This window comes from Astatotilapia calliptera, chromosome 18, assembly GCF_900246225.1.
Source record: "Astatotilapia calliptera chromosome 18, fAstCal1.2, whole genome shotgun sequence".
Classification (NCBI taxonomy): Eukaryota; Metazoa; Chordata; class Actinopteri; order Cichliformes; family Cichlidae; genus Astatotilapia; species Astatotilapia calliptera.
In genome coordinates this window covers 25414747-25549735 of record NC_039319.1, presented here as the reverse complement: position 1 = coordinate 25549735, position 134989 = coordinate 25414747, and the positions used below count along the sequence as shown (strand labels likewise).

Genomic DNA, 134989 nt, shown 5'->3' with positions numbered 1-134989 from the left:
AAAGTTGAATGAAATGACTGCCTTTATTCATCAGCACAGTCTGAAATCCCCAAACAATTCTTTAAGTAGTCTTCAGCAATAGTTCTCCCAGCTTCTTGAAGAACATTCAAAGATCTTTGGATTTATTTGGTTCTTAGTCACCAATCCTCGACTGATACCTTTCTATTATGTGTTTTTCTATCCAGGTATGTTTTTAAGCTTCTTCACAGACACCCTTTCACTGAGACCATTTCTGAGGCTTCAGTGAACAGTAAATAGATCATCTGAAAGTCCAGATCCATCTGTCAGATGCTGTGTCAGGTCTTTGATGGATTTTTTCCTATTTCTTAAGGGCATTAATCTGTTGTAGATAGTTTGTTAGGCCTGTCACTTCTTCTTTTGTCTTCCACTTGTCCAGTTTAAAATTTTAAAGGACAGCCTGCACACCATGCTGAGATCTGCTAAGCTTTCAGCTAATAGCTCTTTGAAAATCACCTTGCTGGTACATAAAACACCATTATATGCCTCTCAAATTTTAGAAAACTAAAGAAATGTAAATAAATGTCTTTTCACTGGAAACTATTAGCAAAGTGCCTAAAGATATAATTTGGTGTATTTTTTGTCTGTGCTTGAAAGATTTATAAGTCAGTGTTAAGTGACTTAAACAAACAAACAAACAAACAGACACAAAGAAAAACTTTGAAAGACTTTCAGAAAACGTGAACTGTTGCTCAAGACCAGCATAGGAAATGGCAAGAAAGTCGGGCTCCTTGGAAACAAAGTATAAAAAAATCGTTTGAACAGAAATCCAGAAATGTTACAGAAATGTTAATGCCTCTTAAAAGTCGTTATTTCATTTAATCTTTCTAAAGATGTTTTCCTCTGAGCCAGGACAGTGTGAGAATGCCTTGAACTAACCTTTAAATAAGGTCGTGGCTGGTCCCCTCTTGTTGTTGCAGTAGTATGGTGGGTCTATTTGTAATTTGTTTTTTAAAAGATGACCCAAATTACACAGGATCAATTAATAACAACTCTGTGGTTTTGAAAGGCCGTATAGATGTGTAACATCACCGAAGATCAAACACCTGTTCCACCAATTCTTTACTCTACACGTCCCCCCAAAAGAAGAAATGTCCCCGTAAGAGATTTAGGTCCCCGACATCAATAATACATGAAACACACACACACACACACACACACACACACACACACACACAAGAACGTACGAAAATAACACTCTCAATTGTGGTGGTGCCTGTCAGTTAAATGTTAACTATGACGGTTGTATGGGGGCCACAGTGTGTACACAATAAACTTAGTCCTCAGCCCAGACTTCCACCAAAGGCTCTGCTGTCTGAAAGGTCGATTGTATGTGGGTGTCTGAAACAAAAAAAGAAACTAAACCACTCACAGCCTTTTACATTATGTGTGTATTTGTTTTTTTTGGCTGCCTGTAGCCGAGAAAAAAATGCTATGAAATGTGCCAAACTGAAAGAAACTATATAACATCATATCAGAGGGACTTTACCTAAAAGTATAAAGCATCATGCTAGCACCATGCTAGTTCACAACAACAGCTGTTTGTGTTTAAAGGTTCAAATAACACAGTGTATTTTAAAATTGAACATGTTACACATTAAGTGTTTTTCTTCTTTCACCCCAAATAGAGAATAGAGTTTAGCTATTATAGTAACTGTTACTGCTGCCTGTGTTTTGCCTCTGAAAACAAGATAAAGTGCAAACTAATGCTTGTTGTCTAATGCTCATCCACACTATTTATTTATTTCTACTGCTTAAAAATACCAAGGCCAGCTATCAAATAGATGTAAACTGATTCTATTAGACTAATCTGCTATTGTATTACTGAATAACTTAGGTTATCAAGAGCCTGTGGGCATCTGGATTGACTGGTCTCAATTCATACGCTCATAGGTTACTGTTTCATGACTATACTGTTTTAATTGGCCAGTGCAGCCTCAGCTTACCTTGCAGCTCCCCTCACCACAAACCGCAGTTACATAATGGATATAATTTGGGGAAGGATGCCAGCTGTATGAGACCTTTAGGTCAACTAACCCACTTTAAACACTTCCATCTGCTTTGTGTTGTTTCAGTTGTTCTTTAACTGACAAAGTCCACATTGTAAAATCTATGTGTTTGAAGTGTAAAAAGCCAAAGGATAATGATTTTGGCTGGTTAAGATTGCGGACCAGACTGGGAAAATACAGATTATTTCATCAGAATGAAACTTCAGAGAACACGTTACACTTTTTCTTTAGCACGATTCTTGCTTGAAGGAGAACCTGCCTCTCGGCAAAAAACCTCAAGCTGTACTTTCCAGCAGAAAGCAGCTTCATCTAAATGGGAGGAAAATTAATACCCTGCGGCAGGCAAGCCCGAATGGTCTATTTGTGTGAGCTAATGATTAACTACTCATTTTCTTTTTAACAAAATATTTGAAGTAAATTACAAACTTATTTTACAAGCCATATTTCTCTTTATATATGATGCAACAGTAAATCTTTCTCTGAAACTGCCTTTGAGGACATTTGGCCAAGTTCTCTGCAGTATGTGGTCTGTCCGTCAGCAGTCATTTGCTCCAATAAAGACTTGTTTTTTTTCCCTCTTTTCCCTCAGTTCAAACCACAATCCCTCTCGGAGTCAGTTGTCTGCTTGGGTAATGGAAAGGGGAGTATATCTTGCTAATTCTCGCTAATTCATTTTCCATCCATGGCAGAGCTAACCCTGCAGGGCACAAGGCAGTGGTTACAGCTTGTTGAGCAGCATCGTGTCATAGACTTACACACATACTGTGAACTGTGTGATTGTAGTTTTTCATTCTGAAATGTAGTTCTTGTGGCCTGAGGACACAGATTTACTTTACTTTGCTCTTCCTTTGCCTATAGGCTCCTTCTTTGCAACAAATTTAACAAATTTTGCTCAGGACTAATAATCTCAGCATAATCTCACTGACTGACAGACAAAGAGCCAACTCTTAAAGCTTATAACTTCATAACGGAATAAACTGAATGAGAGGCAAAGAAAGAAGACCAGTCTACATCAATGCTAGCAGCACTGTTAGGCTTTATTTCAACACGTTCTCACTCCCTAAGCATAATATTTTACGCTAGGTGACAAATCGTCAACATTTTATGTCTGTGAAGGTTCTCAGTCATCCAGGTCATCGTAGTCAAAGGAGCTTGCAAAGAAAAGCGTCTGGACTTCTTTAACGTCTTCAAGCAACTTAAAGAAGTCCAGACGCTTTTCTTTGCAAGCTCCTTTGACGTCAACATTTTACGCTTTCGGGTACCCAACACGTTCCTAAATGACGAGATCGGAAAAATGACAAAACATGAGAACCCTTTCGACTCAATCTACACATTTTCGTTCATTTTCTTAAAATCGCTTTGGAAAACACTATTTTACGAAAAAAATAAGCAAATCATTATTTTTAGATTAGATTAAATTACAAATACAAATTGCAGTTGTTTCCTTTCTATAACAGAAAAATTAGTTTTAGTGGTTGAATGTTATGGGTGATTCATTTCACTTTTCAGTAGCCTGGCTCAAATTTGGATTTCAAAATGGGAATTCGTTTTTTTATTTGCCTAATGAATAACAACATAATTTTTTAGTTTTAAATAAGTTTATTTTTTTAAAGATTTTCAAAAATATTTGTGTTTTGACAGTTTCTAGTGTATTTCCTGGGTTTACCATCAGTATATTAGCCGAAATTTGTATTAACACCAATCAGAGAAATCACTGTTTCAATTTGGGATTGTGGGTCAAGGATCCTTTTCTGCAACATTGTGAACAAAACACATTTTTGTTTAATCAAGGTTGATATCATACAGGCAGGTGCAAATACTATCTCAGTGTTGTAGCTCCAAGTAAGTCTGCTTTGGATGGTTACAGCTTTCTAGCTCATAATAAAAATACCTATGGCGAATATGAATGCATTGTAACTAGAGATGGACCGATCCGATATTACCTATCGGTATCGGTCGGATACTGACGTAAATTACTGGATCGGATATCAGAGAAAAATAAAAAAAAAATCTGATCCATTAAATATCAAAAAAGCACCTCACAAAACTTGCAACACGGAGTAACTCTCAACTCGGCTCATAACCGTAGCACGTGGGAGCAGTAGGCATCATGTGATAGAGCGGCTGTGTGTATTTGTAGCCTCGCTAGAAAATTAAAGCAAGTGTATAAGTTCATCTCTGGATGTTTATAAAGCATTCCCGCGTTAAGCTTGACAACCGATATATTGAGCGACTGCCTCTTCTCTCTCCCTCTTTCTCCTGTTGCTACTTCAATCATGAAACTCATCAATGATCAGCTGATCGGCTTTTCTGTCACGAGTCCGTCTCTCTTGTTTGTTTATTGCTCACTTCGCGCCAGAAAGAGGAAACCAGCGGCTGAACAACAGCAGCACGTTTAAGCTTGATAAGCTGTTGTTAGAATTTATTTACTTTCTACACCAGGATCCTTTTCTAAGTAGCTGACGGCTGGTAACTGTGCAGGGGTTGATCTAGCAAAGTTTAGCCAGGGGGTCCGATAGGGCATTAACAGGGAAAAGGGGGCACAGAGACATACTTTTCTTTCTTATTCTCATTTAAAATGTCTAGCTTTTAATAAATAATTATCCAAATCTTACACCCAAGTTTTAATCTGATGTAAAATGTATAGAAGTCCATTACTGTATATAGTAACTATTAAGTCTAATATACCCTAGTAAGCTATAGTACTTTTTCCTTTGGGAAGGTACAATCTGTGCAGTCTGCAATTTTGTTGAAGAAAGATGTTGAATCTATTTAATTATTCTTGGAAAATGATTTCTGTGCATTTTTTTTACACTGCATCAAATTAAAGTTAATTACGTCAATTAAGCATCATGAGGTGGAGGGTGCGTGGTTCCCTTTTTTTTTTTTTATTAGATTGATCAGTATTGCTGAACTATGAAATATTTTGGGTGCAGTGTATTTTTTTTACATACAGGTAAAACAGAATAGCTTTAGTGGTGTTGGGTTTTTTTTAACTTGAGTATGAACTTATACAAAAAGCAGCAAGATATTAAAAAACTGTTTTTTTGATTAAAACACACACTATATCGGATTCATATCGATGTCGGCAGATATCCAATTTTATGATATCGGACATAAAGAAGTGGTATTGTGCCATCTCTAATTATAACCCTGTTAACACTTTAGAATGCATCTTCTCAGAACTACAAGTGGATACCTATAAAATAGTTATAGAGGTCATGGATACCATATGAATTTAGAAAATGTTGTGATATTTCTCAGAAAGAATTCATTCTTGGAGCATCTGTGGTCCTAGTTTTTATTCTCTGATGAAAGTTAAGCAGTCACTGAGATGTTGGTATTTCTCTCTTAACTAAAATAAAGGGATGAAAAAGGGCTCTGCTGGGCCACTCTGTGTAGAAAGTGTTGTACAGATACCTGCCTGTTTACCATTTTCGCAATGTGATGGTGATTCTCAGAGGAAGATGCTAGTAACAGGCTGAAAGAGGATCCCTACAGAACGAGAGGTATGCGCTGAGAGACTTAACCCCGGTGAATGCCACCAAGCCCTGTGCTTCGCCCAGTGTTTACCAGATTATAGAGGCCACAGATCACATAAAACTGGGTAGAATTTCACATTCTCAAAGAGGGAGGTCTATGAGACTCTACATGGTGACACAGTAAGGTGACTAGTACTTTCTCTCATTTCTTACCAGAAGCTCCATACTTTGACGTGTTGTCACCGGGGTTCCAAAGGAGCAGCTGTCTTTCCCAGTCGGCTGCACCTCTGAACTTCTATTGGCTGCTGTCTGGAGGAGTGGGTGTGATCGTCTATGTCTAGCCTCCCACTTGTCAGTCTAGTTGGACAGGAGGCATGTTCACAAGCTCCTCCTTGCTCATTGCTCCCTTTTACACACAAGTAAACCCAGCTTCTGTTATGGCAAGGGCTGCACGTTGGCATTTACCAAATAGCCGCGGCATGCCACTCTCCCTGACAGCACCTCCCTGCCTTCTCAGGAGACAGACAGGCTGAACTAGCTGAGAGCAGACGGTAGTGGACTATCTGGCAATCACTCCCACAGTTCAGCGGTACAGAGTGGGGGAAACTGCTCAACATGCCACAAGGTAAGCTCAGATATAATATTCATCCCATATCTGCAGGCATTTGAGGACTGTTGGATCAGACAGTTAATCAAAGCCGAGATGCAGAAAGATGACCTTGAATGTCTTCGATCAGGGACCGGCTGATTTAAATTCAGGGTCAGAAAAGCTTTTGACTCTAAATGGATTTAACAAATGGTGTGGAGTGGACTTCTGGGTCAAGTAAGAATACTAAACAGCTCTTCAGGACAACATCTTTGCATTCAAAAGATTAAATGTCGCTTTTATTTTATTACACTTTTACTTATGCAATGAAGACACAAACTCATTGCCCGCATTGCCCATGTTTCTATTTTAACCTTCTTATGTTAGCATATCATTGTTTTTTCCTTGCGTGAGGCTCCAGGCAACTGTTTTATCCAATGTGCTTTGGCTCCACATACCATCCAGTGAGGCTTTGAATGCCACATTGCAACTCATTGCAACCCTGACCCTGGTGCTGTTGGAATGGGAACAGGGCAAGTCCAGCGGTTCAAAAGCACCAAAACAAAACATATGGGAGGGGATATCACAGAACCTGAAAAACTTCTAGGAACACTTTGAGGAGACAGTGAAAAATGTTTTAAAGAAACAGGGAAAACAGAGCAATAGGGAGACATAGGATGGGGAGGGGGATTCAGGGGGTTGAGCCCAAACACTTGGCTTTGCTTCCTATATCAGCTCCAAAGAGAAGATGAGGGTTAGAGTTATGAGTTGGAAAAACCACAGGCTGTACAGCCAAAAAACTAGAGGAGAGGAAGGACTTTTTCCGGGAACACAGCATAGACAGTAAAACATGTGGACACATATATACAGACACAGTAAAGAAGCAAAGAGACACAGGTTATAGGTTCAGTGCACGGAGAAAGCTATGGTTTGAAGTTATTTAATCTCACTATTAACAGGTAAGGAAACACCTAAATCTTCACAAATATTCGTATCCTGGTATGCAGTACAATTGTGTCAAAATGTGTGCAATACAGTGTTGTCAGTGGCAATGTGACTACGAGGTCCCCACTCCTGTAATATTCAGTAACCCAAGAAAACATAAATGCATGGACTGATTCCATAAGTAATAGATGGACTCCATTGCAGCAGCTCAGCAGCTTGTAGGCGGAGCATTGTCTGAACCAGATGCTAACAAGCTAACAGTTGTTATCACCTTGATCATATTGCACTATATTACAAAAAACACAGGACACTTCCTCTGGGGATATAACAATCCACCAAAACGTTGCCTCAATATTTCTGAAGAGAAACAGTAACCATCCTTAGAGAGTCACATGATTAACATGGCTAAAGATGAGCCTGGTGAAATGTTTTGCTATCATCTATGACAACCGCAAATCTTGACCTGTTACTTTCAACAATAAATTAGCTTTTAGTCCAGTTTACTGCTGCTACATAGGGAGGCTGCAGCCATTTGACATCATGAGTGAACACTGAACTTGTGGTTTTGGTAAAGAATGCTGTGGACAGACATGTTGTGATTATGAGGTTTATGCTGATGCAGGGAGAGCCTTAAGGTCTGTATGAGAGTGGACGCACTCACCCAGAGGAGGGGAGCAGCTGTTGTGGGCACACAAGGATAAAAAGAAACTGAAGTAAAGGGAAAATAGCTGTGAAGAATGTGGCGTTCCTCCAGCCGAAAAACAACAAGAGCTGAACATAAAGGAGGCCTTGATTTTTTATTTTATTTTTAAGAAAATTTGAGCCCATTGCAATGCTTGACTTTGGACTGAATTCATTATGTGCGGAGGTAGCAGGACTGCTGTGCACTGCTGTTCGGCTGGGGCCTGTTTGGGGTAAAGCAAATATTTTACATTTCATTTCGTGGGTTTCCTGTGAGGTGGGCCTACTCCTCCAGGCGCAGACAATTAAAACCTATGCCACAGAAATGTGGAGAGAGTTGGGCAGTGGCTCCTGGGAAATGCCTAACCCTAACTTTGCTATATTGTTTCCTCTGTGGTAACCTGGTGAGGAAGAAATGTTCGGGTCTATATTTATGCGTAAAAATGGACGGCTTGCGGGCAGCAACAAGCAGTGTGAAGCTCCTTTGTTTGCTCGAAAACTGAAAATAAAGCATCTAAAACTGGCATTCCTATTGCTTAATATTCTACATGCAGTTTTTAAAAGTTTGACATTTTTGGAGATAATTACTTTACTACGGAGCCCGCAAGGGACATGGGAGAAAAAAAAAGTACGATGAACTTTTGCGAGATCTCGCAAAACTAACTAGGGATCTCGCAAAAGTTTTGCGAGATCTCGCAAAAGTCCGTCTTAATTTTTTTTTTCTCCCATGTCCCTTGCGGGGTTCCGTACTTTACAGTTACAAGTCTCATTTAAATGTTCAACTACAGCTAGCCTTGACTGGTAGGTGGGAGGGAAAGAGCTAGCGTGGCTCCAGGTTAAAAAGGTTTTAACTGTACAGTTATGAAAAGGAACGTTTTCACAGGACGGGATAGTATAGAGTCCTGTGAAAACTTTAGTATCCTTGCTCCTTGTAGAATCACCTTTAGCACCAGTAACTTCCAGTTATGACGTTCTGTGTGACTCTAAAATCTCTCACATCACTGGAGAGGTACTGCACAGAATCCTGCATAAATCATTCTTTCTTGCGCCTGTATACCTTGTTTATTGAACGTATACCATATTTAGCTGCTTCCAACCACTGTAATAACCTATTTTAAGTCTCTCCATTTTTTCATGTTTTTCTCCAATATTTCAAATCACAACAACAGCTACCTCTTGGTGTTTTATATTGTCAGGTAAAGACCCTACAATAATAGAAAGAAAACCCCAACAATCAGACAACCCCCCCATGACCAAGCACTTGGCGACAGTGGGAAAGAAAAACTGCCTTTCCCCAGGAAGAAACCTCTAGCAGAACCATCTACCATGACAAGTTGGGAAGAGAGTCCAAGAATAATAATAACTAATGATTAAATGCAGAGTGGTCTATAAACACAGTGCGTGCAAAAGGGTAACTGAAGCTTAAAAAAAAGTGCATCATGGGAAACCCCCAGCAGTCTAGGCCTACTGCAGCGTAACTATGGGGGCGTTCAGGGTCACTTGATCCAGCTCTGGCTTTAAGTTAAATACAGCGCTGCTATGTCCGCCTACTCATAAGAAATCAAAAAGTGCATTTTAGCCCCACCAATTTCTTTCTGTGCAGGTACTAAACGCTTATATTTTTCTTAAAGTAAGCCAGACATTTCTTATTGAGAACCTAAAACTTCTTTACTTGTAAAAGAATTTTTTGTTGTCATTGGGTTGAAGTCGAGCCAGCAGCTTATATTTTGAACTGAGTCAACAGAGAGATCGGGATGTCTGCAGTAACAGGTGCTCTGTGCTTCAGCGCTGATTGACAGAGACAATAGCGAAGTCTCTGCTTGCAATCAGCACGCTCTTTTTCTATTATTCATGCTACACTAGCTTTATGGAAATATTTCTTGTGTACCTCTTGATTTTTCTGTATATCTGGAGCACCAGAATGGTCTTCAATTAGCCTTTAAAATGAAGACATATCTGGGTCTCACTGCCTGACATGTGCTTTAGCTTTACGCCCACATGTACGAGCTAAACTTAGACTTGTCAGACGGAGGCCTAAAAGAGTCCTCTCAACATCATGGAAGCCACAAGAAAATAACAGTAAATAATGTAGTTTTAGTATCTAATACAGTGGTTAGACATATGCAAGGGTAACAGAACTGAATATGATGGAAAAAAAGGAATAGTTTATATTATTCTGTTCGTGCAAGAGATTTTGGCTATTAAAGTCGGAGAAACGAAGCTCAAAACAGTTTAAACTTTAGTACCAAACACTGATAGGGGACCTTCCCTGAATGTTGCTTGTCATCTCTCTCTGCACCCTGCACTGTTAATACTCGTCAAGTAATTTCTTTTTTAAAAAATAACACTGCTTTTTTAATTTGTTTCATGTCATCTTTGATTTATCCGTTATTCATGGCACAATACTGAGCAGACTTTATTCTGCAAAATTGCTGTCTGCAATTTGCACATTTCTTTGCCGTTTACTGCCGGCCACCAACGAGTGTGTGAATGATAGAGGTGAAAATTCCCAGCAGGGACATTCGGTGGTGTTTGTCTGTTTACTGCATAGCTGACATTGTTTGGGGCTGTGGCTTGGTGGCCGCCGTGCCTCAAGAGGACAGCAAGCAGCCGCAGAGGCTGGTGGTCAGGAGAGAGGAGGGGAAACGTGGGAGGCGGGAAGAGGTAAAGATTTAAGAGGGGGAGATGCTGAGAGAGGGAGGCGGGGGAGGAGTGATATAAAAGAGGAGAAGGGCACGCCAGTATATTAAAAAGGCAGTAGAGCGTTGCACTGTAAAAATACATCACTTTCCAAGGTGAACGATGAAGTTCTAGATAGTTCGGTGATAGAAAAACAAACTCTCTGAAAGAAAACTGTAGAACTAGTAGGAGGCACAGGGAGAGAAGGAAGGCTGGAAAGTATTGAGTCAGAACAATGAGTGTCTGTATTTATGTCTGTAGGAGTTTATTTTGCACTGCTGGCCATAGCTGCTGGGCTAAACAGTCTCAAGCTATTTTCAGCTCTCGTCCTGGATGGCAGGGCTGTAATCAAGTGAAGATCAGGCCTGCCACTGTTGAATAATAGCTGCCTGGTGGACGGAAGAAATGAAGCAGCAAGAGTGTGAGAAAAAATAGAAAACTTTGGGAAGAGAAGAGAATAAGAGAGGGGGAGAGAGAAAAAGTACTTCGGCGTAATTGAATGTTTGTGTTTTGTTATCCACTCACTACATGTGGGTGAATGAATGAGCATATTGTGTGTGGAGCACAAACAAGGATGATTGCTATTCCGTCTGGTCGCAAAACTTGGACTGAGTCTGCCACCAAACGCACCACAAATAAACCTCAAGTCAATGTCAGAGCCAAAATGTTGAAATCTGCAATATGCTCATTACATTATTATATAACCACACAATAATCACTTCGACCACTTGTAAAAATGCAGAAACAGGTTTCTCATATGTTGTTGGCTTAATTTAGTCCTCCTTTTTCTTGTCAGATGCCCGAGGTCCAATCAGATAATGTGTCAACACATTTTTTGGAGAACTAAGGAGAACAAATGATGGCAACACAAAATGGTAGAAAAAGGTTTTTTGCTTCAGAAGTTCACTGAATCTGATATTTATTTGAAATGCATGCTCACTTACTGTTTGTAATTTTTGCAGGGAATTTTGCACCTTGTAAAACAGCACAGAACGGAATCAAGGAGAAGCCCCCATATTCAGTGGAAACCCCTTATGGCTTCCGACTTGACCTGGATTTTCTGAAATATGTAGACGACATAGAGAAAGGGAACACCATCAAAAGGATTCCCATTCAGCGCAGAAGCAAGGAAGTGCGCGCAAGCACTTTACCAAGGCACCTCAATACTTCTGGGTGTGGCTACCGCCCGAGCCCCTGGGGATCTACCGGAGCTCTTGGCCCCAGGTCTCGATTGTCAGACGCCCATCATCATCATGGCTATACTTCCTGGGCATATAATCACAGGCCACCTGTTTCCCCCACAGGGTTTAAATCTATGGCAGAGATGGAAGCCAGAATCAAGGAGTTTGATGAGCAACCTCTAGGGGAACATATCAGACCCCATCTCCTCCGTGCCTCCAGTCTGCCACTTACGGTTTTACTGAGACAAGGGTCAGAGTCTACAGATGACCACAGCAGCGTCTGGAGTTCAAAGGATCACCTTGGGGGAAGAAACATCTCATATGAAGATGTGTTCCACTCTTCGGACAGCCCTCGGCCACAGGACTGCTCAGGTCTGCTGAGGCGCCTCACTGAAGCCCTCGAACGAGTGGGGGACCTTGAGATGGAAGTGAGGGTCATTCCTGAGCTCAGAGCGCAGATCTGCATCCTCCAGGAGGAAAGAGAAAGACTTCGTCTGGGACTGAGTCCACGTGACCATCCCTCCACAATGAACGGCACCACAGATCCTGGTACATCCTCTCACAATAGCAAAGTATTGAGAGGACTTCAGCATGAAAGTCACAGTATATTTCCTAGAAATTACAGTGTCAGCCAAGATGACTCCAATCCTACGCATGAGTGGAGGACTAGTACAGATCTGGATGAGCTGCTGACAGTGACCTCCCTGCAAGCCAAAGTAGCTGTGTTGGAGCAGAAGCTCCACGAGACTAGCCTGGAGCTCCAGAGAGTGTCAGGGCTGCTGAAGGAGCAGCAAAAGGAAAGCAAAAGGAAAGACGAGAAGATAGAACACCTCATTAAGAATCCTGCGGTGTGGGTCCGTGCAGAGAGGGTGGTGGTAGATCAGGATGGAGATGAGACGGTAGTGAGATCAGAGTATGATAAAGCACCTTGCTTTAGTAGTAAAAGAGCGGTTAATGCAAACGATCAAACAAGGCAGCGACACAAGTCTGCGGTCAGTTCAACATTGTCTGAAAGACGTCCACTGGTTTCTGAAGGTACAGACACAGCTGAGGTGATCCATCACATAAAGAAGATAAAGAGTCTGCTGGAGCAGCAGTGGAAGTGTTTGTGCACAGAGAGTGAATCAGGAAAAGAGGGCAAGCATCTAAAGCACCCAGATCCCAAAGTCAACTCTCTGCAGCAGGAGATGATGGGACTTGTCGACATCCTCATGTCCTGCCACAAACAACATGGAGACAGTGACGGTAAGAAGATTCAGCAGGTAGCTATACAGTTGAAGATAACAGAAGCCACATTTCAGAGTTAATAATAGTAACACTGAAGTCAAAGTGAGCCAGGATCAGTGTTATTGTTTTTGTATAAGAAATCCCACTGGGTTTAATAGGGTCAGCCAAATCTGAAAGTTGGAAGTGAGTCGGCAGAGCTTTGTGTAGTGCAAAGAATAAGAATAATTTTCATCTAATAATTGTTAACAACAACAGCATTTCATTAGCTGTATGAACCTTTGTATCATGTATCATGGAATGAGGTTAGTTTTTTTGTGAACCCAAATGTAGCACACAGGAGATGGAGGTGAGATAAGGCCAGCATTTAATGCTGACTAGTCTAAAGGTTTGCACGGTACAAAAACAGAAAGCAAAGCTAAGGAAAGCAAATTACCAGGAGGCATGAGGAATTATTATTCAGGGAACGATACGGGGAGACTAAGTAAAAAAAACAAAAGGTAATAAGGTAATCAGGGAGGACGAGACAAGGACAAGAACTCAATATAAAGCACAAGCGAGAAAGGAATTGAACAGAGATGATAGACTTAAACATGCAAACTTGACAAAGAGGGGAAGACAAAATAAACCAAAGGCAGAATACTCGAAAATCACCAGAAACTGAAACAAAGAACTAAGACTGAATGTGTCAAACAAGAATAAAGAGAAATGATCAAACTGAGAACCAAAAGAAGGTTAAATAAGAAGAAGAATTCCAAGACCATAACAAAAATTTTAAAACCCAGGACGATGACAAATTGAGTAAGAGGAAGCTGATAAGCAAAAGGTTTGCTTGTAGTCAGTTTTGAAGCTCAAACTGAGTCACCATTTACTTTAAAAGACATTGCATCATAAAACTGAGACAGATGGATTAGAAGGAAACTGATGGGGTTTGTGTTTTGTTTTTTTGTTTAACTGATGAGTAGGCGGCTCTTGGATTTACAGGCAGCATTACAATTAGCTTTAGCAGTGATGAAATGGTTTATGCAAACATAAACAGGCCATTGAATCTAATGAGGAGCATGTAATGCTGACATTTCATCATATCCTTTGTGTTTGTCTTCTGTGTAGCCTCTAAATCCATCCTGCAGACAGAAGGATGTGCCCAGACGTCGAAAAACCTACATTCTGGGGGTGTTAAAGAAGGGTTAGTAAATAACTCCCTGACTTTAGCAACCCTAAATGTTATGATTGTCGGTTATTTGATTTGAGGTTCTGTACAGTCCCGACACAGAAAAACATCATGATTTAAGTCTGAAATATGAGTACCACTCCCTGTTGTCAGTTAAGGGGAGGAAAGAGGCAGCTCCTGTATTGTAAAATGACACAGTGATCATAAACCATATTTCAAAGCCTCACAAGTATGTTTATTTCATTCATCTACAATAAAATAGCCATAAAGGAATGTGTTTTGTGGTTCAGCATTACAATTCAAGTAAAATATCTCCTTGACTGTACAAGCAGGAAAGTATTCACAGCCTTTGCTCAATATTTCTTGAAGCACCAACCACTTTGGCAGCAACTACATGCTGAAGTCTTTTTGAGTATGATGCCTCAGGCTTGGCACGCCTATTTTGGGGCAGTTTCTCCCATTCTTCTTTGAACAACCTTTCAAGCTCCATCAGGTTGGAAGGCAACATTGTTCACATCCATTTTCAGATCTCTCCAGCAATATTCAATTAGGTTCAAGTCGGTCACAGACGGGTCCTGATGCCACGCCTTTGTTATGTTGGCTGTGGGCTTAGGGTAGTTGTCCTGTTGGAAGATGAACCTTCGCCCCAGTCCAAGGTCCAGAGCACTCTGAAGCAGGTTATCATCAAGGATGTCTCTGCACAATGCTGCATTTATCTTTCCCTCAACCCTGACCAGTCTCCCAGTTCCTGCTGCTGAAAGGCACCCCCACAGCATGATGCTACCACCACCATGTTTCACTGTAGGGATGGTATTAGCCAGGTCATGAGCGATGCCTGGTTTCCTCCAGACATGACAATTGGCTTTCGGGCCAAAAAGTTTAATGTGTGAACCAGAGAATTTCGTTTCTTGTGGTCTGAGAGCCCTTCAGATGTTTTTTGGTAAACTCCAGGTGGGCTTTCATGTGACTTTTACTGCGGATTGACTTTAGACTGGTTGCTCTACCCAACAGGTCTCATTGGTGGAGTGGTGCGGAAATGGTTGTCCTTCTGGAAGGTTTTCCTCTCTCCACAGAGCAACGCTGGTGCTCTGTGGAGAGTGACAATCAGGTTTTTGGTCAGAGAGGTGACCTTTCTACCCCATTGGCCTCTATGAAGACTCCTGTGGTTTCAAAGGCCACTGTGCTCATTGGGAACTTTAATGGTCCGGAAATGTATCTGGACCCTTCCTTAGATCTTTATATAATTACAATCTTTATGTTCATGTTATATATTTGGTTTTTATTTTTAATAAATGTTAAAAAAATTTAAGCACACTTTTTCACTTTGCCATTATGGAGTATTATGTGTTGAATTTTGACCAATGGACGAGTGAAGTGCTGTGAATACTTTCTGTATGCACTGTATAAGGGTTCTCAGCCTCTGACTCCCCTAAACATACATAAGACATTCAGACTAGTCATTGGTTTGAGATAATTAAGCAAATTCACAAGATTTACTATGTATAAGTTCACCAACCTCTGTCACCGAAATAAAAAAACAAACCAAAAGTGTAGAAGTAGTTGTAACATTTAACATGTACCTCTTTTTTTTTTTCTTTCATTTTTCTATAGAAGCAATGAGACTGCCACTAAAAATCAGGCCTGTATGAGCCAAAGTGTCCATGATGATTTGGAGCAGAGGAACAGTAGCACAGTTCCTAGGGAGGTGGCTCCTGCCCAGCTGGATGCAGACACAGAGAAGAGAAGAATGGAAGAAGAGAAGCAAATTGACCCAGGCAGACAGATGAAACTGGAAGGAACAGGTTTTGGGGGGACAGATGGAGGTGATGTATCTCTAGTAGCTAGGGCTACAGAGAAAACGGCCAAGATGAAAACACAGCCCTCAGGAGAACAGATGGAGGGAAACTCTGGCTCGGAAACAACCACCAAAGGCAGGTGAGAGGACCTCAACAAACACCCAATCGGTGTCTGTTTGGAAGATGTAATTGCACTCCGCAGGAAGCTAATTTCATCTGATCATAATATAATATGTTCCTCATGTTTTAAAGTGAACTGTTGCTCTATTATGACCTTCCTTGAGCATACATATACACATTTTTTTCCTCTTCCAGAGAAGCAGTGAATGCAGATTTTATTTCTGCCTGTCATTTCCTTAATAATCACATGGACAACATGGACAACCCCAATGATGACATGGTAAGCAGTCAAGACTAGAGATTAAATTTAAAAAGATATGAAATTTTTCTTTCATTTACTGCGTTAAAAATATGTCTGTGCACTACATAGACACTACTGTGTGATCACACCAGCAGAGACACAAATGAGTTCTCAGAACCCAGCCAAATAAACATCTTGGACGGTTGTCATCCTATCATGCTGACAAAAATCTGTCCACATAGAGACATGCAGTATAAATGCCTGCTGAACAGTTTGCAGTACCAGGTTGGGAACTGAGGTATCTGCAGAACCCTTTACGCCAGAACGAACAGACACTAAACAGAGTTTAATAAGGTTAAAAAAAAAAATAGGCACAGAGCTGGCAACACCATTTTTTCCTTCTTTGTGGTTCTATTTGTTACTTCATTGCCTTGTTTTGAAGTGGATTGCAATCACCGCGCCCGTGAACTTGCTTCTATTGGGACATGTTGCATTTCAAAAGTTGAATCTTGCTACAATGATGTAAATCATTTGATTGTTGACTATCATTTTGGATTTTTGAGTTTGGCAGCTGAACAATACCAAATTAAGACACGAGGGTAGCTCGGAGGAGTTATCATGCAATGCTAACACCAGCTAGCTAGCATTGCTAACAAGGCTAAACCATAATTCATTGCATTCGTAAACGGACCAGGTTGTTAACATGTTTTGTTTTCTGATCTAGAGTCAGATATTTTAACATAGACATCTAAGGGATTTGTCATGAGCAATGTTCCCTCTAATTTTTCACGTGTCTGAGCGAACACACAAACTCCCTGAGCGACCCCTTGGACCACTGTGAGCAACAGCAGACGTGTGCACTGTGGTCACGCCAGCATCGAATCCATCCAAGTTACAGTGGGGCAAAAAAGTATTTAGTCAGCCACCGATTGTGCAAGTTCCCCCACTTAAAATGATGACAGAGGTCAGTAATTTGCACCAGAGGTACACTTCAACTGTGAGAGACAGAATGTGAAAAAAAAATCCATGAATCCACATGGTAGGATTTGTAAAGAATTTATTCGGAAATTAGGGTGGAAAATAAGTATTTGGTCACCTCAAACAAGGAAAATCTCTGGCTCTCACAGACCTGTAACGTCTTCTGTAAGAAGCTTTTCTGTCCCCCACTCGTTACCTGTATGAATGGCACCTGTTTGGACTCATCATCTGTATAAAAGACACCTGTCCACAGCCTCAAACAGTCAGACTCCAAACTCCGCCATGGCCAAGACCAAAGAGCTTTCGAAGGACACCAGGAAAAGTATTGTAGACCTGCACCAGACTGGGAAGAGTGAATCTACAATAGGCAAGCAGCTTGGTGTGAAAAAATCAACTGTGGGAGCAATCATCAGAAAATGGAAGACATACAAGACCACTGATAATTTCCCTCGATCTGGGGCTCCACGCAAGATCTCATCCCGTGGGGTCAAAATGATCATGAGAACGGTGAGCAAAGATCCCAGAACCACACGGGGGGACCTGGTGAATGACCTGCAGAGAGCTGGGACCAAAGTAACAAAGGTCACCATCAGTAACACACTACAACGGCAGGGAATCAAATCCCGCAGTGCCAGACGTGTTCCGCTGCTGAAGCCAGTGCATGTCCAGGCCCGTCTGAAGTTTGCCAGACAGCACATGGATGATACAGCAGAGGATTGGGAGAATGTCATGTGGTCAGATGAAGCCAAAGTAGAACTTTTTGGTATAAACTCAACTCGTTGTGTTTGGAGGAAGAAGAATACTGAGTTGCATCCCAAGAACACCATACCTACTGTGAAGCATGGGGGTGGAAACATCATGCTATGGGGCTGTTTTTCTGCCAAGGGGACAGGACGACTGATCCGTGTTAAGGACAGAATGAATGGGGCCATGTATCGTGAGATTTTGAGCCAAAACCTCCTTCCATCAGTGAGAACTTTGAAGATGAAACGAGGCTGGGTCTTCCAACATGACAATGATCCAAAACACACCGCCCGGGCAACAAAGGAGTGGCTCCGTAAGAAGCATTTGAAAGTCCTGGAGTGGCCTAGCCAGTCTCCAGACCTCAACCCCATAGAAAATCTGTGGCGGGAGTTGAAAGTCCGTGTTGCTCGGCGACAGCCCCAAAACATCACTGCTCTCGAGAAGATCTGCATGGAGGAATGGGCCAAAATACCAGCTACTGTGTGTGCAAACCTGGTAAAGACCTATAGTAAACGTTTGACCTCTGTTACTGCCAACAAAGGTTATGTTACAAAGTATTGAGTTGTATTTTTGTTATTGACCAAATACTTATTTTCCACCCTGATTTACGAATAAATTCTTTAAAAATCCTACCATGTGGATTCATGGATTTTTTTTTCACATTCTGTCTCTCACAGTTGAAGTGTACCTCTGGTGCAAATTACTGACCTCTGTCATCATTTTAGGTGGGGGAACTTGCACAATCGGTGGCTGACTAAATACTTTTTTGCCCCACTGTACATGGTTTATTAAAATAATCAAATTACAGCATTTACATTTATGTTAGACTACTTTTAATTAACTGCTTTAGCCCATTTAAAAAAAAATCTTGTTCATGACCTGTCTAGTATGTTAACACTATTGGAAGTAAAAATAACTTGAACTCCAATTTTGAAAACAAAACTTTATTTCTTTTTTTCTTCCTTTTTATATAAAGCTCTAAATTGTTTTATGAGTATGAGTCTGTGGTCTGGGAGAGAGTCCTGTAACTCTCTGTCTGCAAAATACAGTATATAATGACCAATGTTGGGCAATTAATTATATAGTTACTTCTTCAAAAAAGTAACTGAGTTATGCAAACAACAAAGTTTTTTGCAGCTGTTTACCTAAAAATGCAGCCAAGGTGTTTTTTTTTTTTAATAAACATTTCAAACTATTTACAGAACAATCAGCTGTTCTGCATCAAATCTGATGCCACACAAATTATTTGTGCCACTCCAGAAAATAATTTCTGTCCACTATGAGATAAAGGAGAACAACAGCCTGATACATGCAGGCCTGACAACAGGAGATGTATCACTCCTGTAACACCTGTGACATTCAGCAGTCGCCTCATTGTTCTGACACACACAACAAAACTATTGACTACACTACACACTAACTACACACTAACTAAACAAGATTTGCGCTAAACGTCTCAAATCTCTCACATCTCAAAACATCGCCGTCACTCCAAAACTTCCCCCTTCCTAAACAACTAAATGCCATGCTGCCATATCATTTTTTTGATTGGTCGACATGGTACATTTTTCAACCAATAGGAAAGGGTGGGGTTTTTTGGGTTTTGTTTTTGCTCACAGGCGGAGAGCGCTTTCAAGCGCTTTCCTTATAAAACGCCGTTTTTACCGTTTCTTCCCGCAGCAAATATAAACAATGACAGTATTCAGGAAGAAAACCAAACACTGCAGATATTTTTATCATAACTCTGGTTTTACGTGGCCGATCAACACAATTTAAAAACTGGTATAAAGTCCACACTTTTTTTCCGTCAATTGTTCCGTCTGTCCTGCTCACATCTCCAATGGTTCTACATGTTGTCATTAACGTGGCTTCACTCCACATCAGCCACGCCGCTTTGCTAGCTAAAACACCGGTGTCGGCACATAAGGACGCTGTCATAGCTTGTCGACGACGTTGATTAGCCGCGTATGTGCGAATGTGAATCGCATTCTTGGTTGGACTATGGGATAAGGTGGCATCGTTCTAATCCCATACTGGAGCAGCCAGTCACTCACTGACTAACACTGCAAAACAGAATTGTTAAAGTATTGATTTTAATTTCAATTCAGGTTAGATTTTTTTTGTATGCAACGCAGATTTTCTGACCGTGCCAGCAGTGCGCAATTGCGCACACGCGCAGCTTAGAGGGAACATTGGTCATGAGGTGCCATTTAAGGAGCTGCAGTTTGCAGCACTGCTATATTGGCTTTTCCCAGCCCCACAGAGGGGCTTCAAAGAGAGAATGTTTTATATTTTATATTCTACAGGTGGGCAGAAAAGCAACTACTCAGCCACAGAGCAGCATTAACGCTACTGGATATGATGTCTTTATCAGATAAACTTTAAACAATAAAAATGCAAAACTTGTCCTCAGAAAGAGGACATGTGTACCACATATTTCTTTAAAGCAGGACTGCTAAATGTTCTAAACATGTAATATATGTTATTAAATTCATGCTTCACCAGGAATCGTTCTTATTCATATATTTTCCAGAGGAAGGCCCTGGTTGTGTTGTTCCAGCACTGGTTCAGTGCAGCAGCAGAGGAGGCCTCTGAGGCCAGCAGGGTGGCTGCATACCTGAAACACATAAAGAAGGAAACACCCTCCCTGCTGGCCTTTCTAGTCAATCTGGCGGACGACAACGGGAACACAGTGCTTCATTACAGCGTCTCCCACTGCAACTACAGCATTGTCACCCTGATCCTGGATACAGGTAACATATAGGTAACCGTGTTGTCGAAGCTATTGTAATATAACGTTTGTTAGTACTAAAAACGTCTGACATCTTCCCTGTGCCACAGGTGTCAGCGATGTGAACGTTCAGAACAATTCTGGCTACACGGCTGTGATGCTGGCCTCGCTGACAGCCCCTGATGGACCCGGCGGAATGGAAGTTGTCCGCAAACTAATGGAGCAGGGCAACATTAACATTCGCTCCAGCAAGGTACCACAAGCAATAAGAACAAATGTAATAGGGATGAGGAGGGGAGGAGGGGGATATCAGTGTGAGATGGCAGCGCAGCTCCCTCCTATAGCACCCTGTGCTGGTTTGTACTATTTTCTAGGCAGTGAACGGAAAGCTATACCTAACCACATCCATTATTAATGAATCACTTGGTAGATTTTACACAAGACAAAATGATCAGTGACAGAGTTCATACTGAGACTTCTGTATGATGTCTTCTGTGGCTCTGGGAGGAGATTTTCAAATTCAGAGAAAGCAGATGATGTCATCAGGAATATCTTAAACTGGGGTAAAGGGTTTGCACATTCAGCTTTGTTATGAACAGTTTGAAAGACCTGGGTATGCATGTATACCTATCTTTGGAGTTGCTGGCTTGTCCCTATAAAACTGAGGTTAGTAAGACGCTGACTACTAAAAGATAAAGAATGAAAGCTGAAGAAGAAAGAGGAGATTTGAACAATTCTTGGTCTGGGCCTCACACTCTCTCCCTCTCCACACAGACGGGCCAAACAGCTCTGCACTTGGCAGTGAGACATGGCCGAGTTGTGATGGTTCGCCTGCTGCTTAGCTGTGGGGCAGACGCTAACATCCAGGACAGCCAGGGAATCACAGCGCTGATGTTCGCATCTGAGAGGGGCCACACGCACATCGCAAGGCTCCTGCTGGAGAGAAGCCAGTGTGATCTCACTCTGACTGACAAGGTAAGACCACATCAAACAAATCATCATGTAACCTGGGAAACAATGCTGGCAAACTCTTTTCTGTGGTCATTTTCAGGGATCACAGTGAACTGGATCATAATGTTGTGATGCAACAATAGTCTGGGCATCATACCCATTAAAATTCAATTTTAGGACACTGAATTCATGTGATGATTCACCTCCATTTGTTAACAAAATGGCACATCTATCTTAGCATTCACATCACTGAATGCAAAGAAAAGCAGCTTAGATGTGTGAAAGCTTGAATGTGTTGACACACACTGTGGATGTGAGTGGACTGACAGTCTGGATGTAGCAGAATAGAGCTTCCCCAGGATTAATCAAGGCTACAGTAAGACAAATCTCCCTGGGCTGAGAGGAGCTAATCCGCTAACAGTACAATATCTGTGCCATGCGGAGCAAGTGGAGGCAGGGAAAGAGCAACGGGGGCAAATCTCTCTTCTGCTTGTGACAGTCTACCTTTAAAGTACACTCTTAAGAGTGTACTTTAAAGGTAGACTGTGAGAGAATGTCTCACCTAAACCCACACTAATTAGACTGATTAAACTGTGGAAAAATGAATTTATATGGCCTACAGAAACGCCAACAGTTTTGTGCGGTAACACAAATAATGTTAACTTAACAATCAGATGATAACAAAGTCAGGAAATCACCAAATTCTTCAAGGGTTCACCATCTGGGGACCCAGAATCAGTCACATTAATGTTGCACTCTAAGCTGAAATGTTGTTTTTTTCTTTGTTTCCTGTTTGCCAGCGAGGTCAAACTGCGCTTTCCATCGCCATGCAAGGTTCCCACGCCGATACAGCTGCCCTGCTGCAGGCCCATGCTAAAGCTCGAGCTCTGTAGAAGTGGATCTGTTCACATGTCAGATCCTCTCACCTGAGTAGCGCTTCAAACGCAGGCTTTTTTTTCTGAAATCTGGACTAGTGACAGCTGGTGCGCTGAATGGGATGATATTACAATGAGGCTGTACTGCATGAGTAAGTGAGGCAGATGATGGTTGCTAGGGCAGCATGCAATGATCTGGTGTTTTTATTTTGTCTTTACCATAGATGTTTAAGATTATCGCTGATCTTTGCACATCCGTGCAGCAGCTTCGCTCTGCAAACTATGCAATGGAAAGAATATTTATTATGTTTGTTGTATCTAAAAATTGGTTTGTAAGAAGATTCTACCTGTATGTTTCCAAGGGGAATTCTCAGCATTTCTAAGCACCATTTCAATAAAATACTTTCAAAATACTGCATGCCAACGAAACAGAAACAAATCCCTGGAGCCGATCGACCAGTTTGTTTATTTCACACGTTGGTAAAAACTACACTGATGTATGCAACGCCTGTTTTTAATAAAATAACAGAAAAGCGATGATATTTCATTGTTTGAAACGAGCAACATGCAGTGGCAAAGTCGCCCAGGAGGTGGCGCAGCTCATCCATTTCAGCATCACCGCCAACATCCAGCCAACTCAAACATAATAAGAATCCCCCCTACAGAAAGCTACAGCGGAGGCGAACCTAAAAACGCTCACGTACAAGGAAGTAGATATAATCTCTTTCAAGTGTGACAGACGGAACATGGTGCCTTTTGATTTGCAGTAATTCCACTGTGTGAGAGGACAACGTGTGAGATTCACCTGCACTCCAGCTGTATGTCACCTAGGAATGCTCAGTCAGTTGTGAAATCAGATTTGTTTGAATGGCCTTTGTTTCCTCGAGCCCCCTGGGAAACAGCAAGGGGCACTGTGTTGTTTTTTTGTGCACAGAGCTGAGATTATGTTTGTGAGATAAGACAAAAAAGGGATTGCATAGATGGCGAAGGCGTTGGATTTCTGTGTGACAGGGCACGGGTTCTTCATTTCCCCTGAGGATTTCTTCCATTCTAGCTGACTGGCTGTCCTGCTGTAATGACCACGAGCAACTATAAATCGTCAGAAAGCGAGAAAGATGTGGCAGACTGAGATGGAATGGGCATCTTTTCTATTAGTGAAATGTATCCGTATGTAGAAATAACAAAAAAGGAGGCCGGTATGGAAATGCTCTGTCAGAATAAAGTGTTTCAAAGAGATGATAACATGTAACTGTGGATACACACACACATACGCATGTCACATGACTGCATAGGTGCGCGTCCCCCATCCCCCACTCAAAGAAGCGGGTTACAGCAAGTAACAGTGCTCATTTCAGCCTTTGTGCAGGGATAAAAATGTCTGTGACACCTCTTTTTGTCTGCAGGGAACAGTGGACTAATAAAACATACCTATTCCATAACACCCTGAGGGGGTGTGATACAACAATGGAGGGGGGCGTCTGTGCAGTCTGAAAGCATTTGCTGGCTTCAGTTTAATAATGATAATGGACTGGATTTATCTGCTACAGTTTCTCTGTCTGCTGATGAATCACTGAATGCAGAGTGATTGTCAGCGTGGCTTCATTTGGTACAGTCTGTAGAGTATTTCAGCTAATAAGAACTAATAATATCCAACTTAATGCTGATATTTCTGCAGCTTCCACAGACAACACTTGTGCTCCGTGTGGTTCACATAAAAGGTCAAATGAAAAGCACTTATTAGCAGACACTGTTTGTGGTTTCCCTGCTTGTTAGCTTGTGCTGCTAGTTCGCCAAATATAATGCGGTAGGGCTAAACTTAGCATTTGCATTTGTTTCAGAAATGATTGCAACTCCTCCATGTTTTGCACACTTTCCTACATTATGGATTTAGCTTGGTTGGAACTGCCAAAAAGACTGGACAGTCAAGATCCAGGTTTTTAAAACTTGTGGAGACATGCCAAAAGTACTGACTCAAGGCTTGGAATCCTTTTGTGCTGAGAAACCTCTGATTTTGATTTTAATTACATTTGCAACTTAGTATAATTTGACTTTTAGAAAAATTCCAGTTTTATTTAAAAAATCAAAAGTGTGCAAAATGTGAATGGGGTTTGAATACATGTATGACACATATTGATGTATACAAGGGATAGAACTAGTAGCAGAAGTGCAGCGACAGCATTAGCACTGATTTAGGGTCTTTCTGAGGACTTGATGAAAGCTTAATATAAATACACACCTCTAGCTCTGTTTTTGATCTCAACTAAATCCCAGAAAAAATATCAGAGTCCTCAGGTGCCGCATACTAAGCTAAACTCACGTCTACCATCTGTTTGCAGCATCTGGAAAAGGGTAGCGAGAGACTGAAACAAACAATAAATGTGGATCAGAAAACCAAAATGAGGTAAAAAAAAAAGTGTTTAATGTTTCTGAGAGTTATACCTCATTCATTTTAATGGAGAGAGACAGAATACTTAAAGTTATGAATTGATTTGCATGTCACTGAGTGAAATAAGTAATTGATCTTCAAGCAAAACGTGACTAAGTACCTGGTGGGGGTAACATGTTTGTTGCAGGTCAACAGGTTTGCACACATCTCAGGAGCGATTTTGGCTAACTCCTGGGCGGGGTGGCTGTAGTTCATGAGCTTAATAGCTCTTTCTTTAGTCACTCCTTTGTTGCCTTGTTGATATGTTTTGGGTTATCGTCATGCTAGAAAGCCCAACCACAAATTATCTTCAGTGTTCTGGCTGAGGGAAGGAAGTTCTCGTTTTCACAGTGCATGGCCCCATCCATTGGCCCCTTAATGCTGTGAAGTCGTCCTGTAACCTTAGCAGAAAAACAGCCCCAAAGCAGAATTTTTCCACTTCTGTGCTTGACTGTGAACATGGTGTTCTTTCAACCATACTCAGTATTTTTATTCCTCCAGACATGGTGGCCAAATTGTGGGACACAGAATTCACACAGGTTGCAGGGGATCAAATACTTATTTCACTCAATGACATGGAAACCAATTACTACTGTTTATGTAAGGTGTTTTTTCTGGATTTTCTTTTTCTCTTAAACCTGCCTTGTCTGTTAGCTTTTGTAATCAAAACACTGTTGTTCCAAACATATTTGCTTTAAGACTCCTCTTGCTAGTGTTTTTATTTTTATTTTCTTTTATTTATTTTTTGAAATATTTGTTTGACATTGTGTCTTTAAAATATTATAAAACTTAGAGACCGCAAACTTCAAATTCACCTGGGGATTAAGTAATCATTTCCACCACTGTAATTGAAATGACTGCTCCCAGCTTCCAGAGATTGCTAGAGAACTGAAGTGCTTGCTAATCTAGCTAAAGCTAAAATGTTCAATCAGAGCTATTTAACTCAATGCATTAAAGATTCAACTGAAAAACCTGTTTTGTAAATGTAGGGCAGTTAATGCAAAATCAATTAAAACTGGCATAATTAAAACTACATCACATGAATTTATACATTAATATATTCTTCAAAGCAGGGACCTACTGGCTTATGGAATAGACTTGTTGTGTCACTTTTTGGATCACATGCATTTGAACTATTGTTGGTATAAAAGCATCACACTGTGCAGCTCTAAAGCAACTCATTTTGCAACTCACCTTGTTTGAAAACTCCTTAATGGTAAAAACGTGTTGCAAAAGGAAATAATAAATACAACAGCACAGGCTGTTTTCAATCATATTTTATATATCAATATATAGAGATATTCAAAAGTAATCCAGTACAGGAAATCAAAAAAGTGGAATCAGTTTGGTCTTAACACAGTTCATCATTGCATGTACAGTAGATGGTTGATCCCTGTCTATTTCATGGAAACGCAAGAAGTAAAACAACAACAACAACAACAAAAAAAAAGGCACAAATAAACAAAACTCAATCATCTCATTGACACTGAGGTTGGGAAATGTTGCAAAGATGCGGGTGGTTTGGGGGAAGGGTCTCCACATTTTGTGAGGGTTAACAACAAAAGAAATTTTGCACAGAAAAAAGAGGATGCGAAATGATGCACAGCAAGAAACAACACAAACCACTTTGGTGGATCATTTGGATTTTTTTTACAACCAGGGAATGCAGTGCTCTCCTTTATACAAATAAATTAATATACCTGTCAACACTTTATCTAAAATCTTATGTACAGCTTCTCTTTTACATAAGTATATAATACATTATCAAAAACTTTATGAAAACATATTTACAAACCAATGAATCAAAAAGCACCCTCGCAGCTTTTCCACGGTCACACTCGCTCACACACTCACTAACACACCTGTTTCCACGCACTGTTTTCTTCCATGCAGTACACAATACAGAAGGCATTCTAAGAGGATTGTGCAACAAAGAGCATACAAAACAGTTCAGATATGGCTGTGGGATGAACGTTAGCACACATGCATATTAATGAACACACACACATACACACAACTAGACTTTTAAGGTTTGTAAGTGGCGTATATGTGTTAAAGATGTGGGAGGGGGACCAGTATGAAGCATGTTTACTGACACAACAAGTTGGTATCACCCTCATTACATCACCCCCTGACTTTCGGTTTCTTCGGTTACATCACATGACAGGCCTTTCTAGACATGCAGCCACCGGCCGGGCCCTCCCACACGGCGCTATCCAAAACTGTCCACTCAGATATCGGCCATCGCAGAAAGTGGAGACTGTGTGCGTGCGTGCAAGTGTGCGCGTGTGTGTATCTTGCCTGAAACAATGAATGGCTGCATTGTCAGTTGGTGAACAATTATGCATGCTGTTTGTGTTTACGCTCGGCAAGTGCACACTGTCTCCGTCCTCTGGAGAACAGCGTGAATTTGCTATCACTGCACCCCATGTGTATTTCTGTGCACATTTGTCACAGTCAAAAGCAGGTGATCAAATAAAATTATTAACACTCGAGGAATTTTGTCAACCACATAACGCTGCAGCTGCCTAAAGCGGCCGCCTATTGCTTTTCTCAAACCATTTAACATCTAAACAAGCCACAATAATGAAGACAGAACTTCTGTGTAAAACCCACTCCCCTCTAACTCTCCCTGCTCTAAGAAAACAAGCTGAATACTCTTTGTCTCATTTTTTACTTCGCTCAGTCTGCAAACCTGCTGCTCTTTAACTAAACCTCAGGGGTGTTGAAGGTCAGATAAATACATAACCTCTCAAATCAACTGTGTTCAACTACACCTTGAAATGTTAGACAACTCACCCTGAAAGGCCTTCCTCTGAACCAGAGAGAAAGCACGAAATGTAGTTAGTAACCTTTAAAAATCAATCGCAAAATGGGGAAAAAAATCTTCAAAGAAACCCACACAAATGTTACTTACACAAGACGAGTCCAGCAACAACAATGTGATTGGCTCTAACATGAATCTGTACAGATTGTCCCATCAACGCACAGGCTGTCCCAGTTCCACAGCTCCTCCTTCGCTAATAGCGTTCCCAGGGCACTGCGGGCCCACCGGGAATAACACCAAGCCCAAATTAATACATCAAGGATGACAAAGAGTCTCTCACTAGCCCCTGTCACAAAATATAAGACACACAGCACAAGCCTCACTCAATGCAAAAGAGGAACCACTCTAACTCCATTATTCCAGCTGAGGTCAAAGTCAGAAACACGTTAGCACACATTTATAATTCAGTGATTAATTCTCAGCATTGACTGAAGAAAAATGAGACTCATCTCACAGAAAAAAGGTATGAAACTATTTTTTTAAGAGTCCTGTTTGTCTTACTGGTGGTTTTCAAATGGGAACTGGCATAGGATATGGCTGGGAATGACTGCATGTAACACTTGATGATACGTTGTTCATTCCTTCAGCAAACTCAGTCCAAGTCACCTCAGACCTCACTGTGTGTGCGTGTGCCTTGAGCGGCCATCTTTTCCAGGAGTTGCCTCCTGTTTGCAGGTCACTTTGCAGTGGAGAGCATGGGCTGCTCTGCGTACCAGTGAGTCCCGGGATCTGGCATGCTGCCCCCGAGAGGCAGGGCAATGAACTGCGGGCAGGTGCCCCCTCCCGCCGCCACGACTCCCATGCTGATGCCCTGAGGGTACGGGTGGTGGTGCGCATGGTGTCCCATGGCGTCCGTCCGCCCGATGTGGATCTCGTCCTCCTCGCCCTCGCCGGTGGTTTTGCGGTAGACGGGGTTGTCGAAGTTCATGCTCTTGGTGGAGTTGCGCCGCCAGTTGCGCCACACCAGGTAGACCGCGGTGCAGACCAGGCCGAACACCACTGTGGCAACGATAGGAACTGCATGCGTTTAACACACAGCGGCAGGGACATGGGAAGGGGGGGGGCAGCGTTAACGAGGCATAACGAGTCCATGGCATGAAATGACAGGCACAGAGGGGAGCAGAACAGGCATGCGGGGGGACAGAGGGGGCAGGGGGCTGCGGTGCAGAGGTTGTGTGTGGGAGGCTGGGCTAAACGCTGGGTCAAACTTGGGTCATACACCAACCAACATGTTTTCTTTATCAAACTCTAAATCAGCAACACAGAGCACCATTAAGGGCCAAAATGGAGTAATTTCACTTTAAACTGTCCTCAGGGAGCACAAATTTGAACTCATTACTGCACAATCTCCTGGCAACTCATCACAGCATATCTGTCCTTGAGTAAGCATTTTAATTTAATATTGTTTCATTAAATTACACCAATAAAGCTTTCGTGCTTTACTGGCATCATATTTTTGGGGCCCTTTACAGAATGTTCCCCTTATTAAGTATATAATGAGAACAGTCCATCTGATCTAACGGGCTCACTCATTTTTGTTCAGCTTCATTTAATTCAGCATTATGTATTAGTGTCACACCTTTTGTAGATGCACAGTGTACAATAACATTTCTCACATAGACAGCGTGCTCATTTTCCTGCAGCCTTTAGATTTATCTAAAGGTGATGTCTTGTTTTTCTTGCCTTTAAAAAACAAAAATCTTAAGAAGACCAGCACATCATTACACAGCTACACTCAAGATCAAGCTCTAAAAAGGCCTGTTTACAACTATTACATAAACTAATATTTCCCAGTGCATCGACCAAAACAACTGAGATAATCTTGGATTTACCAAAAATATCAGTACGAATCCTAAAAGCACTCTAAATTCTATATGAATATAAAGATATAAAGATATCTTTCAAATATAAAGATAGTGAGTCAAGCAGTGACGTAAGGCTGTTATAAAGTAGGTCTGTTTAAATATTGTCTCTGTGCTTCAATATAAGACTTATTCTCTTTAATCCCTGTTTTCTAAATGAATCATCAGGTCATTAACCATTGATGAACGCCTCCCCATATTTAGTTCTCGAAGTCTCGCCCTCTCTGGGATGTTTACTTTTTTAAGCCAGACATGTTAATAACCTGTTAGCAGTTAACTTTATCAACTTTTTCTACAGCTTTTTCACTCTTTTGTTGTCCCTGTACCACTTTTAAAATGTGTTGCTGGCATCCTTTCTCATCATTTCAACATTTGTCACTTCTCATCATTTGTATGCTTTCCTTTATACTAAAACTGCATTTTAATGATCGGAAAATCACAGCATTGCATTTTTAATTATATTTTACTCAGCTTACCACCTTTTATGTGGTATAATTATCACCTCTTCTTCCTCTAATATCTGTGAACACGCTGGTTGATTACAGTGTCTGAGTCAAACTCGTGGAGCAAATGGGTGTTTTTTTGTGTTTAATTAAGCAGTGAAACCTGGCAACAGCAGATTATTGTGCACTAGGCAAGTTCGCCAGTCTTTGCCTAGAAATGAGAACGATTTTATCTACGACACCAACTCCAAAAATGGTAAATAAAAGCCGATTGCATGTGTGTGTTAATCTCATGAACTCATATTTTATTCACAAGAGGACACTAAAAAAATGTGTTTAAACGTTTAAATGTTTAAACTGAGATTTTTCACTATGTTAGAAAAAATAATTGAATTTGATGTGCCAATAAAAGTTAGGATGGAGACAACAAAAAAGGAAAAGCAACATTTTGCAACTAATTAGGTTAGAAAAAAGAAAACTACAACAAAGAAGATCCTGGACTGTTGAACAGCTAGAATCCTATAACAAACAAGAATGGGACAAAATTCCTCTCCCAAAAGTCAAACAGCTGGTCTCCTTAGTTCCCAGATGTTTACGGGCTAGTTAAAAGAAAAGGGGATGCTACACCGTGGTAAACTTGACCCTGTCCTAACTTTTTTGAGAAAATGTTTAATATTTTTCTTAAAATTGTATATTTTCTCTTTTTAAACGTTTAATATGTTTTCTATGTTCAACTGAAAATAAAATAAAGGTTTGTAAGATTCCCATCACTGTTTTTATTTACATTTTACTGATCATCTCAATGTTTTTTGAAATTGGGTTTGTCTGAAATCAGACTGTGAGACTCAAATTCTCCATCAAACAACCTGCTGTGAATGAAAAAAAAAAGGATTGTGTTCATTTAGATTAATAAACTACTTTCACTGAAAGTAAAGTACTCGAACTTCAGACAAAAGATCTGAACCCAACACAACATGGTGTGAAGTGAATAATGCAGTGTGGCAGCAATGTCAGACACACAGAAAATGACTCCTGAGAAACCTCAGTGGGGGAGACCTGTAGGCCAGGCTTCTCTCGCCTTGCCACAGCAAGGTCAGTGTGGATGGGCTACAAACATTGGCCATAGGCAGCACTGAGACAGCAGCCTTTATCATGGACAGACAAAAACAGACAAGGGGAGCTGCAGCTAACTTACCGATGGGGATGACCACTCCCAAAACAGCCACAGTGAGGTTCTCACCCAGGAGGAAATGCTCACTTCCAGCTGCAGGGAGAGATGAAGCAAGTGAGAGGTGTTAGAGCGACAGGAGGAAAAGATGGAGGAGCAAGAAAGGATAAAAGTGAGAAAGCGTGCACGAGGAAAAAAAAAGTGTGAGAAATAGAGTGAAAGATAAGCGGTGCAGTCAGGAAGGACGAGGTGGCGGAAAAAGAGGGGCAATAAAGACCACGAGGTGGGGAATGAGTGATCATGCGTGCACAGATGTGAATGTGTTGCAAAGAGAAATGAGGGGAAAGAAGATGGAAAAAGTTCAAATTTTCCCTCAATGCAACCTTGACCTTCTACACTCCATCCATCTGGGCTCCATTAGACACCATTGTGACTCTATCGTTCATTTTCATGCAACATAGTTACTAATACGCTTATTAATGCACACTTTCATGGTTGCATATATTCCCTTAAAGAGACCCAATACACTACCACCTACGCAGAGCTCAATTTATGGCGGGAACAATGACAGTTTCAAGGTGAGAAACAGCCATCCATTACTGCTCTTAAAGCCAGATGACTGGCTGCTGGGGCTTGTAGATACGTCACTTTAATGCCATCATTACAGCGAGGGTGAGATTGTTAGCTACATTATGAGCATGAATGAAACCATCAGATGTGGTATTTGGTAGGAGATGAGGCCGCTCAGGTGAAAGTGGCGCTTTGTCAGAGGACTGTGCCTGATTTTTTTCCAAATCATGCAGAGGACCCTCGGTGGACATGTGAGAGATGTTAATTACAAAGGTTTGGAGCACCTGACATATCCTCAATTCTGAATGTAAGACTAATGGTTTCTGTCACATATCATCATATATCTTTTTTTCTTCAGACTCAGAACTGATAAACACAATTTACAATTCACAGCCCACTTACAGTGTTGTGAGACGCTGCTGTCTCCTGCAGGTGTGGTGGAGAGAATCATAGTAGTGGCAGTGGAGTGGGAGCCCAACGCCTTCGATTCCTGCGAGGACATAGGCTTGAGTGTGCTGAGGGGTGTGAGAGGCTCAGGGGAGCCAGATGGAGCTGTGGTCAAGCGAGGGATTGCATCCGCCTGTGACACTCCTCCTGTTCCCTCTGTCGCTCCAGTGCCCGGAGTAAATTCAGTGGGGGGTGAAGATGTTGCTGTCATGTCATCTCTTGGCGCTGCTGCAGGCAAAGTCATAGCAGAGCGAAAGCTTTCAGCTCAAGAAATGAGTGTAAATGTCTTAAAGTGTTTGAAAAAGACAGGAAGGACCACAACAGTCATCACTTTATGATTAAAATCTTCATAGAATGATGCTGCAAGATCCCTTATAGAACATATTCAATCATTAAGCAAACTAAAAATCAACATTTACCTAACATAAATTCAACAAAAATACAATCAGCCAAATAGATACTGTGTTACTATTAACACAGTATATGTGACATATATCAATTTACATTAGGAGAATTCAAACATAAGGTCCGCAGGCCAGAATTGGCCCAGAAAAGACCACAATCGGGTCGAGTGGATGGCTTTGGAAAATGTTAAAGGGGCATAAATTTTGCACTTTTACCTTTATTTTCATACTTTTTACAGCATTTCCTACTAATAAAGACCTGCCATACACACTACACTAACATAACTACAGTATGTAACTAACTTTGTGTTAAACAGTTAACAGACAGAAAAGTTCCATTTTTTTTCAATATCCAATATAAGAAGAATGTACTATAAATTTACAAAAAAAAAACATTCGGTGAATTAACAAGTAAAGTACAAGTAACTTGTACAAGTACAAGTAAAAGTAATTTTACAGATTTATTGCTTACATTTAAATATTTAGGTTATTTATTTATTTGCACTTTTTTCTAAAGCAGAACCTTAATATCGCTGTAGCTCATTAGGCTCACGATCCATAACAATTCACGGATGTTGGACGTAAAACTACAAATATGACCTTGAACTTTAAGTCTTCACCTTCACACTGTGTGTAAGTTTTGATGAAATTCTGACCAAAATGTGGCAAGAGCTGTGATTCTTGTGATTTGTGGAAGGAAGGACAGATAAACAACAGCAAAAGAGCATTGGTTTTATGCTTAACAGATTGTTTGGATGTGGGTGTACGATGTACAATAAGAAAAGCTGTTTTTGGTTTGTTTTATTTTAATTTGTTGTATTGTTGATGTTTTTTAAAATGTTAATAAAGATATAGGTGCATATAAAAATTTTCTGATAAAAACATACTGGTGCATTCCTCATGAGAAGCAGGATCCAATTATCTCCACAGTAAACACAGCATACAAAAAGCCCCCTTAGGTGTTATTGATCATTAAACACTCCATTACCACCCAGCCTCACCTGGCACACAGCCTCTCATCTCAGGCCCCAGGTCCTGTCCATCGGGGCAGGCGCAGGTGTATTTGGGGGAGTGTTCAGTGATCTGTGGAGCCTTAAGACACAAATACTCACAACCTCCATTGGCTACGCTGCCCAGATTACAGCTGTCTGGGCCTGGAGACAGTAAGAGAAAGAAAGACGGAGACAGGGAGAATTACACGGCTGTGGTTATATAAATAAGATTAACATTAATGCAATGTGAGGAGATAACACAGCCGGGAAGGCACAGTCGTCGTACTTTATTGTTCCCCACTGTGGGCACTGCTGAATTCCCTTTAAACAAAGTTAATTACTTTATGTAAACAAAGGCTCCAGAAACATGCAAAGAATAAAATCTGGTAACATACAGAAATGTGACCAGTTGTGCTACTCTGTCAGGTACATGTCCACTGTGTTCATCCCAGAGTCTCATTTCTTAACAAAAACAATGACAAAGGTGTACGAAGATCAAACTGGAAAAAATGGTGATGAAATTCAGTGAAAGATAAAATATAAATGGGCACAGACAATGCACTGGGAAGTAAGAGAGAATGACAGAGACAGATATGGAAAGTGACATGCAAGGAAAAAACACACACATATCACATTCATGATTAAGTGCTCTGTTCAGTTCAGTTTGGATCTGGATTGTCCCATTAGAGGAAACTGAGTTGAAGGCAGAGTTTGAACACAGCGTGAATGTACGGCTGCTTTACTCGCTCTACTACAATCACAGGGCTCACTATTACTTATACATGCGCCTAGGATGATATGGACATGCAGAAGAGGTGAAACTCAGCTCACATAATCAAAGGCAGGGGATGAAACTGTTGTTGGAAATGCCTAAGGACACATGCAAGTGCCTCAATCACACAAACACACACACCTTGTGGCTGTCGAAGCTGGTGGAAGACCACAATGTCATGGGGGTCATTAAGGTTTTCAGCAAGGGCATGGATGTCTTCCCCGGTCAGCCTGTTGGCCATGAAGACTGCTGCTTTGTCTCTGTCTGTCCAGTAAATACGATCCTAAGACACAGGAGAAAAACACGACAGGTCAGAACTAGTTTGTTAGAGTCTTGTAAAGTTTGACTCATATATTTAAAAGCTGTCTTATATTGTAAAAAGTATTGTTGAATTTTATTTTATCCTCAGAGTGAAGAACGCAGTTTGTTATTTTAACAGTGGTATCTGATTGGTGAACCGTGTCATCAGATCCCTGAAGTCAGAGTGTTGTATCAGAAATAAACTGCAGAATCTGCGCTGCAGTTAAATCACTGTCCTGCAACAACTACATGCAGCAACAATTCTGTTTAAAATCTGTGAGGTTTTCCTTGGACTCTGAATGTAAACAGTTAAAGTGATTTCTGTTTGATGTTCATTGGATAGAGATGGAACGGATTTCCAACAGACACCAACAGATTTGCGACTTCTACCAATTTACAAATAGACTGAATGTAATCAGTGGTGTTTCTAGAGTCTGTTGGAGCCGAAGGCAACAATTCAAAAGGGGCCCCTTTAAGCTACGTCAACAAGTCGACTGTTGCTGTCACGGTTTTGACAGTCAGCATGCTAACATCACAGCTAGCAGAGCTGGACACACCAGGCAACTAATGTTAAACATTAACGTAAACAAAAGAAACAATGTGACACTAGTGGAAATTCAGTGACCAAAGTGTTTCTCTTCCACAGTTCAGGTTAGACTGCATTAATTATTTAACATTATATTTAATTGTTTAGGCTTTTCTCTCTTCCTCTTGATTTTCAGTGTGTAGCTTTCGTTGTCGTCATTAGGTTTATGCAAACAGAGTCAGATGTCTCCTACTGTTGCAGACTTTTCACGTTGCAATTGGCTCCAGACCTGGTCCCTGTCTTCGAAGCAAGCATTTCGTTTAGTAATAGTTTTGGTTGTACAGTTGTTCCCAACCACTGTTTTCCTTAGTGTGACTATATCATGAAAAGGGGTCTGAAAAGAAAAAGTGACCAAGAAAAAGGACACAAGCTGCCCTTAGCTTGTCACTCTGGACGGCTAAATGCTGTCAGTACTTGTCTGATGATACCAGTCCAACTTATTTCAGAAGAAGAAATAAAGAGAAAATTAGGGAAAGGGAAATATGCACTTGGAAGTATTTGTTGACAGACATCGTCTAACCCATTAGCTTCTGCAGAAGAGCGAGCATGTTTAATTGGCTTTTAATGTGATCATTAAGATGATGGAGGAAATGCAAAGGAGTTTAATTGTAAATAGGAGGTTGCTATTCATGGAGCAGCAGTGCAACAATAAACAATGATGTCTTTTTATATAAGAAAATCAAATCAATTATTTGATTTTTAAAATGTTGCAACATTCTGGGATGTATTTTCAGCAGCACGAGGCTTTAAATAATTAAAACCCATTTAATATAGATCACAAAACAGCAGCACAGGCTGAAGTTTTAACCCTGCTGGTTTTTTATTAATAAACTTTTTGCTTTCTTTCCCTAGTTAACCTCATCAACAGTTTTAAAAAAAAGAGTCTTAGATAGGAAGTGACATGTTTTTTACAGTTGCCTTAGAAACCACAGGCTAATCCTCAGCGAGTGCCGAGACAACAGGCCTCGCTACACTCGAGTGTGTACGTGTGTGCTTGCGTTGAGTCAGTCACTGAGTCAGAAAGAGATGGTACTGTAATGTGATGTACAATACAACAAGACCCACTCAATAACACTGAACTGGTGTATGTCCAACTTGCTGAACAAGAAGGTCACCTTGTAGTCACAACAGGGCAGAGAGCAGAGACGTCCCGATCGATTATGTGTTACAGCAGAGGGAATTTATCATCATTTCTCTGAGCGCTCTCTACAGCGCTGGCACAGGCCGGACTTACAGCACAGAATGCAGTAGAAAATCCTCAAGGTTATGCTACACTTATTAAATGGTAAACTGTGCGAACATGTAGAGGAATTTAACATTTTTAAAAATATTATAAAAATATTTATTACATAGAAGTGGCAGAATGTAGTCATAATCCAATTTAGTAAATGACTGAACTTTACAAGCTTCATTATACTTTTATACTGAACTTATTTTACATTTAGGACAACTTCAGGCACATTTTAAAAATAACACCTCTATTTGCTCTCTAGGTCACAAATATAATTATATTATATACACCAAAGCGGATAGTTTCAAAGATCCACGCCTGTAAGTTTGGTCTGCTTCTGAAGGAAACCTCTGCCTGTGGTCTCCCCTAGGGAGGCTGATTTTAAAGGATGTTCCTGTAACAGGAGTTTGCAAGCAAAAGCACGTTTGCACACTGGCACGGATGTGTAGGACTGCTTGGCACCAGTCCAGACTGAAGGTTTCTAAAGGCCCTGACATAACATGCACAGAGGGAAACTGGCTGACAACCAAAAGCTCAAGTGTGTGTCTGTATGTGTGTGTTGCTTTTGACTGCTCCCTTCTCTTAGCTGTTTCTGTTTAGTATGCTCAACCAATCAGTCCCATGAGGGAAAAACAAACAGAACACACACAAGGACACCCACCGACTGAGCATGAAATAAATTGAATTCAACAGTCATTACGTTTGGGCTCCCTGTGCCTCTGCAGGCCCCCATTGAGGCTAATGAGAGAGATGTAGATATGATGAGATGTGGGAGGCTGAGTGATATCATGGACAACTGCCCAAAATCCCTGAAAATCTATGCTGAGTTCTACAAAATGAGGCAATGGAATAAAAGGAGTAAACACAAACCTCAAAAACAGCCAGGGCGTAAGGGTGCCCCAGTCTCTCCACGGACGACATATGCGTCCTGCGGTGAGCTCCGTTCAGGTCCACGCTGGCTATGAGGTGTAGTTTGGAATCCACCCAGTACAGACGGCGGTTGGCCACATCTGCGGAGTGCAAACATGCACACAGACAAACACACAAACATGTAGATAGGAATTTCCCGAGCTGAGTGGAAATTGATTGTCCTTGCGGTAAGCACTCTCGCACTCTGACCAGCAAATCCCTGGTGATATCGATTACTTTAGAAATGTCAGATTCTCACCATTACACAACAGCAAGTTTTACTGTGTTGATCTATAACACCTGAAACATTTTCAATATCATTCCGAAGCGGCCATGATAACTTTGTAAAACTACTTCTTTCCATTATCGTTAAACATTAACTTGTGCTATTTCAATTACTTTTGACCTTTTATCAAAAATGAGCTGATTGAATGCATCGGCTCCTTTCAGGTCTGCGCTTCAGGCACATTCACAACAGCTGTTGAGGAAAAAGGGTAAAATATAGCACTGTGCACGATATAATGAAGAACAGCTGTTCTCCCCTCACCCAGTGTGATGCCGTTGGGCCACTCAATGTTATCAGCCACCAGCACCTGTCGGTCCACTCCATTCATACCGGCCTTCTCTATTTTGGCTCGCGTGCCCCAGTCTGACCAGTACATAAAGCTGGAACAAAGACACCAAAGTCATTGTGTTATTATCCAGTTAGGGTTTTAGCAGTTATTAGTCCCACGGCATTGTTCTGCTAAGTGGTTCGGCAGTAAGCCATCACTGTCACTGTCCACTACTTTAATTTAGCTCTCCTCTTTTGCTTTTTTTTACTTTGCTGTTTCAGTTCTACCCAGCATAAGTAGGCTCCTTTACTAACCGAATAATAAGAATAGTAATAATAATAACAATATGAGAGCTGCACCAAAATATTTGTCCTGGAAAGATGAAAAAAAAAGCTGCCTAAAGTTGCATAAGCAATATGCAGCCTAAAACAATCAGATATACATAAGACTGCAAAACTAGGGCACACAAATGTCTTTTTCCCCCACTACAGGCTATGCAAAAGCAAAGGTAATGCCATCCAAGATTTGTGGAAGTGATTTTTTGGAAGAGAAGGGCAGAGAAAGGGAGACATTTCTACAACAAAGAGTGCTGTAGGGAATTCTTGTAAAAGATCTCTGACAAGTGCACATTTCGGAGCTGTCCTTTCAGCACCACAAAACTACAATACAAGTCAAAAGACCACCAATATTAGTGTTACGTCTCGTACAAATATTTCACTATCTCCCATCTGCTCTAATACCAGCTTACAGTGTAAGTGTAATTGTAAACGTACATGTAACAGCATATTAGGATTGGAGCAGCTACAGCATGGGCCTCTGACACAAAGGACAAGTTTGACAAGTTGACAGCATTACTGTTTGCAGCCTTTGTCCTCGCTGATGGAGTATGTGATTGCGGTTTGAAAATATGGTTATTAGATCCCTCACCTTGGTATGCAGGACAAACAGGACCATTTTGTCATGACTAGAAGCTGAGCAGTGGTTGTAATCGCTTACACCATTAACGTCTGTGAGCACTCTGCTTTCATTTGGATTGCCATGGCTGTGATTTACATTGAGCCAAATCCCAACATTGTTAACCACCAAATTTAAAAACTGTTATCTGGTATGACTTCAGCACACTTTGAATGGTTATTTGGCGATATGAGCGAGCAATCAATTTCATTTCATTTCATTTCATTTTTATTTATTTCACACTTGGTACTACAAATCAAACAAAACAACCACATCTTCTGTCAACAAAACACAACAACCATGTGTGAAAAGGAGCAGGAAGAAGAAAATATTCTTATTAAACCCTGCCCCCTATCTACCATTTATCATATCACACCATACCATCAAAGCAGTGAAGACACAGTAATTTACATTCACTTCTATGTAAATGTTTATTACTGGCATTAAGACAATTTTGTCCAAACTGTTATTCAGTGTAAAGCATTTCTGTGGTGTGTGTGTGCCTGCCTCACCAAAGCACCTTTGTGTGTCTCTTTATGTTTACTTTGTGGCTGATTTTTTTTTTTTTAATCTGCATTTGTATAACCAGAACACAAAAGCTGCAGAATCACAGCCTGGCACCATTTCATAAAGCTCCTCAGGCTGTCAAAAACTATCAGGATGTTAAATGGGTCAGAGTCTCGATACTCTGGATTCTCATATACAACAAGTGTTCTCATACTGAATATTTATCATTAGACGTGGACCCAGAAGAAATTGCTAAACATATCTCTGTTTAAGGTTAACGCCACCATCATGTTTAAAATTATGAAAGAGGACAAAAAGTATAGTATAGAACTAGATGGGAGGGCATCCTATGTGAACTCAGTTCGACCTTATTATGTGCTGATATGCTAAGTGTTATGTAAATTCACAGCATGAAGCTCAGCAATTAGCATACTTTTTTAAAATGCATAAACCGTGATAATTATGGATCTTGTCTTTCAGTTTCTTTAATACTTGGTACTAACAGTGCAGATGTCTGGTGTTGTATGCATACATCTCCACTTCCTTACCCATGGTGCGGATCCAGTGCTATGGCTCGGGGTTCGCTCAGGTCAGTGCTGATGAGGACACGTCTTTTGGTGCCGTCCACCGAGGCCACGGAGATGGATTTGTCCCCTGAGTCGGTCCAGTACAGGTTGTGTTGGAGCCAGTCCACAGCCAGTCCTACAGGGGTCTGCAGAGATGATTCTACCAGTGGCACCTGCTGGGAGGGGTCACTGGCCTCGTGGATGAAGGCACTGCGGGTGGAGCAGGAGGCGGGAATGCGGAAGGAGAGAATGAGGGAGAGTTTTGAGGGGATGAGAATATGTAAGGGATAATCTACATCAAGCCAGCCATTATTACAAAATCGATGTACAGAAAGATTGTGAGGCAGAGCCTGGTTGGCTGCCTGCAGGGCACTATTTTGTGATAATGAGGATGTATACACAATCCGTCTTATCATGTGGCGCCCTACCAGAAGATTTATTACTATAAAATATTGATTTTTAGTGACTGCACTCAGAGCCAAAGAATTTTACCTGCTTGTTTAAAAAATAATTTAGTACTGATTAAACTCCAACTGAAGAAGAAAAACTCCAATCACAAGAGTAAATCTAGCATTAGCAATCAATCAATCAATCAATCAATAAGTGAATGACACAGTTATATAGCTGGCATGTTCTTCTTTGTTATGCAAGTTAAGTCTTTTGGCACATTCATTTGACAAAATATAAGCGGACATAAAGTGATAATAACACAAACGGGACACACCCCAACAGATAATATATGACGAAGAGCAATTCTCCATTCTTCCTCTGAAGTGAAGAGACTGCAGAACAAAGAATGGGGCTGATATGGGAGCTACAGCCTTGGGCAGTGTTCAGGTTCATCCTGGGGTTAGCATCCTTCTTAGATGGACCACTTATCAGAATAGACAAGGCCTCACTCAGGGTTTGCCCTGCTCACTAATGATTTGACCCCCAGCAGAGGTGTGAGGCGAGGGCAAGGGAGCTGTGCTCCCAAACAGGAATTTCAATTTTAGTTTCCCCAGAGATTTTTTTCCTCTTAACATCAATTTTATAAAGAGAACACAGTGCTCCAATTAGAAGACACTCTGGGGAGAAAACGTAGTTGGGATAACAAAAGGAAGGGTGAAATTCATCTAAAATAATAGCAGGTCTGAGCCATCGGCTAAGCTGATTGAACCCAAAAAACATCAAAAGCATAAAGGAGAAGATCTAACTACATCACATACAGGGAAATTTCATCAGTGTGCATCGGTGCAGGATTTATGAAATCGTGTTTCAAAATATAATTAAAGCACAGTTCTTTTAAAAATCAGACATTTGAAAACCACAGGTGGAGTGCAAATAGATGAAAGTAAAACATCTTTGAGTGGTTCATATTTAGAAATATTGATGATTTTTAGCAGAAAAAAAACAAGTCAAAATCCTTCCAGAAGCAAGCGAGGCATTCTGAAGAAGCTGTTTTTAGGCAGTCAGTTCAAAGCTTGATTACCTTTCATTTCAAAGGTTGTGCAAAAATATAAATTGCATGTAAAGAATTCCCAGTCAAATCTGACAAAAACCTTATAAAGACTTTGCCACAAAACTTTGTCAAAAAGTTCTTCTCCCCCGAAAATGTTCCTTGCATCACTGGCTTTGTTCAGCGTCGTGTCTCTTTCTTATAATGCCTCTGGTACGTCTTCATATTTCAAATATATTTGTCTAGTCGCTGACAATGCAGGCGTTTTGATTAAATGAGGCATAGTGAAAAATGTAAAAATTGCTTAGAAGATAAATAAACATTTGTCCAAGCTGTGAGGAATCTATTGTTTATGCTGCAGTTTGTCAGCAGTGTTATGTAAATCCTAAATACAATTGTTTTCCCAAATTATTTAAAGATTTAGAAACTCAAAAACTCTTTTTTTACCTGTAGATTTTCCGGTGAAATCGATCACACCAGAAAACACGGTTGTTTGCCACATCCAGGTCCAGAGCCACAGCGTTCTTCTGTGTGGATACCACCTGACTGTAGTCCCTCTTCACTAAGTCAATGCGTCGGATCTCATGTCGGTTGGTGAACAGTAGGTAAGGGCTTTTACCTGCACGCGAAGAAACGAACATTTCAGGGTGTGTTTTTGTGCAAGCAGGCACAAACAACACAGGCCCGGAGTCAGGGTCAGAATATGGATCAGCAAAATAAAGCAAAAAAAAGCAAAAAAAAGTTCAACTTCTCAATAGGAGGCAATTTCTAAAATGGGCTTATGAGGATGAATACATTGTAGGTGTGAGGAATACATTAGAGTTGGGATTTGCTTCAGTAATGCTCAAGCGAATCAGCTTTGACAGTTTAGGCGAGAAGAGGGGCCAAAGCGGGTATATCTTATTAGAAAACTGCTCTCGTCCTGGTGCTCCACAGATCATCTATGCACACATCAACATTAATATGCTTCAGATTAGACAGCAAGTGCACTGCTTTAAATCAACTTAACCTTTATCCAGTGGGAAAAGTATATCGTCTGGACTGGAAGAAGCAGTGGCTGTGCTCTTGTGTCAATAATTTAACCCACAAAGGGGAAAGATGTGAAGAAGAAGAAGAAGACAACAATAAAACAACAATAAGCTGGACAGTGTGTTCAGCACAGCATCAAAATGCACTTGGACTTGAGAACTGCTGACCCAGATGGGAAATGCTGCATGTCAGGGAATGATTTAGACATTGCTCTACAGTAATAACAATCCGGCTTCACCGCAGTGTTAAAAGCACTGGAACATAATGTGATGCTGGAGAGACTAAAGTCAATACTCTAAATATAATCTTTTTTCACAAAGATAAACAGCATCAGGTTTGCACGATACTACTCAATATTCTCTTCTAACAAGAGTGAAGGCACAATAATTGTTCATTAAAAACAGCTGAATAGTTGGTGTATTGATCAGTGTGTTGTACATCATTAAGTTGTACGCTCCTTATTATCTTCGCCTTGCAAATATAAATATATATCAGAGTTACCTTTGCATCTGGCTGCACCTCTTTAAACAGCAAGCTGACGGCTTTTGCACCGGCAATGCAACAAAACAGACATAGGCAAACATACACTAATTTGAATAAGATATATTCTTACCCTTTTCCAGGCTTGCAAATATAGAAAAATAACAATCTGCTACTCAGTGAATTTTACTCATATGCAACAGAATAATGATAGGCTTCACTTCCAAATACCTTGCCATGTACACCTGCATTTTATATAAATATTAATTACATGCACAGCTGAGAGATGCAGATCTTATCTGGAATGCATCTCAAAGCATTTAACGTAATCACTAGTTATTACATTTTCTATTCCCAGGGTTATTTGATTTCATCAGCACAGAAAGTGTGACCGCTACTAACAAGACAAAAAATGTCTACAGAGATGTCAGCAGTTGGTCAGGCTTCAAGCTGGATGTTAATTTCATCAAGGTTGCTCAGAATGGGCCTTTGAGGTAAGCACAACAAAAGCAATGAGTCCATTAGGTAAATGCAAAATGTTTGTAATTTAATATATATGTTTGAGTGGTTGGAGGGTGCAATATTTAATGCTCACATCTTAGTGTACCCTGCTACCATGCTAATCAGGACCAAACACAAATCACAGCTGAGCCTGATTAGTCGAGTCTTTAGTCAGAAAGCAAATTCCTAGAACAAGATGTGCTGGTGAAAATGTGTGACCTCATGGCTCGCATCACACATTTCATGTTAACCTGGATATGGTGCTATAGAAAGCTCCAGATCATTTACAATTCACCTGTCCTCTGGAATGTATTAATGTAGCCCGCTATGTGGATAACTCTTGCAGGACGCTATGAAGTAATTTTGTTATTCAAGGAGATAAAAGATTTCTTGCTTTCATCTGAAGTACACACTGTGATTGGTAAATTTGTTATTAGCTATTATCATGCACTGGTTTTCGCACTTCCTCTGAGAGTGTCCTTGTTTATTTTCACACCTATTTTTCGAGCTGTCTGTTTTGGATAAGGTCACCCAGGATGCACTTAAATCAGAACCATATATAAACAGAGGTCTTAAACTATTTCCTCATAATTCTGGCCAGGAAAAGTCGAGTGGGTAAAAAAGACTAACAAAACGCGCCTGTAGGGACGGTTTTATCTGCCTGGCTATAACTAAAGCCCACCTTTTGTCTAGTAACATCTATACTGAGCCAATCTCTTTGTGACACTGCATGGTAATAGGATGGCAGCTGCAGGCAATTATCTCTTGGGGCAGATATGAAATTCTCTCATTAATGGCTCGCTTGCCTCAGTTTCCCTTTTGACAGTCTGTGTTGTAGCCTCATTGTAGTATCGCAGTCCCGCACATCTTCTCTTTTTGCCCTTTCCTCCGTCTTCCAGCCTAAACTCTGAATCATGACAGTGACGTTTAGGACCAAGCGTTCTCAAAAAAATGGCGATTACAATGACAGCATTTCCAACCCCTCTAAAGGGGAAAATTCTCCCCTGCTGGGTTCATGGGCTGTCACAGCCAGACGTCATTTTCATTGCCTCAAAACCAAGTGACTCAACTGCTGCATTTGCTGCAATTTGGCTTCTGACACACAGCCAGAAACACTTCTCTCATGGCAATGATAAACTGATAGCTAACGCACTGGGCAGCCATGCAGAGAAAAGTACACAAGCGTTAACAGAGGCAAGTGGGCAGACACGACACACACGCAAACACACACATGCAAATGCTGAGCTTTGATATTAGCTTAGCTTAATTGAGGAAAATTAAATAGCAGCATTTGACAGCCACAGGGACAGAACCAACACATTTCATTTGACTGGCTCTTTCCTGCCAATTAAATAATAAAACTCTGCAGGGAAATGAAGTGTAAACATAAAATGGCCTCTGCATGCAATCCTCTTGCTAACAGCTTTGAGCCATAGTTGGAGGTCAAATGACATCAGCTGACTTTGTTCTCCACTAGTCAAACAACTGTTATCAACAAGCTGAGCGGGAGGCTGGATTAAATTGGTGTAATTAGCCTCCACCGTGACTCAGCCAGGTACCCCTGAAGAGTTGCTATACCTAATTATAAGTGTTCAGCATCGCTAAACATCAGTCTGTCACTCGTGAAGCAGTCTAATGGGACAGGACCCAGAGGACAAATTCGGTCTGAGAAAAACAGAGCGGTTGCCTTGGTGATGTGATTTTTGTTTTATGTGTACTGTTATGTCAAGTGCACAAACACCTGCAGAGAAATAATAAGAATATAACAGTTAAAAGATGTTTCCTGGTTATGACAAGAGGAGGGGTTAACAATGTAGTACAGAAGAGAGTGCGGTGCAGTGTTGACGCATTTCAGTATCTGAGAAAATGTGCTGTTTACCTGAGGCACAGGTTCAAATAGACAGGGTTAACTTAATTCCTCTTTTCTTACTGTAACTCACCTTCTGCTTTGCAGGTCTTAGTGACCGGGTCCATCTCGTATCCTTCGTAGCACTCGCATTTAAAATCCCCTTTGTAGTTTATGCAGATCTGGCTACAGGCATCCGGGTTCTCACACTCATCGATATCTATAGGGATGAGAGGATTATCAATCAGCTGAGAGACAAAAACAGTCAGACAGTGACAGCAAATCACTAATAATCCCTTGTGAGCTGTGACAGATGAGAGTGGAAACTAAATTCAGGAAATGTAAATATAGAAATTCTTTTCAATGACATGACTACAACAGGGAGGTAAAAATGTACATTTTATGGCTGGAATTTTTGCAGTTTTAGGGAAGAAAGGAGTCAACAGGGAGGCAGGGTGGATCCCTGCTGACGTCTTTTGACCTGATTCTTCTCTGGGTGTGATGGCGAGCTGCTAAAATGATAGGAAGGGTGTGAAGGACATACTATAAGCATGTGTGACAGGAGTAAGACTGCACAACCTCCCTGTGGGAGTGATGGGCAGGGAACAGAGATGGACAGCATGAGAGCTGCAAGCTGCCCAAAGCGGTACACTACACAAATGCACAAACAGATTTATACTGGCTTGGTCAGCAGCCAGCCTGCCACTCTGTTTCTGAAAAACACTTTATATTTCTCTATTTACCTCCACAAGTCTTTTTGTCTAGCAGCCGGTAGCCGGTAGGGCACCGACACTCAAAGCCAATTGGTCGGTCCACGCAGACATGGGAGCACCCGCCATTATTGATCATACACTCATTCAGTCCTAGAAGACAAAGAAAAGGAGACAGGTGTCAAAAGCAGCCGTTCATTTAAGAGGAAGGTCAGGCAGTAGGTCATAGTTTCTCATCTCATTTAGGAAAGGACTTTTCCTGCTCAACTATTACCCTGTAGCATAATGACTTGTCATGTTTTTAAAAGATAAATAAGTATGTGTGGCACACGGGTGGCAGTAATCTCTATGATATCTCAGCTTCTGTACTCGACTCTTTTCCATCTTTTTTGAATTCTTATCAGATGTTCTCAAAAGCAGAAGAGGAATCAAAGCGACACGCAGGCATCACACACGGCAGGCTTATAAAGCTTGAGAATCAGGTCCATCTGCAGGGATGTGAAATATGTGTGAAGAGGGGATTAAAGCTGTGAACTGGGATTTTAAGACGTCCCACAAGGGTCTATCACAGGAGGGAGGGAGCACATCTAAATTAAACAGGTGCGCTGCCTGCATCGGCAGGATCCTAAAAATGACAGAAGCTGAAAAATAAAATGTGAAAACACAACAAACAACACGCTCTCTTTTAAAACTAGGTCAAAGCAGCTGGCACAGACAAGGTGGGCACACAGTAAATTAGACAGAAGTAGTTAGACGTAATTGTGAAGCATAAAATATTTTAACCTCATAGCAAGAAGAAAGCAAACATCACTGACTGACACTTCAGGTTCAGGTACTTAACCTCGTCTAGAAATTTATTGAATAAATCTGCAGGTAGCAGTTTTGTATCATTTGACTGCTGAACATACATTAATTATTTATATAGCTCTTTTATTCATGCTAGATTTGATAAAAATCTGTTAACTGAGCGCATCTTAAATGGAAGCTTAACTCAGTAAAAGCTAAGATAAAAGAAAAACATTTAAACAGTGCAGAGTTTTTCAGAATAAAGTGAGGCTCCACAATCTACAAAGGAAAACTACAATCTTAAATCTGCCAACAGTTTGTTGCCCAGTCTACACATTTCACTCCAGCCAGGTAGCTTTATGTCATGAGTCAGTGAAAGAAGAGCCACAGCAAACTCCCCACATAGACAATCACTGGTTTCAAAATGAAGCCGTAGTGCTTTCCTTTGAGTGAGCCAGTGTGATTAGCGTGTATGTTATTGTGCAAAAAAACGTAATGTAATGTTTTGTGTTCAGTTTTATAATGACACACTCAGTGTTGAGCCTCCCTAGCAGTGCAGAGGAATCTACCTGGCTGCAAGCATTTTCCATCCCCTAAAAACGACCCTGAAAGAACTCCTACAGGGACAGTTCCTGCAGCACACACACAACACACACAAAGGCCTGAGCTGCCCTAAAACAGCCCTCGAGTTCCTGGAATATTGCCTAGTCTTATAATCCAGTATGTGGGCTTTGCAAAGAATTTCATTGTGAGAGGGCACTTGCAGTGTTAAATTGCATACTTTTCTATTGCTAATGTATTTCATATGTGAGTGAATGTTTTCATGCAAACTTCATGGTGTTTTTGTTTGGTTTTTTAATGTGCTGTGAATGAATACAGTTTTGGCCTGGGTCTTGTGTGTGTTTTGAGATTTTGTTCTGGACTCTTTTCATTCCTTTGGATTTAAGAAATATTCACAATCAAGCTCTGTATTGGTTAGTCTCGAGTCTAGTATTCTCTAGTGTCTCTGAGGGTTTGTTTTTTATTTCTGGTTCTTGTTTGATTATGTTAGTTCGCTTTCGTGTCCAATCCATCCAAGTCTCATCTCTGTGTTGTCATCAGCGTCTCGTATGGAAGTCAGTCTTTTCTCTGTGTTTCATTACCCTTTTTGTCTCCCCAGTCGTGTCACGGTGTCTGGTCTCTCCATGCTTGTCTGCTTTCACTGTCATAGGAAGTTCATTTGTCTTCAGTCCTGTTTCCTGTGTTTCAACATGTGTCACCGTGTCGTTTTAGCTCCCGTTCCTGTGTCCACGCGCCTTAATGTGGGTCTCAATGTGGGTGTGTTAGGTCCTGTTTAATCTTGACAGTCATGGTCGCGTGTGTGTATGTGTGTATGTTCAGTTTTGCTTTCCATGTTTCATTAGTTAAGATTCTGTTCAACTGTGCTCTCAGGTGTGTCCACTCTGCTCTCTACTCCTATATAAATACTGTCTGCATCACCCTCTTGGTATATGCGTCTGTCAGTCTGTTGACTTGTTCATAATCTTCATAATCTGTTCAGCAGCTAGCCATGATTGCCATCTCTCTGGTATTTGTTTTTGGACAGATAGTGTAGGTCGTGTTTGGTTTTGTTTTTAGATACATTGTGGCTGAAAACAGCTGTATGCAGCAGCCAAAAATCCTATGTGAGCAGTGAGAATGAACCAAAACACGGAAGCTACAGGAAAACATCAAAATAAAGAGCTAAAACACTTTGAAATGCTCTTTAGTGCTGAGTGGAGCAGGGCGATATGACCAAAAATATTTATCACGATATACATTTGAAAATTTGCGATAACGATATAACTGACAATATAATTGACACTAGACAAAAAACGTTACGACTCCACAACTTTATTAGTGCAAAACAAACCATCAACGTATTTTCACTTAAACAAGCAGCTGTTTTTTATGTGCATTAAAGTTATATAAAAATTTAACAGTGCAAATGCAAATTATTTGCTGACAGTTTAACCAAAAGGCGTTTCCAGTGGAAATTGGCCGACATATCCTCAGCATAACCATGTATAATATCCACAAAACTTAAAAAGAGGATATACACACACAATACAGTAATATTATGTTGAGGCACAGCACGTATCACCCCGCGAGGCTCCTGCCTACAATAGCCGTAATGCTCCGACAATCCATCAAGCGGTGCGGGTTCGTAGCTTAGCAAAGTCGTACTGAAACATTTGACAGATTTTCAAGCGCCGTGTACGACATAAAATCGTTTCGAGGTCAGTAAACACCAGAATTCATACGTAAGGCACACGGGATTATAAGGGGCACTGTCGATTTTCAGAAAAATCAAAGGATTGATTTTAAGTGTGCAGTATTTCCAAAAAACACGGTAATAACGACGGCCTGCTAGCATGCTCTACCAAAAATAGGGCTTTGTTGTGTATCTGACGGACGAAAGCTAAACCAGTTCCACACCACTGAAGTTGCAGCATTTTTACACACCAGTTCTGGTTCATCGTTTCATTCAACGATCCGCTTTCGCCCTTCTCATTCTCTGTCGCTGCCATGCTTTTTCCACCATGTGCGTATGAAAACAAAGGCACTGCGCATGCGCGTTTTACCCATATTCTATCGCGATATTTCATTTTCTTATCGTTGCCCAACATTATACCGGTATTACCATGAATGGTATGATATGGCCCAGCCCTAGTGCTGAGTTGCTTGAAAAATTTATCACTGCAAGCATCACCCTGACTTGCAATAAAATATCTGAAAGTGATGTCTGGGAGCTGTAGGGATTATCTATACAACACAGGGGTATCAAGTTGTGTAAGACCTTTGTACACTGTCAAGTCGAAATTTTTCTGTTGTAATAAAAGTCAGAAATGGTTATCTATTCAAAGACTGACTGAAGGTAAACTTTGTGGAGAAATGCTCTCTTTGTGTGACTGCCAGCAGACTTTAAGAACTGTAACCGGCTGCATTCAATTCCCCTCTCTAACTCAGCTGGATGGGTGACAGCAATCTGCCACTCACAGTGGCAACTACTCTCATTCTGTCACTTCTGAATTGCCAGCAGACAGAGGAAAAGACCAAATGAAGCTGCATTTGAGGTCTCACCCATTCCTGTTTCTTTGAGAGGGGCAGGGTGGGTAACAAAGAAGAGAGAGGCCCTGTCAGCTTTTCTCTGACCATCTCAGGCAGAATTTAGAGGTCACTTTTTCCAGAAGACAAACATGACGTCTTTCCTTTCCCCCACCTTGTTTCTCTTCTCACTCGCTCTCCCTGGTAGCTCAGTTTGTACTCCCTATTTTCAGCCATTCCTCTAAGAGAATGTGATGGAGCAGTGTTAGGAGATGAATGTGTGCTGAGTAATGGGTCAGTAATGTGGTAATATGTCATTATTTCTAATGAGTTGGGGAAGATGCAGAATAGATTTGATTGAGCGTGGAAATGTATTGTCTTTATTCTCCCCGAAGTAAGGCTGATGCGGCAAATGCAATCGCTCTGAACATCGAGTAATAACGTGTGTTTGAGTGCAGCGGGGTGTATCTCTATTTGTTTTCTGTCTGTGCCAGTTGGCCTACATATTGGGAGTAAATGGTCGAGAGCGCGGAGTGATGAAGTTGGTATGTGTGGACATGCTTTTAATGAGCTGACAACAAGACCTCAGTTGAAGGAGAGAGGGAGAAAGGTGGAGGTAGATAAGGAAGAGGAGAGAGAAAAGTGAGGACACAACTCTCTGGAATATTTGCTTCACTCGTGTAATTTCCGTCTGTGGCAAAGGTCAGTCTGTTCGGTCAGCTGTCACTCTTCAGTCTAAAGTTTAAGTTTCTCGGAGGAAATATAATTTCATGAGAGTAAATCTGCCTTTAACTCTCTCATGTCAAAAAAAAGAAGAAAAATAACTACTTTTTTATTTTAATTCAAGCATCACCTTCAGTTCTTATAGTCTCTAGTTTAAGTCCAAGGGAACGGGAAGTAAAGAGGGGCAAAGGACCACTGGCCACCCAGCTATCCCAGTGTTCCACATTATTTTTAAACAACAGATCACAATATTCCTATATTAATCATTTGCCTTGACTCTAAAGCCATTTTCACTTCATGCAGTTGGATCAGACATTTACTGATCTTTACCCTCCCAGCTGCCCAAACCAAATTACACTATAACTGCACTAATGTGTGAATAGCATAGCTAATGGTCAGGTGCATTCACTTCTAGGCAGCTCTATTAATACAAATGAACTGGGAATGGCTTTGTCTCCAGAAGCAGAGAGGGTTGTCTAGGGTCAGGGGTTTAATCTCTGGCCCTATTCATGTTGAAGTGACATTGGTAAGATACTAGACCCCACGCTGCCCCTGATCCATCCATTGGTGTGTGAGCATGGGTGTGACAGATACAAGTCTTTAAAGGCATAGGCGTAAAGAGTGTGATTGGGTAAATGGCAGTAACAGCCAATTTAGGTCAAAAGGACTATTTCCTGCTGTATGCTACAGTCATGTGAAAAGTTTTCACCAAAGCCAATGTAATCTAAGTTCCCCTATTAACTCCCCCTTTACAAAACATCTGGAACAATATCCTATGGTCAGATGAGACCAAAGTGGAGATGTTTGGCCATAATACACAGTACCATGTTTGCAGAAAACCAATCACAGAATATCAGCACAAACACAGAACCTGGGCATCTTAAAGTCATTTAGTCAACCATGAACTTCTCTCCTCTGCCAAATTTGTCGGCGATGATGTGAGAGACTTGAAAATCACACAGAAAACGATTACTTCCAGTTATTGGTGCTGAAGGTGGTTCTACAAGCTACTGAATTTTCTTATGTTTTCACAAGAATGCAAGACAATGTGAGACAGGACTACTGTGGAAAATATACAAGAAAATTCAGGCTAAATAAAACAAGTTCATATTAAAAACAGGAACAGCCTTCTCTTTATGAGAGAGGATGGCTGACACGCTGCTACCATTTTCAGGGTTTGCATTACTGACATTACATAGCAGCTGGATAGTGTAGTGGTAAGACTACACACCTCTGGAGCGAGTAGCAGCGCACCTGCCCAGTATCTAGTAAGGTTCCTGGCTAGCCCCCCCCTTGCTAAAAACCAGCCCTAGAGTGGCGCGGCCACGTCTGCAGCCTGTCTGCAGTTCAGGACACAAGCATTTCACTGCATGTTCACTATGTGTTGTATGTCACAAAGAAAATTTGTATTTATTTGACCAGAGATTGTGTTACTGTATCGTTAAGCAACAAAACCAACCAAGACATTTCATGACTCGTTTTTATACTCTTTTGTCTTTTGAGATTAACTTAAAACATACGCAGGACAGTGGCCCAGGAGGTAAAATCAGACTGTATCAGCACTTCCAATCCCTACCTCTCCAAACACTGCTTTTTATTTATTCATTGCAATTACACCTTTGGTTAAGAGATGAAGGTAGAGAAAGGAAGAGAGATTACCATAAAGCAGATGGACTTTCTGCAGTTTGATGGTAATTAGTACATGCAGGCTCTTGTTCTGATCATCGAAGGCTGCCTCTAATTTGACTGTGCCTCTGCATGCTTTGAAATGCAAGGTAATAGGAGGGAGGTAGTTGCACTTTGTTATGGCAAACATGATTATGCAGCTAGATTAACTGCTTGAATCCATTTACAACAGATATGTACATGCTCTGTCACTGCACGGGGCTCAAACGATGGCACACAAACGGTAACAGACAGCTCTGTTATTTTGGGAGCTGAATGTTCCCTCATTTGATACTGCTAGTAATCAAAGAAAACCATTTCATATTCAAGCAGAGAGAAGTAATAAATTCAATTTTTCTAAACAAGCTCGTCGTAGCCATCTTACCGCATTCTTTTTTGGGCTCGTCTGATCGGTCCTTGCAGTCCTTCACTGAGTCACACACCTTGGAGCTGTCAATACATTCTCCATTCTTACATAGAAACTTGAGGGGTCCTTCACATTTCGTGGCTGGAACAGGAAAAAACCAAAAACAGATCACAATCCACACTAGACACTTCATGAAACTTTATTTCATTTGCATACTCATTCAGAGCCTTGTGCATCAACAAGTGTGAAGTCAAATTAAATATTTCCAGTCGCTGAATTACTGAAGACTCATTTGAAACCAGACGCAGCAAATATTCATATTATGCCCCACATAAAAAAAGTTTAAAAAAAAAATATTATAATACCTACATTTTAAATTTGGTCCTGTTTCACAGTGCCAGAGTTTAATTTCCTGCAGTTTAATTTTGCACTACGTTTTTAAATTATGCAACACAGTCAAATGAGGGAGCGGTAAAGAAATTCGTCCACAATAAGCACTGGGTTGGATCCACACAATGTAACACCAGCTGCCATTATAGCAAATGATTCATACTCATGCAAGTTTCTTTGAAGGATATTTCTTTCCATGAAATGACAGCCAATTTTTCACACTGTGGTCTGCATATGGAGGAAAAGCTGCTGAATAGCCAAATACTGTACCTTTCCTCACTGTGTTGTTCTCTGTTTTCTAGTCAGAATGATTTATGTGCAGAGTTCAAGGTTACAAGGCCAGAGGAAATTTGCTCTTAGCTCATCTCCAAAATTTGAAGCCAGTCACAGAAGTCTGATATGGAAAGGAACAACTTGGAATGGACTTCATAGTGAAATGAAGGAAAAAAATGAAATAGAAAAGTGAGTAAAAGTTGATGTGCTGTGAGCAAACAGTGACCTGGAGGGCTGAAAAATGAAGAAAAAGTGGAAGTACCAAAAACTGCAGTTCCTCAAATCCCCACTTATGGTTGGTTCCATAAGTATGGCAAGCTAGGAAAACATGCTAATTGTATTAGTGTATGTCTATAAATTAGATCTGTATTCATTACATATGAAGTGAATTATTTTAAGACTTTGTTTAAATTTTGATGATTATGGCTTAAAGCCGGAGATGTGAAGTAAAGTTAAAGTACTTTTTGAATTTTTCTGCAACTGTACTTCTGTATCTGAGTATTTGGGGGGAGGGGTTATTTATATTTTTACTTGTTACATTTTTTTGACAAATATTTCTAAAACAGATTTGTTACCCTAGGTTTAAAACATTTGGGGGGAAAATAATCTCTAACATGCTCCCCTCACCAGTCCATGAAATGTAAAATACTGGCGACCGCCTTGTTCTTTAATGATCGTGCTCACAAACTTGGGTGGACACCAGCTTTTTTATTGCTGAGGGGCAAAATTTTACTTTTTTAATTTCACCCCATCAAAACTTTTTATTAATGAGTAAATAACAGCCTTATAACAATGCCAATTTGGACTGTAAAAATTAACAGCAGCCTCATTTGATCCAGACTAAGCATAAGATTTACGAAGAATTACATTTTTACTTATTTCACCACTATAGCCTTCAAAAAATGACAAAGGATAGCGTTTTAATAATAGATACAGACTGGTCTAGAAACAGGAAGTTCCAGGATGGAAAGTGTTATGATCCAGTGAATTTTATTATAAAAGTATAGGGGAGGGGGGGAGTGCAAAAGCTGTAAAATGAAATCAACAATAAGAAAGAAACTGAAGAAAGAAGGCAGCAGCAGCAAAGGACAGAGAAGAGAAGCTCAAAATCCTCAACAAGCAGCTTCAGGTATGCGCCCTCATTTTACGTCACAATAAACCATGTTTGATCCTAACAGCTTGTTTCAGACTGTTTTGCAGTTTAGTAGAATGTAATTTATAGTGTTTCCTTTTCTACATTTACAAAGAGTCAGAAGAAGAGGGCAAAGACAATCAAAGAAAGGAGGATAAAGAACAGATAACAATAAAGGGTGAAGACAAGGTAAAGGACAATGCAGGGAGACAATGTCTGAGAAACTGAAAAGATGGCACAATTAAAGAGGGGCAAAAAAGAATGGGTTAGGTTTCATCCTAAATCCTTACCACCTTTCCCCCTTCCTACCTTACCCACTCCCTCCTCATTCTGCCACTTGTTTCCCAGCCCTAACCCTTACCCCACCTCCGTTACTTTCCCTCTATAAAAATACTGTAAATAGTTCAATAGCATTCTGGTGAAATACGTTTAATTTGCTTTTGTGTTCATTTTTGTAAATCTTATTTATGCAAGCAGGAGTCTCATGAAATCAGTCCAAATAGTTTACATGTCTGTATAAACATTGTGCCTTTTAAGGGGATGTTTAGAGTGTCAGTCTTTGTTTTTGAAGGGTTCTGATGTTTCTAGGAGTGAGTTTTATAAAGTTTCACCTGCCTCTGTCTGCCCAGTGTCTATCTGACTGTTTAATCAGGAAAGTCAGTCAAGTTAACTTATCAAAGCAAAGCACAGCGTTAGCACAAAAGCTAATGCCAAACTGTAGTCCACATGTCCATCTTTCTAATCATCTTTGAATTGGACTTTTTTGAACACAATTTATTTTTTAAAAAGTACTTTTATATGACATTAATAGTTGTGATTCTTAAGGATTAGACTATTGGCTGTGATTCAGGCTTCACTGGCTTCAATGTAATCAGATTACTAATGATACTTGAGAATGAGGTGAAAAATATTTACAGCATTATTACAGAATAAATAATTTACAGTAGAAGCAAGTCTTGACTCAGTAAAACTACACAAATATTGCAGGTCTTTTAGCCAAAAAAAATCCTGGTGGGCTTATAAAACTGCTCGTGTTGAAAGGTATTTCACATAGGCAGACGTGCAAAAGGCAGAGACTGAGACAGATGCATGAGGGAAGAAGACGGAGGAGCAGACATGGAGGAGGACAGACACTCACTGCCAAACACAGTGACAGGTGAACCCACCGTTAACGCATCCAGATTCATCGCTGTGGTCAGGACAGTCGTGGACCTTGTTACACTGCTTGGTGCCGTGTATGCAGGAACCATCACCGCACTGGAATTCATCAGGACGACACGTCAACAGAGCTGTAACAGGCAAGAGATCGAAATTTTAAATTTGATTTTAATGACTTCAAGAGGAGCATAAAATCATGTGGTCGAATCCAATCCAAGACCAGCTGTGGCATTTTAATCACTCGGTTTCTCTCCACATTTGTGTCCCATAAAGAAGAGGAATTGCTTTAAAAACTTTTCTTGAAACACTGAAAAATATTGAGAAATGGCATATACTGCACTTCTATTAATTCACAGTGTGTGTAAGGCACTGCCGAGGACAGAGACAGTCAACCTGAGGGCGTGTGATGAATGATTTTCAATATAGTAACACAAAGATGGAGGCTCCAAGAAGCCACACCAAATTTTATTAATATCCCAAGCACAGACAAGCTTTTCATCAACAGTGCCCGGTATGCTCATATAACTCCCTCTAAACCGCACTAAAAAGCAATATATGTGACAGAGGGATATGATTAAGTGTTATCACAAGACGAACAGGACACAACGAGCCTAATGGAGCCAGGGATGCTGTAGTCTGGACACGCATGTCCAGACATGTATGCACATAGATATGATCATCCATGTTTCTGTGCATTTGAGTGAGCAATAAACTGGTGGTGCATACTGGTATAGATACATGTGCATGTATATTCATAAGAGAGCAGAAGCAACAGTGTAAAACTGATGAATCACAGCAGGAGCATTTGTCCTCTGCTGACAAGCTGGAAGAAAATTCCATTTTTTAGGCAAAGAAATCCTCGTACAGACATAAGGGTGTGCGAATACACCAAAGGTGGTGAACATATGAGTTTAAATGTGTAGCACGGGAACTTGTGGACAAAGATGAGGTTGTGTCCCTAACCACCCCCAGCCTTCCTCCCCTCTAATGCAGATATTCTGTTGGCTAATAAAACATCAATCTCCTGTAAGTGCAGCTTATATGACAGACCACAGAGTGAGAGCTGTGCGTTTGATGTGTGCACCGCACATCTTGATAATGAATAGTGGGACTATCTGGGCTTCACACTCTGGCTTAGTGAGACAGGAGCTTCAGGGCTCCCCCATCCATGACCAGCTAATAGGAAAACCTGTCTTATCACAAGGCCCCATCTTCACACAGTGTTTATCAACAGAAACACATTCTTTACCTGACACATTTAGGAGGAAAAAACTCAATATCAACTCCCAGCAGAGAAGAAATCTGCTAAATGATAGAGCGTCACCTCAGAGGAGAGAAGAAATATTGCTGTTGAAGATTATCTATTCCACCATCTCAAAGCAAATAAACAAAAACAAAATATAACGTTAATTTAACAACTTCACAGTTTCTGGATTCATCTGAAGACGTGCAACATGTTTAATAAAAAGTGCCCACCTAGTGAATAGAATATTTGCAAAACTACTAGAGTTTATTCAGAATCAACCAAACTTAAAAAATAATCAAATCCATCCATAACCTCTGAGAATATATATGAAAACTGAATAGCAATTGGAAAGGCTGCAGTTGTACCCAAGATTCTAACGGTTGCCTTAAGCTGGATAAAATACTTCTGCTTATACAGACTTTGATAATGTAGTATTATTTTGTAATGTATAGCACTGCTTTACCACTGATTTAATAGTATACAATAAACCTATATACTTTAATATTGTGTATTAACATAAAATGAGGTAATTCAAGAAATCAAGAAATGGGTAGAGGCTGGCAATTACAATTTCCCGAAGTGGAAACATCATGCTTGTTCTGAGTTATTTTATGTTTTAATGGGTTTTTAGAGTTCCTCACCGCTCTCTCAGATTGTGTCTCATTCACTAATGTGGGTGTAGAAATGCTATTACCGTGTACCCCAGATAGGTCCACATTCAATATTACTGCTGGATTCATCATCATTAACTATACCAGCAGGAGTATGTTAGTGAGTCAGAGTCATTTAAAATTGCTCGGTATGTGCTTTCTGTTTTCTGCAAACTGGAATGCCCTTATTTCTTTATTAGCTAGCAAATGCACCTTGAGATGTATCATGGAGTGAAACGTCTGAAGTTAAAGCTGTGAAAGTACAAAAGCCTAAAGCAAAAAAAGAATAATTTCATGAGAAAATAAAGCGAAGCAATCATGTTTGGGAAAGAAGACAGAAAAAGTACTGCTTTCAATTTTCTTTACTTAGAAGCGACAACAGCTGGACACAAGTAAGATTTGGGCTGCAGTAACTGAGGTGGATGCTGCATGAGCTGTGAAACAGCCAGTGACCTGATGACCGCCAGGTTTCCTTTTTCTACAGAAAGCAGAAAAAGGTTGACATCAAGGTTAATGGAAAAGGAAGGAAGCAGGTGCAGGACAAGGACCGACTAAACTGTCAGTCCCAAGATAAGAAACTTACTACAATTATTGAAAAGACATGCATAAATGGGACATGTTTCATCCAACAAGGATGAAAGCATTTGTAATGAATGCGGTTTTGATATGCTAAGTATTTAAGCCTGAGGTACAATCCCAACTGTGTGCAAAATTAACTTTGTTTCTTCTTCTGTTTTGGCCTTTGAATTGGTGAAAACTAGTAGAGAAACAGGCTGCTTATTAAAATATGTAAAACTTGTCAAAAAAACCCAGAAAACACAAATATTTAAAAAATCTGTGAAAAACTTGCTAGAAACATAAGAATTACTGAATTCACTAATCTATGAGTTTCTGGCTAGACTGACACATGTAAGTAGCTAAAGTGAATTTCTGTGTATAAGATGACAACAGATCTGGAACAGACGGCAGCAGATTTGCAATTTATCCCACACAGATTGTATGTAATTGCCAACTTGACCCTATTCAATCACAAACTGATAGCAGATTGACTCCATCTTATTACTGTCTTGATCCAGCAAGACAGTAATAAGATGGAGTCAGTCTTCAAAGTTGCTTTGAAGATGACGGCTGATTATAAGTGGCCGTTATTTATGTAAACATGTGATTCTGAAAGAGAGATTTCTGCATGAACACTTTTTGAATTAGACCTTTTGAGTGTCTATTCCTCTATGTTACACAGCATGGGACATTCACATTATCAAATTTAATGTGGCTGCTCTTGTCCAGTGGTCTTCCTGCATGTGTTCTCCAAGCCAATCAGCTGCTAGGCCCTGTTTTTTAATTCACTCTCATCTCTCACTCTCCCCATCTCTTGGCGCTCGATCTCATCCGGGTTCTCCAACGTGTCTCAACTAATGTCTCCATCAGCCATCTGCTAACTCTGCTTCACCACCAGATTCTGCACTCCAGGGGTTCGGCCACTATCTCCAACTTTCATCTGGAATTCAGCACTATTATGTCACTTCTCATCTGAGAATAAGCGCAAAATATGCTTCCATTTTGCATGCTTATATTTCTGCAATAGATGTAGCTCTTTTTTCTCCTTAATTATCTGTAATTAACAAACTATGAATATGAATGTATATTGCATTGTGGGTTTAACAGTGAACATCAAAGGCGCACATAAGCATTTCTGTATGCTAGCTGGGATGTTATACGTAGTTTATTCCTTTCACGCTTACATGTAATCTCTCTCAACCTTGCTACATATTTTATATGTGCCAAAAGACTTTCAGACAGTGCAGCGTTTTCTGTTATCACTGTAAGCTGAGAAGACAGCCTTGAATCGACATAGTTATACGCAGCAGAGAACATATATAAGCTACTGCAACATTAAAAAGAGAAAAAGGTTACATATGTAGGAGATTACAGTTGTTGGGAGACAAGCAAACACATAGAAAGAAAGGAAGCAGAACAAGACACTCACGGCAGTCTGACTCATCAGATTTGTCTTTGCAGTCAGGATCTCCATCGCACTTCCAGGTCAGTCGCACACACTCGCCATTGGCACAGCGAAACTCCCCACTGGTGCAGTTAGCTCTGCGGTTGGGCAGGTATGGGGCTCCATCACCTCCGCAGCGCTCAGGCCCCTCGTCTGAACTGTCGGAGCAGTCGGGGTCGCCGTCACAGCTCCACATGAGCGGCACGCACTCGGAGGTGTTACAGCGGAGGTGGTTGGGCCCACAAGTCAGAGGGGAGGTGCACTTCAGCTCATCGCTGCCATCGCCGCAGTCATCATCACCATCGCACACGTAGACGGTGGCTAAACATTTGCGGTTGGCACACATGAACTCACCGCTGGGACAGGCCTTGGCATCTGAGGACCAACAGAGACAGCAAAACTCACACGAGGGACTGCACGCTTGGTTCTCATGACAGTGAAGCAGGGACGGTGTAGCATTTATTATCAGATTGCAGTTTGTGCAGCAGAAACCGTTACCCTGTCTTCTCTAGCTGCTGAAAAGGAAATCTGAGGAATCTGTTTGAAGGCCGTTGCTTTTAATATAAACTACACTACACTACATATAAACATAAAACTACACTAAAATGCAATGCTTTCATAACCAGAGAACTGTACACTTTTAGTCAAATAAGTAAATATAAAAGTTTCAGGTCTTGCTACAGCTGCAGAGCATTGAGAGCAAGTAAGACCAAAGACTTATTGGCTTAAAGTCATTTCAAGCAGATGGGCACAGACACAGAAATAGTTTCCCAGACTGGCTAAAAGTCAATAACATAACAGAGACAAAGAGAAAGCTGGGAAGGATAACGGTGATTAGGAAAATGGTGAGAGGCTTTCTCTCCTACCTTTTCCAGGGTATTTTTTCTGTATCTAGTCATGTCTAACTGAAAGCACTCTGGATGCGAAGAAAGCCAGGGAACCCGCTGTTCGCCCATAGGTGCTCAGAGGCCAGCACGGGGAGAGGAAGGATTTGATATTTACACAAACCACAGGGAGTTCAGCTTTAACGCCAGTGCCTTTGGCTGCTGCAGCTGGTTACTGGAAAGGATTGCTGTTTTGCTACATTTTACACAGAATCAGCAAATTGTAAAGCTGTAGCATATTGTCACTGACCTGCAGCAGACACCGTGTATTTTTTGAGTATCAAGCATACATGCTATTTTAAACTATTACTGATCAAAGCAGGGGGAAGTTTTTAAATAGCTTCAGATTAAACTGCAGCATTTCTGCATCAAAAGTATCACTGCTGTGAAAGGTAGTGATCAGCTGAACAGTTAAACAATGCAATAAAACAGCATGAAAAGAAGCTTATAGCATAAAAGAGCAGAAATTAAACATCTTAATATACATCATGAAACATCATGAAACCACTGCTTCTCAGTTAAACTGGGTGAACACATCTTAAGCTAGCAAAAACACTGGATGCAAGACAGTGTCTTACTTACTATCCTACGTAATCACACCATATGTTACAATTACTATCTCTTCTTTTCTCTGCTAACATCACTGTTAATTAATTCACTGATATGAACACGACTGCCTCAGAAGCTTGGGAAAAAGCAACTGATGTGAACATAAGTGTCATGGATTCAGTTCAGCGACAGGGTTTATAGTTATTAATATTAAAGACTCTGCATCTGATTCTCATGTGTCTGCTTTCCCCGGTATGCCTCTGCCCACACTCTATACTAATTTGGCACTAAATAATTAAAGAGATTCAATGAACAAGTGCGTTATTACACAGGGGGAAGGCCATTAGCACTTTACATCAGTGCCCTGGTTGAATTCCAGTTGGGACAGAATTTCAAGATTTCTGAGCAACTTTGAGCCCACAGACCATCTGCTGATGATGTTGTACAAGGCAGTGGGTTTTAAATGATAAATAAATCACAGAGGGAACAAGCACTTCACCCAGTGGATGTTTAGTAAGATTTATTATACGATTTTCTTTTTATACAAGTAAAAGCAGAAAAGATCATTAAAAAATGAATTTGCAGCATTTTGTTTGGTTATACATCTCATGGTAAGGTCATTTAAATGACAGGCCAAGTACAACTAGTACTTATAGCACATTTCTACTCAACTATAGCACTCAAAATGCTTTCTACACACACACACACACACACACACACAAACAGGATCAATACACCAAATAGATCCATCGGGTGTCAGGACATTTCAGAGTTTAATATCTTGCCCAACGATACTTTGGCAGGTGGACTGGGCTAACAATAAAATATTGGCTTGGCATAGAGTTTTATACCAGACTCCCTCTATGATGCAACCCTCCCATTTAGCTAGGCTTGGAACCAGCAGTGGGAGCACACTAGCCTTTTTTGTTTACTTGACACAAACACGACGTTCTTGTTACGCATAGATGAACAGTGGCACCGTTTTGGGTGCATTTCAGTGAAATTGCTCTCTTTTTTAAGCACCCGGGTCAGACGCTTCTTGAAAGAGGCATCACTGCTGAGTGATGCAGATATGTTTACCTCACTTTAGTACTACAAAGCATGTTTGATTTTGCTCTATTACATTGAAGGGAAAGCAAACACATTTACAGACTATATCTCCAAAAGTGTACAAACTCACACCAAAACAATTTAGATGGATAAACAGCACTACAGGCCAGAGACAAAATATATATACGTTTGATTTGGGGGTGAAATGTCCCTGAACCCTTTGAGGTCTAAACGTATCCTGTTCTATCAGACTGAGATTTTTTGTTTTTATTTTTTATTGTTTCGGAGTCATCAAGTCACTGAGGACTTTATACTATACTGGTGGCACTCAGCTACATGCTACCACTACTTTTTAATTCCTTTGCTGGGAGAAGCTTTCCTCTGACTACCATTCTGGTAGTCAGAGGCTGGCAGCATAACCCACTTAACTTCTTCTGGCAGCTTTGATGATGGGAGATTGTTGCCAGCGGCAACCAACGGCTCAGATGTAGTGGGAAGAAATGACTGGTCGCTCTACTCACGTTAGCATTACAACTGATAAGTGTGGACCGCATGTGTGTGTGTGCGTGCATGCGTGTAAGTGTGTGTGAGATGAGTCTGAGTGTGTTGGAGGAAAAAGGTGAAATGAAGTGTGAAAGGTAAGGAAATTATTTTGAGTGTAGGAAAAGAGGGGAAAAAAAGGGAAAAAATAAGAAAAGAGATGAGAATAAAGTCTTCCAGGTTTTATGTTAGCATGCAAAAGCTTTATATATTTTTATCTGTTGACACACAAATACCTGTGACCGTGTCCATCACTTTCTATACAGCTTAATGTCCTCTTAGCTTTCTCATAGATATTCATAACTTTAAACTTAAGAGATGACTCAAACCTGTCAGCTCTGCTTAGAGAATTAAGGTTCACTGCAGCAAGGTGACTCAAAGACACACACATACACAAACTCACACTGCTGGCTAGTTCACATGGGTCACAGTGGCTCACCAGGGAAATATCTCAGTGACTGCCCTTTCCTGTAATGCCACACACATAATAACTGAACAACCACAGTTTTAACAACGATGGGGCAACCCTCTCATCCGGAGAAACAATCAGGACATGATATAGGGTACAAGATGGGAGTCAAAGTGTCCGTGTTATCGTTACTGCCTGAAAACGTAGGTTGACTGAGGGCCAATAGGTGAGGACAAAAGAGACACACAATGAGCACTGATACGAGACAAAATAGCCGCCGTTTGGCCAAATTGAAAACCTGTCTAGATTCCGATTAGCAGAACGTAATTGTGAAGAAACTTTGTCAGTACAAGCCCCTTTAGATGTGTTAAATGGTCTTTTGTGAAGGCTTTATCTCAGTGTTACCCAGTTCAGTTTCACTCCAGGGACAGTGAGACGGCTGTGAGGAATGCAGGATTTGTCTGTTTGCTTCATACTGTCCAAGAAATGTTGAATTTAAATAAAGACATCAAGCGGAAAGATAACTGTAAAATAAAAAAAAATCATATTCATGCACCAGGCAGGCTACCCAAGCTGACATTTAGCACAACTGCAAACACACAGAAGATGAAAACACAGAACTCCAGACTGGTTCCAGTGCCTTGCAGTAGATCCCAGTTGACAGACATACTCAGAAAAATGCTTGGGGAGTAAATGCACATAAATCTTCACATGCTGAGAGTTGAGGCTACAGTCCAGCTTTCTTGCGGAGCCTCTCCAGAGTTACTGCTTAATGTAATGTTGATCAGGGAAAGCTTTCTCTGGTGAGGGCTAGATTCTACTTAATACATAATTCAGCATGTGGATGACTCAATTAGTAGGATGCCTCTGCAAGATTTACTTTTTCCAGTCAGCGGCACGCTATGCACTTCGTAAATTTCTACTAATAGCGGAACATGCGGGAGCTGACTGAGGAGGTTCCAGCTTAGTCTGTTTTGGAGGTACAATTTGCCTGCTTATAGCTCAGTAAATACAAGAGTTGGAAAAGAAGAAGCGTGTTCCTTGTGAGCATGCTCAAAAGTATAACATAACAATCACAAAATGGAAGTTTGTGTCGAAAGTATTTCTCACAACTTACACAGAATATCCAATCAAATGTGAGTTTGCCCCTCAAAGCATCTATTTTCCGAGTCATAGTGTGGCACAAGACAAACCTCACATGCTCTCTGCTTTTCAGATATTTGATCACACTATTAGATGCAGCTCCATGTGATTAATACTTTCTTTGTGAACCTTTTGGACAACCAAATAGGATGCTACAAGTGCAGTGAAGTTAATATGAGTTGATATGTGAGTACTAGAATGAGCTATTTTTAATTTTCTCCCAGTGGGGTCCAGACAGGGCTGCAGTATCCCAGCTCACTAAGTTTCTATTAAATGATTCACCAGTTAGTCCATGTAGGTTCATGTCAATAATTCAATAATAATGCAGTCTAAACAGAAACCAGAGCCTTTAAACGTAAACCGTTAAGAGTCAGGTTAAGTAAGCTTCACATCAGGTGCTTAGCTAGGTAAGTTTAGCAGGCTATGTGTCTTAGCCCCTGTGGTTGTCGCGCAAAATAGATGAACTCAATAAACTAACAGCAATTGTTTAAATTCGATCCAATTCAGTTCAATCAGACGCCAACAATCAGACGACCCCTGATGAGCAAGCACTTGGCGACAATGGGAAGGAAGATCTCTCTATTAACAGGAAGAAACCTCCAGCAAACCAGGGTCAGTGAGAGCGAGCTATCTGCCTGGTTGGGGGTGAGGGAAGTGAGACAGAACAAAAGACAAGCAGTGGAAGAGAGCCAGAGATTAATAATAACTAATTATGAGAAATAAAGATCCTGGACCTGGTGAAAGGGGATTTTGGGCACTCAAACAGTGTAAGAACAGCTCTAAAGCAGCACCTAAACACATTTTGGTTTTGTTCAGAATCCGCTTAATCGGCTCCGAAAGTCTTATATGATCAGTGATGGTAGCAGAATTTGTTTGCACTTGGTGAATCTGTTTAACTTTGGATGCTCAGTGGTGCTGAAGGGGTTTCAAATCTTCAATTTATCGTTTAAAATATCCAATTATCGCATGTGCACTGAGAGATTTAGAAATATATTTGCAGCCCTGCTAGCTGAGCTGTTGGGAGCAAAATGTAACTGAAAATACATAGTGCTGATTAAAAACTTTTACTTTTAAATCTTTGAAAGGTCATGAAAAAGTAGGTCTTGACTGACACAGATTTAATACAAAAAACTAAAACTGTAAAACAAACTAAATGATCTTGATCTTCTGTATTAATATTCCAATATTATGCATGTTCTATTGTCTTTATTATCATGGTCATAGCGTATTTATGTATATACGTCTTTATGAATACTTCTTCCTTAACAAACTGGCCAATCTGAATAAAATTTTGTATGAACGTTATCACACATACAGTGATTATTAAAATCTATATGTAAAAAAAAACAAAAAACATCTATTTTACATCCAAATTGTTTTGACTTTGTTGTTTTGATATCAGTTGGAGGACAATGTTGGAGCGGACTATAATCTTTTGTGGAGTGGAGATGAGAACATTACTTTTACTTTTATTGCATTTTATTTTTTTTGAGCATGATGGTAAAGTGTAAACTGCGCTAGATAAACAACTGCATTATGCTACAAACACAATTTCAGCTCTTCACAGACATCTACACAAACAGCATGCTAACACAAAGCTAGTGAAGAATCCAGAGTGACATTAAAGCTCAGTCTATTCTTACAGCAGCCCAGCAGCCAAAGCTCTTTAACAGGTAAGAAAGGCAGTGATGAGCCGTCAGGCTTGAATCCTCCTTTTCTGTTTCTACAGTAGAATCACAGTGGAGATCGTTTTGAAGTCTCTTTGGGCTGGTTTTTGTTGTTGGCTTTGTGTTCAAATCTAAATACCAAGAGAAAGCTGGTATGTACGCTCTCATTAGGCTAGGTACAGGGATTTGTGGTGTTGTCAATAAAAACTTCTATTGTTAACTTGTAAATATGTAACAATGCATTTCAGTCTTGTTGTGGAGTAATGTGAAAGTATGCAATACGTAATCTAATGAACTGCTTTCTCACAGGAGTAGTTGAGTAATGTAAAGCAGTACTTTAAGAAAAAAGTAAATATCCCTTATTGAGAATCCCTGCAGTAATAAGAGCAGGATGAACACTATTTACTAATGAAAACTGCCAAGCAAACCTCAAAGGTGAATGTGTTAAACTGTTTTGTGAACATCACACTACTATTAGTGTTGTTACTCCACATCAATCAGGTATAGCCCAACACTGGAATCACTGTGCAGCTCACTGAGATGGACTAAAGACATAACACTGCAAAATCAATGGATAGTACCTCTAGAGCAGATCAGCTGCAAGGTTACATTTAAAAGCCTCGTGTCCTTGATTTAAACATCATCTTTCAGGTTGGCATTGGGCCCAATCATCAGATAAACTGGCCCGAGCAGCATTTAATAGGCCTAATTTGTGATGCTATCTAGCACTGTGCTCTGCTTGTACTGGAGAGAGCTTATTCTAAGTGGTCATACTGAGAGGAGTTTCCCTCTAGAGGTATTCTGGCCTCTGCCTGGGTGGGCGACAGCCTGCTGCCTGCCCTCGTGTCACTACTGAGAGGCTTAAGACTGCCACATCAATACAGACATTAGAATGAAAGAAGGATTAGCCCAGGCTAGACCGGGCCTCAATGGACAGTGCTATGAAAAGCCATCTAAGAAGGCATTAGATCTAAAGTCGATGCAGTGAGTGTGTGGGGCCTCTTTGAAACCTTGAGTCCATAACAAGCTACTCACAAGCTGATCATTGAAGAATAAGTCAAAGCCATAAGGAGCTGAGTATTAATACATATGCAACAGTTTCTATTTATGCATTAATTTTCTGCCAGATTGATAAGGCTTCCTTTCCAAATAAAAACTCAAAATTGGCTGTGTTCTTAACAAATAAACATGAATGGCTTATATGCCAGGCAGACGTGATCTCAACACCCACACACACCCAAACAACCGAGGAGTTAAAGATGCCAGAAAAAGAGGAACATCGTCATTAATATAGGATAATAAGGAGATGGCTTATTTCTCTCCCTCTGCGCATTTGCTACCACGTGCCATCTTCAAAGTCTAAACATCACACCCCCCACGGCTCTGCTGCCTCAATCATTTCTTCTTGACGTGAAGAGGCAGAGGAGAGAGAAAGAAGGAGAAGAAGCCAATTCTTCATGGCTCCTCAGAAGTAGGGCAAGGATAGTCCCTGCAGGGGACTGGGGGTGGGGGTAGTCGCACGATTGAGTTGCCTGATTGGCTGGGCATGAGGTGATGTCATTTTTTAAGGTTGTGAGGGCCCTGCAGTGGAAAGACTGAAGACTTGAGGTTTGGAAAGGACAGAAACGTCCAAAGATCACCGGAAAGCTGCGAATATCTGATGGTTTCACACCAAAGATCATTCCACATCAAAGGGAACGGTTGTCAAGTGCAGCTGGCTTTAATTCAAAACTCACTTCAAATCCATCTAATTATAACGAGTGTTCCCCACTGCGCTTTAATGTCACATGCCTTTGGATGATAAGTGAGATCAGAAAAGATAAAACCCTATGAAATACAAAACGGGAATCTGGGTTCTCGTTATTCGGCTGCTTGTCGAGTCATTCGCTTCTGCACATCCATCACTGGTGAAATCTGGACCAAAATGTCCTCTACAAATGCACTCAGCGGTTAAACGCGGAAGTAAAACCATCTGATCGGGGTATTTATTTCATTATGGTAAGTGAACTGACTCGGATAAACTCACCAGACGCACAGTCCTCCTCGTCAGCGCCATTCTCGCAGTCTTTCTCCCCATCACATCTCCATGACAACGAGACACACTTGTTAGTTGATCCCCCACAGTCAAATTTCTCTGGAGGGCACGTCTGTTTGCCTGTGGGCAGAGATAAAAGAGATAGGGAGATTACTGTAGTTTTATGGTCCATAAAGGCAACAACAACAGCAACTACTAGGAGACACAGCTGGACTTGATTTTTATCACCCCCACAATGCTCTTAAAAAAATTATCCAAAACTCCACCACCCTGGCCAATTGATTTTACTGCGTGGGCTGCCTCTCAAGAAACATGTAGGAAGATCATGAAATACAGCAAATGCACGGCTGGCTATAAAGCAAAAGCTCAACCCAGCCCCTCCTCCTTTTCCTGCCAATCTGCTCTAGTTGGCACAGGGTCGGTTTGATCCAGATTACAGTGCGTTTAATATGAAGCATGTTGTTAATTATACATGTTTGCTTACAGTGCAGCCTTAAGCCTTCCAGAAAGAAATCAGACGCGCGTGCAAATTATCGATCTTTTGGAGTGTTTTTATTATATTTAAAATGCCAATTAAAAGCCTTTTTGACACAGGGTACGATATGATGTTACCCTGCATCAGCTTCACTCATTAAACACACAGATATTGGTACAACTGTGCTTTAGTTGCTGGACATAGTGTGACAGAAGCTGTTTTAACCGTTTATCCACTTTTTTAAGTAAACTATTTATCCTCATTACCTTTTTAGCTAACTGTATTTTAATTCAATTAAGCATAATTCTTTCCACATATTCTGTCAACTCCATTAGCAATACAAGGTGTAATTTTCCAGCTACACATCATAGTTGGTATTTATATTCTTGCTGTACACAAACTGACAAACAATGGTATAACAGGATCCTGTGTGGTGTGATAAGTGAGAACAACATCCTTAACGAATACCAATTTAAGAAGCTAAAAAGAATCTCTGGTGCTGTCACCAGCAATGTTAGGTGTGAATTGCATTGTGGGTAATTGAACCAGAAAGTGAGAAAGTCTCCCAAGATTTTCAAACCAGGTCCATATAGTTAATCTCGTATTGTCAGAAAGCCGCCTTTATGATCAAATTGAATTCTTTTTATTTGATGGGGCGATCGTGGCTCAAGAGTTGGGAGTTCGCCTTGTAATCGAAGGTTGCCGGTTCGAGCCCCGGCTTGGACAGTCTCGGTCATTGTGTCCTTGGGCAAGACACTTCACCCGTTGCCTACTGGTGGTGCCAGTGTCCGGCAGCCTCGCCTCTGTTAATGTGCCCCAGGGTGGCTGTGGTTACAACGTAGCTTGCCATCACCAGTGTGTGAATGTGTGTGTGAATGACTGGATGTGCAAAGAGCTATACAAATACAGGCCCTTTAATGTCAATTCAATATCCATCCATGCACTCACCTATTCATCCATCCATTTTCTTCTGCTTATCTAATTCAAGGTTGAAGCCTATCCCAGCTGTCATAGGGTGAGAGGCAGGGTATACCCTGGACATGTCCCTAGTCTGTCACAGTGCTAACACATAGACAGACAACCATTCACATTTAAACTCACATAGATGGGCAATTTAGAATCACCAATTAACCTAACCCCACTACCTGCATGTCTTTGAACTGTGGGAAGAAGTACCTGGAGAGAGCCCACACAGACACCGCCGGAACATGCAAACTTCACACAGAAAGTCCGCGGCCAGACGGGGGACTACAACCCAGGACCTTCCTGCTTTGAAGCAACAGTGCTAACTACCGCACCACCATGCTGTCCTACGAATCCAATAATCAGAAGATTTTAACTATGACAATTGCATGTTAGTCCTTTTTTTAGTACAGTATATGTATTGCAGTGCCAGTATCACTATCATTTCAGCAACACAAATAAAATATAAAGCAGTTATAATTGTATTCAGTCACCCTGTATTGTGTTGAACACTTCAAAGTCACAGCAATACGGGTTATCAGAAACACAAATTTACTTACAAGGATCTCTAAAAAAATGGTCTTTAAATAATAAATATTATTATGCAGTTTGGCCACTGTGACTTCAACAGGAAGAAATGCAATAAAGGTCACATGAATCAAACTTTGGAAGCTACATATTCCCTGCAGCTAAATCTTTTGGGGCAAAAGGAGCAGACTACCTAACACTGGACACTACATTTTAAACTGAGTGAACATTGAACTATATAAATTACAAATAACAATAAGGTGTCACAACTAATGTCAATATGCTGATCCTGTTTGAAGCTATTTTTCCTCCAGAATGAGGAACTCCTCCTCATTGCAGTCTGCAGGGTTTCATTATCTCAGTTATTGCAACACGTCCAACTTCAGCAGGAGCTGAACTTTAATTTATTGGCTCCAACAGTTTTCCCTCTGAGTTTATTACACACCAGCAGCCTCAATTTACAGTAAAGTGAATGATCGTCTCCGAGGTGAGTTGTGCTCATTTGTATATAAACAACAATAGTCACTTCATTAATTACTCAGAATGATCTATTATCCCAGACATGGAGACAGGACCTGTAAGGATCGTTAACGATAATTGATGTGTGTGTTCTTTGTCAACTACACAGAAGATTACACTGAGGTACCGCCAGAAGCTTTCTTGATCCATCCATCCATCCATTCGCTTCCGCTTATCCTTTTCAGGGTCGCGGGGGGCGCTGGAGCCTATCCCAGCTTTCTTGATCATTTCTTACAATATAATGTCAGCATTTAAAACTATTTGTTTATTCTTACAGATTCCTTCCCTCTGAAAATACAGAAATGACCATGGTGCGTCACGTATTCATCTATTTTATTTGTAAAAATGCTGATATTTTTGTTGATATTATTTTTTAATGTGATGACAGGCGGGTCTCAACATTTGCCGCTCTCTCCTGACAGCTGGTGGCGGGGAGAGTGAGCAGGGAGGATGGCTGACACAGCAAGGTCCTCACCCCAGATGGAGAAAAAAAGTTTGCAGTCCAGTATTTTTAGGCTGTTTCTAAAGAGTGGAGCAATGACATTTACCTGCAATTGTTTTTCAGTCCACAGACAGTGCAGTGTGAGGTAAGTGGATAAAAAAGCTTACTTTGTCACTCGTCACTCAGCAACACAGACATGTAATAAACTAAAAAATATCCTAGATAAAGCCATGCTATTAGACTGGAATAAGTAAAAAATAAAAGGAGTAATCAGATATGGCCTCTTCTACCTCACAGCTCTGCTGTGCAAGAAGTCTGAAGGTGTACGAGCTGTGCAAAGCTTTTCATTCAATCATTATGTTCTGTGATATGTTTAATGAATCACACACTGTATGTGTTTCTTTTCACAGCCACCTGTCAAGGACTGATCACTGAAACAATTATAGCGGAGTAAAGTGAAAGAGCGAAAGGCTGGATCATAAAGAAATACATGAAACATGAAAAGATGAAAAAGCAGACAAGGTGGAATTTTTGGCAGAGGAAATAACATCCTGTATGAGGGAGCTGGACGAATGTCAGTCAAACAGAGAACATTTTTGAAAATGTTTTTTAAAAGTTAGCAGAGAGCAGCAAAAAAGTAGAGAGAGACGAAAGCGTCAGAGCATAAAAGAATCTATAAGAAGGGAGCTGTGCACAGAGCAAGACACTGTATATAAGGAAGAAGGGAGAGACAAACTGCTGCGTGACCTTTCAGATTTTTATCCTGAAGCTAAATCAAAGCCATCCATACAAAGTAAGTGGAAGGAGATGAAGGAGGACAGGCAGGCAGAGCACAGTGTCGAGCAGAATGTGAATCCACCAAGCGGAGGGCGAGCTGTCCTGTCCTCTTAACTGATGACTCTTTAATGAAGCGTGAGCTCCACTCCTCCCAAATCCAAACAAAGAAACCAGACTTCACTACAACAAAGCAGTGGTACCTCACTGCTCATTGTGACAGCTACAGATTAGCGATTTTATAAAGACGCGTAATGAGATTTTTTTTTTTGCTTGTAAAAGAGGCAACTTAATAAAAGCCAATTACTCACAGACAAGCTGAGAATCAGACTGTTGTTTACCATCTGAGTGAAAAATGAGGTTTCGTCTGCACTGTGTCATCTTGGCAGAAGATGCGTTTAGAATTTATCACCTTTTACAAGACCCAAAGGCTGCATTCACTTCAACCCTTCAATGGTGTAATAGCTTTATTTTTCCTTTTGATCGTCATAACTGACCTTGTTATTACTGACAGCTTTTTACCTGAAACTTGGCTTCGAATGGAGAAAGTGCAGAAGCTCTTCAATTTGTCAGCTGTCAGTGGGAACGATACTGTGATAAAAAAGGCCTGAAAATGTATTCACCTGATTTGATATACTGAACTGCACCATCATAATGTTACATTACACAACAGCGTGCCATGCAAGTAATCATTTGTAGCACATTTGTATACACGGATGTCTCTTTTGCATATATGATAGCAGATAATGTATAGCATCGATTCATCCTGCAGCCAGCTCATGACAGCTTTGTAAATATGCACTCAGCTTATTGTGAAAGCATGTCTACCTAATATAGATGGTTGCTGTTTGTAACGTGTTCCAATTAAACCCTAGAAATCATCATTCAAAATGTAGAGATTTTTCAGAAGCCTGTTTCTAGCCCTCTACTCCAAATGTCAGTGCTAAAAAGGCTTTGATGTGTGCATCCATTCGGCTCTATGTGCTTCAGGTGAGGTCTCAGGCATTAGCACCTGTGTATGTCAGTGTTGGGGGCTCTGATGGTGAGGAAGATAACGCAGTCATTCTGGCTCAGAGCTAAAAAAGACAGCAAAAAAAGCTCAGATACCGTGAGTCATTCTCAGATTCACTGCTTCATTAAACTGGGTTAGCATGGCCGTGTGAACTTGAATTATAGATTTGGTACAGCAGAGAACATGCTTGCTTCTGGCCGACTACAAGATGGGAAACTGTTATTTTCAGTAACGTACATTAGCAAGTAATGAGCTGTGGCATGCACTATTGCTTTATATTAAGTGCTGCTGTGCTCCCTGACTGTTACCTCATCAGTTAAATAAAGCCAGAATAATACGGTAAAATTAAATAATAATAAATATTGGTACTTTATTTTATTTTTGGTATTTTAATATTTTGGTGTCAAATCCCAGCAGATAGTGGATGGTGGGTAGAGGGTGAACTAGTTTGGATGCCATCATAGAGCTAGCACGTACAAAAGACCATTTACAGCAAGCCAGATTTAAAAAAAAAAACTACATGAGTGGATTTATAAACTTGGTATATTTGTCCTTCAAATGGGATTACTGCCAATATTGCACATCTTCACCTTGTTCATATTTCTCAAGGACTTAAACTGTGACTTAGTGAGATTTTGGGAAACTGTGATAGACCTTTCTCTTTTCATTTTGACACACTAAAGAAAAATAGAGTAGAACTACTGAGCTCGTTTCAGTTCTAAAATTATATTCTTGCATTTACAAATAAACCACGATTCTGGAACTTGGTGCAGCCTTAGTTCATCCACTGTCTAAAAAATGGTCATTTTGCTTCTCTCCCTTCAAGCAGCTAAAATGGCTTAAGCCAACTTCTTCCGACTGGTTGTTCCTTGTAAACAGAAGGTTTACACAGCAGGTGAGTGAGGCTGCTGTGCTCACAGCGAGAGCTGTGTGCCTGACACGACCATGTTACGGATATCCTTGATAAACCTAAAACCTAAGCTTTCTGCTCATAGGGATTACTTGCACACATGCTCATGATAAGCATCCAGTCAAACCACAACTGTTTGAGTCTAACTAAGGTGAAGTGCAACTGTTTCCTCTTATTAAGTCTTGGGACTGTGTAATACAGAAAGTAACTGCAACATGGATAAAAATATAATTCTTTAAATCCTGGAATTATCAGACTCTGTTAAGAGTTAAACCTCACAGCAGCTTGCAAATGAAGCAGCTATGACAACAAACCCACTTTTAAAACTGGCAAATCGCTAACAAAGTATAAAAAAGACAAAGGGATCAACAGAGCAAAACAACACACAAATACGTACATACTCAGCATTTATGAAGTCCTTTCTAAACAGCCTAAAGTAAATCTACCAGCAAGTACTTTTTCTTCATAACTAACGACACAAGGCAATTTAAATGATTCAATTAATAGCACGCAGTATAAGTAATTCCAGTTTCCCTACTATAAAGTCAATAAATAAGCCATGCACTGTTATTAACTCCCACAGAAAAAGCTCAATATCTACAAAGTGGTTTGTAGAAGAAAGTTTTCATCAAAACCTCCTTCAGAAAAATATCTATAATCCACTCAGAATACTAAATTAAGAACACAATATTGTGGGTTTAAAGGGGAGAGTTCTACCTGTCTGAACAATCCACATTGTTAAATATGCAGCATTTCAAGGTTCTGTCACCTCATATTCAAAGAATCCCAAAGGAAGAGGAAACACTGTGAATGCCTGTCAGTTTTCAGAAATTTAAAAGCAGAGAGGACAAACAGACATGCAGAATCAAGTTGGTCTCAGCAATATTGCCAGAAATCTCCAAGAAGCAAGCATTTCCTTCCTCCCCTTATATCCTAAAAAAGTGTCTCTGGTGGCTGAGAGTGCATAAAATGTCACTGTACTGGTGAGGAAGCAGAGAAGCAGCTGCACATCTGCAGGGGCCAACTTCCATTTTGACTACACATTAATCTAATACAAAAACTGTGAGCCCTGATGCTTCACGTGCTCCTCCAAAGAGTCATGATTCTTTTTTCAGGGCTTGCAAGTAACTAACTCTGTGTGGCCCAAATTTGAATTCTTAATACAGCAGTGTAAACGCTACTCCAGCGTGTAATTGGGAATCCAGTCAGTGAGCCAGAATGATTCTGGCACAGATGTCTGCAGCACGGATGAAAAAATGTCTTAGTTATATACATCTGCAAAGTTGACTGTACATCTGCGAGCACATGAAACTGAAACAGAACATACAGGAGAACTGGGCAGGAGATCTGAATGAAAAACAAGACGAAGGCTTTCTGTGAGTATAACTTGCCTGACTCATCAGGCAAGAGAATAACCGAAGCATGATGTTTTAAGCTGTATGCCGTGCTATGTGTAAGGAAACTGTGTAAAAACTGCAATGCTGTGACTGCTCTCTGCTGTTTATATAATGGTAAATTGTATATCTCTGTCACATCGAAGATTGAATGCAGTCTGTGTGAAATTGCAAGCTTCTGTTTGTTGTTAGACTTTAGTGCAGCCTAATTGACTGATACATGTGACGCTTCTGATTTCAAAGTATAACATGGAAAAGGAATGTTGATCAAAACACGGATGTGATGAGTTTGTTTTTTCATCTTTACCCTATTCAGGAAAAAGAAAAAACACGCTGACTGTTTTTTTCATTGGTTTTTTTGCCAACTGATGTAAATTTCTCATTATAGGGTTGTAACTGTATCAAGTGAATGGCACAGATAAGTACTTTACCAGTGAAACAAGGTTAATGTGACACCTGATACGGCAGCCACTCAAGAGCGGGTTGTTTGCTGTTGGTTAAGATGCTCCGTGCATTTTTGAACAATGTCCATCCTTGAGTCTTTCTTCGTTCCGTTTTCAGAGTGATAATGACACAGCTGGATTTACTCAAGCAGAAAAACAGCTGTGATGAAGAGGCTCTCATTAGCAATCCTTCTGTTCAGGATGTAGGCCTGATCTGACGCTTCTCTTCTGAACATATAATCAGCAGGGCTGCGGGCTGCAGGGTAAGCACGACCTGAAATGCAGGAAGAAGGATGTTTCCCTCTTCCTGCACATGAAGTATCAGTCTAGACTGGCAAAAACAATATATTACAAAGAAATAACCTTTTTTTTTTTGGAACAGGTTTTTGTTTGTAGAGAAAAGCAAAAAAAAAGCAACAGCTGATTTTTTTTTTCTATTACATAATCTGAATCCATATGGGATTTCCATATAAATGGCTTTCTTCTCAACCCAGATCCTTATCTCTTTATTCTGCAGCCAAGAGATGAATCCTTCCTTCATTTATCTTTAATTGGATTTCCAATATAAACTTGTTATCCATCAGAGATCCCTTCGTGCCTCCCTCCTCGCATTCAACTTTTCAGCAAGTGACATTAGATGCTCTGCTAGGCTGCTTCATTATTCATCAAACCGACTCACAGCCAAAGACTCAAATGTGACAAAACTAGAATGAACGTCCTCTGAAAGATTCCTTTGGCTTTTTCTTTCATTTATTCCACACTCATTTGGATTCACTTTAACACCATCCCTGTCAGGCTCAGGAGGGACTCGGAGTCAGACCGTCACTAAAGTTCACGTTTTATTTACACACACAGACACCAGGTGCGAATATATACAGGTGAGGGGGCACAGGAAGAGGGTCTCCGGGAAGCACAGGCACGGGAAGAAGAGGGCTATGTACAAAATCCACTGAAGCTCAGGTAGCTCGGACTCCGGCTTTAGCTCACCAACGGCGGTCCTCAGGCTGGCGAGAATCGAGTGTTACACAATAATCCAGCGAGGAAGCACTCTCAGCAGCCGCCTTAAGAAGTGAGTGAGATGATTGCTTGCAGGTGTCCGAGCCAGGGGCTGGAGCCGTCATGACTCCGCCCCGGTAGAGCGCAGTGCAGGGGAGAGAGAGAGATGCAGCACAACAAAAACACTTGTAGCCATACAGAGTCAGCCGAGAAGGCACAGGGTCATGACAATCCCACTGTAAATTTAAGGCAGAGTTTAAAGACATAATGCTTGATAAAGGTGGGTAGAATCAAAGTAACACCCTCAGACATCACATCATTATCAGCTTGAACCAATACCAGCCTGCCCCAGTATGTCTGAAAGCTCAGAACATTGTTATTAAAGGCATTGTATATATACAACCCCCATTCTAATAAACTCGGGACATTTGTGAAATGTAAATAAAAACTAAACCATTTGCAAATCTCATAAGCCCATATTTTATTCATGGTAGAAGACAGAAAACATCAGATCTTTAAAATGAGAAAATGTACAATTTCAAGAAAAATAAAAGCTTATTTATAGCCACAAAGTTTTTGTACACTAGAACACAACAAAAAGAAAAAATCCATCTAATATCATTAGCCAACACTAGCATTATAAAATACACTGAATGACCCTGATATGTTACAGTAGAACAACTGATACTGAGCTCATGATCATGAAAACTGCTGCTGTAGTTTGCTCGCCTCTGCTCAAAACCTTGAATAATGAAGCTCAGATTACAGCAAACACAGAAGTGTGATGAAACAAATCTTACTTATAGAACCTTTAAACCCCTCATGGAAAAACGAACCACAAAATTGAATGCATGAAGGCCACGAAAGAAAACACAATGTTTGCCAACGTGAATTGGCCAACACCAACTCAGATGTTTAAATAATCCAACCAGCTCATAAAGACAAAGTGAAATCATCAGTGCACTCCCCAAAAATATGTTCAATGAATACAGTAAGTAACTGAGGTTTCAGGAAAATAGTCACCTTACTTGGAGGAAAGATTATCCCCTTGCTCGGTTATTTCTCCAAAGTGGCAATACTGTATGCAAAACGAGGGCTGTTGAGGACTTTGTTTTATTCACATCTATCATGCAGGTACAATGAAAGAGAAATTTTTTATATGTAGCTTGTAGGAGATGTACTTAGGCCACATGAATAAACACCTTATTTAATAAAAGAACTTTTCATTAACTGGCACGTACCACAATGTAAAAGTGAACACAGTTCCCCATTGATTTATTTTATGCTAATTTATATATTTTTTTATTGTTCTTCTAAGACCTGCACTTTATGTAGGTAAAAAAGAGGGACCATTTTTTAATGCAAAGATCTAACACAAACTTAAAATGAATGTGAATGTGTTATGTTTACATGAAAGTTCAAATAAACTCAAATCAATGATTAATTGTGACAAATAACTGTGATCTCAATATAATTGTTATTATCATTTTGATCATAATCATACATATAAACATATTATGTGCTGATTCTGTAATGTTTAAACTCTAATACAGTTTTATTATTAATGTAATATTACTGAGGATATCATTTGCCCAATGAACAGATTTTTGAAGCTATATTCCGTTGTGCATTTATTCTCTACCTCTTCTTAAGAGCTTATTATGTATGAGTGAGGTTATTTCTGTGCTTTGTCTGATGTTTGACCCCAAGAGAGTCTCAAGCAGCAAGGGGAGAAAGAGAAAATTATCAGTCAAAGACGGAAAACAATTAACGGGCTCAAGCCTCCCACACTTGAGTCCCTGCTTGGATATCGAGTCAACTCACCTTACGCTGTCAGTATCCACGTGTGGGAGAGTGAGACTGGCAGGGTCTACAAGTGAGCCAGCCAGATGTCCCAGGTTCTAACAGCTTGGCAGAAAACGAATCAAGGCCTTTATTGCACTCAGCATCAGACACTGCTGAATACTGAAGTGTGTGGGCGAGTGGAGGCAGGGGGGATAACTTAACTGCCATCACAGCCATGATAACGAAGGAAATTAAAAACTTGAGTACAGGTTTGACAGGAGGCAACACCACAAAGAAGAAGGTGTGATTTAAATGCAGCACACAAAATACCCCCAAAACCCCACTAGCAATATACTTTGCTAGCCACGCCTTCTTTTTTGCACAGTGCCAATGAGTCTGACTGACGTTACAAGTCGCTGGAGAAGTTTAAGTTAATATTAAAAACAGTGAACTGTTTTTTGTAGTTTTGATGCAATTTTCGCATTGACATAATTAAAGTCCAATATGGCACAAACACAAACTACACCCAAAGTATCCAGAACTATTTCTTCCTCCCAGGAACTCCAAAGAACTAAAAGCTTCCTTCGGGCCACTGACTGCAGTCCCAAACTGCGACATGGAAATTTAGACAAATCAGTCCACTGATGGTAGAATTTTACAAAAACATATAGTCAGAACTTGACTTTCTTTATCTCTTTTTTGTGTCTGTATGAAAGATTGTACCACACATTCTTAGTGACAGGGTGATGGTGGCCCTCTGACAAAACTTTGACAGTCTGGCACCTTCCTTCCAGGCTGTTTGGATGCATTTATTAGCCTTTTAGAACACTACCACTGTGAAACAACCTCTAGTTCTGTGCATTAATTGACTAAACTTGGCTTGACTTGGTGTGTACAACGTTCATAAAGTGACCATGAAACCAGCTGTGCTATAAAACTAAGTTGAAACCAAATTTCAAATTGATCTTGATGGTGAATGCTAAATGGTCTGGTTCTTGAATTCAAAGTGCTTTATACTACAAGTAATGTGATCAGCTGAATGATGTCACTTACTGCAAGTCTCCTCTGCCTCATCGGACCCATCCGGACACTCTGGTTCCCCGTCACAGCGCCAGCGTCCTGGGACACACTGCCCATTCAAACAAGCAAACTCTGCTGGGGCACATGTTTTCCTGGCTGCTCAGACAGAGAAGCACAGACAGAGCAGAAAAGAATCAAGACAGGATGTTAGAAAAATAGTTAAAGCCATATATAGTCTGCAGCAGAACTTGATTTCTGTCATGAAATTGGTAGAGTTATCATAATCCCTGCAATTATTCCCTTCATCAGAGATCAGTCTCATCATTTCTTACATTATTCCTGTGCAGTTCTCTATAGTGCATGCTCTCCTTCCAGATATCTTCCACTAATTATCTACACTTTCCCCATTTTCTTGACTTTTATTCATTTCACTGCCTCTCCCTCCGCGTTCTTCCTCCCCCTCCCTCAATCTGCTGATCTCCAAAAACAGTCTAATCTCTCCTTCAGGTTTTCCATCACAGAGCAGTGAAATGGATGTTGATTGCCGAACACTACAAGCTCAGGGAGGTTAAACCTTTTACCTCGCAAACCTGTTTACGATGGAAAGTTACATGCCAGCAAGGCCACGGGCTGATAAACATGTCAGGCGTGCTGAGAATTGGAAATCAAAAATAAACACGAGTCAGGAAAAAAGGCCTGTTTAAGCAAGAAGAAGAAAACTTTCACCAACAGCCGAGAGCTTTTCACTGTTACCATCCAAAAAATTCTCATCAACTTTGTTTAAAGTGTAACGTAAAACATGAACTCTTGACACAGATACACACACACACACACACACACACACACACACACACACACATAAAATAACATTTTTAAAAAGTACTCTCCACTCGTAGCACCTAAGCTGCTAGTATTGCAAGAGAGTCGGATACAGGCAGAGGGCAGAGCCATTCAATTTCCTCAGCTGGACCTGTGCTACAGTCTAATAAATCACTGGCTAAAAGCCCTCAGCTGCGATCTGTGGTGCTGTTACACTGCCACGACTGTTTCAAAGCTGGCTCCAATGTTGGCACTGATGTTTCAAATTAGATATAGCATTTAGAGTTGTCCTGGGAGCTTAAATCTAGCTGAGGGGCTGTAAAGAAATAGAGAAAGATATTTCAAAAGGCTTTCCTAGCAGTGCTCCTACTACTGCAGCTTCTTTCTTGACCTTGGTTTTATTTGCTGTCGTCAAACATTGGGCAAAAAAGGTTTCTCTTGATGTCCGACATTTCCTTCTCTATGCCACAGCTATAACAAACCTTTAGGTCAAACACTGTGAAGGACTTCAACTTCAGCTCCTGCACCACGAGCAATATGCCTGTAGTTCCAATTAAGAGGTAAGATGAGTCTTTAAATTTAAACCTCTCTTTGAGCATGTGTAAATAATATCCTGCTGTTTCCCGGCAAAATGAAATTCCCAAATTGTTGGGGAGCAATGGTAGAGGAGCAAGAGTAACATTTAAACTGCAAGCACATTCCTGGGACACACTGCATTACTTTACAATGTATTGCATCATGTACTGTAACGTAGCATCATGCATTGTATACTGAGCAGTGTGCAATTTGCATGCTCGGTCCTGTGTGTGCACTTTTATGGATGACAACCTGTGAAGTATTATATTATTTAAATTTACCACCAGATGCTGTCTGTGTCCTTTACAAATTCACTTTGGGAGAAAAGGTGGATTTTATCTTAGTGCTGACACTGATATGCACACTTACCGTTGTGCTGAAGAGTGTATGTTACTCAGGATAAACTATGGCAGCGCCTGAATATTTCATAGTATTCATTTGTGGGGTAGGTGTTCAATGTTGTTTTTCACAATCCATCAGAGCAGCGTGCAGCAGGTTGACTGCACACCCACCTCAAAGCAGTCAGCTGTCACCAAGAAGCACTTAAATAGGAACCTGCTGTTAAGGCTAATTGTTGAATGTTGCCATTGTGTTTCTTAAATTTGTACAGTCTTAGTTTAAGCAGTAGGATCAAAGCCATTCCTTTGATCCTGACCACCTTTCCAGCCACTCTGTGCTGGGGGAGGTTTTATTGTAGATACATCCTATCTGAAAGATCTGTTTCTTTTGATGTAAACTTCCTGGGTTTATGACCCTTTGGTCAGCAGGAGGTAACACACACACACACACACACACACACACACACACACACACACACACTTACATACAGTGCCTTGTCTATGTAACCAAAGGGGGGTTGCAAGGGGAGGTGCTTTGTAAACTATTGTTTGAGGATTGTCAATAAAAGGCAGCGAGAGGAGGCCACCATTGGGGTCATTGTCGTGCTGGACACAGACGAGGCCTCCCTTGCGCAAGTAATGGATCGATCGACTGTCTTGTTTTCTTCATGATGAATAAGTCTCTAGAATTAGCGGGGTTTGTGGAAACACAGACCCAACACCTGCTTGTCTCTAATGTATTGTAATTGTAAAACCTGTTAATTACCCCGTTCTCCAATTTCTCCTGCGCCTATAGTCGGCGTCAAACCAGTAACAACTCAACCCTGCTGACGTTATTAGAGGAAATTATTAAGTGTGTAACAGGGTCGCTCCAATAAACATGCATTTCAGCAGTGAGTGTGTTTATCACAGACCGCTGTCTCATTAACTTGAAAAAATTCTAAATTAACATTCGTTCTCGCCTTTTCTTGCAAAACGTTATGAGCTGACCTTATTACATTACTGAGAGAAACACTCCCCTTTCTCCACGACTCCCCCTCTCTACTGCTTTTGTTCTTTCAACCCTAGGTCATTCCTTCCTTTTTTCTCAGCCTGTGTAAATCCCAGGCCTCTAAGTTTACCACAAAACAAAGCAAAAACCCTTTGATGGTTATTTTTCTTGAGTCGCTTAAAGTGTGCTGGTTTTCCAGAGCGGTGCTTAAGTAGCTTAAGTGACACACGAGTCCTCATTAGTAATGTGGGCTTTCACTAAAGGTGAAGACAGACAATATGTGGCAAACAGGGGATTGTGATATCCTTTTAACCCATCTTCCCCTCAAGTGTATAAACTCATTAGCAGTGTGCGCACATCACTTTTAAAGATGCAAACTGTGTGCTTCCTGCAACACACATGCATATTTCTAAAATATATCATCACTCATGTAGGTTTGGCAGGGTAAAGAAGGAAAAGGAACACACAGGGTACCCACGGGCACAATACAAGCTTTAAAGGTACCACACCTCCTGCGACAGAATAATTAGACTCATAAGATCTTCCCTACAAATCCTCGAAAAAGCCACAGTACAGTGAATGTTTTATTCAGTACCAAGTTGAACATTTTTAACTTCCCAAACAAACCTTTCATTCCTCTGCATTCAAATCTCTGGATGGGTATTAATACCGTGTTAATTAGTCTGACTCCCATGAGATGAACGAAAAGAAAGATGGGGCAGGATGAGAGCGTAAGGCTCTGTGGTATGCTGGTTAAGGGTGTACTTAAGACTGTTTTTGATCGCATGACAAAGTCTTTGAAAATCTCACACTGATCCAGTATGTGGCCCCTCCAGGTCAAGCGTGCCCATGTCATGCAGTTTCTTGCTGAGATGCTGAGCTTCTTACTCAGTACAACTGAGCCTGCGACTCATTTCAGTCAAGGTCTACAGGGGCCATGGTTCACTTGGCAATAATTACTTAGGCCAGCTCATGCCATCTGCTTGGAATGACTTTCTGCTTTAATTAGGAAACATTTTAAAATGTTAGGCTCGTGGGGCGTGGGGACCATGAGGGTGGGCTGAAGGGGAAAGTGACAAGGGAATCAGGAGGTAGGCCATTAGATGGAAAGCTGAGAAATAACAAGTGAATAATAGCGACAAAGACTAATGGTGACAAACAATAATAATACTTTATGGATCCCTAATGGACACTGTTTACTGTATAGGAACAGGCAATATTACTGTACTGCATTTGCCAAAGAAAGCACTTACTGAACTTAAATCCCCTTGACATGAATTACACACAACTACTCACATGCATTGCAGAGCTACACGCTGAAAACAGTACATCTCTTTGTTTAAGTATAAATGGCAGACAATTACACAGAGGCACGCCTCTCGTGCATCTGAGAAAATTCAAAAACAAAAGCAATCCAGTGTCGTTTGATTCTCGTGTCGTGAGCATTACAAATGGGACGTGACACAGGGAGAATGAAGGTGCTGTACAGGGGAGTTCACCCAGCCATGTTATGTCTCCTAGAGGAGGTACAGTGGGAAGGAGCTCTATGCTCTGGCAAACCCACCTGGAACCTCCTCCTCTGAGGCTGATGTTGTCAACATTTCACTGCTCCAGTTCCTTTTCATCTTTCTTAAAAACCATTCAAGTGGATGTGTTTGGCAGGCCTCTATGAAGTATTGGTTTTGCTGTTACATTTGGCTGATGCTGAGCCTTATATGAATAAGATATAAGTCAGTTTGGCTCACTGCTGATGTGACTGATATATGATTTTCCTCAGCGGTGGGGGTGTTAGTGTATAAATTGCAATGAAATATGCTCTATCATGCCTTGAGGAGCTTCTAACAAGCTTTAAACTTTTTATTTATTTATTTTTTTTTTGCTTTTAATGTAAGATAGCTACATGGCTAAAAAGATAGCAACGACATGGTTGGTCACTCAACTGGCCCAACATGTTGGCCTGGAAAGGATTTCCCCCCTCTTTGTGTTCCTATTTCAATTTTAAATTTTAAATTCCATCTCCAGGCAACATCTTTTACCTGCAAAACTAATAGTATTTTTGTTACCCGAGTGTCATGTCAGTGCTGTCATGTTAGCATCTCAGTTTAACAAGCTAAAAGTTCGCATAGCTGGATAAATAAGCATTTAGATTTTAGATTCTGAAATTACAAGGCTCATGAGCACTGTTGGCTAATGGCTAACTAAGCTTCATGCAGTTGCTAGCATAGTAATAAACTCTTTCTATTCTCCCTTTAACTCTTCTTATTGTCAATTTCACAAATGAACGGCATGACTATATTGTCAGAATCAGGCCAGATCTATAGATTATCTAGATTAATATGGCATTTGAGACTTCATCTCGTGGACGGCACATTTAGCCACCACCATGTTGTATTTTTTAGAACGACATGTGACAATATTTGGTTGAGCGGGCGCTTCCCAACTTGGCTACCAAGCTGCATCTAGAAGCTGTACAGGTGCAGAGATGCACATATTGGCTATAATGCTAAAATACTAACAAAACACTAGAATTTCACTCACAGAACTCACAAAACTGAGTCACAAACTATACCACACAAGCCATGTTATTAGTCAAATCTGCTGGAAAAGCTACAAAATTTAATTCAAGTATCCACATATATGATTTTTAAAGGGCTCCATAGAGGTTAAAACAATTTTAACATGGAAGTCTATGGGGATTGACCACCTTTCGGGGCCAGCCTCAAGTGGCACGTAGAGGAACTGAAGTGTTTGGCGCTTCTGCACTGGCTTCTATTTCAGCCCTATAAGCAGCCCACTGGTCAGAAGATGTTTCACTGAGGCTTGTTGTCATGTAGCAAACATGAGACAATCATCACCAGACGGTCTCATTACTAAAAACACTTGGCTGGTAAAGAAGCTAATCTTTCTTCAGCAAAATCGAGCATGGCAGAGACTTTGTGTTAGAGACCTGACAGGTTCAAAACTGTTTAATATCTGATCTTACTGTGTAAGCGATTTGTATTTTCACATGTACCTCTGTTGGGAAATTGGGAAGAAAAGTGTAGCTTCAGCAGATATGTGATAACATCTTATAACCCCAATTCAAAAAAAGACCAGACACTATATGAAAAAATTTAAATAAATACAGAACTCAAAGATCTGCAAATCTCATGAGCCCATATTTTATTCACAATAAAATATAAAAACACCAAATGTTTAAACTGAGACATTTTACTTTTTCATTGAAATATTAGCTAATTTTGAATTTGATGTCTGCAATATATTTAAAAAAAAATGAGACATGGCAACAAAAGACTGGAAAAGTAAGTGGTAATTTAAAAAAATAAACAGCTGGGCAAACATCTTGCAACTAATTAGGTTAATTAGTAACAGGTCAGTAACATGACTGGGTATAAAAAGAACATCTTAGAAAGGACAAGCTTCAAAGATCCAGTTTACAAAAAGCTGGATGTCCTTGGTCTTCATGCCCCCAGGATGGTTTTATGGTCCTGCAAACGCATCTGTTCACATATACTTTTCAGCCAGACAGAGTGGGGAGATGAGTTTTCAACCACCCGAGACTCTCCGATGCAATTCTCCAAGATCCTGACTGCACGTTGTCGGATGCAGGTGACTTGAGCGACTGCTGAATGTTGACTGATTGACAAGTGGGCTGGAACAGAAAGGGGGGCGACAGCGGAGTTCACCAGAGCGCCACCAAAAAAACTTCAGAAGAAATACAGTATGAAAAACACAGACAGTGGCTGCAGTGCACACTTTTAATAGCTTTTAACACTCGGTTTCACTTCAGCTCTTTATATGTTATAACTTTGCTTTCCTTCGCAACTGACTGACGTACCAACAACAGCAGTAACATCAATGGCCCAAAGACCGGTTGTAACACATACTTTTTACACTGCTTCCAACTGACAACAGAGCTCAGTGCAGGCAGACGGGCAGTCCCTGGAGTGGAGCGGACAGCGAACGCAGTACCTTTGCTCGACCATATAATCGGCTTCAGGAAGCTCAGCGCTAACAATAAGGCTGATTTTGCCATGGAAATTACTGCATGTGCTCAGGAACCGTTTGTTTGTGAAACACAGCTCACTGTGACATCTACAAATGCAGTTTATGCAAATGCAGGCTCTAACGTGTAAAGAAGAAGCCATATGTGAACATGATCCAGAAATGCTGCTGTCTTCTCTGGGCCAAAGCTCATTTAAAATAGACTGAGGCAAAGTTTCATCATCCAAAGTTGAAATTCTATAAATTTCAGAGAAGAGAAACAGGATGCATATTTCAGCAAGTCAGTGCTAAGCCACATGCAGCTGTGTCCTTCCTGCAGTCCAGACCTTTCACCATGAAATGATACAGGACTGCTGAGAAGCTACAATCCTGTATCACAGAAGAATCGGGCAACATTCCTCTCCCAAAAGTCCAACAGCTGTTCTCCTCAATTCCCAGATGTTTATGGATTGTTGTTAAAAGAAGAGAGGATGCAACACCGTGCTAAACATGGCCTGGCCCAAATGTTTTTTGCAACATGTTGCTGCCATCAAATTCAAAATGAGCTTACATTTTTTAAAAATTGTACTTCTGCTCAGTTTAAAAAATGGATATGCTTTAAGTTTTAAATAAAATGTGCATGAGATTTGCATATTATTGCACTCTGTTTTAATTTAAATTTATGCCATGTCACAAGCTTTTTTTGGTACAGGGGTTGTGCATCTTTAAATACTGGTTCAGATGATTTGTCATTTCAAATATTCACGACCTAAATTTGATCAATTTTGACTATTTTTATTAACATGCATTTATTTGTATGTATTTTGGGATGTTTGAAATAGTAACAATTCAAAATACCAAGTATGAAGTTTCAAAATGTAAACCTTTCTGTGGGGACACGTGGTCGTGTGACTGAGTGAACATATTAATGTGCCGAGTCAAGAGCAGAGCACACTCAATCACTCAGTGATGCTCTGGAGCAGAAAAGCAGACAGCTTTCAATCACCTGACATTCACATGCATAAAAACACACACACACCCGGCCCCTTGGAGAAGAATTATTTTCTTCCTTCTGATTTTTTTTCACCGTGAAGGATATTAATGACAGCACTTTCATTTTGGGGGCCATGAGAAGCTTAATAGGTAATGCAGTGATAAGCACATTCTCCTGTGGATCAGAAGACAAATGGCCTCATTAGCTCAGAGTGAAGTAGGGGAGTGTTGTCGAAGCAGGAAACATTATGTATCCCGTTAGCTTAAACCAGCATGCAAATGACTAACCCTGCTAAAATTAATGGGATATCATGATAGCATACAAAATACAGCGTAGCATCGACAACACTTGGGACAAGCTGTTCCTGAAATTGTTTTTTCGCAAATAATTTCAGGATTTAATTAGATTAATTCTGGCATTTACATTACCTTTAACTAAGATACATGCCTGTGCAGAGAAACCTCATGTAGCTTGGCTAAGTCTCCTCAGAGCAGCAAACAATTTCTCTTGTTGATTCGATTTATCTGTTGTTATCTGTCAATAGAGGATGTCATTACGTATTTTCTCCTGTCACTCAGGTCTGTGTGGTCAGTGGTGAGCCACTGGAACCAACAGGAAGATGAAAAGCCACACAGGACTAAGCTCTAGCTCAGCACTGGTTGATAGAGTATTGATCCAAAAAAACACAGAGCCAAGTAGTGGCATCTACAGATGAAATCTCCCCTTTTCCCTCTTGTGTGCTGTGCATTTCATCCTTTTGGACAAACTGACCAAATGAAATAAGATAAAGCCAGGAGAATGGATTGATTACCCCTACCATGACCTACATTTCTGGGCTGCAATTAAAATAGCATGTGATAAATGATGGTTGTTACTATTCAAAGTTATGGTGATTTAAAGCTTCATTATTTGGGTCTAATTGGCCAGAAGATGGGCCTTGAGTTTTTGATTACTGATATGACATTACAACCTGTGGCAGAGGTGTGGTCCCTCACTCAGCTGCAGGGGAGGGGTGGTGCAGTGAGCTCAAGGGGTGGTGCCAGGCAGGTGAGCGGACAGGTGATGGTGATGGCACTGACGAGCTCTCTACTGCTTTTAGTGACACTGGAGTGGAGAGGAAGCAGGCTTCGTCAGGAGGTGTGCGCAATCTGGGAGAGCTGCAGTGCAAGTGTGTGTGCCAATCCAGAAAGTACACGGCTGTACACGCTGTGTGTGTGTGTTTGTGTGTGTGTGTGGGTCCTTCTACACAGACTTTATACCATTCTAAATATTAAGACAGAAGCTGTGATATCTAAACCAACAACAAACATTTCCTTTAAATTTGTAAGGGAATGCCGATCCCCGGGAGAGGAGGCTACAAACACAGGGCGCAGAAAAAGATCCCACAGTATCCTCACAAAATCGCAAACTTTAACTGAAAGCTTAGCGTAATACACAGGAAGGCACCTGGCTGGGCAAACAAAACAACAGCAACAAAATATATATAAAAAATAATAATAGAAGACATATATAGTGAAAAACATGAATGATTTCAAAATAAAACAGGAAATGGTTAAAAACTAAGGGGTGAAAAGAGTTCAGGATTTTTATACAAGAGACACTGAACTCATTAAAAGAAGATAAGCATACAGGCCAATAAGAACCACTTTGTCTGTTTCTAGGCAACTGCTTGTATCTGTGTTGGTTCAGTAATACTGAGAAAATAGTCACATGAAAATAAAGTTTCAGCAAAGCACTTCTATTTTAAGAATGCAGTCTATATTTAATAGATGATCCAATACTTTTATTTAATCTCTGGCAAATTACATTTAATGTTCAATACTCATCACGTCAGTGAAGTAGCACACAAGTGCAATCACACTTGCCTAAAAATTGCACACTGACGGACGAAGTATTGTGAAAAGCGTGAACTCATTTCAGTGCTCAGTTTTAATCGGCAACATTAAAAAAATCAATAAAACTTTGATTGTAGGTGAAATAGCCATGTAAAAATAATATGGCAAGAAAAAGTCATGTCCGATCATGTAAAGACTACCACACATCTATAATTACTAAACTCACAATGCTGTAATGCAGAATGCCGGAGGTAAGGGAGGCTACTTATTGCTGTTCACTGCCCAGCTTTTCTTCTGACCTTGTGTACTGGCCAAAGACTTACACTGTGCTAATTATAGCCCACAGCCTCCAAAAAGACATGTTTTCTCTCCCTCCCTGTCAGGTCACATTGACACAAAAACCACCTTTATAAGCAAAAGACTGGGCAGCCTCAGCTTAAAAAGCTCCTTAGTCACCTTTAGGAAGCCCGGGAGTGATATTTTTTAGTGAAGACTTTTTAGGTCCAGCTTACCTAAATCCCTAGAGATTTACCTTGAAGCCAATAGTATCATGGAGCAACATCACACTGAAGTATAGTGGATTGTGCACAAGCATCTGTAAGAAAGCAACAGGACACATCTGTATCTCAGTTTCTCAAGAGGTTTTCAAGCCTTTTTGGAGCTTTTTTTCACGCTCCTGCGACAGTCTGCTGCCTTTTGATCTTCAAGCTCATATATGAAGTATACACGTGGGTGGACAGGCACACTCCCGTGTACACCCTACCACAGAGCTGACACACTGACAAATGTTGCAGATATAACGCATACATTGGCGCTTACAAGACAAGCTTGCCAAGAGAAGCAAACACACAAATATAGGACGACACACATACACACGTACACCAGCGTTCACTGCGTGACGCCTTCTCCATGTGTCTGACCTTCTGTTAAAATCCTTTCTTCCTGTGTGTTTTTCCTGGTTTAGAGACACAAAATATGGTTGATCTACAGCCATATGTCAACAGTTTCATCCTATAACCTGGCACTGTCACTGGAATACACTGTGCCTTTATACAAACTAAAGGCAAGTCCAATTTTGCAGAGGACTCAGCATGTTATTCAGTGAAGCATGAAAAAGTGACATGAGCCGGTAAGATCTTACTGCATTTTAGAAAGCAACTAATTTCTACAATTTGTTTGCAGACACGCAAACAGCACCTACAGGCTCTATTTACACTACATTTATGAATTTATGGGATTTAAATTTTATGTATAAGTTGTAATTTAGAAAAAAAAGATAAGAAAAGAGATCATATCAGACACCAGAAGGTGAATCTAAGAATACAGTTTACACCTTATTTCAGGCTGCACTCTACCTTCTTTGAAAATGGTGTTTTAGTGCTCATCTCATTATGGAGTTAAAACCATTACTGTACAAGTGGTTCTGCAGTTACACTTGGTGGTACAGGTACTTCTCTCCACTGTGTTCCCTATATTAAATCCAGCAGCCAGCTAATGATTCAGCAGGGAGAACAATCAGACCCCAGGAGTGTCAGAGAGGAGCCCAGAAGACATTACCAGTGAAATATGAAAGACATAGCTTCAAGAGTAAAGCTGCTAGAAAAAGTGATGGGAACCACACAAGAAGAGGGTGTAACGGAGGGAATGAAATGAGTCTGCACCGAGTAGAGAGGAGTACATCTTTGATGAACTACCTTGTTTCATGTGTTGAATGTGGTTTGTGTTACATCAACGTGACACGAATGTCCTGCAGGCAAAGTTTAAATAGGAACCAGCCCCTACTGCTGTCTCTAAGTCCACAGCAAGGGTCAGATTATGCACACTTTTCCACAGTTAGAGCTAGTGAATGCAGCCCCAAATCCTACTTTTATCAGAAATGAGCAGAAAAACAGGAGCCTTCAGAATAAATCTAATCCTACTAGACAGATGGAGTGGCCTCTTGTGTTAAGATAAAACGGTGAAGGCTTAACTTTTGATAAATGGCTGATTCTCTGACCGTTCACACACAGAAACAACAACCTTCGCAAACCATTTAAAAACATTACATAAGCAACCACTGCAGATAACAGTGCAATGTCAAAGAAATGCGGTAAAGCACCTGCTTATTGCGGTAAACTATCTAAATAAGGTGCCCTCCAAATGAACGAAGACAAGCTGGTTGCTGTAGTCTGTCACCTGCCCCAGAGTTTTTGGTTAATAAAGTCTCCCTGGCAGGGAAACACACACAGACACACACAGTTTTAGGACAGGTCCCTCAGCCAAACAGCTGACACCGTCACTGCTGCTCTTCCCCCAGAGCCTCTCCTGCATGCTTCGATAGAAATCAGCACAGCAGCCAGATGCTCCTTCCTCATAGCCTGAAAGAACACAGTCTGCGTAGAGTTCAAACCAAGACCCCGATGAACATAACTTATATAATCTGTAACGGTCATAACCTTTGGTACTGTGTTGAGTCCCTGGCCTTGCATTCCCCATCACAGCCTTATAACAGTCTACAAAGAACTTTTCCTCAGATATGTATTGATCACTCAGCAAACCTCGACTGCACACATAAAATCTTTCTTTGCAATTTTTTGCTTCAAATTAAAACTGTCCACACACCTTAACCTTGCAGGTATTCAGCAAAGGCACAGTACTTTACTATCAGTTGCTAATGGCACAGCAGGGGATTCAGAGGCTTGCTTGAAGGAGATATTCAAGGATATCCCTGCATAGAAAAGGACAGCATTTCATACTCTCCAGTGTAGAGCGAAAATCTCTTATCTTGGAAGTCCACATCTATAAAAACGCAGTCGATCCAGATTTCAAAACTATAACATGAGCCTAAAAAAAGAAGCAGGAAGATTGAGGAAAGTTAGCACAGTGAAAGCAGTTCACTTAGGAACATCAGCACTGCGAGTTTAGTGCTGTAGTTGGATGAGATGAAGAAATAAAAATATATATATTTATCTTCGCCTGAAAATGCAGTAGCAAGCTCACAACAGCCCCCCTGTTGACCCCCTGTCGCTCAATGACTGCGACAGTGCACACGCAACAGCATCATAGTGTTTAAACATCTGAGCTTTAACAAATACCACCAATACAATGCCTATAGTCCAGCACACAGTAACAACAGTACTTCAGCCTTTAAATGCACATCAGAATCACTGTAGTCAGTGTTATCATCAGTGTAAGTAGATACAGTGGCTTTTAGAAATCTGAGAAAAAAGCTGTGATTCAAAAATGAGAGTCTGACCTGCTGAGCAACAATCTGAATGCAGGGTTTTCTTTGTCTTCTTCTTCTTCTTCTGTCTTTCTTTCTCTTGGCAGGTGACAACACAGTATGATCGCTCTATGTACACTAACAAAAAGTCTACGTTGTCTTATTGGAGAAAATCTATGCCCTGACCTGTTATTTTTGTATTCTTGGGTATTTTAAAGCCAAATTAACAATTTTTATCATATTGCTGATAATCTTCCTTCAGCTCTGACTAAATCCTCTTTGGGGGGGGGGGGGGGGGGGGGGGGGCTATTCCTTTATGAAGTAAAAAAATAATCATGGAATGGAAATTAATTAAGTCAATCCCAAAGCAATTTTGCCCTTCACTTGAAGATTCTCCTCTGAGTTTCAATGTGGCTGAAACACAGGAGACATTCCTCTTAACAATCAAAAGTAATTATAACTCCACGACCAAATGCTATCATTCACTATTAAGATCTGACTGCCACAATTCATAAAGTGGACCTATTGTTCTCAGGCAGATTTGGTAATGGGAAATATTTGCAACCATAACATGCAGCCATGTTAGCCTGTCTGTCAGGCTGTAATTTGGCAAACCAGTACTTTGATGTAAATACTAACCATAGACTAGTATTAAAGATGGCTAAAAAATAAAACAAGAACTTGAATTCAAGTCCCTGCAATAGCCTTTCTGCATATGGGAGTGTGATACCTGCTGTCGTAAAACACCTTCTAGTCCTATAGGACGCTATGGGAAAACAGCCCTGGGCACTGAGCTAAGTAAACACCTGTCTCCAGACTTGTGATTTACTCGCTGTTATCCACCGAGTATGCAGTTCCACAGTCAGCCCTGCTTCACGCTCATCAAATCGCGATGGCGTAGGCTCAAGAGTTCAAAATAGTCCTTCAAAAAAATCAGCGTGTGGCCATGTCTAACTATGATACTGTACCAGTGGTACAGTACAGTATTGTAGTAAGAATTTGGCACATCAACAGAGATCTGAAAATTTTATAGCACTTAAATTCATATCAGTATCCTTGCAGACAATATGATACGGCACAGCCCTAATGCTAGCATGCTAACAATTGTGGCCAATTTTTATAGCAGTCCATGTGTGAGCTGTTCAAGGATTTAAAGTCACAGGATTATCATTTGGATTCATTATTTGGGACAAAATTTCAGGACAATGTATCCAACGAAAATATAGACCAACAGAGCTAAACCATAACTAAAAAAGCTGAAGTGAAAAGAATTTTTGGCCAGATTCAAGTAGTATGATTTTATCCAACACACCAACATTTGTATAAGATCTTACTCTTTTTTTAATGTAACAAGGTAAGTAAGTGATAAGTAAAATAAAGAGCTCCCTTGGAAATATGTCGCCACAATCATACGTAATATTTAAAGTACAGTTACTCATTGTGTATAGTGTTTCTGAATATAAGAAGTGTATGAATAATCTGAGTAAAACAACACTTTAACTTACAGTCAAACGTGTTTATGTGTCTTTTTCAACAGCTCTTAGCTACAAAACTAAAATGCTTTGTTAATAGACCTCTAAGCTTGACTTTTTAGTCTTTTGAGTGATTTAGTGAGATGTTATGCCAAAGCCTGCAGCATGTTTCTCAGAGCAGCACCCATCATTGCAGGAATAAACTCTCTTATTATGTTAAGCATAGCTTCAAGGACACCTTCAGGTTAGGTTTCAGCTATGAGGAGGAGAAAACATTAATTGAGAGCAAAATGATAGGCAGACTAAAGCAGGTGCAATCAAGATTGTAATTTTTCTAAATGACCTATTTCACAGCAGCCAATTTGATAAGAAATGGGGAACACTGGGTAACATTAATCCAGCTTCTGCTTCAATTAGATACAGAACCTTAATGCAGTTTGGTAACGTTTGTGATTGCCCAGTATTTCACTTTGAAAGGGAATGCTGGGAAATCTGTCTATAACATGAAAAGTTGCATCTGGGTTTTACATCAATACAGGATCCAAGTGTAAATAAGCCCCAGAGCTATTTGTTACGGGCATTTGAGTCTCTGATGATTCTCTCATTTAGAATGCGGATCTTGTACTTTATAAATTAATCTACAAAAGCACTTGCGGGCAATCTATATTATTACATTCCTGTTTCCGTATGTCTTTAAAAGCCTTTAGAAGGGATGATGTCTGGTCTCATTAGTCTACTTTCCAGTGGCCTTCCATTAAGCATCTTGAGTTTATAATACTGGATTTAAGAGTAAGTCAAAGAGTGACTTGTCACTCTCGGTTACACAGCAACCAAACGTATGAAGCGAGCCTACACCATAGTCAGTCCCGTATAAGGAAAAGTGTGCCACACTGGATTTTAATTTCTATACTAACCAGGGGGCTGTAATGAGAAATGGGAGATTAGCCATTTACCCTATGCAGAGAATGAGCCACATCTCTTTTTCTTCTTCTCTCCTTCCTTTCTCTTGCAAAGACCTGATTCCAATAGCACAAAACACAAAGGCATCTGCAGACCAAATTTTCAGAAACACCCTCACTGGCCTGCAGACTAAGCCACTGAAATTGCTGTGACAAGGCACTGAGAGCAGATTTTACATTTCCCACTGCAGACGAAAATTAACATAACTGTAATACTGCCCGAGGTCAAATTTCTTGTTCTAGAAAGTCTGCCCCTAGCAACAAGAAAGTGTAATTAAGACATGCTCAGACTTTAATCCTAGCTGCTGTTTGAACATCACCCGACAGTTACATGCAAACATAACACGCGCTCACGCATATTCGCCCACTTCTGCACGTCTGAGTAGGCCGTCTGTTTCTCTGTTTCTAAATGCATGCATTTTTTTCTTTCTTCTTCTTCTCACACACTGCACACTAGAGTCAGGCAGGAAGAACAAAGTCACAGACACCTATTGATGGACCCTGTGAGAGCTGATATTCTTAAGTGTGGACCCACCAAATACCCACTGTCCAATCAAAGAATCCTGAACCAACCCACCACAGAAACAGATTACTCAGACTGTGACTAAAGGCTTCCCCCCTCACCGCCAAAGCTTCTCTGTGTTAGCAAAGTGGCACAAAGCAACTTCTCCTCATGCCATGCGCATGATATAAGCTGTGAAATGCTTTAAACGTAATAATTATTAAGAGATTGAATACACCTCGAAGCACAGAGGATCACAAGGTTAGATGTGGTCTGGATGTTTGCTACCAAGCATAGAAAATCATCTGGAGTTGTAAGTACACTGGGTAAATAATTCATAGATAAATCCAAACACCTCACATTACTCTCAAAAGATGCAACGCTACCTCAATGCTCTGCTCTGTTTCTCTTTGCAGTAAAAGACTATAATATATATGCATCAGCATGAGCAAACTACGTCTTCAACTGAGTGTCTTTGGAAAAGCTGAAAGTGACAAAGCAGCTAGGCTCTTTACCACAGCTTCTTTCATGCATGCAAAGCTCAGATGGTTCCATTAAAAGCACGGTACACTTGTTACAGATCAGAGATGTAGCATTTCGGTTGGCCTCATTTAAACTAATAGTAGAGAAATGAAATGATTCATTAGCTGTTTTCATGGTTCTTTCTTAAGCCGTACTGAGCAGAGGAATATTACAGCAGACTTGGTCTGAATTCCTAAAGACTAAAATGTCACAACACTGATTTCATGCCAAACTGGGCAGATTAAACAAGTAACCACACTCCATCACCCTTAAGGCCTATGGGAACATGCCAAGACTGTCAGTATAACATTGGTAATAGTTTAATTTGGGACACTCATCGGAAAACATGTAAGTCTTATACGCAACCCGGATTGGTTAGTCTTTGCATTTACAAAGCCAATTTTACAAGCCCGTAGAATAAAGCAAATGCAAGCTTGCACATTTCCTTAAACACCATGACATCATTTCCAGTGGGCTGTGTTAAATGTGTTGTAGCTTTACGATGCAATAGCATCCTCATGTTGCATGAGGCAATTTAATGAAGGTTTTTTCTGGGACATTTTCACTCCTATTTCTACCCTGTAAGAATATATGTGGAGTGGATATTCAAAGTAGGCCAGGGTACTGTACTATATGCAAAAGTGTGACTTCTGCTGTGTGGATAGAAAAAAGTAATAGTTCTCTGCACCAGACTTTGCAGATTAGTGAGTAAAAAAGCACTGTAAATTATTGATGTCATGGTTTAGGAGGAGTCACATACAAAATGGGTACAAAACAAAAGCGATAGATGTGCACACTGTAATAATCCTGTAAGAAATACTGTTTCTTAGAGGTCAATATTTTATTTTTTAAGCTTGAGCTCACCAAACTGTATGCAGTTAATGGGTTTCCTGCTAGGCTTATAACTAACAATAAACTACAATTTGCTAATAAAAAAAACTAAATTTTTTGGTGGAAGCCACTTATTTGTTTCTATAAAACCAATGTTGCAACATAATCTAACACACATACATGCATTTTGGCTTTAGCACTTGAACCATATAGACAGTACTCTCTTCAATCAGTTCGCAGATCCAGTGCCCCGCTTGTACTGTTTGAGAGAGTTTGGAGGGAGAATTCAGAGATGACAGGTGGACTGGTAACGTAAAAAAGAAAGGGGGGGGTTTACCTATATTAATATCAGCAAGGCAAAGCATCAAGAGGAAAGGTTTTATTGCCTAAAATGAAAAGAGTGGGTTGTCTGGACTGATTGCAAACAGGCTGATGGAAGCACACAGTGCCTCCATCAACCTTCATGTGCAATCAACAAATGGACCAGGCTAGCATTTTTAAGACACAGGCTACACATCACTATTGGTAAGCTACAATGTAATCAGGGCTGGAAGAAGTAGTCTTGTCCAAGCAAAAATACTAGCACAACAATCCAGATTTGATTGCTTTTTGTGTATCTAATATTGTAATCACCATCTTACACATCATCTTACAAGACACAACATTGCTTCTTCAGAAATGTTCCCTATATGTTCCATATAAGTGAAAAGTGATAGAGTAATATTTTGAATAGAGTATCCCTGTTGATTTTGTAAAACAGAGATATAATAGCATGAATGAAATATAAATAAATAGCACAATGACTTTATATATTTATATATTTGAACCCCCAGTGTAAGCTGCTTTGCCACTCCTTGACTTAAAGTTAAACACAGAAAATCTGATTCACACAGCCGTGTTAGAAGAGCAGGAAAGCTGCATTAATGCCAGGTGTTTCCAGCAGCCTGGCTGCCTGAGCCTGAGCAGATGTTCTGCAGTGAGTGGCTCTTCTTTCAAACCAATTGGCATTGCTTTTAGTTTTGTACTCATGCTTGAGTAAGAGCTTTGTCTCTGTTAACTTAGCGATTTAGTTGTCTTCTTTCTGTGCAGAGTGCAACAGAAAACTCAACCTCAACTCTCACCTCTCTAAAGGAGAGACTACAGCTGATTTCTAATTGGCTGTGTGTCTTATCGGCTACACTTTATCTGATCTGCATCTGAACAATAACACAGCAAAACAACCACTCTAAAATCAATGACACTGCAGCACTCTTTATCCCTGCCCCCATGCCTTGCCCCGCTCCGCAACGACACCCTCCTTGGCTCTGCCTCCTCTTTCACTCCTTTTATTTCTCTAAACTCGGCATCAGTGTGGTTCTTCTTTTTCTGGTGATCCATGTCACAAGAGATTACATCATTACCCATTCACAAAGGGTATGCACAAACCAATAAAATAGACCACGTTTTCATTTCATGTGAACTCAATGCCTTTCAGTGTGCAGCCAGGGTGTGTCTTGTGCATCCATACTATGTGCGTACGTGTGATGGGCCAATGGCTATGCATTTAAAACATATCTATCTCTAGGCAGAGCTTAGCCGCTCAGCTTTGATCGCAATATTCCTGCCGGAAGCACACGGGGTCAAGTGCGGCTCAGACAAACCATCTGCTAGCTAACGTTTCCCACTTCTCTGCTTGCATTTCCAACTACTTCCAAGAAAACTTTTGCTCGAATACTAAGCCACAACTTTTGTGTTAACACACACAGACAGGGTGAATAATGAATAAGCATTATGTCATTATATATGATTAAATTAGAAAGCTTATATTTAAATCATATCTATGATTTAAATATAAGCTTTATAAATTAAACAGGCATGACTGACCTTTTCTGAAATGAGATGTACTTTCTCCTTCTGCCTGCAGAAATCTATTAAAACCTCCACACAGCAGTGTGATTAAACATGAAAATAATGGTAAAATAAGTTTCATTACAAATTCAAAACCAAGTTATAGCTACAAGATTTTGGTAAGATTTTTCACTGTGTGTTTTTGCGCATTCATAGTTAATATCTAAATCAAAACACACCCAAGCAGGTTTACACAGCCCATTTTTTTGTGTGCAGACAAAATATTTCAAGGAAAACTAAATAATCGAATTGGGTCTGCTGCTGCTGTTTTCAAATGCAGATTTCACATGAGCGAAAGCATCTTTCTGAAAATCTTTGATGTAAGAAAGGCCTGCGGGGGACAGCAAAACAAGTTACTCTGAACGGATGGTTATGTTACATTCCTCTAGTCAAAAAATGGCAAATCTTTCTTTGTTCAGATCTACAGTACAGATCTAGCAGTCTAGACATTTGATTAGCCCATGTAAAACCATTTTCCTGCTAATTGGAAGGTCATTGTTGAAGAGAAATCATTTGATAGTCCACGTCTGTACAGATTCAAGGCTTCTCTTGCTTAAATCTCTACTGCTGAGAAAATTAGTTCAAGTCTCATTCTAATTTGTTATGACTGTTCAGGTAATGCAATGCCTGACACAATAAAACCCTCATTTAACTTAGGCTTAGCTCACACATTCTGCATTTCTGCAGAAATTTAATTATATGTCATTCCTTAAGAGGAAAGGGAAGCTAATAGCATTTCCTCAGGCGATGGGAAATTAAATATAACTGAGTGATAGTATTTAGGCAAAACTAGAAATTTCAGAACCTTACTCTGATATTTGAGGCTTTTTTTTACAGCAATTTACTTACATTTTGTAAACTTACTTTAAAAAAAACATGATGTATGTATGATATATGTTCCAACACATTTCAATAGCAAAATTCTGAAAATGTAATAGTACTTGTTTTCTTTGTTAGGACAGGTATTGTAGGCAGCATATGTCCTAAGACTGCAATTCTTACGGCACTGGCAGGGCAGCATACACCTACAAGTGTTCATGTCTGTCCTTGTATGCTGAAGAAGAAGAAAGAAACCCAGAAGCACAGGAAAACTACCATATAGTGTAAATTGTGCCATGATAGCTCCAGCCTGACTTTGAATCAGCTATGTTCCACAGGGTAAAATGTTAGCAATGGCTAACGTTGCATAAATGCAAAAGCTAACTTAAAATGACTTACATTATCTCAAATAGTAAAGTCAGTATGCCACTTATCAGCCTTTCATTGCGTGTCCACAAATTGTAATGTTAACATTTTTAATAAAGTTACTTTTTAATAAGGGAGTTTATGTTTGCTCAATTCTGCAGTTGACAACCATGCAATAGGATATTGCTTGTTATAAGGATAACCACTGTTTGCGCCCTTTGTCTGGAGATTTGAATGGCTCTTTAGGCCAGCTGGATTGTCCACAGTTCATTTCAAGCTACGCGCACTGTTCTGATGGTTGCTGTAAAGGTGGAGACATGTAGGCAGGTGGTATGATTCAACGCAGTGACAGCCCGCATGCAAAGCTTCAACACTGTGATGGTGGCGATGTAATGAGTCAGTATGTAGCTGGGCAAAAGGAAGCGAATATGGCCTGTGTGAGCAGAGGTGACACTCATACTTTATCCGGCTACATTGAATCATCAATAAAACGAAAGAGTCCGAGGGCTATGGTTGCTGTGTCATAGCTATTTGCTCATCATTCCAATTCACTACCGCACACAGTGCTGACGCTCTGTGTTGCCCTGGCCTGACTTCAGAGATGCATAATATCCTCAGTAGTTCTGTGATGAATATGTTTACTCATCCAAAAAAAAAGATAAATCAAAATAAAGTAATACTCACAGCCACAATCATCCAATCCCAACATTGTCGCAGCTGTCAGAAGAGATTCATGAGCACGGCTGTTGTGTCACATGAAGTCGCATTTTTCACCAAAATGAGTCACAAGTTGCTAAGTGCCACAGCTCTTGGAGTGTGTGCCAACATCATCCCTTGTGGGTCTGTTTTTTTTTTTTTTTTTTTCCTGACAGTGATTCTGGATGAAAGGCGCTGTCTGCCTGGATGCCAGCGGGCCCAAGGCCTGGGTTCACAGAGCAGGCAGCCGCTCTCGAACATCCAGCATGTGTCTTATCGATTTTCAAAGTGACCTGGGTTCATTTCACTGCCACTGAATCACTTTTACAAAAAACTACAGGGATGTGTAACAGAATCACTTTATCAGTTAAAACAAGCATCCCAGATCTCAAACACAAAGTGCCCTACCTCACCACCATATGTAACTTCCAGTACTTTAAGAACACTGCTCTAGAGTTTACAGGATACATTTTACACCATTAACTCACAGAAAAGCTCTAAATATGAGCTAAATATCTAAATATTTTGGGTTAATGACGGCCTTTAAACGATATGATTAAAATTCCAGCCCTGTAAAGTTTTCATTGATTTTAAAACAGTTAAATATTGAAACCAGAACCCAGTGTTAACTCCATAATAAAGATTCTCTGCACAGACTTTAGCTGATGAAGTTATTTTAGTGCCTCAGCAGTATTTCGGTAGTTCAACAGAATTGAAACAGTAAGTTTCATGAGGCGAGACACACTGCTAAGAGTGTCCTCGGAGAAATATCTGCTTTTTATCCCTTGAAATAAACACAGATTTCTGGGAGGTGTAATCTTTAAAATGATGCATACAAATGGTTTTCACTGAGGTGAAGGCACTAAAAAGACAAGTGGAAAAAGGGATAAATATGTGGCAGATGATGGGAAGAGGCTGAGGCTGAGTGATGTTTTATACCCCCACATTAATCCCCTCTCTCTCGCTCTGCAACGTTGTGTAACGACACACACTAATCTGAGATAATAGCTCAATTGGAGCTGCAGACTTCTTAATGATCACTTAGGGCAAGCTGGCTTGGAGACATGCAGATACAGGGCAGTAGGCCAGTAGGACCAGCAAACAAGCAAATAGTAATACACAAACACACACACGCACACACGTCGATAAGTTAGCATAATGTGGAAGAAAATATCTGGTTAATCTGTAAAACCAGAGACATTATAACAGAACGACACATGAGCTTATCGTGTTCTGACGCTTATGAGCAGTCGAGGTTCACAACAATTATAACTATATAGCAGCACGTACATTTAGTTCTTATCGTAATAAAGATGTAGGTAAATATACGCTTCTCTTTTTTTGCCACACTGTAGTCTTGGAAGTAATTAGTGTTGCATTTGTTCCAAGTGTGCTGTTGGGTTGAACCGGAACTGTTGAGTTAGTCCTTTCTATTGGTGTCTACACATGCAGAGGAGAACTTGGGGGGGGTTAAACACCTATTATTTTCAGTAAATTCATCAAATTTGCAAATCAGATTTTTACTGGTGAGCTCCTTTTTTTAATTCCGTTATCCACTGAAAATAAACCACGTTCATTTAAAAAGGGGTTCTAAGATAACAGGATTGTAACAAGCTGTTTCCAGAAGGACTGTGGTTTGACTGAAGGCTGATTTAAAAACATTTTATAGCATTTTAATTGCTCAAGATCGCTGTGAATGAATGGCCTGGCCTGTATCTATATAGTGCTTTACATACAGTCATCCACCCATTCACACACACATTCACACACTGGTGATGGCAAGCTACATTGTAGCCACAGCCACCCTGGGGCGCACTGACAGAGGCGAGGCTGCCGGACACTGGCGCCACCGGGCCCTCTGACCACCACCAGTAGGCAACGGGTGAAGTGTCTTGCCCAAGGACACAACGACCGAGACTGTCCGAGCCGGGGCTCGAACCGGCAACCTTCCGATTACAAGGCGAACTCCCAACTCTTGAGCCACGATCGCCCCGTAAATGAAGGTTGGACCTGATTTTTTTAGACTACATAAATAAATTACATAATGAGGAAAACTTTTTGCTTCTAAGGAGCTTGCTTTCGCAAACATTATCCAGGCTTTCTGAAGGTCTTTCAAAGTTCTTCTTTGAACATTGGCTGCTTTTTTACTCATTTTAACTCCAGTCCCTGTACCTAAACAAATTTACAGGAATGTTTTTCTTTGTCAAATTACTTAAAACGTACCTATGAATCAGTCAAGCATAGAAAAGACAACTCAAGCGATGTACCAGTGAGTCTCTACACATAACAGACAACTTAGAACCAATTTTTTTTTTGTATCTTTAGGCACTTTGCTACTAGTAGCCTATCACAAAACACCAATTTTTTTCCAATTTCTTTAGTTGATTTGGTGATTCCCAAACAGCTAAGATGTGCAGTTTATGTTTTGTTTAGGAACCTGGATAAGTAGAGGACAACAGAAGAACTGCCAGGCCTAAAAAAAAACTATATAAAGAAGATGAACAGTATCTGAAAATCAGTTCCTTGAGAAACAGGAAAAAATCCATCAAAGGTCTGACACAGGACCTGAGAGATGCATCTGGCCTTTCAGTTGATCCATCTACTGTTCACTGAAGCCTCATCAGAAATGGTCTCAGTAGACGTGTGGCTGTCAAGAAGCCATTCTTAATCAACGGAAACAAGGAGAAAAGGCTGAGGTATATTCAGAGGGTGGGAGAGAGGTGCAACACTGTGTGTCCACAGCCATCTGTAAAACACAGTGGGGGCTCAGTCACAGTTTGTGAGACTGCATTTCAGCCAGTGTTGTTGTAGATCCGAAAAAATTGATGATGAAGTAACTTGCATATTGGGACAGTAGGAATCTCATTCATCCATTCATGTCCTTTACTTATTTGATCATGAGGCATTTGGCTACTTTAAGAGAATTCTAGCTACTACCATCATCTTCATTAGCTACAGCTAAGTTTCTCACTTTGACATAAACACAGAAAAGTACCATTAGATTTTGATCCAGCATGCAATACCATGTGGAAAGCATTTCATAATTTAATATATTCCCAAACACACTGCCAATGCAGTAAAAGCATATCTAGATAGAAAAACATTCAGTGGAACGCTATAAGCAACGATTGTCCTCCCCAGAGCCCAGACCTCAACTTTATTGAAGCAATGTGGGATCATCTTGACAGAGAACTGAACAATAGGCAGCCAACATCCAAAGAAGAGCTTTGAGTGTCTCTAGAATAAATAACTATTCCTGGAGACTACTTAAAGAAATGTGTTGAAGAATAAAGGTAGTTATACCTTCATACTTTCAAGCTCATAAGAATTATACAAACTCTGTTTTTGTAAACAAGAATAAAGCTCTTAAATGCTCTAGTAAGGTGCATCAGGGGACTTGTTGACATGTTTTTCAACATAACAGGAAATAGAACACTACTGCTGTTATTCTCCTTAAAAATGGGAAAACACTTGCTATTGCAGTAATACAAACATTATTTTGTTTTTCTTCTTTAGGCAGAAGTTTTCAACTTCCACAACTGCTTAATAATCTCAAAGATCTTCCACAGACTATGTTTCTTGAGGAAAAGATCAAGTGGACAGATCAGAAAGATCAGAAGATCAGTTTGTTTACCGAACTGACATGTTTTAAAAGCCATACATTTTTGCAATAAAAACATTTGCTTTATCGTAGCTTTTCAAATTGGTGACTAATTGAGGCATTATCACATCTTTGTGAATTAACATAACATAAATTGACCACAGACCCGACAGAAAAAATGCCTCATAGCTTGGAGAGATAAAGGCGTAATCCTTTCCACGCTGTGTCTGTTGACAACAGCCGTGGAGATTATGGGGAGAATTTGATAGGAACACAAAACAACCTCCCAGACTCACACTGTAGGGTCATAATAATTTCTTTTCCCACTTTCTATCACTTCAACTTCACTCAATCACTCAAGCTTCAAAGAACACAGACAAAAAAGATTCAGACACTGTGGGGTGAAACACACTCACTCAAGAAATGTTTTTAACTCTGATAAGCCAAAAATACAAGGCATCTTTTTTTTTTCTGAAACCTCAGCGACACAAAGCAGAACCTCACACAGAATGGTATTATTTTTCTGAATTTACAAGTAGATCTCAGCAGGTGGCAAAACTGTTTCCTCGTGTCTGATCAGTCGGCATTACTTTGTGAAATATTGCTGTCAACTAGCCTGGGTGGGTGATGTCAACACAGCTAGGAGAAAAATAACCTGTCAGAGCAATAAAAACAGCCGGAAATACCCAAAAAGTAGAGCTGGCGGGAAGCGTGTTCGACCAGCCGTCAGTGCCAACAGAAACAGAGAGTCATGAGGCTGTAGAGAGTTTTAAAGTGGAGTCCATTTAGCTTTCTGTGGGAATCTGCTGCGTGAGTGCAGAAAAAGAAGTGAAGATGTTGTAGATAGGCCAAAGTTGTTCCAAAAAGTATGTAAAAATAGTTCGCCAAGTGAGCATTCAGAGATGTGGATATTTATGATAACAAAGGACTTTTCCCTTTTTGAAAGAGGAAAGCCTTGAAAAATAAAATGCAGAGGATAAGCGGAAGATGACTTACTGCTTAACAGATAGTTTTATTTGCAGCCAAAGAAATACCATAAGCATAATAAAGCAAAGAAAAAGAAGGAAGGATTTCAAAACAAAATCCAGTGAGCTATTTTGAATTGATGACAAAAAATACTCTGTCAGCAGGGGAGGCACTGTCTGCCTTCAAGAACTTAGCAAGCAGCCAAATAAAAAAACAATAATATTGACTGACATAATCTTACCTATTCTCATATCATAAAACCAATTTACAGATCATGCACGAAGTAGACCATATTAAAAAATATTGACCGATTTCTTCGCACTCAAGCTATTAAAAGGACCTCAGTGTGCCTCAGATGTGTGAGTTCTAAGGACTCTTAATAGAGCTTTAAACAAGCATTTATCAAGCATTGAACAGAGGCTTCTTAATTTCCTGAAACTTGGTGTGTTAGCAGGCCTGTGGTTTCGACACTATAGCAGAGAATCTGCATCCACCGAAAGGCTTTAGAACAAAGAAATAAAAAAATGACTACGGGAGGTTTGGAGGAGTGCCGGCAGATTCAAAAGTGAGTGTGGCAATGAGGGAGTGGTGGAGGTTTATTAACTAAGAGAAGACAAAGAGAGGAGGCATGCAGCCTGTTGCTGACTCTGCATCGCGGTGTAAAACAACAGAAGACTTTGAGCGCTACGTGGCGATGTGAAATGCCTCCCTGCAGGTGTGAATGTTAAATTCATGAATGCAAATGAAATAGATTCCTATCACATCCGAGGATGAGAGGAGAGTCAAGCGGACACTCTGGACTTTGAAGGTAGCGCAGATAGATGGCAAGTGGGCGATATGCTGCTATAATCAGGACGAGGATTAAACGCCGACTTCGCATCAGAGTCGGCACAAATTGGACTTTAAGAATTCAAGGAGGAATTCTTTTGTTGCCTCCACTGCTGTCAACTCCAGATGCAGCGAGAGGGAGGGAGGATTTGCGTCTCATCCTCACCCAGGAACTTATGCAACCAGTAAACAAAATGTACAGTTTCTTATATATGGACTGAACTTCTCTGCTGCAGAAATACAGTGTGCACATGCATTAGTACTCATGTGATTCTGTTTATTCTAACATGTGTCTGGCCCATACATGTGTCTGTACATAGTTAGGGACTGCAATTATGCATGTATGAATGTATGGGTCCCCGCAGTGAGTGAACGGTCAGTGGGGAATAGTTTGATAATGGGGGGATGGTAGGGGTGTACTGAGTGATAGGGATTGCAGTCTCGGGGGTGAACTAGTGGGGGATGGTGTTAACAAAAACAGGGTAAAGGATGGAGAAGCACCATGGTGCATAAAGATTACTGGTATGAGAAATTCTGGTGTGTTTTAGACACCTGTTCTGCCAGCGACAGTCAGGTTAGAAAGAAAGTGACACTGGCATGACAAATAAGGAGCTGCAGCTCCTTCCTGTCAGCATATTTCATAACCATGGTCTGTTGCACACATTCAGTCACTGAAATATCTGGCTTGGCATTGTGTTATGAAATATTATATTTTCAGCAAAAAAAAAAAAGTGAGACAATCCACTCAGCCATTCAGAAACTTAATTTAAAAAATGCTACCGCTTCACAGCCAACGAGAACCAACGGTGTCATTTCTGAACAGGATTTGCTGTATTTACAAGCTAAATCCTCAGCACCTTCTCCCCCCAACGCAGCATATGTTGTACAGGTTTTCACCTCACCGCCTAACACCGGCTGACTTCTGTCTTTTCACATGGAGAAAGAGAAAAACGGCTTACAGAGGCAACCTGTGAGAATGACTCAAAGATAAGTAAATCATTCTTTAACAATTGCCAGAGTACAGAGGAGTACAATTTTAACAGCCAACATCCTTAGCATCTCTCTGATCACACACTACAGAGAAGCGGGTACAGAAACCCTGCATCTCTGCTCAGGGAAACAAGCGCCTGCCCACGCAGATACAACAGACCACACAGGAAAAGGAGATGGACACAGAGTGAAGGCCACACATGTACCGCTCTCTAATAAAACAACATGTAATGCTTTACAGTCATAATCATCAAATGGTGGGCTGACAGTAAGTCTCAGCTTAAAAGGCTTTCAGAGGGAGTGTTTTCACTCAAACCCTAAATGTGTCAGAAGCTCCTCCTTATGGAAAACACACGAGGGGGTAATAAACCCACAAACAATTTCCTATGAAAGAAATACAGAGGAAATAAAGCCTGGCAGAGCAATCACTTTTCTCCAAACGTCAGAATTCGTGTGCGTGTCTGAAACAGTGACACATGAATGTTTTAGGAGCAAACAGGCTCCAAATGACCTGCTTTTCTGCGTGCCTGAGGACACGTCCTGCTGGGACGGAGATGAGAAGCAAGGAAAGAACAGGGAAACACCTCCATACACGCATAGGAAGTATAAGGTGGTTGTATACAACAGGTCTGTGTGGGGGATGGAGTTTTGTGGAAGAGAAAGGGAGAGAGAGAGAAAACATAAAAACAGAGAGATGCATGAGATCGCGTGGGGAGGTGTAGAATTTTCTCCCGAGCCACAATTAACCCAGACACAAAAGAAGCTGCACTGCAAACACGCAAATCTCGGCTTCAGCTTTGGCACAATTTCACTGGTTTCAGCACGAGCATTCTTTCAAAATATAGGCCACTGGTTTGCTGTCAAAAAGGAAAGCAGAATTCTATTATTTCCACCCAGAACAACACATCCAAGATACCTGTCAGAGCTTTGTGCACTGGAGCGATGCACCACGCAGTCTGTCCCTCACCTGGACAGCTTTTCATTTGAAGATGATTGGAAAATGGTTCCACCCAATCAACCCGCATTTTAGGAAAACACGCTTGTTGAGTGCTCTATTTATAGGAGGAGAAGGGATGAAATCACCTGCACGCGCTCTTAGCCTGAGGCGAACGCACACATCCTCACTCAAAGCATGATTGCATTTGTGCGTCTTTGTAAACTCTGCTGGCTTTTATGGAATCAGGGCCGTTGTGAACAATGCGTGAGTAGAAAGAAAATTGATAAAATCCTAATAAGATAGCAAAGCCAGCAAAAAAAAATCTAAAGCTATGAAAGGGCAGAAACCTGGGAGGGATGCGGGTTCATTTTCTGGTTCATGACTTTTAACACAATAAGAAAACACAACTTAAAATACACAGGCTGAAGCACACACTCGAATCGTGATCAAAATTGAAAGACTAGCTCTAATGAATACTCAGAGCTAAACTTTTTCTAGTACTATTGATGGTTAGGATCACACTGACTGGACTAATCCTCATGATAATACGGTGGGATGTTTTTATGATTAAGCAGGGATGGAGGGGTTGCACTGTTATAATCATTAATATAGTTAATGTCTATTTTCATCATGCTTTAACATGTTATTGTGTAATAACGCCTTAGTCGTGGCAGGTCCACAGTCAACATATTTAATCTGTGTTTATTTCTCCTTTAATTTTAACACTTACGACAGTTTTCTTCATCACTGTTGTCTGAGCAGTCGTCATCATCGTCACACCTCCAGATGGTCGGTATACACCTTTTGTTGCTGCACTGAAACTGTCCATCCTCACACTCATCCGTGGCTGCAAGAAACAAAAACAAAAACAAAAACAAACGGAGAGATAAGAGTCCAGATGGATGAGCAACAATTGGATATAACAGTAATCTCTTGTAGGCTAGTTCAACTGTCATTTGCAAATGAATGCCTAATTGATATTCAGTCTTCATTCAGGTCAATTGGGTGAAGGGCTAGAGGCGTCATGGTGCATGCTTTCTTTCAGATAGCGGTCTCCTTTTTCCCAGGATATTTAACAGTTCAAAGACAGAAGGGCTCAGAAGAGGCCCAGGGTCTGCACGACTCAATTCTTCCAAACGTAAAGACAAAGATTCAGTCAGTCAGTCAGTCTGTGCTACTACAGCTACTACCTCTGATGCAGTATGGATGACAGATGCATGACAGACACGCAGAGGCTTTTTCCTATCCTGAAACCTCACCTATTACATTTTTAAAGTGAAATAAACAACACACTTGCGCATTAATTTGTTTTTAGAAAGTAGTCCCTTTTAGCCTTTTTGCTCTCTTGGTATCACACGCACGCTCGCGCGCGCCGAGTAGAGAGCGCTTCCAGTCAGCTCAGCATCACACACCAGCCTTTATCTACTATTTCAATAGCGTTTCGCGCGCAGAGGGGGGCAACAATTTTCAACTGACCTTTTGTGAAATGAAGCCTGAGGACGAACAAATTAAAAAGTAGCAATATCCTTAAATCCGTCAACATTTCTGGAGAAGGTGATGGAGCTCATTCACATCCACGAAACAAAGCCCAAAAGCCGCTCTTGTTGTAGCGCTGCGACGCCGCTGCCTGCCTCTCCGCCGTGTGAAACTCCCCCTCCCTCCGCCTCACTGGCTACCCGGCGCGTGACGACAGCGCGCGGGGCGGGGACAGTTACGCTACACAATGCGATACAGTAGGACAGTGACCAAAGGCATGAAATAATACAAACTATTAAGGCAAATTTCTTGAACTAGCTTACTTTAAAAATAAATGCATTTATTTATCTTTTGCTTGTGTTTTGTGGTATCTTCATTTTTATGTGTGGTTGTTTATTTTGCGATTGCGGCGAAATAAAAACTGTAACTAAAAACTTTTTTTGCCTCTCTAGATCACAATGTCATACAATAATGAAATCTTTGAAGGCAGATTTTCTAAAAAAAAAAAAAAAAAGTTGAGTAGAATAGAAATAAACGGCAGTTCTTTTTTTGTTTTTTGTTTTTTGTCTTTGCAATGGTGCTTTCTTATCCCATACAGTTTTAAATTGTATTTGTGACATTAGGCAGAAAAATCAATTTTTTAACATTATTTGGACAAATAACAATAATAATACAATACAATTTGCCGCTTGCCTTACATGTTAAAGAACCCCGCTTCAACCTGGGAGGAGATACAACCCCATGTCTGAAGGGGTCACAAGCTATTTTACTCCTGATGCAACTCCCGAACCTGGATAAACAGGAGGGTTATCTCAGCTATCATATCTGGTGTAAAAATTGTGCCATACCAAACTTACAGATACTAACTGTGCAGCTTTTAGAGTAGGGAAAAAACATTGGCCTACAGGGGACAGACCAAAATAAGTGTTGGGCTATTATGACTAGGTGATGGGACAAGTCCAACACTGGTGTGATTCTGGTGTGATTAGCTCAAAATAACACCATAAACCTAAGCTCATAACAAATGTTAAATACAAATATGCATTTTTTTATTTCAGTATTGAGCATTCCTGGGTTTAAAATAGGTTGAAAAAATAGTTGGTCTTTTTTGGGGAATATAATTACATGTTTGCATATATAAATTCAGGCCAAACTGGGGGGGTTTCTCCATATTGCTCCATAGTAAGAGTCTAATCTGGCTGATTCGATCAGTATATTGAGTCCTGGTGATTCCTGGTTCTCTCCTTCATGGTTATGCTAAATGCAGTGCTTATTATGTGTGTATTATTATTATTATTATTATTATTATTATTATTATTATTATTATTATTATTATGTCTTGAAAATATATGTTGCTCAAAGAAAGCGTCTCTAAGAAAGCATTTTTATTGTTTTGAGTCTTTCATTCAGATCCCTCATTATTTTCTGGCTTTTCTGGACATTTTTCTGGCTATGTGAAGTATTGGTAAGTTATGGAACTTACCTGCTGGGAACAAAGACGCTGCAACCAGGGGGAGGGATGAACCAAATGATCTTTCCTGTTGAAATGTGTAACAGATTTTGATGTAGCACATTTATCAAAGCCTTTTTTTTTCTCTGAGTGTTCTAGTTTTGCTAATCAAGGGCATGTATGAGTGAGAAAGAGAGTGAAAGTAGTCTGAGAGCTGCCCATGTCATACCCACTAAGCCAGTGAAATCAATTTTGGAGCATGACAGACAGGTAATAGTGGTACACTGCTGGGGACTAGCAGGAGCAGATTGGTAGGGATCAAGAGGTCAAGCAATTTTGCATCCCTGTGGTGTATTTGTGTTCACTTTGAAACAGTTTTGGGTATAATTTCAAAATCCTCCACAATGCAGCCAGAGCTCCACACATGTAACAAATCCTTAAATCCGTCAAAGTTTAAACAATAGAAAGGGGGGAAACAGTTTATGGCTGATGGAAAGCAAAGGGAGGTGAAACATGTGAAACATTGTGGTCCTAGTGAGGCAGATTTCAATGTTTTAGAGCTCACTTGTTTCAACATCTTTAACACACTATTGTACAGTACACCATCCTATTCAACATCACCATTATTAATACTCCCCCTGAGCAATAATTTGATATGAGTATCATCTATATGCAAATTGCAAATGCTAAGGTGAACTGCAGGCTATGGAGTTTCTAAAAGTAGCACCAAGAGAAATAGGCTCCTGTACCACTTATTACTCTTACTAAACACAATGAGGTAATATTTGTGACAGATAAAAGTGCATTGGTAGTATTTACAAGGTCTAGTGGCTCCCAGCCAGAGAGAAAAAAAAGGCTGTCTTTCAAATCTAGGCCATGACCATTACTGACAGCATAATCACTCATTTTAAATGGAGATAAGCTCAAGGATAACTTAATCCCTCCTATTCTCAGTTTACACACTGAGATACATGCACACACATAAACAGTCGTGTAGCTGCACAAGCAGTTGTGTTCACAGTCAAAAAGTCGCGGCACTGAAAAGAAAAATGTAGCAGTTAAGACTTGTTGTCATGGTTTCACAGCAATTGTCCAGCCAGAGCAAGACAGCAGGAGCATATTGAAAGGAAATAACACAGATGTTGCTGAACAGCTGTTTGAAGCAACAAAAGTGAATATGATATTAGTTTACTCCTGACCTGACCAAATTCAGAGTTTTATCTGCAGAAAAGCAAGTCGATACAATTTCCTGATTTTTTGAGTAGCTAGGATTCATTATAACCATCCTGCAATAATGGTTCATTATGTACAGTAACACACTGTGGAGTTCATAAACTGTGGATTTGCACTTTGACACAAACCTACCATACTTAAAGAACAGTATGTGTTCTCATTCATGGCTTCTTCAAAATGAAATGAAAGCAATGGGTATTGCTGTAGTACAACAAACAGACTTTTGATGTAGTTACAAATTTGATTCTCATGCATCAGAGACAGCTCCAAGTAAATTGAGTTTACAGTCAATTTGCTGTGAGGGGTGAGTCATGACTAAATGAAAATGCTTTTAGCAAACTGGGGATTAGGAAAGAGGCAGGGCATATCAGAGTGAGTGTGAGAGTGAGAGATTGTCAATCAGCACTAATATAAGAACAGATTTTGCATATCTTAATATGTGCAATGCTTTTTTACTGCTTTGACCTCCTTTTCAAATGTCTATGACTATAAGCCATAGTATAAACACTTAGTTGCTCTAAAGACAAGAGTTCACAAAGGTCCTCAGTAACCTTTTGTGTGGACTGTTGGCTTAGTTTAGTTTAGTTTGTGCTTAATGTTGGTTTAACTTAATGTAACATTTGTTTAAAAAAAATTAATCCAGTTTTACTGGTTTCTTCTGTTATCTGTCTGGCAAAAACGTCTACTCCTCCATAGCCCTGTATGAAATTGCTCTTTTAATTGCTATGGCTAATAAAAATGGTCCTCCTGTAACCTGTCTGGTGGTATAGTCATGTCTATCTAGACTGAAATACAAATGTTTGGAATCTTTGTAACAATAACAGTTCTGATGAAGAATAAAGTAATATATGTTTTATAGCTAACCAGACATTTATACATTGTTACAATATTTGTTCTTTTGTTGTTTCTTAATTTGAGCCAATATACCACCAAATCATACTAATAAGTGATGACCACGTAACTGCCTGATCAATTTTAGTGTACAAAAATCTTCATATCTTTTCATTACTGAGATACAATTTCCCATTTTAACAACCTTTTTATTCATATGTTCTGTCCAGGATAGTTTAATGTCTAAGACTACACACAGGGCTTGGTCTCATGGACTTGATCAACACTCCATTAATGGAACCTATTAATAGTGGCATGACAAGGAAAGAATTTACTGTACACGTCCTTCATCCATTTCATGTAACATAACAATATGGCAACTTTTCTTTTAGAATCACAAGCTACCCACCCTAAAGCTTAAGGTGCTTTAATTACCCATAATTAACTAAATGAATGTTATGCAGTATTACATAAGACCTGTTACTAGAGACTGTGCACTTAAATCCAAGAGGAAAGTGTTTACTGAGGTCATAAATGAAGGGCACATTAGGGTCTTTTTCTCACAGGCTTACAGTCAGCTACTGGAGTTGCCCTCTGCTCACCATTAGGCGGAATACAGTGTAGAATGCTCATACACTGACTTCACTTTTCAAATCTGGGAGCGAAATCTACCTATTTTAAACAATTTTTAGAGTATTCCATCCAACAATTGTTGAGATATCAGCTAATATCATACATATATCAACTTGCTGGTTGTATGGGAGGAATATCCAGAAACGTCATAAAAGGATGCATCATGTTGTGAGACCTGGTCAACTTACTTGGAGTAAAAAACACTACTGGATGCCTGAACTTCTTTGACTTGCTGGTAGCACTAGATGAAATATCAGGGTATATTCAAAGTATCTTGTCTGTAAACAATTTCATGTCAGATCAAACTGCATCCCCATCAGTCATGCCTCGTGACAGATAATTATCGGTTATTTGAATCTCCTCACTGTCAGGGTGCATAATTTTGGAAACTTTATAAGCAGCATCAAAATACTCAGTATGCTTAAGGTTTGTGCGAGCCTCGTTGTGTCATGAGTTGTCAAGAAATTGGCCCTTTTATTTGTCACAGCAGCCAGTTTGGAGGATTTGCTACATTCTGGAGAAGCCGCCATCATCCTCTCGCACAGTCAAGGAATTAAGAAATCCACAGCTTGTCGTGTGAGCAGCATTTCAGTAAGTAGTGTGGTTCTTGTTGCATTTCTTATTTAATTAACCTTTAGGGGACATTTGCTGAGCAGGCATACGTTTTCCTTTTTCAGTTTTCTGCTCCACATTCACTCAGCTGTAGCATCTTGCATTGACAGGCTTCATGGTTCGGTTACAGTGTAACTATCTACTGATTGGCCTCTGAGCACTCAAGCAATTAAATATAAGTACCTTACTCAAGAACACCTTAGCAGCTGCTGTTGAGAGATGAGAGAGTCAAGTTTGTTCTTGTTTTCGCCTACCGCTCACCAGCCTATAAGGGAGAGTGCAACAGTGATGCTGTTTGTCTAACCCAGCGGTCTGCAACTGTGAGATTAGTTCATCCTCACTGGTTGATGCTGTCCCTGTCAGCAAAGTGAGTCCATGAACGAGAAACTGTTTGCAGGGTTTTGCATAGCCCCCTCACCATAATCTTAACCATACACTGAGATCCCTTTTTAAGTCTCTGAGCTAAATTCTTCCCTCCTCCGCACTCAGAGTAAATCTTCCTACTTTAAAGAGTAAATGTGTAAAACCTGGGTCTCTGTATAATTGCTCCAATGAAACACACTTTCAAGCATTTTTTGCAATAGCCAATTGTTATCTATTGCACAGTATCATCAGGGTAATGTCCAGAACTATACTTGAATACGCCAAAGGCCTCAAACATGCAACCAGAGTCATAACGAAGCATCTTCCACAATAACATGAAGGAGGAGCTATGACCCGTGACATGATGACTGACTGTATTCATCCTTTATTTGAAAAGCAGATGAGATGGTGGAGCAATTCTATTTATCAGTTTGTCACTCTGTAGGTTTTAGGTGTCAGAAATGAAAAAGCATTTTAAAAAGACAGTTTATTGCATCTGTGTTGATAAACTATAACTACAATAATGCTACATCCACAGAGGCTGGCTTTCTTCACAGTCCCTACATTTATTTTTAATGTTGTTAGTACATTTATATGCTTATGCCTGCGTATCTATTAAGTAAGTAAGGCTGTATTTTATTTGGGAATTTTTCCCATTACAGTGTCAATAATTTTTGCTAAATGTAGAGATTTGAGTGCTTATGTTGCATTTAAATACAGGTGACAAACCCGCTGCCTTGGGCACAAAAAAAGCCTGCAAGATTTTGGTGGCCTATTAACAACAAAGAGTTAGACATCCCTGATCTAACCCCATATGCAGCCTTCTAATGTGGGCACCCTCAGACTGCTTCCAAACCTGGAGGCTGCTGCCACCTGCAGGATGATCTTTGTCCACAACAACGTTGCATACTCTTTTATCAAACACATATATTAAACATGACTGTCCTGTTGTGGTATCATTAGAGCAAAACGCACATGTTGTGTTTATTAGATTGACAAAAGCAAAATTTAAGCCTTAACTAGAAGCCTGTTGAGTTTTTCTTAAAATGTATGAAATATGGTGGAGTCTTAAGCATACTGAATATTATTTGAAGTATATTTACAACCTTTGACATTCTTGTCATTTTAAAGTTTTCCTCTACTTTATTGTATTAGCATGATTTGGCTTTTTTTTTTTCTTTTCTTTTTTTTTTTAAAATACGTAGCTTTGATCTTTCAGATTTTCTAATAATTGCCCAAATGATAATTGTAGAGAGACACTTAATACAAAAATGTGCCTGGATGACATCCTAGGTTCCTTCAGTAAAGCATGAAAAGCAAACTCAGACAGTATCAACCTCAATATTAACCCCACAGACACGTGAAGTGAATAATGTTACCACATTATAATGCAACGTCCTGCTTGCTGCTGATGTGAATGCTGCTTTGTATATGTCACTAATGTTGTAAACCAGTAACACTCACCCATGGCACCCTCTGACATCAGTGGCCAGGTTACTGTGCTCTGTCACACCATAAAAACTGCTCTGAAACAGACCGAGCACCAGCATCCAAACCACTATGTGTGATCAAGCGATACACTGGAACAAGTTCAATCCAGTGAGGCCCATTAAAGGTCACGGCTGCTTTGGTAGCATGAGGATGGCCCACACAATCTTAAACAAGTGGTTTGGTTGTTGCTGTTGTTGTGGCTCATCTGTGTATTTTATGCAGAAGAATTTATAATGCAGCCTTTTTTTTTCATACATCTGTTCATCGATTTGTCCGTTAGTTCACAACATTCAGTTTTTTTCTCTCTGAGCCTGATGAATTTTGGAGTCACTCCCAGAACAGCAGGCAAATGACTGTCGAGGCTATTCTGTCACAAGGCAGAAAAGACAGTAAACAAGCACATACAAATACACATTCACCAGCTGTACAGGAGCATGCCAAATACATATCAACCTGTCACAATGATTAGTGCAAATATTTTCATGCTTTGCCTGATTGCTGGCTTAATTGATAATTTTGGCGTTCTTTGGTGGAGGTTATTTTAAAATAAATAGACACTGATTTCTCTATCATATTAAAGTAAACAAATAAATAAAAATGAAATTAAAGCCCTACCGTTGGCAACGAACAACTATGACTACATGATGTTTCATCAAATCTACAAGAGTAATTAACAGTGAGGGTAATTATTGCGAATCAATATGTCCCGCCTAGTGGCTGTATTTAAATCGCTGTACAAGTGCATTAATTGCCAGCTTGCGGTTGAATCACATTGAGTGGGGACAGACTGGTAAATCACCTCTATTGACATCAGAATGGGTTTTTTTATACTAACTGTAGCTTCATTAATAAATACGAATCTGAGAGGCGTAAAATCAAGCTTTTACAATAAAATATAAAGGTTTCTTACAGATACATTCATGGCAAAACGAAAGTAAACTCTCATCTTGTCCTTATCTGGGTTTAAAGTTAGGTCGATATACCTGAGATGAATTACAAAACATGCCATATTGCACATATTATTGATTTTGCAAAAACTGAACTAAAATGCAGAAGCTGTGTGTGGAAAACCAAGTATGTACTTACTACTTAAGAGGGTAAGTAGCACCCAGATGCTGTTCATCAAATACACTTCACTGATCTTCACAACATGTAAGCAGAAAAACGTGTACTACGGGCAAATGTAGATGTACTGATGTATACAGATAAGGGTAGTATGAAAGTTCTGCAACAATGAACTTTCTACAGATGAGTCCAAAGTAGATATGTTGGCCACAAAAAACACCAAGTTCGGAAAACAACAAAACAAAACAAACACAGCGTGTCAGCACAAACACCTCATACCAACTGTCAAGCACGGTGGTGGAGGGATGATGAGCTGGAGTCACAGCACCTGGGAATCTTACAGTCATTGAGTCAACTTCTCTGCATATGTTGCGGAGTATAGCATGGTGGAAAAGAATGGAGAGAATCCCCCACTAAACTTTTGGGTTGGCATTACTCCGGGGGGGGGGGGGGTTGTATTAATCACATACTTTGGTGGGGGTTTTTTGTGTTTGGTGTGAGGAGTGGAGATTCTACTCTAGTCCAGCTGCCAGCTATTTGGATTTGAGTACAGGGAGCAGCTGATTGGGAAGGATGGGAGCCATTCTCTATAAAGGGGAGAGGAAACTGGAAGGCTTTTACACTGGTGCAGCAGGGAAGCCTCTGAGACTCCAGGGTGAAGTGTGCACATTCTAAGGCATAGGTGTCAAACTCTGGCCCGCGGGCCAAATTGGGCCCGCAGCCTAATTACATTTGGCCCGCGAAGCCATACCAAATTACTATTACCCATATGGAAAACAAATAGTAAAAACTTATATGTGATTACTCATGAAAGTGGCCACTTTCTCATTACTTTCATACATTGTTTTAATAAGTATCCAAAACATACAAGTTTCATTATATAATTTTTCAAGGGATCTTATATCTGTTTTCACTCTTATATGCTTTTCATACAAGTTTCACACAAGACAGATACAAACTTTATAAGATTTATATATATCTTTTCCATATAGAGCTGGCCTACTGGTATTATACAGCTAATATATATATCGTTTAGTATTAAGCTTTGCTTGTTCCATATTCAGTTTTTCAGCAAAACTTGTTTGAGTCCATAAGAAAAGATTCATTCTTATATCTGGAGGAAGATTTTGTTTTTCAATAAATATTAATGTTAGCCCGCGACTTTGTTCCAGTTTTGAATTTTGGCCCACTGTGTATTTGAGTTTGAAACCCCTGTTCTAAGGGAAAGGATTTTTAACCTGGCCTGGTTTTGCTTTTAAAACAATCTGAGGATGTTGGAGGGAGGACTCATTTTAATTAGGATTTGTGTGGATCTGCTGGGAGGAAAAACACTGGATTGGAGACTGTCCGTGCCCATGGAAAGGAAACTGGCCAAGTTTAGGGAAGCTTCAGCTCGAGAGTGGAAGCCCCAGGATTTAATGTGGAGAGCCACCCTTGAACGACACCAGGCTTGAAAAGGTGGGTGGCAAACCTTTCTGAGGAAGATGCAAGATTGATATGTTTTTGGGTGCTTGTTCTTCTGAGTGACCACCTTTCCCTGTTTGTAACCAGGCTAACAACCCTGACCGTGGTGGCTTTGGGCCTTGGACTCCTGGCCAGAGTTGTGTCTTCAGCCAGTAGTTTGACTCTGAGGAAAAAAATAAACCTTGTGTACCCCATTGCAGTGTGGGGGTTCCTTAGAGCTTACTACTTTCTTGTACGGAGGCCATTTTGGGCCATACGTAACATATACACAAGTATCCTTGAGTTAAATATAAGACCATCTGACCAACATCTAGAACTTGGCCCAAACTGTGTCATGCAACAGAACAATGATCCCAAGCGCAGCAGCAAATCTACAACAGAATGACAAAAAAGCAGAGAATCAAGTTGTTGCAATGGCCCAGTAAAAGTCCAGACCTCACCCTGATCGGAGGGACTTTCATAGCTGTGTATAAACAAATACCCACATATCTCAACAAACTGAAACAATGTTGTAAAGGATGACTGATGACTACAGAAAATGATTACTTAAAGTTAATGTTGCTGAAGGTGGTTGTACAAGCTACTGAATCATAGGTTACACTTATTTTTGGTAAATAAATAATGGTATGGTGCCCTGTGTTGTTATTAATCTGAGGTTGTATTTACCTAATTTTAAGAGTTGGTAAGGACCAGATAATTTTTTAAAAATAATTTTTGATGTGTAAAACCTCAGAATTGAAATAGGGTCTACTTTATTACCTTATTACTCCACTAGGGGGAGAAAGTGGCATTTATGTACTGGTCTCAGTACTTTGGTCATGAGAACGACTGGTCCATCAGGGGTTTCCAGACAGCTGCATGGGTATATCTGAGTAAATATGCTGACTTCTCTGGATGGAGAAGTTGAACAAGCAGATGCATTTATAAATGCTACCAGTGTCACCCAGCCTTCACCATTGTGACTGGAATTACACTGAAAAGCTTCCAAAAGTGCATAAAATATACACTGCTGCTAAGAGTTTATATTTCTGTGAAGAAATTAATATCTAAATCTAAATAAAAGTTCATCCATCTTTCCCAACAGCTGATTTATTTATATTTTATTGCTCATATAGAATAAAAATGACTCAAGATGAATTTTAGTAAATCAAAGGTCACCATGCTAACACCAGCAAACTCGTTTGTTTATTTTTCCCTTCATAACTCATATTGATTCAACTTTGTTTCAATCTATACTTCCTCTCTAGTTGTTAGCGCCCCTGCAGTGACTCCATTATAGCCTCAGCCACTTGTCACTGAGTCAACACACATGAAAGCAAGATCATTACACTGGAACAATTGGGGGTGGGGGCATCTTTAATTATGTTAGATGTAACTGCATCAGAATACACCGCTGCACTACACTGCATTAGCCATAAGCCAAACCTAGCTAGTGGATGCTATTAGCTTCTCCTATGCCGTATATCTGAAAGATAAATGTATAAGTTTGCCTGTTTGGCTATTAAATAAACATTTACATGCTTTTGTCAAGCGTTAGATGAGAATATTGTTACAACTTTAACAGTTTTACATCTTAAATGGGAAACAACAACTATAAGACAGCTAAGCAAAGACTGTAAAAACCTAGCTAGCCAAGCTCTGTCCAAAGGTCAAAACCTACCTACAGTAAGAGCACCAAGCCCAGTAATTAATATGCAGACTATTCCTTTAAGCACACACAGCCACCTAAATAGTAATAAAACCACACCTTGTATCTTTTTTTTTTAACATTTTATTTTGAGCTTTAGAGGTGGCAGAGCAGGAAAGCAAAGAAATATACCTTTTTTTCTTTTTTAAAAGAAAAGAAATATACCTGTGAAATGGTTTTATGGATAATGTTCAGTATTGCCAGGTGTGTAAGAAATAGATGAGATGCCCAGGTTAGTTAGCACCTCAGTGAGGAGATACACTATTCACTGAGACCTATCCAGCCCAGTGTCTGAGTGACGCTATCCTTGGGATCACAGAAACACCATTATCAGTGCACACTGACATCACTCAGCCCTCCAAAGGAGCAACGCAACACCCATCCACGTCCCCCACACACCATCACCCACCCTCTGCAGCACAGTCATTGTGTTCATCGGTCAGCCCATTGTCTGTGATGGAGCGTGGTGGACAGTGTCGCCAATCTCTGTCCAAACCATGATCCAACACTACTATTGTGACCAGTCTTTTTTCCTGCTTAACTTGACAAGATGCTGGTCCCGTGTGATGAGAAGAGAAGTTGGTGTCTGTTCTGCCTGGCACAGGGCTCTAAAGAGGACACAGATTATTGATCTGTGACATGAGTACAGTCGCTGTGGTGATGAAGCCTTGATGAAACGACACATGCACAAGCTACGTAACTGCCATTACCTCTCTGCTTGCAGGAGTTTCACACTGTGGGAGCCCCTGCTTCTGTCTCCAGTTTGACTCAGGACACTTTTGGCATCTACATCCACTTTCATCTCTGAAACCAACTTCAACAAATGAAGCAAAGTACCTGAAATACTGGAAGTTTTCCTCATAGCAGTTTTTTTTTTCTTTTTTTTCTTTTTTGCTCAAGGCAGAGATCACTTTCTTTACAGAATGAAACAACGAAACCAAACAACTGTGGGATCTTTCACACTGACTTCTCTGAGGTTTTCAGATGGGATGCAGATGGATGGACAGCAATACAAGACACTCATCTAGCACAAGTGAGTAAGTGTTTACAGGAGGTGAAGCACAGCGTGTTCTCTGTACAGTCATGGGACATAGAAAAGTTACTTGTGCTTTTGGAAATCTGTGTCCTCTAATATTCTGACAATCAACCCATGTTCTCCACACTAATTTAAGGTGTCGTCTTTGATTTTGGCTGTCTGAGCTGTGCCATACCTGACATGGAGACCTTTTACTACCCCATACGTCGGTCCTCAAGCCTCTACCTGGACCCTAGGCTTATACAGCGACGTATCCTGGAAGATCAAGTGGAATTATGGTGGTCCAGAGACCCACAACGCTCCTTGTTGTGTTACTGTGCCTCTGTTGCCCTCATACTCGGACTGGGCCTTGGTGGTGTGGGGCTCCTCTCCACCACCACAAGCCTATCTGGGGAATGGCGCCTAGGGGTGGGCACCACCCTCTGCCTCTTGGCACTTGCTGTCCTGCTCAAGCAGCTTCTCAGCTCTGCCATCCAGGACATGAACTGCGTGCGCAGCAGGCGTCGGATCGACCAGCTGAAAAGTGGTGGGAGGGCCGACCCCGCGCTGATTTTAGCTGTAGGGCTGGCAGTCATGCTGTGTGGGACGGTGCTAATCTTTGTGGCCACCATCGGCAGCCAAGGTCACGACAGCAGGGAAATGTTGGTTTCTGGTCTGGTGTTGATGGCTGCAGGGATGGGCATGTCTCTAGCTGTAGCGGGCTATAGTGTGCTGGCATACATCAAAAGAAGAAGGGAGCAGAGGAGGAGGATGAGAATGAGGAGAATGAGGAGGACAGGGAATCAAGCTGTCTGTGTGTTCAGTGTTTCTGGAGGACAAATGAGTCAAGCCAGGAGAGAGACCTCGTCGAGCAGGACCAGCCTGATCTGAAAGGACTTAAAATATCTGAGACTGGATGAAGTGGTTTAAAGCTAAAGGAACTAATAGTAGAACCGAGAAGGTTGTGTCAATATCCAAATCAAGTCTTCACAAATTTTCTTTCCACTCTCTTTATTGTTTTCCATTACCATAAAAACTGACTGCTGAGCTCTAAACACCATCACTGCAGTGCAGTCACATCATTTCTACAAGAACAATAGGCTGCTGTCAACAATGGCTCTGTAATTTGATAAGCGAATATTTCCCTCCTTTGTACTGTCTGAAGGCTCATTTATGCTGTGTCTGACTGATTATAGTTGTAAATAAAGAGCAGATGTCACATCAGATCAAAACATCGCTGTGTTGTAATTTCAATAAGAACGACTTTATTAAAGACGTGCATTTTCAAAAAAGTAATTTCATACAAACAAACATTCAGACTACAACAAAGATGTGTGAGTGTGAAGTTGTTTAACTCTTTGATGTTCACTGTCAGCAGAAATGTAATAAAAAAACAAAAAACTTAAAGGTAACTTAAAGGTGAATAATTGAATGGCATGTGTGAAAACAAATAGCATTTAGCAGGATATAAACATTAACATCATTATTAGCAAATAAACTGAATGTTGTAATTTTAAATATTTTCCATGTAGAGTTACATACACAGCATATGTAATATGTGAATCCATATCGATATATAGTACATTTGAGCTTTAAGAACAATTTCTACACAGCATAAAAGAAAAAAATCAAAGGTATTCTGATTGCACAACGAGTCAACATTACAGAGGTCAATGCAGCACTTTAAATGTGTTTTGTATTAATTTTGGCCCCTCTTAAGGTCGGTTATCTAATAATAACGGATAATTTGGTCAAAACATTTGCGTGGCTCAGAAGTTTCTGCAGTCAAAAAAACTTTACTGTTCAGTAAGTAGGTTGGGGCCCATGTTGGGGGTCATATAATAAATTTAAGGGTTTCAAAATGAGCAATATGAGCAGGCCAAAAAAGAAAGAAATTCTGATTTACTATTTCTTGTCAAGTTTATAATCCTGTCTTCTTTAAGGGCTCATGAGGCACAAAAGTTTTAAACTTTAATTATGGAAACGCTGCGTCCTGATGAACAGAATCAACTTTTGGAGTCTCATTATTTTTGTTGTAAACCGGTCACTTTGGAAAAATTTATTTAATCACCCTATAGTGAACTGAAGATCGTCGTCACTGTCATCTGTCCCCTCTACCTCGTCATCCTCCCTTTGTCCCTCTGGCATGTGCTTCTCACCGGGCTGGATGTAGTTGTCCTCAATGAAGCCATCGTCGTCATCATCCAACCCGGGCTGAGTCCCTCTGACTACTCCCATCCTACCGGACACATTGTTAGGGAAAGACATGTCCTCTTGACCGTACTGGCTCGCCCCATCCGACTCCTGGAGCAGGGAGTGTCTGTAGCTGGCCAGAAAGCGATGTAAAACGCGAAACTTAACAACCAACACGATGAAGAGTGAAAGGGTGATGACTGTGCCCAACGCTATAGCCAGATAGGAGAATTCCACCTTTGGGCTCTCAAATGAGCTGTTTGTCTCTGCAGGAAAAAATTTGGTTCATCAAAATCTAACAAGACAGAACCCAAAACATTTCCTATGGATTAGGTATAGTAGAATATTAAACCCCTCAAACAAGAATAACACTGAAATAAAAGGTTACTGTTTACTTTGTTACTTACTTGGTTTGCCAGTGCTATTAGTGTTGTCTTCGAGCTCAATCAGAAGATTTTTCTGGGTGCCTTTTTCTCCGACAGCGTCTGATATAGAAGCAGTATATGCAACGTTACAGAGAAAAAGCACCACACTGATGCCACAGCTCCACAGACCCATCTCGCTGTACAAGATCTACAAAAATAAATACAGTAGTAACCAGGATTGTGATCCAAACAAGAGAGGAAATTTGGAGTCAAAAGAACAGAACTTTGGCGAATACCTTGAATAAGACTTGACTTGATTAAACTCAAATGTCAGCGGGACTGAATGCAGTATTACAAGGCAGACGATTTTGCTAAAAATTGCATTTGAAAGGATGATTGCACAGGCAGTAAGAAAAAAAAAAAAAGACCTGCTAAAGTAAAGTAAAGTTTCACAGGCCTGTAGTTACAAAGTGCTGCACAAAATATAAAAGAAAATGAAACTACTGTTAACAGTGATACAAAGCCAAGTTAAATTTTGGGCCATAATTTTTTTTAAAAGCCTTTGTCCCCCTCAATCGGTCCCAGACTCGTACGAGGAACAACCAACAAATACCACGTCAGTGATCGAGGAGTGCAGGAGCACCCTGAGGAGCTGCAGGGTGCTCAATAGGAAGCGAAGAGAAATCGTCTGGAGCTTGTCCATTTCCAAAAGATGCGTTTTTCACTAAATGATTTCGTTTTATGACACCAAAGCAAGGCATCTTGTGAAACATAGAGCAGTGAGAGTGACATGAATAAAGTGATAACAATATAACATCATTTTACAGTTTTAAGATGTTAAGCTTCCATTTGACAAACTGGACACCTGTTCTTACTCTTAACTATCTTACCTATCTTATCTATGTTACTCGTTCTTCCCGTTTCATGGAGTACCATACATTTACACTGTCTGGTTGGGACGAAACATAAATTGTCAGTCATCATCATTATTATCGTAGCACGGAAGCATCAGAGATAGTATGAGTATAGTATCTGAAGCCTGCTCAGATTGTATAAGATAAAAGATCACAAATGATTTGACCTTAATCACAACATTAAGATAAAAATATTTAAGTTCTCTTCACATAGACAGTCACATGATGTTGTCAGGCCTTTAGTAACGTCCAGAGGAATTTTAAAAGACCTTAATTTCTTACTAATTACCTTCAATCTTAAAATAAAAGCACTCTCTTTATCACCCAACAGCAGATGTGTGTATACCGACTGTAATGTTCTTTACATTGTGTCACTAGCCTGTTTTCTTTCCAAATATAAACTCGGTTTACCTTCTAATGCTGGCCAGAGCACAGTAGCTGGTTCACTGAAGTCATATGACCACAACATACCTATGTTCACTCAGTAGTGTCACTTAATATTATCATTAACACAAATGTCATGTTACGCACACTGCAAAGCACACAAAAATCTATGTAAAAGTCCTTACCTGTGCCAAAACTGATAGAGAAGGTGTATTTTGGTCTTCTTAGCTTAAGATTTTGTTTTCCCCTTCCGTTGCTTCAAAAACAATAAAAGGCCTGTCTGGGCAAAGGTTACAAGACACGCCATAATGTCTCCCTTCTTGCACCATATCCTCAAGACAGATGTTAATGATTAACTTCACTGGGTTTATAATTTTTTCTTTGCCCTGTGTAACTACTTTCTTTTATATATTCAATCAATTCAATGTTATTTATATAGCACCAGCTCACAATACCAGTTGCATCAAGGTGCTTTATATTGTAAGGAAAAGACCCTACAGCAACACAGAGAAAACCCCAACAATCAAACAACCCCCCATGAAGAAGCAGTGGGTGTTTTTGTTCAGAATATAAAATAATTTCAAGAGTCAAAAACTCTACTGCTGTTGGAAGTAATGAAAAGCCTGCTGGCAGGAAACAAAGAGAGTTAATGAGTAAAAGGACAGTTACACTGATGCATCTGTGCTCTTGGGCCAAATAGTGGCACTGTAATCACATCAGACATAAAACAAAGACACTCCACAGAGCCTCCACAGCTCTGTGTGGAGGGGGCAGCTGTGTTAGCTCACAATCGCTTTTGTAATGTTAAAAATCATGAAAATAACAACAACATGCACTTAAAATATCTCCTTATACAAAAGAGAAAATAATACTTAATATTTCCTCTTATTTAATGTATAACGGTGTGTTATTGTGAGCTCCTCATGACTTAATCTATGTATCTTGAATTACTGTGATGCATAACAGACGTCGGTGCTGGATCATCAGGCAGTGAGGTGCCTGATGATAACTTAACTAATGTGATTAACAGAGGTGGGACCAAGTCATTGTTTTGCAAGTCTCAAGTAAGTCTCAAGTCTTTATCCTCAAGTCTCAAGTCAAGTCTCAAGTAATGTCAGGCAAGTCAGAGTCGAGTCTCAAGTCACTGGTGTAAAAGTCCGAGTCAAGTCACAAGTCTGAAACTTTGAATTTTAAGTCCTTTCGAGTCTTTAAAAAAAACAAACGAAAAAATAATGTTGCAGTTATATGCTAAATGTAAATATTAGACCATGTAATTTTAAAATCTGTGTTTTTCTCAACACATACAAAATAGTGAACTTAGAAAATGTACACAAATTGTGAAATTGCACCTCTTTAAAATGCAGCTCAATTAAACCTAGCTCCAAGAATAATTTTCACCGACAGTTCTGAGATAAGCTGCATGTTATTCTTGGATGCGGTTGTAGGACCAGCTTTAAAATCGCATGACAAAAATATCATACACATTAAAAAAAACTGTATCACCAACGTAGCCTGGACAACATTTGCTAGTTAGATGAAGTCAGCTATCTCATATTTATATGCATATTTATAATTATACGGTTCTTGGAGTGAGTGCATACACTCATGAAGTTTAGTAACTTCAGGTCACTGCAACAAGCCCAGGTACAGTTTACCGACGGATGGGTACAGGACCTTGAAATGCACCGTGTAGAACGAAAGACCATCGTACGTATCATAAGTTTACCAGTCTCACAAATCGTCTTCATAAATACACATTCGTTAACCGTTTATTAATATAACCTTTGAGCTCAACGGTAATTAATTAGTAGTGGAAATAATTTCTGGTAGCATCACAGAAATGTAGCAGTGACAATAATACTATATGCTGTAATCGTACTGGGCAATTAGTGATACAAAAAACCTGTTTTATCCTGTGAATAAAAGTATGTGTTTTTGTCAGTGTACCATAATAACAGAAGCGAAACGCAATATTGTGTCAGGATAATTTACTATTTATGCACAATAAACACAGGAGCATAGCGCGACAATTTCTGTTCAGCGCCAGACTTGCTTGTAACCTATATCACCAATTATGTTATGAAAATGACGTATTAAGTACTAAAAAACACTGACCTTTGTGTAAATGCTTGGAGCAGACTAACCTGTGAGCTGGAGTGTTCTGGGACGTTATATTTGATCTTTGAATGGCTGCAATCCAGTCGCCTCTTTGTTACTTCGGAAACATGGCTCGAACAATTTCTCTTCCACGACGTAATCCGATAACAACCGATCTCTTTACCCGTCGGCTTCCCGTGGCTGTCATGCGACCGGCTATTGCAGTTAATAATACAACAGCTTCTTGACATTTTTGTGTTTCTTTTTATCGCTGTGTGACTGATTTTAATTGAAAGCCTGCGTGCGCTAGTACCTCTTGCCACGAGTTCCCAGAATCCTTTGCGGTTCTACCCGTGAATGACGTCACATTTTCAATCTCTATATAATATGCATGTTAAATTTTATATTTGGGGTGAAATATCAAGTCTTTTCAAGTAAACCGGTTCAAGTCCAATTCAAGTCCCAAGTCATTGGTGTAAAAGTCCAAGTCAAGTCACAAGTCTTAGAACATTATTTCAAGTCAAGTCTAAAGTCATAAAATTAATGACTCGAGTCTGACTCGAGTCCAAGTCATGTGACTCGAGTCCACACCTCTGGTGATTAACTTGAACTGAACGTGAGCAAAACCAAAGAGATGGTGGTGACCTTCTCCAGTTGGCAGAGGGATCTGGCTGCTTCAGTCACCACCACCATCGACGGGAAGCCAGTGGAGGTAGTTGAGGAGTACAAATACCTGGGAACCATCTTTGACAACCTCCTGAAATTCTCTGCCAACACAGAGGAGATTCTCAGGAGGTGCCACCAATGGCTATACCTCCTTAGGAAACTCAACTCCTTTGGAGTCAGCACACCCATCATGATGACTTTTTACTATGCCTTCCTGGAAAGCATCCTGACCTGCTCCATTACCTGCTGGTTCCACTCCCTCAGCCAGGAACAGAAACAGGAACAGGAACAGACTGCAGCACACTGCATCAGTGTCTGCCTGTCAGAACTCTGCCACAGGTTTTCAGTCAACAGGCCCTTAGACAGGCAGCCAAAATCATCCACGACCCCTCTCACATTCTTCACCCCGCATTTCAATGGCTCCCCTCTGGGCGACGCCTCCGCTGCATTTCCTGCAGGACTGAGAGGAGGAGGGCCACCTTTGTCCCCAATGCCACTCTGCTTTTTTAACTCCAGCAGACCATTTCCCACACCAGAAACATAAACTACCCCACACTCTTTTTATACTACCGACACTTTATTCACTCTTAGTCACTGACAATTATTTATTCACCTTTCAGTCACTTTAATGTTAAACTGTGTAATTTTAAAACTGTACATACTGTATATTCTGTTTATTAAAATGTATTATACTAAAATTCTATCTCTTATAAACAACAACAAAAAGTTTAATCCAATTCAACTGAGTTTTATAAAGCACCAATTCGCAATACCTCAAGGTGACATTATGACACATGAACTACACCCTTCAAAGACAAATTCTAAAAAGACAGGTTTCAGTACAGAAGTAGCTTCTTGAAAGTATGGAAATTGACACAAGACCCCTTTAGGTGCTGCTTCAAAGTGACATACTCAAAGCGCTCAGTGGTTCTTAAGCAGCGCTGGTTTCTTTGCTTATATCAGCTTTATGTAAGGAGTTCTTTCATCTTTGATGAATGTTACTTTTCTTCACTGATTTTTTTCTTTTCTTTTTAATCAACTCCAGACAAATTTTTTCACTTTCATCTTAGGACTTTATGAAAATTATGTCCTTGTGGAGCAGGTGGTTAGTTTGTAAATTTCAGGTTTTATTGGAAGATCTTGCCAAGCACGATTATTATTTTATTTGGATCCTACCTGAGGCTTAGCAGATGTGCTCTTTCCTCAACAGAGCTGGATTCATATAAAAACTGATCGGCATTAACAAACACCTGTTTATTTAACACCATTTAATTGCATTTTGTTTTAAACGTTAACATAACAAATGTGCATGGGCAGCTCGTTTTCTCAATTTCCACCAAAGTGCATATTTAACCTCCTAGGACCTGGCATCCACATATGTGGACATCACATTTTGGGTTATTTAGAATAAAATACTCAATTTTGCTCTACAAGGGATGGATGGATGGATGGGCCCCAATATGCCCAAATACCAAAGAGAAATTAAAAATGCATGCCGTGGAAGAGTTCGGGTCTTAGGAGGTTAAGGTTTATCTAGGAATACCGAGACATATAGTAATTATAACAATATTTCCATTCATGAAGGCGTCTCTTTCAGTTGTAGACTTTATTGATACATCTAGCTTTTCTTGACTTGGTTACATGTTGTCAAGTTGGTTTTCTTAACCCCTGAAATAATTCTGTCATCATTCACTTGTCATCTGTTGCTAAGCTGGTCAGTGCGTGCTTTATTTTTAAAAATATACCAAATTGTTGATTTGACCACTCCTATTGCTCCTTCACTCACATCGATATTGAGAGTTCCAGTGAATCACTACCAAATGTAAGTTCAACACTCGGGTTTAACTCACATCTCTTGATTTGCCATGAAATATAATTAATACTATACCAACAGTCAATTATCCAATTATATTTGAGCCTCTAAAAACTGTATATGAAAATGTCTGTAATTCTTAGACTCATAGACAGATTTTGTAATGTAATGTATTCATGTTTAAATAGTTTTTTCTAGTCTTACCAACAGCTTATATTGGAGGAAAGTGGCCATAAATAATATAGATACTAATGGTTTATTTTAAAGACGGTTCATATTCTCAGATGAGGATACACTAACAAGAACATAATAAAAATAATACATATATAATTATGAATATCATATTCTGTTAATAGGTCTATCTGAATCCTAAGCACTAAAGTGGAAAATGACTGCAAAGCACACAATTTAAGAGAGTAATGACTCAGGCAATTGATTATACACAGTCATGCCTTCCCTTCAAAAACTCAGATCCCGAGGCTTTAGCAGGGATTTGAGCAGATTTCATGGAGCCCAATGACTTCTGTGTTGGTCTTCTGATGCCTTCAGATCTTTAGATGTTCACACAGTCTTTAGGCGTGCACAGTGTTGTTCCTGTTTGAAAATTCTTTCAAACAGAAAAAGTTCATAATTTCTGTGAAACTTTTTTAGTTTTAGTTTAGTAGTTAGTTTATTCAATTAAAAAAAAAGCTTTTTTATATTACCCATCCATCCTCTTCCACTTGTCCAATTTAGGGTTGCTGGGAGTTTCTTTCTCCTGTGATTCCCCACAGCCAAATCTACAGAAGAGCTATTAGAGCAGATTATGAAATGATTTTTACACAGTGCAGCACTTAGATGTGAGCAACAAATGAAGTCCTCCAAATACATAAAGTATGATTTTTACAGTAGGTTTGCATTCATTTAAACCAGCAGGTTTAATTGGTTTGCTGTCACTTGTACCATTATGACAAACATCTACAAAATGCTTTTACAGTTGTCCATTTGCCATCTAACAGGTCTTGCAGATCAGCCCTCCCAGGCAAAAGCAATCGGTTTGAATACATGAATCTTTGCAGTGTGAAGCAAGTAGATGCTAATGAAGGTCCTAAAAGTCAGCTTGTTCTCTATTACAGGAATACATTACTCACTCAGATTTGTGTGCAATTAGACTGTAAAAAGAATCTAAAATATAAGCCATTTATATTCTTTGTCATTATACTCAGAGTGAGCAAAATGCCTTTGGTGCTTTCTACACATACAGATTGCTGTACCTGTAATTGATGGCTGTTATGGAAGTATAGTTTTATTTACAACCCAACTCTTTGAACTGCAGTGCACGATGATCAAAGAGGGCTTGTTGTCACTCCTGCTGGCTTTCAGAGACTCTGCCTCTCTGCAGAGAAATGATTAGAAGAACTGAGAGCCAGTAACAAATCTGTCTAACTCGGAGTCTCACTGACCGTTCTAATCTGTGTCTCTTAATTTCTTCAACCACCAAAGCAGCCTGCAATATAGAAAGTGAGCCAGACAAAGGCTTCATCATCATCAGTCGCTCAGCTGAACACATTTAATAGAAAAACAACAAACATTAACTTTAAGTATTTCTTTGAAAAGCATGTTTGTGCAGAGAAACCTTATGATCACCCAAAGAAAATGAAAAGAGAATAAGAGCGCAAGGAGTGGTGTTATTTTTAAGATAAATAATTTCCATGTTGTGCACTTAAATAGTATTCACATTGCAGTTGATCAGGCACCACGTCTGCATGACATATGATGTGATGTACTTTCATTCAGGTTTTACTGATGCTCTTTGAAGAATAGTGTGAATGTGTACATTCAAGTGAAGCATTTGAAAGCCATTCTAGTCAAACAAATATGGATGAAACTTAGTAAACATCTCGTTTTCCTCTTTCATTAAATGTAAATTAATGTTAAATAACAGAGCTCACACTTACATGCTAGCAAAACACAAAAATTCTTAAGGGAGGCTTTTTAAATTCTTTTTTACGTTTAGACCACGTTTTAACAGAGAAAATGGCACAGTGTTGAAACAGGAATTTTAATTTGGTTACCGAGCTCCGTAACCAAATTAAAACATGAACAATCAAAGCACAGATATCGGACGTTTTGCATTCATTTCGCATCAACATTCAGATCATCAACAAAAAAACAAAAAACAAAAAGCAAGTGCACTTGAAAGGTTTGATTATCCAGAACATACTAAGAACAGCCTTCTAGTGAGTTCACAAAACAGCAGCTTCTACAATAACAGTGAAAACCGATCAGAACTCATCACACAAAAGCTTGAAAGCCAACATGATAAGCGAAGCTGAAACTCATCAAAGCTGACTGTGTTTGTATAGGGCTTGCTGTCTGCACCATCTTGCTTGAGATGTCCTAACAATAAAAGCTTTGTATACATAAAAAAAGACTAACAAATTGTTCTTGACTAAATGGCACGGTGGTCAGAAAGCTTTGATTTTGTCCTGGAAAAACTTCCACCTTTGATCACAGATGTTTTTCACCTCGGTTTGGTTAGATTTAGGCACGAAAAAAACTTGGTAAGGTGTATGAGGGAAAAATGGCATTAGGTTAAAGCAGACCTCTTCCATTGTAGCATGTTACTGTAATCACATTGAATTTTTCAGTTTCACAGTTTTTGTTTTTTGGGGGGGGTTTTGTACAAAGGGACAAGAGTGCGATGGTAAAGTGCAAACTGCATCCATAACAGTTGCTAACACAGCTTCGGCTCTTTGTAGGCATCTGCACGGACAGCATGTTAACACAAAGCTAGCCAAGAACCCAGAATGCTACTAAAGTGTAGCCTCAGGTTTATGTTGTTATATTGTTGGTGATTATGTGACAGTGTGTTTCAGGTCACGTTACAATGTGACAAGAAAGTAATATAACAAGTAGTGTAGTTAATTACTTTTTCTGACGAGTAATTGAGTAACATACTGCATTACTTTTAAGAAAAGTAACGACTAATGTGTAATACATTCTTTTCTTTTTTTCTCTTTTTTAAATGCATAACAACCCCAACACTGCTTAGGACCATTTGAAAGTACAGCATTATAGCAACCCATCCATCCACCCTGACCTCCTCCTCTTCTTAGTCATTATTACTATGGCCACTAGAGGACACTCTTACAATAAAATGCATGGTTCTTTCCAGAAACACCTATCTATTCATCCTATATTTTAGGTTTCCAAACCACATGAGCCAGTACTGGGGGAACATTCGGCTTAATGTCATCCATTAAATACAGCTGCAAAGTGCCATTTCAGTAGCAGATGCATGAATTTGAAGGCTTTTAATGTGCCAAAACACTGGACAGCGCTTAACAGTACTCAGACAAAATTTTACATTCTAAGCATTTGTTGCCATCACCAGTTAATAGATCTTATGCCATAATGATCACAGTTTATTAGTGGAAATGTACTCCCCCAGGAATGTGTGCTTGCATGTGATTCACTGATGTAGCACCTCACTATTCCATTCAGGTTCAGCTTTTTTAATCAGAGTACCGTCTGTGTTAGATCCTCTTCTGCCTCCCAGATTTTATGCAATAGAAGAGGTTTTGTTTATGTGAGACTGTACAGCGCACAGCATACGTTGACTGGTTCATTCTTCACAATAATAATGAATAACAATGGTATCCTTTAAAAGTGATTCAGGTATACAGTGATGCGATTTTAACTCTAAATTATGTGAGAATTACGCTGCCATCAGACTCCTTCATGTTAACTGATTCAGCAGAATCCTTGTTGGTTATGTTAGAGAAACATGATGACTGTGGTTATAAGAAACCTGTACCGGACTGCCAGCAGGACACAGAATATAAACCACAAACTCCAGTGTCAGAATAAGAGATACCCAACAATTCAAGCCCGCCTCCAGCCATCACAAAGGGTTTTACTTGAGGTTGCTTGTCCAGAGAATGTAAACATAAGCCACTTTAAAGATCTGAAAAGTCAACTGATGGTGCAGTTCTGTGTTGTGCTGGGAACGTTTCACTCCCACAAATCCTTCAGTCTCTGAGTAAAATGTAGAAGATTCAAATCAGAGTGCCTCCCGACTTAAAACACTAGCTTGGCTTTCTCTTACCCAAATGCAACATCTTCAGCACATAAATGTGCTTAAAACTGTATGTCCTCACTGTAAACTGCATATGACTCAATGATTCATGTGTTCAAATGAATCTTTGGCTTTCAGAAAGCCAAATTTATGCATTAGTTTCCAAAAAAATGGAGGATAAGTAATTTCCACCCGTGAGGAGGCCACGAGGAAAGACGACTTTAATGCATGAAAAATGTCAACAAGGCAAGAAACGTCACAGCCTTCTGAGCGTGTGCTTCTTACTACTGGTCTAAAGTTGTGTTACTCAGTATATACTCCTTTCAGCCACCGCTCACACTGTATCAGTTACTTTCCTCTCATTCATAGTTGTCCACTTGTACCACAAGGCTGTTTCCTCGTTGATTTGCCTTATTGACAGAGTGCTGCTGTCCTTATGAAGGACTTTCCACTTTCACTCCAGTGACTGTGGGTGTAAAACACCTCTGGAAAAGGTGCTCTGGGTCTGGCGACTGATTGTCACAATCCACCTTCCTGTTCACAAAGGGATTTTTGAATCTTTGTGGAGCAGCGGCGCAGGGCACCCTCACATGACTCGGCCCCTCACTGGGATCTCCTGCCAAGAAGCCACAGACAGTTGCACAGAATAAAATGATTTATTACGAGCTCTCTATAAAAGACTTCAATATTGATAAAAATAAAAAGTAAAAGTGTTGAGATTTTGTCAGAAATTACACAAACAAACAAATTCCTATCATCAGAGGGAATTCAGGGGATGATTCATACTAACCTGGCGCTCTTAGGGGTAGGCCGTTGTCAAGACGACGAGTGGGTTTGGTGACGATAAAGAGGTAGCAGAGGACACACACAGTGATGAGGAAAGCAAGGAGGACGACCGCTGCTATAGACAGACCGACCAGAGCACCGATACTGAGAGGAGAAGAGAGAAAAACATCTTTTTAACCTGATCCCTTAATGAACAGAGAGGAGAGGACACTGACTGATGTGAGGATTTAAAAAACACAATGAACGTGAAAAACAACTTTTTTATCTGCTAAATGTTTTAAGTGCATTCCTTAGATGGGTCTTACTCGCAGAATTAAAACGAAAACGAGTTCTTTATGCAGTGAATGGATGAACTGAAGTCTTCAAGGAACAGCAGGAACAGAGGCAATTGGATTTCTCAAAGATTAAGGGTTCAATAATGTCAGTTAAGTGAGGCTTTTATTGCGCAAAAAAGTAAACATTAAAAATGAAGAAAATATTGTGATTATTAGTGATTAGCTCATCCACTGATAACAAGCACATTATTTTATTTTTTAAGGCAGAAAATAAAATAAAATTGCACTTGCCTGAGCCACCACATGTACCCGTACTCATACGGGAAAAAACTGTTTGCATCATCACAGCAATATTTAATATCGTTAAATCCACAACAGTAGATGGCAGCGGCAGCATTCCCTGGTTTAGGACAGGAGAACGAGTCCACGAACACCCCGTCAGCGCTGTAGTAACTGCTGCATTCAGCGCTCATGTTGCAACAGAAAGAGGGGGGAAAAAGAAAATGAAAAAAAGAAAAAAACACTTAATGAGCGGCTGGAGGAATAGAAGAGGAAGGTTCCTGCGTGGGAGCGCGCCCCGTGGTTAGACCAGTGGAGCAGCGCGTTGTTTTTCATCGGCAGCGTGTTTCTCAGTGAGTGAACGCGCAGAGAGATGGAGGTGAAAAACTTTGAATTTGAAGAAAACTGCAGCGCCCACCAACCTCCTACCTCTCTCTCTCTCTCTCTCTCTCTCTCTCTCTCTCTCTCTCTCTTCAGTCACACACGCAAACATGAGAATGCATATCCTTGACTTCGTGACTTTCGAGTTGCCTGACCATAACCTTACTTTAATACAGTGTTTCATTCATTGCATTTACAATTTATGACGTGTGCTACAATGTGATAGTGGACTCTCCCAGCTGTGATTTAGCAGATTTTGCACCCTGGACGGTTCACAAGCTAAAATTGAACTGAACATTAGGCTGGAGATCACTGAAGTCAGAGAGTCCTTTTCAGGAGCTAATACGGGGATGGGAACGCTAATAAGATGTGTCAGCACTGCCTTTAGTTCTTCAGTTAACAGCAGATGAAG

At 40.2% G+C, this 134989-nt stretch overlaps 4 protein-coding genes and 1 pseudogene across 11 annotated transcripts; 2 read left to right on the top strand and 3 right to left on the bottom strand.

The window, feature by feature from the left end:
- The first annotated feature begins 5822 nt into the window (after positions 1 to 5822).
- On the top strand, positions 5823 to 22949 carry LOC113011260 (KN motif and ankyrin repeat domain-containing protein 4-like). 3 transcript variants are annotated; one of them, XM_026150714.1, is made up of 10 exons: positions 5823 to 6134; positions 11197 to 11275; positions 11363 to 12826; positions 13916 to 13991; positions 15591 to 15911; positions 16088 to 16172; positions 20389 to 20608; positions 20697 to 20839; positions 21361 to 21561; positions 22338 to 22949. In XM_026150714.1, exons 2-10 carry the CDS (start codon positions 11257 to 11259, stop codon positions 22428 to 22430), a joined length of 2622 nt encoding a protein of 873 aa, XP_026006499.1. In that variant the 5' UTR covers positions 5823 to 6134; positions 11197 to 11256; the 3' UTR covers positions 22431 to 22949. The 3 variants fall into 3 exon arrangements, with proteins under 3 accessions (XP_026006499.1, XP_026006500.1, XP_026006498.1); XM_026150713.1 differs by having other exon boundaries at positions 5824 to 6134; positions 15588 to 15911; XM_026150715.1 differs by lacking the exon at positions 11197 to 11275 and having other exon boundaries at positions 15588 to 15911.
- Positions 22950 to 26098: 3149 nt separating this feature from the next.
- On the bottom strand, positions 26099 to 108674 carry LOC113011259 (low-density lipoprotein receptor-related protein 8-like). Of its 3 annotated transcripts, none has more exons than XM_026150710.1 (18): positions 108521 to 108674; positions 107775 to 107891; positions 78963 to 79085; positions 67660 to 67788; positions 59377 to 59766; positions 55502 to 55624; positions 52559 to 52681; positions 45967 to 46086; positions 45318 to 45443; positions 41815 to 41986; positions 39912 to 40139; positions 37896 to 38014; positions 37310 to 37449; positions 34464 to 34605; positions 33560 to 33712; positions 32110 to 32382; positions 31165 to 31233; positions 26099 to 28681 (listed from the first exon to the last, which is right to left on the bottom strand). In XM_026150710.1, the coding sequence occupies exons 1-18, from the start codon at positions 108585 to 108587 to the stop codon at positions 28341 to 28343; spliced, it is 2955 nt and encodes a 984-aa protein (XP_026006495.1). In that variant the 5' UTR covers positions 108588 to 108674; the 3' UTR covers positions 26099 to 28340. The 3 variants fall into 3 exon arrangements, with proteins under 3 accessions (XP_026006495.1, XP_026006497.1, XP_026006496.1); XM_026150712.1 differs by having other exon boundaries at positions 26099 to 28663; XM_026150711.1 differs by having other exon boundaries at positions 32110 to 32379.
- Positions 108675 to 120206: 11532 nt separating this feature from the next.
- On the top strand, positions 120207 to 121290 carry tmem125b (transmembrane protein 125b). 2 transcript variants are annotated; one of them, XM_026148460.1, is made up of 2 exons: positions 120207 to 120386; positions 120522 to 121290. In XM_026148460.1, the coding sequence occupies exon 2, from the start codon at positions 120566 to 120568 to the stop codon at positions 121253 to 121255; it is 690 nt and encodes a 229-aa protein (XP_026004245.1). In that variant the 5' UTR covers positions 120207 to 120386; positions 120522 to 120565; the 3' UTR covers positions 121256 to 121290. The 2 variants fall into 2 exon arrangements, with proteins under 2 accessions (XP_026004245.1, XP_026004244.1); XM_026148459.1 differs by having other exon boundaries at positions 120281 to 120382.
- Positions 121291 to 121358: 68 nt separating this feature from the next.
- Positions 121359 to 124625, bottom strand: LOC113009890 (leucine-rich repeat-containing protein 19-like). 3 transcript variants are annotated; one of them, XM_026148462.1, is made up of 3 exons: positions 124406 to 124625; positions 122965 to 123130; positions 121359 to 122823 (listed from the first exon to the last, which is right to left on the bottom strand). In XM_026148462.1, the coding sequence occupies exons 2-3, from the start codon at positions 123113 to 123115 to the stop codon at positions 122432 to 122434; spliced, it is 543 nt and encodes a 180-aa protein (XP_026004247.1). In that variant the 5' UTR covers positions 123116 to 123130; positions 124406 to 124625; the 3' UTR covers positions 121359 to 122431. The 3 variants fall into 3 exon arrangements, with proteins under 3 accessions (XP_026004247.1, XP_026004249.1, XP_026004246.1); XM_026148464.1 differs by lacking the exon at positions 124406 to 124625 and adding an exon at positions 124248 to 124396 and having other exon boundaries at positions 122965 to 123042; XM_026148461.1 differs by lacking the exon at positions 124406 to 124625 and adding an exon at positions 123813 to 124235 and having other exon boundaries at positions 122965 to 123042.
- Positions 124626 to 130429: 5804 nt separating this feature from the next.
- Positions 130430 to 134699, bottom strand: LOC113010867 (protein shisa-like-2A; annotated as a pseudogene).
- Positions 134700 to 134989: the final 290 nt, after the last annotated feature.

What these genes read in the sequence shown, in the direction of transcription:
- LOC113009890 (XM_026148461.1), bottom strand. Translation starts at nt 123,909, where the DNA reads ATGATGATGACTGACAATTTATGTTTCGTCCCAACCAGACAGTGTAAA. An exon ending in GAGTAACATAGATAAGATAG is followed by an intron (nt 123,043 to 123,812) that starts GTAAGATAGTTA and finishes CTTCTATATCAG; the next exon opens with ACGCTGTCGGAGAAAAAGGC. An exon ending in TAATAGCACTGGCAAACCAA is followed by an intron (nt 122,824 to 122,964) that starts GTAAGTAACAAA and finishes TTTTTCCTGCAG; the next exon opens with AGACAAACAGCTCATTTGAG.
- LOC113011259 (XM_026150710.1), bottom strand. Translation starts at nt 108,587, where the DNA reads ATGTTGACGGATTTAAGGATATTGCTACTTTTTAATTTGTTCGTCCTC. An exon ending in GCCCAACGGCATCACACTGG is followed by an intron (nt 37,450 to 37,895) that starts GTGAGGGGAGAA and finishes TGCACTCCGCAG; the next exon opens with ATGTGGCCAACCGCCGTCTG. An exon ending in CCAGCTTCGACAGCCACAAG is followed by an intron (nt 33,713 to 34,463) that starts GTGTGTGTGTTT and finishes TACTGTCTCCAG; the next exon opens with GCCCAGACAGCTGTAATCTG.
- tmem125b (XM_026148459.1), top strand. Translation starts at nt 120,334, where the DNA reads ATGGGATGCAGATGGATGGACAGCAATACAAGACACTCATCTAGCACA. An exon ending in AAGACACTCATCTAGCACAA is followed by an intron (nt 120,383 to 120,521) that starts GTGAGTAAGTGT and finishes CACTAATTTAAG; the next exon opens with GTGTCGTCTTTGATTTTGGC.
- LOC113011260 (XM_026150713.1), top strand. An exon ending in ACAACATGGAGACAGTGACG is followed by an intron (nt 12,827 to 13,915) that starts GTAAGAAGATTC and finishes TCTTCTGTGTAG; the next exon opens with CCTCTAAATCCATCCTGCAG. An exon ending in TCTGGGGGTGTTAAAGAAGG is followed by an intron (nt 13,992 to 15,587) that starts GTTAGTAAATAA and finishes ATTTTTCTATAG; the next exon opens with AAGCAATGAGACTGCCACTA.